The 136,440-nt window shown below is 40.6% G+C and overlaps 11 protein-coding genes, 5 long non-coding RNA genes and 2 pseudogenes across 21 annotated transcripts; 9 read left to right on the top strand and 9 right to left on the bottom strand.

The window, feature by feature from the left end:
* Positions 1–3,478: 3,478 nt before the first annotated feature.
* On the top strand, positions 3,479–13,302 carry LOC116922570 (structural maintenance of chromosomes protein 6-like). Its single transcript, XM_045179330.1, is given in 24 exon segments — positions 3,479–3,490; positions 7,928–8,015; positions 8,219–8,327; positions 8,386–8,481; positions 8,546–8,707; positions 8,791–9,035; positions 9,139–9,292; positions 9,295–9,329; positions 9,468–9,563; positions 9,624–9,695; positions 9,762–9,856; positions 9,928–9,956; positions 9,959–10,126; positions 10,190–10,327; positions 10,407–10,591; positions 10,741–11,069; positions 11,155–11,374; positions 11,451–11,621; positions 11,684–11,871; positions 11,938–12,103; positions 12,161–12,274; positions 12,387–12,617; positions 12,721–12,860; positions 12,926–13,302. Coding segments are annotated over 23 exon segments (3,258 nt in total). The 5' UTR covers positions 3,479–3,490; positions 7,928–7,940; the 3' UTR covers positions 12,966–13,302.
* On the bottom strand, positions 11,917–14,838 carry LOC123476006. The gene is made up of 2 exons (XR_006651577.1): positions 13,907–14,838; positions 11,917–13,791 (listed from the first exon to the last, which is right to left on the bottom strand). It is a non-coding gene; the product is annotated as an uncharacterized LOC123476006 (long non-coding RNA).
* On the top strand, positions 13,566–20,766 carry LOC116923392. The gene is given in 7 exon segments (XM_032929841.2): positions 13,566–13,756; positions 14,832–14,985; positions 15,063–17,128; positions 17,203–17,548; positions 17,550–19,692; positions 19,769–20,278; positions 20,362–20,766. Coding segments are annotated over 7 exon segments (5,427 nt in total). The 5' UTR covers positions 13,566–13,728; the 3' UTR covers positions 20,542–20,766.
* On the bottom strand, positions 20,705–23,315 carry LOC123476005 (phosphatidylserine lipase ABHD16A-like). The gene is given in 12 exon segments (XM_045179331.1): positions 20,705–20,966; positions 21,038–21,317; positions 21,378–21,603; positions 21,689–21,812; positions 21,883–22,024; positions 22,087–22,204; positions 22,269–22,500; positions 22,565–22,681; positions 22,683–22,744; positions 22,747–22,804; positions 23,033–23,089; positions 23,154–23,315. Coding segments are annotated over 12 exon segments (1,635 nt in total). The 5' UTR covers positions 23,229–23,315; the 3' UTR covers positions 20,705–20,822.
* Positions 23,316–28,939: 5,624 nt separating this feature from the next.
* LOC123475848 lies at positions 28,940–30,827 on the top strand. Its single transcript, XR_006651306.1, has 3 exons — positions 28,940–29,092; positions 29,152–29,232; positions 30,628–30,827. It is a non-coding gene; the product is annotated as an uncharacterized LOC123475848 (long non-coding RNA).
* A 789-nt stretch (positions 30,828–31,616) lies between these two features.
* On the bottom strand, positions 31,617–32,752 carry LOC123475690. Its single transcript, XM_045178690.1, has 5 exons — positions 32,701–32,752; positions 32,447–32,644; positions 32,286–32,320; positions 31,740–32,028; positions 31,617–31,657 (listed from the first exon to the last, which is right to left on the bottom strand). The coding sequence occupies exons 1-5, from the start codon at positions 32,750–32,752 to the stop codon at positions 31,617–31,619; spliced, it is 615 nt and encodes a 204-aa protein (XP_045034625.1).
* Positions 32,753–34,234: 1,482 nt separating this feature from the next.
* LOC116922729 lies at positions 34,235–35,984 on the bottom strand. The gene is made up of 8 exons (XM_045178946.1): positions 35,905–35,984; positions 35,750–35,847; positions 35,626–35,692; positions 35,414–35,560; positions 35,330–35,351; positions 34,914–34,972; positions 34,362–34,853; positions 34,235–34,302 (listed from the first exon to the last, which is right to left on the bottom strand). The coding sequence occupies exons 1-6, from the start codon at positions 35,942–35,944 to the stop codon at positions 34,957–34,959; spliced, it is 390 nt and encodes a 129-aa protein (XP_045034881.1). The 5' UTR covers positions 35,945–35,984; the 3' UTR covers positions 34,235–34,302; positions 34,362–34,853; positions 34,914–34,956.
* A 1,139-nt stretch (positions 35,985–37,123) lies between these two features.
* Positions 37,124–37,726, bottom strand: LOC123475847. Its single transcript, XR_006651305.1, has 3 exons — positions 37,484–37,726; positions 37,311–37,415; positions 37,124–37,245 (listed from the first exon to the last, which is right to left on the bottom strand). It is a non-coding gene; the product is annotated as an uncharacterized LOC123475847 (long non-coding RNA).
* A 4,604-nt stretch (positions 37,727–42,330) lies between these two features.
* LOC123475691 lies at positions 42,331–44,747 on the top strand. Its single transcript, XM_045178691.1, has 3 exons — positions 42,331–42,681; positions 42,790–43,313; positions 43,490–44,747. Exons 1-3 carry the CDS (start codon positions 42,331–42,333, stop codon positions 44,745–44,747), a joined length of 2,133 nt encoding a protein of 710 aa, XP_045034626.1.
* An 11,434-nt stretch (positions 44,748–56,181) lies between these two features.
* Positions 56,182–56,300, bottom strand: LOC116931464 (annotated as a pseudogene).
* A 3,200-nt stretch (positions 56,301–59,500) lies between these two features.
* On the bottom strand, positions 59,501–60,367 carry LOC116930574. Its single transcript, XM_032937943.2, has one exon. It carries the CDS (start codon positions 60,365–60,367, stop codon positions 59,501–59,503), a length of 867 nt encoding a protein of 288 aa, XP_032793834.1.
* Positions 60,368–60,625: 258 nt separating this feature from the next.
* LOC123475692 lies at positions 60,626–62,287 on the bottom strand. The gene is made up of 3 exons (XM_045178692.1): positions 62,179–62,287; positions 61,143–62,115; positions 60,626–61,088 (listed from the first exon to the last, which is right to left on the bottom strand). Exons 1-3 carry the CDS (start codon positions 62,285–62,287, stop codon positions 60,626–60,628), a joined length of 1,545 nt encoding a protein of 514 aa, XP_045034627.1.
* Positions 62,288–64,788: 2,501 nt separating this feature from the next.
* LOC116930575 lies at positions 64,789–67,245 on the top strand (annotated as a pseudogene).
* Positions 67,246–70,208: 2,963 nt separating this feature from the next.
* LOC123475693 lies at positions 70,209–71,513 on the top strand. Its single transcript, XM_045178693.1, has one exon. The coding sequence runs from the start codon at positions 70,209–70,211 to the stop codon at positions 71,511–71,513; it is 1,305 nt and encodes a 434-aa protein (XP_045034628.1).
* An 8,314-nt stretch (positions 71,514–79,827) lies between these two features.
* On the top strand, positions 79,828–83,307 carry LOC116930576. The gene has a single exon (XM_045178694.1). The coding sequence runs from the start codon at positions 79,828–79,830 to the stop codon at positions 83,305–83,307; it is 3,480 nt and encodes a 1,159-aa protein (XP_045034629.1).
* A 33,717-nt stretch (positions 83,308–117,024) lies between these two features.
* On the top strand, positions 117,025–119,890 carry LOC116930040. Of its 5 annotated transcripts, XR_006651082.1 has the most exons (8): positions 117,025–117,242; positions 117,312–117,365; positions 117,431–117,582; positions 117,644–118,492; positions 118,568–119,136; positions 119,191–119,371; positions 119,433–119,547; positions 119,610–119,890. It is a non-coding gene; the product is annotated as an uncharacterized LOC116930040 (long non-coding RNA). The 5 variants fall into 5 exon arrangements; XR_004398224.2 differs by having other exon boundaries at positions 119,191–119,547; XR_004398223.2 differs by having other exon boundaries at positions 117,026–117,242; positions 119,433–119,890.
* On the bottom strand, positions 119,152–120,450 carry LOC123475773. Of its 2 annotated transcripts, none has more exons than XR_006651081.1 (3): positions 120,298–120,450; positions 120,117–120,238; positions 119,152–120,045 (listed from the first exon to the last, which is right to left on the bottom strand). XR_006651081.1 is itself a non-coding variant. In XM_045178804.1 (3 exons), exons 1-3 carry the CDS (start codon positions 120,335–120,337, stop codon positions 119,763–119,765), a joined length of 447 nt encoding a protein of 148 aa, XP_045034739.1. In that variant the 5' UTR covers positions 120,338–120,435; the 3' UTR covers positions 119,152–119,762. The 2 variants fall into 2 exon arrangements, 1 of the variants encoding a protein (XP_045034739.1); XM_045178804.1 differs by having other exon boundaries at positions 119,152–120,118; positions 120,188–120,238; positions 120,298–120,435.
* A 12,743-nt stretch (positions 120,451–133,193) lies between these two features.
* LOC123475774 lies at positions 133,194–133,902 on the top strand. Its single transcript, XR_006651083.1, has 3 exons — positions 133,194–133,587; positions 133,649–133,717; positions 133,779–133,902. It is a non-coding gene; the product is annotated as an uncharacterized LOC123475774 (long non-coding RNA).
* Positions 133,903–136,440: the final 2,538 nt, after the last annotated feature.

The following is a 136,440-nucleotide window of genomic DNA, read 5'->3' on the forward strand; positions in this document are numbered from 1 at the left end:
CGAGCTCGTTCCGATGGTGAAGGTCCCGCCGTGATCGGATACACCGTTCGGCCGCAAACGATTTTTAAAGCTCAAAAAATGATGATGGGCCTCTACCTGCCAATGCTAGGAATTCGACGTCAAAAGCGCAGCCGCGTTCGGAATTAATTTTCAAAAATTCATAGCGGCTAAACGGTGCGTCGGATCGCGAAAATTTTTCGACAGCTTCCATCGCGTGATTGCGCTCTATCCAGCGGTACCCGATGAGGAGCCGTGCGACCGCTCCTTCTGGTAGCTGACTCGGCCGGTTTCGGCATGTCCGATTTTCACGCGGATTTCACGGTCCAGCTGCTCCTGCCCGGCTTAATATGTCATTTTCCCATTCGTAGGGCGATCCGAGTTGACGTACACAAGTTATTCACGGTCAAACATGGCGACAGTGCGCTAAAATTTCAGCGGAAAAAGGCCCGTTTCCCCGAATTTTATAAACGGTTCTTATGAATTTTGCCGCCTTTTTTCCGCCGAATTTCTCCGAACCCGGTTTTGGTCTGGCTGCAGCTCCTTTCCCTCCTCGTCCCTCCCCCTTGTCCCTCCCCCTTGCCTCCCCCTTATATTTCCTCCTCTTTTTTTTCCTCATGTATGCTTATTTTTCGGCATAAATCCGGTAATACCTTCGGTAATATTAAAATACTAAAGTATTTCAATATTTACACTCAGGGACAAGACGTGCATAGCACTATACCTTCGTGTAAATTAAATGTAGAATTGTGAAACAAAATGATGGTGAAAACGAGCCGCGTTCATCAGTGGCTATTGCAGGTGCGTTCGACGATCCGCTGCTGAGATTGGCGTGTATGTTTGTAAATTTTTCTTTCGTTTTCTTGGAAAATGGAGCAGTGAGGCGCTGGTTAATTACTTGACCCCAAGCTGACCTTCTTTCCTTCTTGTATTTTTTTATATTTTTTAATCATGACGGGTTGGGCACCATTCGATGCGTTGGCTCACGCTGATTCTGGCAGTATGAATGTCAGCGCTAGCAACGGTACCGTTCGGGAGTTATGATTTATTTTGCCCGTTCACACCAATTCCCCGACTCCCACAAGTGCCTGGCTCGTCTGTCCCATTGCGTCCAACCCCCATGGGATTTTTTCTATCCAAATATTTTTTCGGTCACGAATGATCACGAAACCGGTATCATTGGATGCGGCTCGTCGAGCTCGTTCCGATGGTGAAGGTCCCGCCGTGATATGATACACCGTTCGGCCGCAAACGATTTTTAAAGCTCGAAAAATGATGATGGGCCTCTACCTGCCAATTCTAGGAATTCGACGTCAAAAGCGCAGCCGCGTTCGGAATTAATTTTCAAAAATTCATTACGGCTGAACGGTGCGTCGGATCGCGAAAATTTTTCGACAGCTTCCATCGCGTGATTGCGCTCTATCCAGCGGTACCCGATGAGGAGCCGTGCGACCGCTCCTTCCGGTAGCTGACTCGGCCGGTTTCGGCATGTCTGATTTTCACGCGGATTTCACGGTCCAGCTGCTCCTGCCCGGCTTAATATGTCATTTTCCCATTCGTAGGGCGATCCGATTTGACGTACACAAGTTATTCACGGTCAAACATGGCGACAGTGCGCTAAAATTTCAGCGGAAAAAGGCCCGTTTCCCGAATTTTATAAACGGTTCTTATGAATTTTGCCGCCTTTTTTCCGCCGAATTTCTCCGGAACCCGGTTTTGGTCTGGCTGCAGCTCCTTTCCCTCCTCGTCCCTCCCCTTGTCCCTCCCCCTTGCCTCCCCCTTATCTTTCCTCCTCTTTTTTTGTGCCCGTATTGTAAATTAATCGGGCATAAATCCGGTAATACCTTCGGTAATATTAAAATACTAAAGTATTTCAATATTTACACTCAGGGATAAAGACTATTTTTTTAAAACGTTAATATTATCTACAGTAATTGATCGAAAATTATAATTTTTGTTTTTAACGATAAAGAAATGATTAAGCTTCATTTCCATATTAAATTTACATGCCATTTGCTACTATTTTTTTCTAGAAACATTAAATGGCGGAGACAAAATTAACTAAAAAAACTTTTTTTAGTTTTGTTAATAACTGATACAGTTATTGACAAAACTCAACCAAATTTCATGCCAAAGTAGATTGTATGTATCTAAATAACATACTAAAAAAATTTTTAATTTTATTAAAATCTACTATTTTTCCCCCTACCGTCCCTCTTGACCCGGTGTCCCGGCATACTCCAGTCTCCCCTACAATCAAATTTGCATTGGTGTTGGGATGGTGGATAAAGACTCCGTCTAGAGATTTACGGATATTAGTATGTCGGTTCAAGTCCATGTTATGTTATATTATCATTTAAATAATTTTTTGCGGGAAAATTATAAGACCAAAATTAATTTTAATAAAAATTTTAATAAATTTTACAGAAATGGATAGCTCTTGTTAACGGCTATCTATTTCTCTAAAAAAAAACTAGCTCTTGTTAAGGGCTATCTATTTCTCTAAAAAAATTTGGATAATTTTCATAAACAAAAAATTTTGGACAACATGTTTTTTGTAGTTTTTGCGCTCTAGAGATATACTCGATCCTATAGACTTAAGTAACAATTTTCATTGTTTTTAAAACTTTTTTTTGTATGAATATTTTTTCATAAATTATACAGAAATAGATAGCCCTTAACAAGAGCTATCCATTTCTGTAATATTTATTAATTTTGGTCTTATAATTTTCCCGCAAAAAATTATTTAAATTTCACGTATTATTGGGGGGTGGGGATTACCGGATACCCGCTCAACCGCACCGACCTACCTGAAAAATGGGAAATCGGTTTACTCTTCCAATAAGTAATTTTTAAGCAATATTTTTTTCAGAAATGGATAGATCTTATCAAGATGTATCCATTCCTATAATTGTTCAAGCTTTTGGACTTATAGTTTTCCCGATTCTCCCAAAATCGGGTTTTGAAACCGTTTTTCTCCGGCCCGCACCAACCCAGTTGCCCATGGGTGATAATTCACAATAATTCTAATTGAAACATACAGATCATGGTATAATAGGTTAAGGTACTTTCACTGGGCTCTTTTCATGTGTCTTTGATTTCAGGCCCGTAGGTGGTGCTGATTGAAGGAGCATGCCGGATTTACATTGTAGGTATAGGGGAAAAGATTGTTTTATTACTGAATTGTTTTTAAAAACTTTTATTTGGTGAGTGTCGTATTTTTTATTTTGTAGATTTCACTGTCAGAAATACATCCATGTTAATTTTGCGTTAGCCACACCTATATAACTATTTTTAAAAAATTATAAATTTTCGCTTCCGCGGCGCGCCAAATATTTTGGTAACTATGGAAACGAAGCAGACGACATGGCATTCACAGAGATTCTTAGTTTTTCGAAAATCTCGTGTGAATGTTCGTCCTTTCATACAAAATATTTTCAATTTACTTGCAAAAAAATGCCGTCAAAGTGCTGTGTACCGATGTGCACTTCCGGTTACGTGTTCAGAAATAAAATTTAATTACAGAAATATAATATATAAAGTAATTATACTTTCAGGTCTTTGGGATGTACCTGATGTACTGTGGTGGCCGCAGTATCATTCAGTGACAGAAAGGAATGCCATCAATGTTCTCTTTTCAGTTTAATACAAGATTTCCAGTATTAATCTTGCATTGGTGAATTATTGGCTCTCACGCAAGAAACAAAGTGAAGTTCAAGATGATTTTGGTCTTGCATTGGTGAATTATTAGCTCTCACGCAAGAAACAAAGTTAAGTTCAAGATGATTTTGGTCTTGCATTAATGAATTATTGGCTCTTATGCAAGAAACAAAGAGAAGTTCAAGATGATTTTGGTCTTGACTTTTGTTCTTTACTGGTTAGTTGAATTTGTCACACATTGAAAAACTTTAATCTGAAGAAAGATTGTTCAATAGTTGTTTGAAAATTGATAATTTTCAATAAAAATGATTTGAAAAATGATTTCCAATTCTTAAGTTAATTTTCTTATAACTACTTTTTTGTTACCTTAGAATAACGCAGTAGGTTTGTTTCCATTTCAATTATTAGGCAGCTGCATGACAGTTGACTTTTTGTAATCCAATTGTGTAATAGAATGGAGCACAATCGTTTCGTAGTTACCAAACTTTGTTAGTTTGTTTACATCGTTAAAAATGTTTTGTCTGCTTTGTTTCCACAGTTACCAAATATTTGGCGCGCCGCGGAAGCGAAAGTTTATAATTTTTTAAAAATAGTTATATAGTTGTGGCTAACGCAAAATTAACATGGATGTATTTCTAACAGTGAAATCTACGAAATAAAAAATACGACACTCACCAAATAAAAGTTTTTTAAAACAATTCAGGAATAAAACAATCTTTTCCCCTATACCTACAATGTAAATCCGGCCTGCTCCTTCAATCAGCACCACCTACGGGCCTGAAATCGAAGACATCGCTAGGGTACTCAATCCTCTCGCAGTGAAAGTACCTTAACCTATTATACCATGATACAGATGTTCAATTCATTCTTGTTTTATAAATTGAAAAACGATTTAAAAAAGGTATAAATAGTGTATTAGAATAAATTACAAACAATAAAAGTAAACATAAATAGTATAAATAAACACACGAAAAATAAACAAATGAAGGCGATAGCCCGACGAAAATCTCCACACATACCCCACACACACCACACACCACAAGCAGAAGGGGTGGAGGGGCTTTAGGGTGAGGAGAAGGAGAGAGCCAATCAGAGGGCCGGAATAGTCCCTCTGGGATATAGCAGTGACGATCTCGACCCTTCGAGACCGTCTCGTGGAGACCTAGTTGAACAAGTGTTAAAGTTATTTGGGGGTATTTTTCAACGAGGCTATAATTGCGAGCGCCAGATGGTGTCGTCGTAACCCTTGTTTTTTTGTCTGATTGCCTTTTACTAGGGAAGGCCTACTCGCCATATGAGGTATTTGAGTTTACAGGCCTTAAGCATTAAGTAGGCCTTGCTATTACCTGCTATTACTATTACCACAGACTAATATTAGAAAGACCACTTTCTCCTATACAGCCATCAGGATAATGCTCGTGACTCCCGCTGCGGCGCTGCGAACGGTTTAGAGGAGACTTTATGGTGAATTTTCCTCTATCCCTACTGATTAGAGTCTTCACAGACCTTAATCTTAAAAATTGACTATTTGTGCTAAATTTTTACTTTTTCCTGTGTAATTTTGTTCGTGACTTCTTCATCATGTATTGAAAATGTAAAAAAGATTGGTTTATTTAACGGTGCCTTAAAAAATTGGTTTTATAGACACCCTTTCTCGCTTATTTTGTGACGATTTATAATTAATCGTGAAACGCTGGATTCTTGTGTTGTTGGGAAAGAAGGACAGTTTAGGTGCTAAATGAAATAGTCTTATTAGTAGTGGTGGTCTTAGTCTTAGCACAGACTAAGATTAGAATGAATAACATAATATTTCTGGGTTTTGTTACTTTATTCGTACAACATAAATATCAAAATTTACACATCGCGCCTAAATAATCCTAAATTCCAAACGACCAACTCCATCTCGTTCAGGGGCCTGAACGCTGTCAGGCAAAACATGACGACAACTCCTGTTAGGGTTCAGGTCCCTGGCCTCAATTTGCAGCAAGAGATAGGCAGCTCAATTCGCTATACTAGCACAACTTGCCTTACGCATTCAGTGGCAACTCCATCTCGTTCAGGGACCTGAACCCTGTCAGGCAAAAACACAAAACCCCCGAGCCGTGATTTTTTTGTTTTGTGTTTGTTATTATTTATGTTTATTGTTTGTATTTCTTTCTGTTTCCCCCTTTTACTACCCTAGTAAAATTTTTTAATGCGATAATTTTGCACAAATGGATTGATCTAATCAAGAGCTATCCATTCCTGTAATTTTTTCAAATATAGAGCTTATGGTTTACCGATTATAATTCATTTAGTTCACGATCCGTCAAACCACACCGACAAAAATATCCAATCGGTTTACTACTCGGTTAGGTATTTTTTAAGTAAAAATTTTACGGAAGTGGATAGCCCCCATCATCGGCTATCCATTTCTGTAAAATTTGTTTATTTAGACCTAATATTGTTACCTATAAAGCTATTTTAATTTTGTGTACTGTGATAGAGGGATTACCCGAGACACGTTAAACCGCACCGACCTACCTACCTGAAAAATAGCTGATGGGTCATTACTCGGGTAGGTGCTTATCAAGCGGTTTTCTTTCGTTTAAAATACCCACTTTAAAAGATATGGCCCAGCCTTAACTTAAAATGGGTGTGCAAGTGAAGGAAAATAAATAAAACTATGATGTATTGCAAAAAACAAGTCAAATAGGGTACACAGTAATGATATCGTGTTTTGGAACCGGTTCCACTACCCGAATGCCCATGAGTGGAAATTCACAATTATTACAGTAATTTTAATGAAATTATATCGTTGCTTAATTAAGTAATATCCTAATAAATGAAAACAAAATTATAAAGTTAAAATGCATTTTATTACGGAAAGGAAAAAGAAAGAAAAATAAACAATAAACATAAATAATAACAAACACAAAACAAAAAAATAACGGCTCGGGGGTTTTGTGTTTTTGCCTGACAGGGTTCAGGTCCCTGAACGAGATGGAGTTGCAACTAAATGCGTAAGGCAAGTTGCGCTAGTATAGCGAATTGAGCTGTCTATAGACCAAGATCGGATGCTGAGTTGCCAAGGCTGAATTCCGACCTGCGGTATTTGTCCTCTCGGGCCCTATAGGAGGGAAATGAAAAATAATATATTTAATTAAGTTGTAGTTAGTTTTATTACAAAATCTTTTGGAATCGTGTACTATACCTCTGTGCTGATATAATACAAAAAAATTTGATCTCCAAAAAAGCTGTTATTTTTCCAGGAAACTTTTTGAAAGGTACTTGTTTACATTTTTACAATGTACCGTAGCAGACGTTAAGTGATTGACTGTGACTAGTGACTGTAGTGTCAAACTGTTTTCGTTTTTATGTCATGAGTAGTGTAGTTTGTGATGTCGGTAATGAGTTATTTGACACAATTAGTCTTTTTAAGTTATCTGATTATGCTAAAGGACTTATTCATAAGGAAACAGAAATTTACTTAGAAAAACGTCTGCTTCTTGTTCTACAGTTGTAATACGGGGAGGGGAGGGGGGTGTTGTGGAAAGGTAAACAAGTACCTTTCAAAAAGTTTCCTGGAAAAATAACAGCTTTTTTGGAGATCAAATTTTTTGTATTATATCAGCACAGAGGTATAGTACACGATTCCAAAAGATTTTGTAATAAAACTAACTACAACTTAATTAAATATATTATTTTTCATTTCCCTCCTATAGGGCCCGAGAGGACAAATACCGCAGGTCGGAATTCAGCCTTGGCAACTCAGCATCCGATCTTGGTCTATCTCTCAACTCCATCTCGTTCAGGCCCCTGAACGAGATGGAGTTGCAAACGACACAAGAAATACAGCGATTCACGATTCACTATAAATCGTCACAAAATAAGCGAGAAAGGGTGTCTATAAAACCAATTTTTTAAGGCACCGTTCAATAAACCAATCTTTTTGACATTTTCAATACATGGTCAAGAAGTCACGAACAAAATTACACAGGAAAAAGTAAAAATTTAGCACAAATAGTCAATTTTTAAAATTAAGGTGTGTGAAGACTCTAATCAGTAGGGATAAAGGAAAATTCACCAAAAAGTCTCCTCTAAATCGTTCTCAGCGCCGCAGCGGGAGTCACGAGCATTATCCTGTCGATTCCTCTCAGCCCTACAGGGACGATCGTGGTCTTTCTAATCTTAGTCTGTGATGCTTATCAAGTGCAGAAATATATTTTTGCATTTACCTGGTGTTACATGCTCATCCTTAGCATTTTAGGCAAAGTTTTGAAGACACGAGATCTTGAAATAGAATGAAACGTGTTCAGAGTAGTCAAAATTCTGTTCCTGAAGATGAAAATAGTACTGTTGAAAGCCCCAGGAGAATGGTATTTTCTTTTTATCCTTTAATATGTTTTGTAAAAGCTAAGACAATTTTTTGCATTGAAGTTTAATTAATTTTAGCTGACAGTTTTACATGACTAAAATCATTTTGACTTAAGATATACTGAATTGTTTAGTGTCAAACTCTTTTGTAACAAGTGTCTGATGGCTTTAAAAATTCATGTTTCAATTTTAAATTTTATTCCAGGCCAAATCTTTAAAAACTGCTGGGATTGTGACAAAAATATCATTAGAAAACTTCCTCTGTCATGATAAATTAGAAGTAAAATTCAATGAACAAATCAATTTCATTATTGGTAACAAAACTTCATATATTCATGTTCACACATTTGTTTACACACCTGAATCACAAAGGGAAAAATGGCAGTGGAAAAAGTGCTGTTCTTACAGGAATAGTTGTAGCCCTTGGAGAAAGGGCCTCAGCCACATGTCGAGGCATGAGTATCAAAGGTATTATTATGTCTATGCAGTTAATCAGATCAAATACTTAAAGAAAAAATTATTGTGCCTTAAGATTTTGTGAAAACTGGAAAATCTAAAGCTGTAGTATCAGTAACCCTTTTGAACAAGGGCCAAGGATCCTATAAGCGAGACATTTTTGGAGACACAATCACAATTGAAAGGACAATAAATGCTTCCACAGGATCTGGGGGATATAAAATGATCAATCACCTAGGTAAAAATTCCATTTAAATATATAACTAATATAGAACATCGGATAGCCGTAGCATATTGGTTGGAATTACTTTTGCTTTGAAGGTAAAACGATAAGTACCAAACGTTGTGATCTGGATCGAATCCTGGCTAAAATGAACCTTCAGGTGGACAATCCTGTCTGTATTTTAAACCAAGAAACTGCAAAGAATTTCCTGCATAGCAATGATGCTAACCAGAAATATAAACTGTTCGAACGTGCGACCCAGATGGATGTAATGCGTGATGAATTTTCAATGGCAGAGAATGAGTTATCCAGAAGTAAATTTTGCATGAAAGAAAAGCTTCAGGTTTGTTCTTGTCAATTAATGAGTGATACTCATTAGTTTAAGGCCCAACTCGATCTTTTGCTGTTCCCTTTACGCTAATTAAATTTATATTGTTTCAATTTAGAGCTTAGAAATGTTGCGAGTCGATTTAAAAAAATGGCATACTAAGAAAGAGTGGTACGAGGCAATTAATGAAATTCATGATAAGAAGGCGAAATTAGAAAACGAAATATTATGGGCACAAGTTGAAGATCTAGAGAGAGAGGTCTCTGGTGCGCTGAAAAGAAGGAGAACCAGTTGGCAGAAATCCACAGGGTACCAATTTTGCCTTGGTTTCTTTTTTAAATTTATTTTTGTCTTTGTTCACTTTTTTTATCATTTTTTAATTTTATATATTTATTTTATTTATGTCTTTGTTTTAAGCCATAATTTGACGTTGTATGCGTTCTAAAGACAGGGGAGAAAATGCAGGAGCAAGAAGAACAGCTAGCCAAGTTGAAAGAATATCTTCGAACACGGAAAGAAGACGCCTTCGAAAAGAAAAGAGAGGTTACTTTAAATATTTGTATTTTTTATTAAGTATTCCTTTAACTATCTATTTAAACACAGCTGCAAATCGCTCGAACCGAATGCGCCGAAGTTGAAAAACAATCGCAGGAAATGATTAGCCGCCAAAGAGAGGTATAATTTTTTGAATGTCCGAATTTTCTCGATTCCTTTTAATTGGTTGTCCTTACAAACTTACAGTTTCAGTGTGAACTCCGTCAGCTGGCCGTTGATAAACAACGACTTACAAACGATAAGCAAGCGCTAATCAAGGAAATTGACAAATTAAAAAAAGCGTAAGGGTTCCCGATAAAGAATAATTTTTATTTTACGCCCAATTTCCTTTAAATGTGCATTCCTATTGCAGACACGGAGACAGCGAATATGCTAAAAAAAAGAGAGACGAGAGAATGAGTTGCTAAAATTAAAAGAAAGAGAAGAAACTTTGAATTCGTCGCGGAAAGTTTCTGAACATTTGGTCGAACAGCTCAAAGGCGCGTTGATCCAACTGAAAAGTGAGGCATTAGCTTCCCGAAATGAACTTTCACGCATTCAAAAAAGTTTGGGTAAATATTTAATAAAAGTTCGGGAGAAGTAACTTTTACTCTTAAACTACGATTGAACTGAAGATACGAACATTAAAATGCTGGCGGAGCTAAAAAAATCTGATTCAAATGCATATGCTGTGTTTGGCGAATGGATCCCTAAATTGCTCCAAAAAATTGAGAGAACTTCGTTCAGGGGAGCTAAGCCTAGAGGTCCAATCGGTATATCATCACCCCCTTATATCATCACTCTCATTAGCTGTTAAGGTTATAAAGTAATTTTCATACACATACATTTAAGGTGCTTACATAAAACTTCGAGATAAATCATGGGCGCCCGTGGTTGAGACGTTTTTGGGACACAGACTTTCATGCTTTATTTGCTCTAATGATGAAGATGCAAAATTACTCAACAGACTGATTGACGAAGAGACTCCGCGAAATAGACCGAAACCAAACATTATAACATCTTCCACTAGTGGTCGGGTATGTAAATTTTATTTCATTTTTTTTTTTTTTTTATTTATTTACTTTTTGTTTAATTATTATTATTTTATTTAACTGTTTTCGTCAGTTCTCATTTTTACTACGATACCTATATCATTGGTTTTTTTTTTTTTTGTTAAATATCAAAGTTGCATGACGTTAGCAATTACAAAGTTCGATGCAGTCCGGAATTACGAAGCAAAGACATCCATTGCTTAATGGACATGTTAATTATTGATGATCCAGACATTGCTAACATACTCATCGACTTGAACGGTATTGAGCAAGTTCTTCTCATTTGTGAAGATCGAGATGCGCGCTATTTGTTGGCCGATATCAATCGAGTACCCCCGAATTGTAAAAGTGCCATTACGAAAGGAGGTAATACTTATCATCCTGACCCAAATTATCGTTCTTATTGCGGCAAGGTAAAGAGTTCTGCACAATTATTACAGACTTCAGTGGAAGACGCCATTCGGTAAGAAATTCTCAACTAATTTTATTGATGTTGCTCATGTTTTTTATTATTTATTTATTTTATTTTATATTTTTCGATTGAAAAGAAATGCTGATGAAGAAATTAGCAACTTACATCGCGAACAAGACAGAATTCGTCAAAACCTAAGTAACTCCAGCATGCAAATTCAGAACAACGAAGGGCAATTAAAACAGGAAGAGGCTAAACTCGCCTCAACACGAAGAGAGATAACGTTAATCCGTGATAAAACACGGGTACTGGAGAACGACAACGACGTCGCGGAGCCGACCGATGTCCTTGCTCTGGTACGTTTGTTTTTTGTGCTTGTAGAATACATCAAGTTATATAGTTTGTTATATAAAAGCCACCTTGAACTAATAGGAAGAGGATTTAGTCGATGTCCAAGCTAAGTTAGACAGAATTGACGGTGACTTGGAAAGTAAGACTGCTAACCTCGAGGAACTGAAGCGCGAATTGCATAAAGTGCGCCAGACAATTACACAGCACCAGACTATCATTTCCTCGCTGATGGCCGAATGTGGACCGTTGCAGGTTTTTTCCATTAATAATCAGTTTGATTTTCGTGAAGCACAGAAATTTGCATGTTAAACTAGGACGTATTTAGAGACAACGAAAGTAAGCAAAGAAACATCAAGGAAAAAGCCGAAATGTTTGCGGCTTCATTAAAGAGCATGCAATCCAAGTTTAATGATTTTGAATCGGATTACGAAGCCGCTAAGTCAAAAGCGGAACTTGAAGCAGAAAACGCCGCACAGGTTTGCGCTCGTGTTCCAGTTACGAAGTTAGAGAAAAATTATTATTGTATATTTAGTGACCACTTAATTAGTAAAATAAAATTTTTTATTAGGTCGTTGAAGAACCTTAATTCTGAATTGCGACAACTGAAAGAACAAATAGCAGCACAAGAAAAGGAATATGGATCTCGAGAATATGTTTTGAATGAGTATCGACGGCGGAAAGTAGACTACGAACGGGCATGCTCAGAGATCACATGTTCACAGGGCTCATTAAAGGTATGTGATATCAGTGGCCGTTTAAAACCTTTACACAAATGCTTTTGGTATTTATAGAAAATGAATCAAATGAGCAAGCAACGCAAGGAGTTTATCTCCAGATTCCGGAAAAGCATTGAATCTAGGACACACCATGTTTTTCAATCTCTTTTGAAAACTCGTAATTTTGAAGTAAGTCTCAGTGCTTACCTCAGTTTAGTATAAGAAAATATATACATGTAAGAAAAAGACACATTTTTTATTTAAATATTTTTTTTTTTTTTTTTTTTCTTCTTCCTTACAGGGTGAAATCCGTTTTGATCCCATTGAGAAGACATTAACGTTAATTGTTACTCCACCTGGGCGTGAGGAGTCATTGCAACCTACTCCAAAACGTGGTCGTGGTAACGATGCCACTGATATTCGTTCCTTAAGCGGCGGAGAGCGATCGTTCGCCACGGTCTGTTTCATCTTATCATTGTGGGATGCCATCGAAAGCCCATTCAGAATCCTCGATGAGTTTGACGTTTTCATGGTAAATGGCTGTTTTGCTTTACAATGTTCATCGCCCTAATTTAAAATTTTGCTTAAGAAAGTATTGATTCTTTTCTATTTCTTTTTCCCATTTCTTTCTCCAGGATCATGTTAACCGTTCCATCAGTATGGATTTGTTGATAACCGAAGCCAGAGAAAATTCGGGTCGCCAATTCATTTTTCTCACACCACTCGGTTTGGAGAAACAACAGCTCACCAATATGGATGGCCTATCCATTTTCAAGTTTGTTAGCATTTATTTTAAATCAAACGTTTTATTTCAAGTGTTGTTTATTGCATTATTAATAGGATGGCGGATCCTAATCGTCGCGAGGAAGAGGCAATTTAATGTTCAAGCATTTATTTTATATCTCTTTTTTGTTATCTGGATATCTTTTCATGTAAAGCAAACAGTTGCTGTGTTACGCAGATCGTACTTTTTTTTTGTACTAATTAATTGAAATTAATGTTTTGCTAATCTTGTGTGTTAACCCCGAATTTTGCAAAAATGCCGAAGTTAAGTATAACATTTCTACAGTAGATGTCACGAACCGCCATGGGCGATTCTCGTATACGGATCAACGAAAACCAAAAAAAAAATTGGGTCGAACATCGCTAAACATATATCGCCCGAAGTATAGACTACGGGTATTACAGTAGGATTATAAATAAACTGGTCTCCCGGCTATTGTTTAATTCTTATTAAGTTATCTAACATCTAAAGTTGACAAGGACATCAACAGTTCTTGATATTGAAAAAACCAATCGGATGCTTCTTAGCTTTTTGCAAAATGCATATTGCGATCACTAGCATTCTGAATCAGCATATCATGGAGAACTAAAACACTTTCAAATAAGTTAAGATGCGTTTGCATTATCAAAAGGGTTATTCATAAGCTACTGGTGTAGCATACTACCCAATGTTTTGACTAGCATGTCGATTGAATTCTCTGGAGAAATGTCAGTGTGTGGCAGGTCGGCGATTACAACAGACGTTGATCTGCTCGCCTTAGACAATCGGTAGGTGCTGCTCGTGGACTAGTGGTATTGGCGAAACCAGTTCCAGCCTATTTACCTTGCAAATCTGCAATCTCGGTTTTCTGCTTCTTCGAATGAGTCTTGAACGTCCGCATAGTCGAGGTAGTATTCGGTATTTTGCTCCTCAAATGTAAAACCTTGAAAAATTTTAACACTCAGTGGTTTTGTAGTTAGATTTTAGCTGTTTTTTTTTTTGTGTGTCACACGAAGTGTTGTATTTAGAAATGCGAATTTTTTCCTAAATGTTATCACCTGGTGACGTTCGCGATACATCATGGTTGGGCGTCGTTCTCGATTCCACATCACATTTAAAAGCCAAATATTTGTTGGCGCGCCAATTTAAAAAAAAAAGAACATTTAAATTTAGTTATAACTAGCTGCAGCGTACAGTACATTATCCAGACTGGTATGGATCAATCTTTTGGATAGCAGGCAACAAGTAAGAAGGGTAACTTAGCTTTAAGGGAGCTCAGCTGATGTTGCCAACTTTATTTTCGGACCGGCCCCCCCACCTCTACCTTCCCAAGATGTTATTGGCTATGGCTGACAAGCAACGTCTCACGAAGTTTTTGGCAAAGAAGTCGAATGTAGATTCCACCACGTTAAAAGGCAGCAGAGTTAAAGAAAAACAACTCATGTTTACGGGCATTGAATCTATATTTAGTTGTGTGATTAGATTGGGATGAGATCAGTGCAGCAAATTTTGCTTAGCTTAAGCAGTCAGTGCACGGAAGTTGAGCTCGAAATTTATGAGAGAAATGATTTACATACATATCTAGATATACATGTATTTATAATTAATTTTTTCAAGCATGCAATTTCAACTCAGTTTCTTTGCGGCCAAAGGAAAGTGGAAGGAGTAAAAAGATGTCCACCTTGAGCCATAGATTTTCACCAGAAATAGACGTGCCGGGGCAAAGCTTAGGCGATCTTAGAATTAGTCAGTCCGTTCCCCCACACCCTGTGCATTGTCATTCTGTGTCTGAACTGCAGTCAGGCCGACAGGCCAGGCAACGTTCGCCGAATACTAAATGGGAATGTACTGATATTTATTTGACAAATCCTACGATCGGACAAGTGATGACGTTACTTTTTGCCCCACAAATATTATTTGGTGAACGGTGTTTTTTATTTCTGCAATTGTTTTCTTCTTCTTTGGTTTGATTGCTACCTGCAGCATCATCTGGAACTAGGGGTCCGCCACCTACGCCTCCACCGACCTACCTGTGGGAGGAAGTGCGACGGAGCAAATGTCGAGGAGGCTACCCTTGGACTATCCTGTATAAGCCTCCCCTTCCGGACTCTCTTGACATCGAATCACTTCTAAAAGGGTGAGTGTTTTCGAAGCGCAATCAATGATCACAAGTTGCGCAGCAAAGTTAATGTAATAGGCCGTCTTCCTATTTAGAGAGGTGTCGAACGACAGATTGGTGGATGAAGAATTCAAAGGAGATTCGGCATACGGCACTAGCAGGCGAACACAAATCCGTAATCGACTAAGAGACCGAGAGCGAAATAGGAGAGCAAGAAGCGAGCCCACCCCGAGCTTACCGAGCAGCAATTCCGTTTCCCTGTTAGAAACCATGGATCAAGCCATGGCTGTTGATTCCTCAGGGCAACAGGAAGAGCTGGAGGACTTTCCGCTACCCGATGAAGACATACCAGACTTTGTAATGGCTTACTTGCAGTCTGATAAAGGCAACTTGGACGAAGATATTCCTGATCACATTCTGGAATACATCCAGAGCCGTGCGGCTATTTTGGAAAGAAATCAACTGCAGCCGAAAGCAACCGATGACATTTTTTACACGCAAGATGAATTGCGGATAATTGACGAGGCACGGAAAAGACTTGAAGAACAAGGAGAGTTGGACGTTGACCCTTCGGCAACCATTGACGACGACATGAATGCCTTTGACCATTTTTTCCAACGTACGACAGGGGCACAGGATGCATTAGCACCTTCTCAAGAAAGGTCAAATGAAACGGATTATCAAGAGGCTAGAGCACCCAATTCAGCGGTGCCTGAATCGGAGAACAAGAAAACCAAGAAGGGCGGAAAATTCAACTTCTCAAATATAGGTATGCCGAATAAACCTCATTTAAACATAAAGTTGCCTAAGTTTGGACCCGGCAGGAAGAAAGTCAAGGGAACTAACGATGTGGACTTAGAAGATCAGGAGCCTGAAGCCACATCGGCAGAACCAAATAAAAAATGCAAACCTCGGCGACCACATAGTTCCAGCCCAATGAGGCAAAAGATTAACCAACAATTGGAAAGCTGGAACAACAGTCTTAAAAAATTCAAAGCATCAAGAAGTGGTCGTAACAACGCCGATGGGCAAATCAAAAGTTTTGTCGCTCTCCTACCGGGACGTTCGTTAAAACACAATAAATCAAAACAGCCGGAGAATCAATACGAGGAGGTTGGACCGCCACGCTCGGATCCAGCTGCACCAAAAACCACTGACGGTGATGATCCTGTCCCACCTACTGCACAAGTAAATGTCGGTTTGAAGGCCACCGTCGATAGTGCTGAAGAATTAGCAAGGCTTTCGCCCTCTCAAGAGAATAACGAGGCCGAAGAAACCATGGATGATATCGAAAACCTACCGGAATCAGAAGAAGCCGATTTGACGAGGGATGGTATCATCGTGGACAGAGAGGTAGTGGACGTCATCGTGACCCGTGGAGAATTCGTTGATATAGACATCGACGAAGATTTTGAAGATGACGATGAAGGCGTGGATGGTCAAACGGAAATCGAGCAGGTCGCGCAAGACGATAAAAATGTAGCTGCAGAGCCCACAGGTTTTGCTGCACGTAGTAGGAAAGCTTTTGAGCTGACAAAGTCAAAGATTCAAACAAGCTTGTCTAAAGAACAACTGCAGGCCACTCGGAATAAGCTGCAATCAACTCTTTCAAAGCAGAACCTCCAAGCGACTCGCCAAAAAGTGCAATCAAGCTTATCGAAGCGCAACCTGCAAGCCACTCGCGAAAAACTGCAATCTACTCTTTCAAAGGAGAATTTCCAAGCGACTCGCGACAAACTTCAAACCTCACTCAATAGTACACTGAAGAGGAAAAAGAACAAGAACGTGGAGTCAACAGCTCAACCGATCCCTCAAGATAACATTTTCCCCACCTTTCCGCAGGAAGCCGAGAGAGATTACGAAACCTCGACACCTGTTGAAAGGAAAACGAAGGATTCAGTACGACGTAAAAGCATGCCCGATGAAGAATCCGTTACAAACGACAATCCTCCGATTGTTAAACAGAGAACTAAGAAAACTGTTCAGCTAGTTGAAAAGTCTGCCGTTCAGTCTAGTCAAGCCAACGAGTGCGAAAACATTGAAGAGGAGACAGAAGAAGATCTGGAAGAAGAGCTGGAGCCCAAACTAGAGTTCTCATTGCATGGCTCGGATAGGCCGCAACCATCTTCCGTAAGCCAGTCAACAGAAACGCTTCCTGAGGGTGAATTGCTGCTCATTATCTCTGCGAAATTTCTTATGTTTGTGTGTTTTAACGGCCGTTTTTACTCATGGCAGATGATGCGGAATCGGACAAAGAGAACGTGGTGGTTCGTCCAAAACGGCAACGCTATCGCAATCGTCGTCATGGGTTCCATGAAGAATTCGAACGCCCAAAAAGCGCTCACGTCGAGTCTAATACTAGGTCTTCCTGGGTAGAAAAAACGAATGCCTATCCTACCATTAGCCAAGAGATGCTATCGGCCTTTTGCGCTCCTGTCAACTCTTTGGAAGCTGTCGACAGTAGCTGGGGCTCCGGTCGCAAGCCGGACCGGCCTGCTCGATCACGGTCTAGGAAGGAACTTGACGTGGCATCGGATGACCACGTGTACTCGAATCTGCCTCCTCGGCGTAGTAAACGCGGTCAAAAAAACTTGCCTCGAGTCTTCGAACGAGGACAATTATGTGAAAACGTGGCCACGCAAGGCGTTGTCAACTGACCGACCTGTCGTCCCGAAACGTGGCAAATCGAAATTAACCAAAAAGCCACTTTTCCCAGTGTGCAGCAACTATCAGACGTGGCCAAGGCGCATGATGGTACACAGTCCTCCCACGGCTCCTAAACGTACTCGTTCCAGGAAGCAAATAAACTGTGAAGACGTTTCTTGCATTCGAGATTTAGAAGAACAAATCGAACAGTCTACTCATCACATCCTCATTGACGCTGACACACTCTTTGGAGCCGAATCGCGTTTCATCGACGAAGAAGGGACCGAAACGGAACGATCGGAAGCTGTCAACGAGCAGCAACCATTAACCTCCGATGATTGCAAATTAAAGTCTGAAATCCCAAGCGAATCGCAATTAAATAATACACAAGCAAAAATTCTTAGCAGCAACAAGAGCCCAAAACCATCGGCTCCAAACAGGCGCAAGAATAATCAAACTGGCTCGCTGCGCAAAGCAAAACACGCCGTCGTAGTCAGTAACTACGGAGAAACTACATGGCCGAGAATGTCACGAACGTCACAGCCATCAGCTCCACGACGCAGGAAGGAAAGTGTCAAGAAATCAGGCAAAGCGGAAACTACGCTTCATCTAGATCTTGAGGAAACATCAACAAAATTACCCGCCGTTCCGGCGTCAACGCCGTCAGAAGACCACGACACCAAAGAACACGGAGACGTGGAGAGCGCTTCATCTGTTCAAGCAGATCTAGATCAAATACTGGAAATATTAGCGACCACTTTCCCTCAGGAAGCCAATCCAAAGGAAGAGAACAGCGACAATGTTAAAACGGATAAACTAATTGGAGAACCGACGACCGATGCCGTCCATCTTAACGACTCTGATGACGTGCTTGATGAGAATCCGTATGCGGAAATTAAACAGTTCCAAAAGAGGACTCCTCCGCCACGACCCCCTCCACCCATATACGCGCCCACTAGCGCTTCCTCGTACTCTTACATTTACACGGTTCCACGTCGAAAGAAAGCAATCAGTACCAGCGTTTCCCCAGAAAGACCACCTCGGACATACTGCACTATTCGGCCACATCGACCTCCAAGAAAACAAAGACCACGCACTCCAAACGAGCTCGCTTTCCAATCAGCAGATCACTCTCAATCGAACCCCGTTAGGAGACACTCGTTTTCTGGAGTGGATGAAGCTAAAGACGAAAGGAATCTGCAGTCGGCTCCGGTCGTCGAACGGATGCGAGCGCGACCCTTGCCAGCCCCTCCAAGAATGAAGCGACACCGAAGTCGTAGTCCTCCACACAAGCCACCTCGAAGTCGTACATCGTCTTTGAAACGCCCTAGTTCACACCAAACAACAGCTCCTTGCGCACCAAACGAGGAGACTGCGCCTTTGGAAAGAGAAACCGTCCAGCCAGTCAGCAGCGTCGATGAATATGAGCCGATTGAAAATCCTGATCAAGTAGAGGAAATATCAATTGGTATCCAAACCGATCCACTACCCGAGTACGAAGAATCCGTTGCTATGGCTGAACCAAACGGAGCACAGCTTGATGCGACACTCTCATTCTCTGAAATAAACAATAACCGATACGACCATCACGAAGAAGTACACGCACCAGCTAATGATAGGCTCGTCCATAGACAAGATGTAACCGTCACCTCACCCATTGGCGTACAACCGACACCAACGGAGCATGACGAAGCCCCATGTCCGCAGATCATCTGGTCTGCCGCAACCTCGCCCGATCCTGATCCGGTTACGCTTCTCGTCTCCGAACCTGTCCTACCTGAAGAATTCATTCCTGAATCAAAGACGGACTCCCACCAACAAGGAGACTGGGTTCCTCAGAACATAGACTCCATGAATAACACAAGCAGGAAGACTTCGGTTCATGAGAGAGAAGACGAAATGGATTCTTTCTCACAAGTCCCCCCATATTTTCATCGTTCACTTGCTCCGTTGCCACCCATACACATCGATTTCCCCACACGACTGCAATTGGCAGACCTCGATGTCGAACGCTTGAACGTACGGGAAGTCATGGCAGACCGCCTCGTCGTTTCCTCTGTTGACACAAATTCGTTACAGGTGATCTTTAGCAGTGTGACACGCGGCAGAAGTCATTCAACGTAGATATCTTACTTCTGCTTAACGTTAATTTTAGGTGTGTCAGATGACAACATCTAACGCTACAGGTCAGCTGATGTTCAATATTGGACCTGGAGTAACAATCCCATTTCTGGGAAATTTGAGAGAGGTAGAGCCCGTTTCAGCTTACAGGCAGATGTCGCAACCTCCAACATCGGTGATTCTTCCCGCTGAAGTTCCATCGACTCCAGAGACACACGTAACCACAGAACGAGAAGAAAAAGAGCCAACCATCCGATCATCACCCGTAGAGCTGGAGACACGGCCTTCAGCAGACATGATTTTACCTGAACTGCCTATTGCAGAAACCGCTGCACCTAACTCCAGTAACCCAAGGATTGCAGTGGCTTCTTCGATAGCAGAGCTGGACACTGCTAACCGTACGCTCAGACAGACTGAAAACATGGCAGATGCTTCGTTCAGTAATTTGGCCTTGCAACTTGTTAATGTATCGGCCAGGAACTTAGCAAGTGGTGTATGCATTGCTGCGACTGAAACCTACTCAATGGCACAAAGAGTAGCTGAGGTAACTAATTAGCATTTTGGAATTTGGAACTTGGTTTTACATACCATTTTGTTATTAAACTTAATTTTTTGGTGACATTATAGATAGGACTTCAGCAGTTCAATGATCACCTTCAACGCCGAGGAATTCAATTCGATGATAAGGAAAGAGAGGACTTGAAAGCTATTTTACTGATGTTACTGATTGTTGTCTGCGCTATTTTCCTGCTTGGAATGGGAAAACAAAGGATAAGTAATCACTGGGATTTCTATTTCCCCAACTAAACGTTTTTATTTGCTTTCGCTTCTCTGGTAATGACAACTCGTGCCTTACCGAACGTGCGGGCAATTCAGTCAATCTGGTGCAACCAAGAATACTGGCCCTTGCAATATATTAAATCTATCTTATACGCAACATTAGATTTGAAATACTGTGTGAATCTGAGTGTTGGTTTTCATTCTAGGAAGTGTGTATCAATAATAAGCTTATGAATACAAATGTCAAAAGGCCAAGCGGTAACCGGACAGCGACCGTACACAAATCCTACTCCTATTTTAGGCCAGCTTTACAAATTACTGGCTGAAATTTCCGCAAAATCCGAGATTTCCACAGAATCAGCTTCGTATCCAATTTCCTGAGGTAATCGGAACATTTCAGCGGGCAGTGGAGTACAGTGAGTACTATCAAAATCTAGCATGTGTCGGCTGGCCTATATGTGACAAAAAACAAAAAGGAAAATTAGAGAACTGGAATGTCTGTTTTGTTTTCAATTATGCTAACCAAAAATGAAGCCATCTGCATTTTCTTTTTTTCACTCCAGCTCTGACCGACACGCATTGGGAACGAATTCCTGTTTTCAATGGCATATTGCTTTAACTGTTTTATGCATGGATCATGGGAGACTTCCAGGTTTCTAATCATTTCTTCACGTTCTGCCGTGTCAGTGTTCAGAAATGCTCGTAAAGTAGGAATTGTAGTGTGATCGACGATATGCGGGAAGCGGAATTTCAGGAGTTTAATCAGGAGATCGTTACCCCTATTCGATGACAACGTTCCAGGCCTAAATTTGAACGATACAAAATATGATACCTTACTAATTGTAAATCTAATCCAAGCTTACTCCAGGGCAATGACCTCATCCCGTGTACGACGGAAGATGACAATTGGACCACTGTATTTAATAAGCTGGTCCGCAACATTAAGATTTAGGTTGTGTTTTACAGTTGTCGCCACAATTGATTTCCACGAAGACGGCATTACGTTTGCTGCCAACGGAAGAACATGATCGAAAGTGGCATCCAACATAACGCCTCTTATGTTTGGATAATTCATAGCGGCCCATGAGGCTAATCAGTTCCAATTCGTGCAAACCAACAATATTACTAACATTTGAATAACGGCAATACGTAAGAACATGGAATTATTACAAACCAGTGAATCCACCAATACTCCAACCGTAAATTATTATATGTTCGGCCGGGAAATTTAGTTTGTTTAACGCAAACTGAACCACTATATCAATTGCGTTTTGGTCTTGTCGCGGGAAAGGAGTTCCCTAAAAGAATTGGGAAGTTAGAAATCGTGGTGACTATTTCATTGATTTATAGAATATATGAACGACAAACCGAACTGCCTCCGAATCCGGGGTGATTCCATCCTAGAACTGAGTATCCAGCTTCCAAAGGAGTTCCGATCATTCCTAATTCGTAAAATCCAGCATTTCCCTCGCAACAAATAACCAATAAATGTCCATTTGAGTATTGTGACCTTCAATCGACAACTTTAATGTAGCATCTTGAAAATGAACAGCACGTTTTCTTGGTACATACTTGCCCCTCCTATCAACAGCGATACAATCGATGGAATTTTCATCGCGGCTCATCAGCTTATACCTTTCTCCTTGAAGCTCTTCGATTAAACGAGATCTACCCTCAACCAAGTGAGGATCTAAAAGCAAACAGAGAAAATAAAAATTACGTATAACACAAATTTGAAAAGATGTTTATTGTACCAATAAAATGTTGGATTATTGTTCCTGGATAGAGGAGTCGTATACCAATAGTATGAGCAAACATGTATCCAAGGATTCTGCAAGGTAGTACCCTAGCAATTTCAGTAATCGATCTATTGTTGCGCTCTTCATCAATAAATATCCTTGGTTTATCAGAGTCTTTCTGTATTTCTTTAGCATCATAATCTACTGGCCATGCTGAAAACTCAAAATCATACTGTGATAAGGGTTTCTGGATGAGACAAATTGTTAGATAAAAGTAATATGAAATTCTGGTGATAACTTATTATACCAACCTTTGTAATTGAGTTATAATTAACTCTTGCCACTTCCAGATGGTTAATAAATTTGATATAATGTGGATTAGAGAGTCTTCCAAATGCTCTGGCTACCAGTGAGCTAGCACACAAAAATCGAACAGATGGCTGTGAATCGCATTAAAGATTGCAATCCATCATAGCCAAAGTAGTTTTTTTATGTAAAACCCAAATTACAAATGGAGATGTATAAAATCCAAGTTGAAGTGACCAGTTAATCTGAAAAAAATAATGTTTAATGTAACTGATTTGGAATCTAAAACTTTACTGATATTTCATACAATTTAGAAGAACAGATAATGGAAAAAATTTTTTTTTGCTACTTGCAAACTTTATCCTTACCACACATTTGTTATGCCAATACCCACAAACAATGGTTTCACCCTTCAAGCTCTAAGTCCTAATATAATATTTCGAGCTATAAGTTATATACATTGTTGGACATACCAATTTTAAAAATCCATCACCAAACTTTTCGGCTCCCGATGGTACGTAACTGATGGCCTAATACCAATAGATTAATTACAACCAGATAACTGCTTACGAAAATATAAACATGTAGGCCTACATTTCTTTCTGACGAAGCATAAATTTTTATCAACCGCGGACCAAGCAGGCATTTAATAAAAGAAACTGCCGCCATTATTTCAGGATTTACACTGGCTGACTAAAGGACTTGCTGTCAACAGTCAACAGTCAACAGTCAGCTGTTTATTTAAAAGGAGCAACATAGCATTTTGCCCCGCGCTGATTGGGTCGATGATCAACCCATGCTGGTGGCTGCTTGTGGATTGTTTTAATTTTTTTATCCGGGTTTTTCGGTGCACGGTTCACCGTTTTTTAAAGCCTGATTAGGATCGAACCCAAAAAAATTTACAAACTTTGATCACCAACCTCAATCATTTTGTTTTTGTGTGCCAGAAAATGCGGACGCGGACCCGGTAAACGGCGGACTTTCAGTTGACTTGCGGTCAGGGCTCGGCCCCGCGTCGATCGGGTAGCTTTTTGGCTGATCGGCTAGGTCATTTCGGTTTTCAGTGCGGTTCTATCGGGTTTGGGGGGCCTTTTTTCCTGTCCATGGGCATTTGGGTCGACTTCCGGGTAAAACTGGTGCAAGAGAAAGAAGCTAATCGGTTCCAAAAACCCGGTTTATTACCCCGATTACACTGCTTTCTGACCCGGTTACCCTACTTTTGCCCCGATTCTTACCCAGAAATTTTATTTAAGCTTAAAATTCGGGTAATTCATCGTATTTTTCATGGTTTTGTAATTTCGCGTCACGCATCCGCCATTTTTTCAAGATGGCGCTGGGTCTATCGGTTTCACAGGGTATTTTGAACCGAACTGAACTGCTTGAAAACTACGTAACCGGGTCGCAACCGATCAGCATTTTTTCGGGTAGGTCGGTGCGGTTTTTTGGGGTTCAGGTAATCGGGGCCGAGCCCTGCTTGCGGCCAATCAAATTTCTGGGTAGGAACAAAGGACAAAATCTTGCAATGAGGTCAAAAAGCGGTGTAATCAGGGTGTGTAACCGGGTTTTGAAACTGGTTCGGACCCGGAGGCCGACTTAAATGCCGATACGCAGTGAAAACGGCGCACTGAAACCTGAAAGAACCACTCCAAAACCCAAAATGACCTAACCGATCAGTCAAAAAGCTACCCGATTGACGTGGGGCCGAGTCCTAATCTAGGCGCTTTTTAAATATTATTAGATTCGTTCGACAGAATCGGTTGAATTTTTGACGTAAACTGTTTGCTGGTTCTGTATGTGGAAAATGGTCAAGCCAGTGAAGGTAAACTTGACCTGGGCAAGCTGTGTTCTGTAGGAGAGGCATGATGACGCCAGTTTTATTGTACAAACGAGAAACTATAGGCGCATTTTTGCGCTACAGCTGTTTTTCAGCTGAAGTGAATAAAATTCACGCAAAAATGGATTTTACTTAATTAACTTTAGATGAAACACAATTCATCTCGAATTCACCTGAAATTTATTTGTTTATTTCGTCTGCTTTTTGTACAACGTTGCAACAAATGGAAGACGAGGAGCCAAAACCTAGAAGGGTGTACAGTGAATTGAGGAGCTGAATGGAGGTCCGGACCTCTATTCAGCCGAAGTGAAAAAAACAGGTGGGAGAGATGAATTGAAAAATTCAGCTGAAGAGAATTTAAAATACAAATTCACGCAAAAATGGAATTTTTTTAAGTACTATAATTCACTTTAGTTGAATTTTTTGCGCAAAAATGGGTCTTATTTCGCATGCTCTGTCTTACAACTAATTCATACATATAGTCGGCAGATGGTGATTGATGAAATGTAACGTTTTATTCTTTATTTCCATGAACACAAAATTAACCCAGAGTAAAAATGCTTTGTGCTGTATTTAATGCACAATAACTATCGTTGTAAAACTGTTACATTGACGCGTGTGTAAAGCTTGGCTCCCTGAGTGAGAGTCGAGCCATGGTCTACCCATGGTCTAACATTGGAGGTCCCCGAACTGTCGTCTGCTAGCTGTTTCGTCTGCTATTTCCGCGGACAAATTTTGGGGCACTCGCTAGGGGCGCTGACTACCCGGATCAGTCCAACTCCATCTCGTTCAGGGGCCTGAACGCTGTCAGGCAAAACATGACGACAACTCCTGGTAGGGTTCAGGTCCCTGGTCTCAATTTGCAGCAAGAGATAGGCAGCTCAATTCACTATACTAGCGCAACTTGCCTTACGCATTCAGTTGCAACTCCATCTCGTTCAGGGACCTGAACCCTGCCAGGCAAAAACACAAAACCCCCGAGCCGTTATTTTCTTGTTTTGTGTTTGTTATTATTTATGTTTATTGTTTGTATTTCTTTCTGTTTCCTTTCCGTAATACAATGCCTTTTTACTTTATAATTTTTTTTCATTTATTAGAATATTACTTAATTGAGCAACGGTATAATTTCATTAAAATTACTGTAATAATTGTGAATTTCCACTCATGGGCATTCGGGTAGTGGAACCGGTTCCAAAACCCGATATCATTACTGTGTACCCTATTTGACTTATTTTGTGCAATACATTATAGTTTTATTAATTTTCCTTCACTTGCCAACCCTTTTTAAAGTTAAGGCTGGGCCATATCTTTTAAAGGGGGTATTTTGAACGAAAGAAAACCGCTTGAAAAGCACCTACCCGAGTAATGACCCATCAGCTATTTTTCAGGTAGGCAGGACTGTGCGGTTTAACGTGTCTCGGGTAATCCCTCTATACCAGTACAAAAAATTTAAATAGCTTCATAGGTAAAAATATTAGGTCTAAATAAACAAATTTTACAGAAATGGACAGCCGATGATGGGGGCTATCCACTTACGTTTAATTTTTGCTTAACAAATATCTAACCGAGTAGTAAACCGATTGGGTATTTTTGTCGGTGTGGTTTGACGGATCGTGAAACTAAATGAATTATAATCGGTAAACTATAAGCTCTATATTTGAAAAAAAATTGCAGGAATGGATAGCTCTTGATAAGATCAGACCATTTGTTCAAAATTATTACATTAAAAAATTTTACTAATGTAGTAAACCGGTTTAAAATTTTTTGTTAAGGTCGGTGCAGTTTCACAGGTATCGGGAATCCCCCAAATCCCTGATTTATGCAATGCAAATTAGCATGGAAATGGTCCCTTTTTAATGTTTGAATATATAGAAATCCGATATCATACGGAAACGAAACGTTTAAAAAATGTGGTTAGCCAGAAATTAAAAGAAAGGCAGCATAAGCTGCGCAAACTGTCTAAGATGGTCAATTTATGTGTATTAATATTGTAAGTTATTAATATTTTAACTTACTTTTTCATTGTCGTTTCTTGGAAAGTATATTTCAGTAGCACAAAAAATTGGGGAACAACTCTTTAGGAACTGAATTGTGAAATGTGTCTCTCACTATTTTCTATAGAACAACAAGTTTTTATACGGGGTTTGTGAAGGTCGAACTACAAGAAAATTAAGTTGAAACGTTTGAAGGGTAAATCAGTCTGTAAGACGTCTAAGGAAGAAATTACACAGAAAAGAGGGGCGTATAAAAAATTAATGTTACGTAAGAATAAAGGGTAGGGAAAAATAAGGAAAATAATAAAGAATAAATTGTTTTGGTTCTTTACATAGCTATCCGGTTCCAAAAGATTGCGTCTCGCATTCGATCAAGGTCAAATTTGGAACGGAATAGAAAGTGAGCCAAAACAAAACAAAGAAAACAACATTCACTAATTCAACAGAACAGCTGCTTCTCGATGCGCTTGTCTTAGTGCGTCCCGGTGGAATTTATTCCGTGGAGGCTCTACTTGTAGAAAAGGGGCTGATGGGGCAAAAAATTCCGGGGCGGGTTGTTGAATAGAGGCGGGTAAGTTTACAATAGTAATGGGTGGGGATGGATTTGAGGGGTTTAATAATGTGGGGTGGCCTACTTCTACATCATTATCAGATGTTTTGGTGAAGCAAGTGAAAGGGTTACAAGTACTTAGAAAAGAACAACAAGGTATGTATCTTGCAATAAGGGAACCTACTCCACAAAAATGAAAGAAAATGAATCCGATAAATCCCATCCCTAGAAGACTACAAATGCTACTTGACCAACTAAGAATCTTAGACGACAGGGAAACGTTCTTTTCTTTTTGGAGTGAGGAAAGAAGAGTGCTCATGTGAAAAGGATTTCCAAGGTCGATGCTATGTTTTTCTTAAGCAGCAGCAATTATCTCGGCGATTGCAGCTGCAGTGCTCATCGGGTGGGGGTTAGCGCGGGGTGTAAACTTAGTGCGAGTAGCTTATCAATTTCATACGGCAAAGTGTTGATCAAACTATGTCCTTGGATTATTACACCGGGGACGATTGGATGCCAAGAACTGTTTTAGAAATGTGCTCGGCCGCTAATGTTGACGAAATTTTAGTGCCAGTAACAGGGGGTGTAAGGCGTCAGTTCCCATCCTTCAGTGTCTAAAGTGTAGTCGCCGAGTTTGGGTTGAGGACCACAGCTTGTGATTTCAGTGGTGATCGTTGAATTTTTCGGGGAGCATTGATAGACGCTGATCGATTCACCAGTGGCTATCAATTTGCTTCATGTGGGTAAATTAAGGTAACTGGCAGCAAGCCATCCACTGTGTTGTGCGGTGGCGATAGCAGTTTTGTTTGCCAGCACCCGATTTTCACATTGTAGAGCTCGAATTTCTCGAGCCACTCCATTTATTCCATTGGTAGTTCGGTCTCGTGCGTATTGAGAATGTAAGCCGCTCCGCTGATTTCAGCCCGGATAATGTCAGCAATTTTTTCGATGTCATCTTCCAGTGGTTTACTCAGATGAGCATTGGTATCAGTTAAAGAATGTAAACGTAAAATAACTTTGTCCATTCCGATTACTTGTTTGTAACTTTTTTCTGATGAATTAATTACAATATTTCTTGTTAGTTGTATTGTAAACAAAGTCAAGTTGTTGTTCGACGTCACGAATTCTTTCTATTTCACTATTGTTAGTCAGGTAACGTTGAGCGATACCTGTTTCCACAAGCCTTAGTTTGCACTGTTGAACTTCTCTTAACGATTCTTTCCAGACAATGGTCACTAGGTTGTGAGAAACGGATCCGTTGATCCCTCCCGGTATATCGCCAATGGGTGAACTTATAATACAGTTAGCGCACTCAGTTTCTAAAGTAACTTCTTCTAATCGACAGTTGATCAGCTGATCAGCTGTGACTTGAAGCCAGCTACCCTGCACATTTGGAATACGTTCGAACGACCACTTATTGTTTCCTAAGTAGTCCATGCTTTTGCCATGCCACAATCGGGAATCACGCATTTTTTCACATTCATGTGCATTGACTTCTATTGGCTATCTTGATTGACTTGGAGTTTGCCAACCCCAGAAGTCAGTATAGATGTGTTTCTTTTCCAGCCACATGGTACACGAATGGCCAACAAAACGGGTGATTTGGGGAAGAGTAGAATAGACATCATAATATACTGGAATAGCGGGAAGGGGGCTTATTTGATAATCACAGTCATCGCTAGTGAATTTTAGGAACCCTTTTGGCTGAGAAGCTTTACAATTACAAATAGTGATGTTAAGAGCATGGATGCGACAGAAAAACTGTATGATGAGGAGAGGTAGAAGACATAATCTATGAGAAAAGTAATTTCAAAATCAATTTCAGGGATCCATTCTATGAATTATTAAGATTACTAATACAAAGTTTTTAGAATTTAAACACGGTTTAAAGATAGTTAATGTTCCAGCGAAAATCGACGCTTAATTAATTCGGCGGCTGTTTATCTTATTTATGTTTGTAATTTTAACGGTAGATGTCACGTCGAATAATCAGAGGGCGTAGTTATCAGCTGATCAGTTGTTTGCTTCTGTCTGATTTCTTTTGGAGTCGTAAGAGGCCATTTTGCCTAGTAAAGTTTCTGATTCTGACAGCTCTTAATCTGGTACGCTATTTGTGTCGTTTATTGTGTGTGTCCACTTGATTCTGCTCTGCATTCAGGTACTTGATTGAAATGCTATTTTATGACGTAAATTAATGTATTGTGTATTTGTGTTTAGAGTGTGTTAATTGATGCGTGATCTCTATTGAGTCACCCCTGGTATTTCTGGTCATAGCCCACTCCTAATTGTGGACCCTGGGTAACTTATCCCTGAGGGTATATATGTATATATACCGAAGGACTATAACAATTTTAGGGTGTGGGGTATAGGGGGTAGGGTAGTAGTAGTAGATCTCAGAAGGTTTAATGTCCATTATGTATTTCCATATACGTTTCTTCCCTGAATGACCAATCGTCCCCAAATTTTGTACAAAATTCTGTCAAAATTTGATACGTGGTATAGTGGCTTTTTCATTTGATTCTATTACAGTTTAAAAAAATTAATTTGCGTAATTGTTACCTAGCTGGTTGCCGAATCCTAGGCAGTGAATTTGATTTTGTTTGCGTAACCTTACAACTGTCAATGCATTGCAGTCAGTGCAGAAGGCTGTATAACAGTCACTAAACAGTAAGTGTTTTCTTTAACAAAATGTTTTAAGCAGTAGATTTTTATATATTTTTTTATATTGCAGTAGTAAACATGCTGCCAGAACGGAGACTATGGAGAAGAAAGTTACACAGCGGCGACAAGATACCTAATTTTTGATGCTATATTCACATGAATGTGTGTGATAGCTCAGCGGTAAGGTGTTGGGCTCATAACACCAAGATCAATGGATTAATACTCTTTGAAACACAAAATTTATTTAGTTTTTTCCTTTTTATGCGTATATATTGTTAAATTTTTAAGTCGCTTAGTATGTCTTAAACTTAAACTATCCTAAGTAATATTTATATGGTTACATTCCCTGAAATTGCTTTTACAAGACAATTCAATTTGTTGTCTATTTTTGAGGAAAAATCTTCATCTAATTCACGATTGCATTCTCATTTTTTTAAACATAAGTCCCCGTGTTGCTAATTCCGGACAGTATACTGCTGCAGATGATGTAAAATTAAACTGCTATTCATACTAGTCGCATTGTGTCAATAACAGCGTAGTGGTAAGGTGTTGCGCTGGCATCATTAAGTTTAATTGTTCAATACTCATGCGGAAATAAAACATTTTTTCTTCAAATGTCATTGTTTTTCTAATTTTTGGAATTTTTTTTAAAGTCGCTTAATAGGTCTTAAACTTACATTATCCTAGCCAATATTGATATGGTTAGATTCCCAGAAGTGTATTTTAAAAAACTATTGCATTCGGTAGTACATTTGTTGTATAAAATTCTTCAAATTCGTTATTGCATTTTCATTTTTTTACATAAGCTCCCGTGTTGCTAATTCCGGACAGTAGACTACAGGAGATGAACACTATAAATTGATTGAAATTTAGAAATCTTGGATCCAAAATCTTTTTATCTTTGGCCCACGTTACATGTCTTTAGACAATTTTTTTCAAAAAAATTGCCCGAAGGACATTACCGAAGGAATCTTGTTATATTATTGCTGATATGTCTTGCTTGAATGTAATTATTTATGTATATTTATTTAGGCACCAGTTGAAAGGTGTAATATAGTTGTATTACTCGTTGGCCCTAGCATTGTACTTCTTGGTTTCATTGGTGATCGTAGCAGGACCTGCTGCAAGAAGAAAGACAATGACAAGGGGCAAGAAGAAGGCTGCTCAAGCTCATCCTAAACCTGACGAAGACACAATTGCAGGAAGAAGGAAGAATTGAAACGTCCAGTCCATTTATCAAAGACAAGCAGAAGATCTTGGCAAGTCTCAAACACAGTCAACAGTCAACGATGATGGACATGTTGGAGTAAGGTGTTATCAACTATGTTTGAACGCAAATAACTTTCTTTTATTGAGACAACATACCTGTCAGTACAAATCACTATCATCAAGTAGTTCACAAGACTATCATACTCATCAGAAATAGACAGCACTTAAAGGGATGAGAACAGAGAAGGTGGTGCTAAACAGTTGGGTAGGTTTACGCAACCACCACGGTTTGGCAACATCTCCAACACCTCCTCTCAAACCAGAGCCATTAAAGGGGAGGTCAGTCAGCTCCATAAGACGGTGTCCATAAGCCCACGGAACAGAGATTGCTACGACTACGCTGCTGCCTCTTGTGGGTGTGTTGTGAACTACTACCTACAAACTTGAAATAGCTGCTGCTGCCGGGAAACTCAATAAGGCATTGTAGATTACACTAAATTTTTTGCGATTCATGTTTCAAAGTTTGCTGCTCACGTATAGAAGCAATCACAGTAATATAGTTTTTGTATTTTATGAACTTAAATATGTGTTACAATGAATAGACAAGTAATAACAATTGGAACACTTTGTGTTTTAACGGTTTTATTACGCGGTCTTTGCCATTTTATTACCTGTATGTACAGCGGTTTTGGTTTTAGCTAAATTGAGATCTCTGAATTTTTTTGACTCGAAATAAAAACGAATTTGGACGTATTCCATTATTAGAAATGGTAGAACTTCAGGATGTTCATCACATGAAAGTTGGGTTAAATTTAGAGAACCAATTTGGTCAATGACTTGTTCAAAAGCATCTCTGATATAGATGTGATCATTGTTAGAAAAATGCTTATCTACTAAAGATTCTACCTTTTTAAAACATTAAAACATTTGAATACTTGCAAGTTTTAGATATCCATAAGTTCTTGTAAGGGTGTAGTTTTTTGGCGCAAAGGTTTCTGGCAGTTGTGACTCTTCTGTTTTGAGCAAAGATTTACACTTACGGCATTCCAAAACTGCTGATCGGCTGTGAAGCAGATACCCACAGATGTCATAGATCAATTCGTCGTTCGTAACATCACTGCTGCTGACCTGATTCTCAATATGATCAACATATCTAATAGACAACTCAGTTAACAGTTTGTCCTTTAAAGTTAACTTTGCTTGCTTTCTCTCCTCTTCAATTTCCTTAAATCGATCTACAAAACATTTCTTGTAGCCAACTAATACTTTTAACTCGTCCTCATTATCCACATTTCCGTTTTTAACGACTGTCTTCGTAAGGTTGTGCAGGGATAAGATCCTAAAGATGTGAAGCCAGGAATGTGCTGTTGGCGTGTTGTCAATAGATCTAGCAATTCCAAAAAATCTCTAAAATTTGGAACATAACAAATCATGTAATTAGAAACTTTCATAATGGATAATTATAGATTATGAAGCAGTACCTCAATAGGATCTTGATTCATTTTACCAGTTAAAACTGTATGATAATTATGTTGAAGTAATTCTTCAGTGAGTGCCATTGCCGAGTTGATTGTCAATCTTAATGCCTTTAACGTTGTGAGTGAACAAAACATCTCGCTTGGACTACTAGAATTTTTCTCACGGGATTCATGTTCCTTTTCGGTGATGTACAGCACAGTCAACATAGCATTCAACGTTGCCCACTTCATTTCTTTGACCGTCCTTTTGTTCTTGTCGTTGTGGTTGATGTTATTCGAGATTCCTTCAGCATAGTATCTGCCATTTAGGACATCAAAAGTCTTATTCATTAACATAGCCAATTTCTCAGTTCCTTCTGATCCTATTACATACAAAAAATTTAAATGTTGTTTGAAAAAATGTAGATTTATCGCCAACCTTTAAATTTATCTGCTGTTTCCTTGAGATTACGGTAGTGGTTTAGAGCCATAGCCACAGATCTTGACAACAACTGTGCGGCTTTTCGGACATTCATCCGTTCAAAATTAGTGGGATGAACATGAGAATAAGTCAACTTGTGGCATTTTCTCAGCCCTTTATGTTTTTCATGTTCGTATAGATTGCTAAAGAATTCGTACCGAACAACCCTCCCGGCATACTATAAAAGGAAACAAAAATTAAGTAATTATTACTCTTTGAACAAGTACTTTTTTAAATATTTTTTGGCGAAAAAATGATTGTACCTGCACATATTTGTGTGTCAGTATATGATTCCTAACACATTTTAATAGATGCGGTACGTCAACAAAAAAAAAATTTTTTGTTTTTGAATCCTGTGGGTGATTAATATAGAATTTGTGACATTGACGATCACTCTTCCTTCGTCCATCTATTCCAAACATTCTGTATGCTGATTTGTTCGGTTGGGCCCCGTCACTAACTACACCTTTAACAATTGCACCATGGTTGTGGAGAATCACAATTGCTTTGGTAATGAGTTCAAATAGAATAGATCCTGAGGCAGCACCTTTTGAAGCGAAACATGCAAACGGCTGAACCCATTTGCATTTGTACGGGCGGAACATAAAAACTAAAACATGGTCAGCAAGCCCCTTCGAAATTTTTGTCTTCAAATTTTTTCCAAAATCGACAATTCCATGGTGTTCTAGTGTTCCTTTGTCAAAAGTAAGATCCTTTTTAATCTTTATTTCATCAAAGATCAATTGTCCCCATGTGCTGGAGAATGGTGCGCCTTGCAGAGCGGTTTTCATAGTTTTCAATGCCAAATCGTTGAAACCGAACTTGCACTCGGAAGACGATAACATCGTTCTTATTGTGTTCACGGAGGGGAGAGGAAGTAGACCCTCTTTTTGAATGTGTCGGTATGCCCTTGGGCTTTTCAATTTGAGGAGTAGACATGCCATTAAGAAGACGTCGTCGTATCTGATACCATAAGCTCTTTTAGATTTGGCTTTCATGATAACTTTTCCCTTCTGGATAAAAGTTTGAATGATTATTCGTTGCTGAAAAAAAAAATATTTATTATGTAGCATGTTGGTGTAGTTACACAAAAACACTCGGAAAAAAGTGATAAGTTTTAGTTATGTGTTCACGAAAAAATTTGTCAATTGTTTCAATATAAAAAATGTGTCAAGTTAAGTGCTATTATTTAAATAAAAACAGATATGTTGCATCAATGTATATACAGAAGTCATAAAAGGTTCATGCTGTGGCAGAAATTCCTTTCGTGGTAAAGATTTTGCTGCCATAAAAGGAACACTTTGATGGCTAGGGTTCCATTATTGATGAACAGATAGGTTTCACAATGTCCAAATAGTAGCATTTTTCGTTTTTTCTTGTCATTTTTTACCACTTATTCTAAAAATACTACAATTTTCATTATTGCTAGGCAATTGTACGATTAATAGTGTTGTAGATGAATTTACCTTTAAGGGCAAATGCTTAATCTCTTCATCGATTTGCAATTTTGTGAGTTCCACAATTTTTATCTTCACATTTTTCTAATTTTGACCTCAGCTCCTGCAACAAAATAATACTGGAGTCATTGTCATTTTGCAGATGGGTCTTTGTTTACATACCTCATTCTTCTGGTAACTGCCATCTAATTTCTTCTTGGTACTCTTCTGTTTATTTCTCAGCTTTTTGTATTTTAATTTGAGTAACTCAATACGTCTCTCTGATTCCTCCAATTTTTTCAATAACGGGTAACAACTCCCACAACACACCCGATTGGTATTGCGCATTCTCATGCTGGTAGCAGAAACTGGGGCATTGCAACTGCAACACGATATTCTGGATGATTCAATTTTTTTTTTCTTCTTTGCAGTTTTTTTCTTCGCAGGTAGTTGTGTTTTTTCACAAAAGGAAGAAGATTGTGAACTAGCATTATCTTCACTGCTAACGATAGCTGCCTGACGACGAGAGAAAGAACCGACTTGTTCCAAAGTATTTCTTAAACCTGGCATATAACCGAAAAGAATGTCCCAACTTTTCCGTATTTCCTCTTTCTGTTTTGGACTCACTGCAAATGGACTAAAATAAAGAGGACAGCTGGGGATGTTCGAAACCGTCTAAATAGCGAAAAATTATTAGTTATGTGACATCGTAATTCGTATAGTGGAATTCATTACTGTTGTACTGACACTGGTGCTCTCAGAAACCGTGATGCTGCTTTCATTTTGGTACGTTGCCTGGCATTCTGTCGTTACCATCCATGGTGGAGAAAAATAACTAACAGCATCTGCTTAGCATAACCATGTTGAATTAGATATTGAATGAGTTGGTTCAACAAATACTAACTTCTTTTTGGGGACAGTTGACTGCTTGTCGCAACATTATCATTATCCTTTGAAGGTGAATACATCTGTGAAATAGAATAATCAGCTAAATGACATTAGAGATTAAAATTATTTTAATTACCATAGCAGTATCGTTTGTTTCTTCAATGACCATGCAGCTACCATCACTTTGGTCTGTACCTAGGCATTCGCTAACATCATTTATGGCTGCATGTAGGCATTTGGTTTCTGGTTCATTTAACAACAAAGGATTTGTACTACATCCATGATCTGTGAATTAGAAGTAAGCATGTTGCATTACAGTAGAACAAGTTGATTATCGGAGTACTCACTTGACAGCGTGCTGGAGTGACTAATTGGAACAATAGTAACACTATCAACACTATCATCCATAACCATGCAGCTACCATCTCTTCGGTCTTCACGTAGGCATTCTGTTTCTGGTTGACTAAACATCAGATTTGTACCACATTCAAGATCTGTAAATATGAAGTAAAAATGTTGCATTACAGGGATAGAACATGTTTATCAATGGAATACTCACTTGAATTTGTGCTGCAGTGGTTGATTGGAACAACATTTTCGTTATCCTTTGTAGTATGTGGAACCTTCTGTTAAAATTATTATGTCACGCAACACTGAAATAAACATAAAGGAAGTGTTAATACCGTAGTAATCTTCAAAGATTTCTTCTTTTCAAGCACTCTCAGGTTTTGTCCATTCAAGGTTTGAAGAGGTTTCCGTAAGGAAGACTTTTGGCCTGGAACTGTAACAAAGGAGATAATTACTGAAATGAATACATGTATAAATTACAATTAATTACTTAGTAGCAATTTGGGAACAGCATTTTTTTTAGGTGCCATTGTTCGGGGTAAAAGCTTCCCACAAATAACTTTCCTTTTATGATATTGTGACGGGGAAAAAGGCTTGGGGACGTCGAGGTACCAAATAAGATCACTTGCGACGGTGTTTAGAGGAGAACGGAGTGTATTTGGAAGGAACAATCTAAGGCACTTTGTAGAAAAGACTGAACCCCGAACCTACTTAGGCTCGGGGTATTTAAAGGCAAGGGTCACCCTGTTACCGGGTGACGCCGGAAGAGTCTAGGGAAAGATGGTCATCTAGATAACACCTAAATGACCGCTACGAACGGTCTAACCCGTTTCTAGGGTAAAGTAGAAAGTAAATACGGAAGAAGTAGTTAAGATGGTCCAGTAGATAACTCTACTTGACCTTACAGTCCAGGACGGGAGAAGAGTTTCACGTGGAATCCATTAACACGTGTGTGTCCTTGGATTCCACGTGACAATATCCTCTTCCAAGAAGTGGGCATCACACAGCCTTGACATTTGTTTAAGCTTGTTACTACCTATTGCCACTGTCCATTCTTCGAGTTTGCCTTTTGGCAGTCTTGCCGTCCGATCAATTTTTTGAGTTTGATCGCGATTAAACTCAAAAGACGATGAGTTGATCTTGCGATCAAACTCAAACAATTGAGTTTGATCTCGATCAAAATTTTTGCGATCAAACTCAAAATCATTTTTCTCACAATTTGCGCCATCTAGCGGTCAATATAACAAACTCATGTATATCTCGTCCAGTTGTCTGACAAACGCGGGAAGTAGATTGTAAAATTGAAAAAGAAATTTCACTGGTAGGCTAGTGTAGTACATACTCTACTATCATATCAGAAAATTAAAATACAAAAATAAAGTATGTTTCCAAAATACATGTTGTCATCAAGATTCAAGATTTTATTGACAAAAGCGAACAAGAAACAATAATTTATTCTTTAAACTTCTGTTTTATTTTCTTTTCTTATTTAAACATAAAATGAAACAAGAAAATAAACGTTTGCATTTCCAAGCTGGTTACCAGGATCATGATTCTGGAAGGTTGTTATGAAAAGTTATTGTGCGATTCTGATAGGCAAATATGTAAATAAGTAATGTAAGAAAATAACACCCACCAAGAAATGCCTTTTTGCATTGTATCGAGAATTATGATACACCACAAGTGATTTATCAGAACCATCCTTTTTCTTTTTGGGACGCAGCCTGGATGTAGACACCGATATACACTGGCATTTTTGCCAGGCACGTCTCCTACCCATGTGAAGAATTCATCAGGTATAGCTAATTTCTTTACAGGATTAGAATTGGTGCTACAAATACAAATAAAAAGTAAATCAAACACAAATAATGTAATGGTTACATGAGAACTTGTTACCTAGTATTGCTTTGTCACCTTTGTGAAACATGACTCGTGTTTGGATCTGCATTCTCATCAAAATCGCAATCATCATCCGCCTCCGACATAGTAATTCTTAGACTGCTTCAATTACGAAATTGATAATGTAATGATTACAGGGTAACTAAACTTATTAAACTAATTTGAATTACTTTTCAAAAAACCTTGATCGGGTGACACTCGAATGACTTTACAGTTGACACTTTCACTAGTCTATGACTTCAATTTCTTGGCACTTAATTGTTTTTCCTATCAGTAGATGGCGTGCAGTCAGAAATGTTGATTGCAAAATTGAGTTTGAGTTGGATCAAAAATTTTGAGTTTGATCGCGATCAAACTCATCGTAAAATGAGTTGATCGCAAGATCAATTTTTGAGTTTGATTTTGATCTCGATCAAAAATTGATTTCGATCACGGCAACACTGCCTTTTGGCACACAAAACAGTGCAAATTTTTCTCTTTTGTTTTCTTGTACACTTCCACAAATAAAGCAGTAAATACGTTTAGGCTTTGCAACGGCCATGACGCCATGGCCTCCACCACGAGACCTCAAACGCTATAGAAAAATCAATTTTTCAAATGGTAACAATTTTCTTTTCTGCCACGAGATGGCAGAAATTTCTCGTAGCAATTCAAAAAAAGGAGGATGGGAAAGAGGGGAGCTCGCGAAAAACGGTTCCGCTGCCCAAGGGAAATTTTCTTATGGAGCTGACTGACCTCCCCCTTAATGGCTCTGCTCAAACTGTGGGGGTTTGAGGATGTGGTTTTATCAGAATATCAGCAAACTGGTTTTCCGTTGAGACATATGACACCTCGATGTTGCCGTTGAGCTGTTGGTGTCGAACGAAGTGATACTTGACCGCTAGGTGCGTTGGTGGAACTCTGGATTCTTGATTAGTCAGATGTCTCCTTGGTTATCACAGAGTATAGGAACTGGACCGATGGCATCGCCTTTCACTTCTTTCAGAAGTTGCTGCAGTCAAATAGCTTTCTTTTGACGTTTCGCTGGCTGCCACGAATTCGGCTTCGGTTGTTGAATTAATAAGTACTTAAAAAAAAAATTCTTTCAAAGGTTAATGCACGTTCATACGTTTGAAGTAAATTGAACTAGAATTAAAAAACTACAATGAAATTCAAATGAAAAACATGCATGAAATGAAGTAACAACAAAATAACATTTTTAGAATACTGTTGTTTGACACATGAGCAAGTCGTTCGTGCCATGTTGACAAGGGGAGAATCAGGTTGCCTGAAAGAGCAGAGTCTTCATTGACAACTTTGGCTGTGATGTCCAGTTGATAGAGTGTGTTGTCTTTTCGCCTTCCAATAAGTTCTAGATTACCGTTGCGATAGAACCTGGCTTCGTTGTTTGTAAACACTACTTTTACTCCTTCGTTGGTCGATGCTCCAATAGAAAACAGATTTGTTCCAAGTTTTGGAACGAAAAGTACGTCTTTGATGATCAACGGAACTTCAGCATCATCTATTGTTGTTGTAGCTCTGATATCACCTTGTCCAGCTGTTAAGAGTTGTGTGCCGCCAATACCTGTGACGTATCTTGGTGTCGAGCTATCAGGCTTGAAGTCCCACAGGATGCTTCTCTGGTCTGTCATGTGGCGTGTGGCGCCTGAGTCGGCGTACCAGATGGAGTCGTTACGGATAGTCTGTTGGGTGGATGAATGAAAGCTGTGGTCATCATGGTTCTTGTTGTCATCATTGGCTAAGTTTGATGTTTCTCCTACAGCTCCAGTATCTCCTTTTCGCTCGTTTCTCAGTCTGTTCCGACAAGTGGCATAGAGATGAGTAGTGTCGCCGCAGTAATTACACTTTCTGATGTACGGATGTCTAGATGTTGAACCTGTTGATCTATCAGATCTTCCTCAGCTGCGACGGTTGTTGGGCCCTCCACGAGTGAATCGATCGCCTTGTTGAGAGGGAAAATTGTTCGTAAAGAACGCTGAATCTGCAGCGTCTGCCTGGCCGTTATTGTAGATCTTTGTCACGTTCTCTTCTTTGAGTAGCCTCTGAGTGAGTGTCTGGATATTTCTGTTTTTGATTGTCACGTTGTCCCAAACAGACAGGAAATGTCGATAGCTAGGTGGTAACGTGACTAGTATCTTGGTCATTACTTGAGCTTCAGTTACAGGCTCGTTGAGGTCTTTAAGTTGAGAAGCAAGTAACTCAATGGCAGATATATGGGACATGACACTGTGCTCTAGATAAAACAAATTTTTGATAAACATGATCTATCGAACATAAAGGTAATGACTACCTGGGTGGTATTTGTACTCAAAGAACTGTTGCATCAAAAGATGCTTGTTCTCGGCAGCGTTCTGTGCATGTTGTGTGGTCAACCTGACCCACATATCGTTAGCTGACTGGCATCCATAAAGGGTATTCTGATGCTGTCTCTTTATTGTAGCAAATAGGTAATGACGAGCATTCACATCTTTGGCTTTCCAAGCATCAATCAACTTTTGATTGGTATCCTGTTTGAGAGTGCATGAGTAAGAAGAACATTTACTCGTAGACTTTGGACTGTAACTTACTGCAGCAGGTAACTTCTCTACTCCATCTACAATGTCAAGTAAATTGAGTGACTCTAGTAATAATCTGCAGCCAAACTTCCATTGTTGAAATTTGTTTTGTTTTTCCATTGTTGCTCCCATCAAATTTGACTATATGGCTGATATCTTTTGACATTAGCACAGACATAGTTGAAACAAGATCAGTATAACAACTTAATGAAACAAAATAACGTGATCTGGGCCCATAACCTGTTGGAGTAAGGTGTTATCAACTATGTTTGAATGCAAATAACTTTCTTTTATTTAGACCACATACCTGTCAGTACAAATCACTATCATCAAGTAGTTCACAAGACTATCATACTCATCAGACATAGACAGCACTTAAAGGGATGAGAACAGAGAAGGTGGTGCTAAACAGTTGGGTAGGGTTACGCAACCACCACGGTTTGGCAACATCTCCAACAGGACAAGGACTCAACCTTCAGACCCCAAATGAAAAAAGTGAAACAACATCTCAACACAGTAGAGCTCAAGATGCTGTTGAACGCGATGCTGTACGTTCCAAAATTGATTTAGCATGCCAAATGATCAACAAGCTGATAGCAGAAAATGGTTCCCGCCGAGCATGTCGCGGATTAGTTGACAAGCTCGACTCCATGTATGCAGACAGCGAATGTCTTAACTTGTTGGCTGTCATGCCGAATTATACAGAAGAGTTTGGAAGACAAGCAGCCATCCAAATTGCACTGTTCACCCAAATTGAAACAGCAAAGGAAGACGTAGATGAATTCATCAATTCTCGTGCAGACGAAGCTTCTTCCATTGCTTCCTTTCAGCCTCTTTCTATTCGAAGCGAAGTATTGAGACTCAACGACTTCTCAAGCCCTGGCTGATGCGAAACAGAAAGCTGAAGAAGCTCAACGAAACGCAGAAAAGTTGCAGAAGGAGTCAGTCGACGCGAAGAGGAAAGCGGAAGTAGCAAACAAAGAGGTGGTAAATTTAACAGGTGCTATTGAGAAAAGAAAATCTGCAAATACAGTCATCAGTGATGGACAACACGACTGGGGAGACAAAGAAGCTGCTATCAACAATTGGCGTCGGAAATCCCTCATTGAACCAAGATCTCGAGAAACCGAAGAGGAAGACGAGCCTGATTGCTGGATTGACCGATATTGCTCCGGTTTGGAAGATCCGACCTGGTTTTATTCTCACAAGGCCCCGTCATTGAAAAGCGAACTCCCGGTATTTTCTGGTAAAGCTTTAGACTGGTTCTGGTGGATTGATCTGTATCGTTCAATGGTGCATGATCAAAGAATTTCAGCTGGCGAGAAGTTAGCAATTTTGAAGAGTCGTTTAAGCGGTGAGCAACTGGACATTGTTCAAGGTTTAGGAGGAGAACCCGCGTACAAGTCAGCGCTTTCCCGTCTCAAGCAGGCAGCTGGACGCCGGGATGTTATACGAGTTGCCCATCTCAGTGAACTCGATCGAATGGATCTCGGACGTGATCCAACGGCATTTCGTCGGTTTGCAGAAAAGGCGCGGACTCATTTCTTCGATTTGACGCGGATTGGAGAAACTTCAAGCTCTGACATCATTGAACGTTTATGCCGGAAACTTCATCCAGCAGATCGACTCGAGTGGAATTCCAGAAGAGGAACTGGATTGGAGCGTAGAAGTCTCAACGAATTTGGTGAGTGGCTCTGTGAAAGAGCTTCGGCTTATCAAAACGCGTACAATATTGCAGCAGAACAAGGATCTGGAAATGGGTTTGGCAGTTCACGACATCGTCCGACCACCGCTCGTGCTCATCACACTAGCTTCGAACCAGATCGGTCCGACAAGCCCTACAAGAGTCGCTGTTATTGTTGCAATGAAGAGCACCGTGTTTTATCTTGCCCAACGTTCAAGGCAATGCCGACCAAGGAGAAGATCCGATTCTGCATTAGAAGGCAGTTGTGTCTTAAATGTTTTGGAGCGAAGCATTCAGCCAAAGATTGTACGTTTGGCAAAGGATGTGGAGTGAAGGATTGCCCTTATGAACATCACAGCTTACTCCATGATGCAGGAAATATTCCGACTGTAAAAAGCGACAGTCATCACACTTCTCTTTCAGCCCGAGCGGATCAAATGAAGGTGGCGCTGGGAGTAATTTGGACCGAAGCCTACGCTATTGATGGTACAGTTATTCCGGTGTCGGTGATGATCGATGAAGGCAGCGACACTACACTGTTTCGAGAAGATTTCCTCCGGCGTCTGAAGATAATAGGGAAGAAACAAAAGCTGGATCTTGTTGGTGTGACAGGTGCCGAACGTTACGATTCCCAACGTGCTGACGTGCGATTTCGACTACCTGACGGTGAAGAAACGATTATCGCCAGACTGACGATACCGCAAGTCGCTCGCCCTACTCCAATTGTTAATTGGGATGAATTGAAGCAACGTTGGCCCCATCTTGCCGACGTCCCGTTATGAAGAGTGGAGGGAAGATCGACGTGTTGCTGGGCCTTGATCATTCTCATTTGATTGCAGTGTTAGAATCGAGAGTAGGTGGAGATGATGAACCATTTGCCTCTCGAACCCGATTGGGATGGATTGTTCGTGGCTTGCTTGGAGGAGACATTGGTCCGATGACTGCACGCTCTTATCATCTCACTGCAACGTCAAGAGAAGAAGGTCCGGTTGTTCAAGACTCCTTAGATGCCGAATTTAGAGCCTTTTGCGAAACAGAAAACTTTGGAACGGAGTTTCGAGGCGAAGGTTTGTCGAAGTCAGAGCAGAAGGCCGAGAAAATCGTCAATGAAGGTTTGTGGAAATTGGAAGTAGGCTATGAAGCTCCGCTGACTTGGATTGAAGGTGAACCAGCATTTGAAAATAATCGAAAGCTCGCACAACATCGTCTTCAAGATTTACGATAACGCTTCAAGAAGGACCCTAAGCTTAAAGAAGATTACCGAAAAGCCATCAAGAAATATATCGATGAAGGATATGCGTCGCTAGTTGAAGATGAAAATCTCTACTCCAACGACCAGTTTTATCTTCTCCATCACGGAGTCTACAAAAAGGTCTACGGGAAGAAAGAGCGAAAATTGCGAGTCGTGTTTGATGGAGCTTCTCGCTGGAAACGGAAGAGTTTGAACGATGGAATGCAGCCTGGTCCGAAACTTCAAAATGATTTAGCTAAAGTTCTTATTCGATTTCAACAGGGAGAAATCGCCTTTTCAGCAGATATCACAGCCATGTACAGCCGAATTCGACTGAAGCCAAGTGATGCCCGATTTCACCGGTTTCTATGGCAGGAACCTGGATCAGAAAAGATTTTAACGTATCAGATGGACCGTCTGCCCTTCGGACTAAATTGTTCTCCGTTTATTGCTCTCAAGACAGTGCAGCGAGCTGCTGCCGATGCAAAGACGGGGAAGAAGGATTGCATTGAAGCGGTCGAGAATAACATGTACATGGACCGATTTATTGAAAGCTGCTGATAGTGAAGAATTAGCCATTGACCATTGATATTCGGGACGGATTGGCAGAAGGAGATTTTCATCTTACCAATTGGATCTCAAATTCAACAAAACTTGTCGCAGCTCTTCAACCAATTGAAAGCTCTACCGTTGATTCAACATGCAGTTTAGCTTCTGATGAAGCCGAAAAGTTGCTGGGAATATTTTACGAGCCTAGTACCGACGATCTAACCTTCCGAGTAACCGGTGCGGATGAGGTGGAGTGGACACGGGCTGGATTACTCAGCAAAGTGGCCGCCGTTTATGATCCATTAGCTCCTCTGATTGTCAAAGCGAAGATTAAACTACGTGAATTAGGCATCAAGGGCCTGAATTGGAAGGACGTCGTGACCGGAGAAGATAAGACATGGTGGCAACGTTGGTTCAGCACGCTGAAACAATTAAACAGCATCCGGATGCCAAGGAATCTTCAGCCGAACAAAAGAAATATCAAGAGCAGTCAACTTTTAACGTTTTGTGATGCATCCGAAGAGGCCGTTGCAGCTGCAGTGTATTTGAATACCTCCTACGAAGACGGTTCCTCTAGTTGCCGATTGGTGATGGCGAAAACAAAATTGGCTCCTCGTAAAACTATTTCAATTCCTAAATTGGAACTTAATGCCGCTCTGCTTGGCGCAAGACTTTCCAGGTACGTGGAAGAGGCGCTAAACCTTCCTGGTCTCACCCGACTGTTCTGGACGGATTCAAGTACCACACGGAATTGGCTACGAGCTGTTGCCGCTCACTATACTCCATTTGTCAGCCATAGAATTGGAGAAATTCAATCTGTCACCAATCCGAGCGAATGGAGATTTGTGTCTGGAAAACAAAATATCGCAGATGTCGCTACGCGGTCGCTTCTCGTCGATGAAGAACCAATTCCACCTGGCTGGCTAGAAGGTCCTGATTTCCTGAAACAACCGGTTGACCTGTGGCCAAAAGATTTACCCTGGATGGCTGTTTCCGCCGAGCGACGTGCTACCCATTCTCAACATTTGACGAAAACACGGTTCGAGCATGATTGGTCAAAATTGAAAATTGATTCATCTAATCTTTCCAGCTGTCTCAAGATGGAAGGCCCCTACCAAGAGTTGGTGCGTCGGTGTCAAGAAGAGGAATTTAATGAAGATATCCAGCAGCTCCGCCGAAATAGACCGCTCAGCCGAACATCGAGACTTCAACAATTAAGCCGGTTTTTAGATAGCGACGGAATTCTACGACTTGGAGGCCGCATCCGTCGAGCCCGTTTACCCTATGACATCCTGCATCCTCCAATCCTGCCAGGAAAGCATGTTCTTGCAGAGGCGATCATCATAGCGATCCATAACGAGGAGCATCACGTAGGCACGGATTTTCTACATTCAAAGGCTCGGCAACACTTCTGAATTCTACAAGGGAAGGAGCTGGCAAAGAAAGTTCGCTTCAAATGTTCAACTTGTATTAAGACAAGAGCCAAGTTAGCAACTCAGAAGATGGGAGATCTTCCAGCTGTCCGTTTGGATTCATACTCCGCCCCATTTACCCATGTCATGCTTGATTATTTTGGGCCGGTGGAAACTTCAACGTACAGGGGGAGGATTACCAAGCGATATGGCTTACTTTTATCCTGTTGTGTAACGCGCTATGTTTATCTAGACCTGGCCCAATCATTGTCGACGCCGGATTTTCTTTATTGTTTTCGTCGCTTCATCGGGGAGTATGCAAAACCATCCGAAGTCTTCAGTGATAATGGCACGAATTTCGTCGGTGCAGAAAAGGAAATGGTGGCAGCCGTTCGTGAGCTACAGATGGACGACAAATTTCAAGAATTCGTTCAAGCGAAGTCGATTGTTTGGAAATTCCAGCCGCCCAGTGCTCCACATTTCGGTGGATCTCATGAATCGTTGGCGAAATCCGTGAAAAGAGCGCTCTACAGAGCATTGGACACGGAAAAGACCAGCTTAAGATATCCGACGGATGAGATGCTGAGAACTCTGCTGAAGGAGGTATCAGGCCAGCTAAACAGCCGTCCCTTGACGCTCGCGAGTAACGACCCGGAAGATTTTCGACCAATTACCCCAAGAGATTTCTTAAATTTTCCGCCAACTTCCGATTTACCTGCTGGAATCGTCAAAAATGCTCTCCCTCGGGACCATGTGAGATATGTCAAGAAGATGGCTAATCTCGTTTGGGATTTGTGGACAAAATTTTATCTTCCCACTTTAATTCCTCGACGAAAATGGACGACAGAGGAAAGGAATTTTGTCGTCGGAGACGCCGTGATGGTGTCAGAGAGCAATCTACCGCCCAGCCAATGGAAAACGGGGTGCGTGATCGAAGTCTTCCCTGGATCCGACGGTCTCGTCCGAGTAGTCAAAGTGAAGACTGGCAGCGGTGATTATTTACGAACAATCCATCGACTAGTATTATTGGAACAAAGCTCGGCCAGCGTTCCGCTGACCTCGGGGGAGAATGTTCCAGCGAAAATCGACGCTTACTTAATTCGGCGGCTGTTTATCTTATTTATGTTTGTAATTTTTTTTGTAGATGTCACGTCGAATAATCAGAGGGCGTAGTTATCAGCTGATCAGTTGTTTGCTTCTGTCTGATTTGTTTTCGAGTCGTAAGAGGCCATTTTGCCTAGTAAAGTTTCTGATTCTGACAGCTCTTAATCTGGTACGCTATTTGTGTCGTTTATTGTGTGTGTCCACTTGATTCTGCTCTGCATTCAGGTACTTGATTGAAATGCTATTTTATGACGTAAATTAATGTATTGTGTATTTGTGTTTAGAGTGTGTTAATTGATGCGTGATCTCTATTGAGTCAACCCTGGTATTTCTGGTCATAGCCCACTTAGGGTGTTTCATTTTTGACTTTTATTTTTTGATTTGAACGAACTTTGGTTTTGGGGTGTATAATAATACAAAAAAAAATCTCACCAAGTTTGAACGTTCAAAAAAAAATTTTAGCCACCCCCCAACGAAAAAACATGAAAAACGCGTGAAAAAACGTGATATTTAATTTTTTTTTCACGAACCGCTCGTTTGATTGAAGGGAACTTGGGATATGTTTGAGATGTATATTAAAGGAACACACACACTAAATTTCAACGCTCTAAACCAATAATGAATCCCCCCCCCCTTCAAAATAAAGTAAAATAATAACAAAATCAGCGGGAATCAGATTGGATATTTAAATTTTATTTAGATTTTCTTTGGTGAAAGATGAAAAATTTTGACGATGTGCCTCAACCACTTGAAAAACATATTGCTGGTGTTCTTGACTCTTCGTAACGTCCTTAAAATCAGAAATTAATTTAATGCCGCGTTCAGCGCAATCGTTTACCACTTCTACCGTGCTGACAAATCGTTTTAGCTTCTGGTAACCTATCATTTTATCCCAGCACTCAACGGGGGCAAACATCCAATCAACTGATTCATCGAATGACTGAAGAAGATTAAACAAAAGCCATGAACGTTCACCAACACAGGAGAGTAGAGCAGTTGATATGTCGATAGGTTCTTCCTTTTTTAGTTGATCGACAGGAAATTTTGGTTTACCGGAATCTAAGTTCTTTAGACGAGGAAAAGACATCAATTTCTGAGCTATGTCCCTTCGTAAATCAGCAGGCAGTTCGGAGTCGAAGAGAAAAAAGACTACCACCTCTTGAGTGACGTACCATAGGTGGTTTAAAATGGATTTAATTGCTGCATCAGCAACATCACGGTCTTCTTCTCTGTTATACTGCATCAACCGTAAATATCGTAGATCTTGAGCTGGTGAAATAGAACTGAGTCGGCATCGTAGAAAGGCCTCGGAGTGAAAGAGAGAAATAAAATGAGCCATTCTTTTTTATTGTTTTCGCTCCGTCTGGTCAAGTTGAAAACGGACAGACATCAGTTCTATCTTCAAGAAATATATGGCATACGCCATAAAGCGTGCATGGTGATGAGCTCCTGGTTTTCGCAGCTTAAATTTTCGTGAGATGATTCCACCTAAAAAAATAACAGTCAGTTCCAGAAGTTCTCGATACTCTTCTCTAGGGAAAGTATTTCTTTTAGACACTTTTCTCCCCACGACAGGACATGTTCTGCTTGTTTTCGGCAGTCACTGCTTATTCCAGTGTAATCAAACAACGTAAGGCCATTAACATCTTGATCTAGTTGGTCCCATTCTTTTTTAAAGCGACGAAACAACCCTTCAGACGGACTATTCCGTTTGCCCAACACCGTTTCAGCAACATGTTTAATGTGGAGCTCATACACATGATGCCGGCACGCAAGCCACATCACGGAGCGATCTAGTCTGCGTTCGATGAGAGAAACACTTCCTTTCCACTTTCCAGTGTTGCTGGAAATTGTATCAAAACACATAGCAACGACAGTATCCATTACTTCCCAGTCCTCAACCCGGGTAGGAATTTTATCTAGGTCCAATGTTGTTGCCGATACAGAATCGGCCATTGGTTCAGAATCAGAATCGCACATCAGCCCGGGTAATTTCCAACTTGAGTCGCCAAACCTTGTCCATTTCTGCTATGCCAATATTACACATGTATTTTGGTAGAACACCGGCAAGCAGCGTTGATCGGGGATTAATTTATCAATATTGGCATAACAGAAATGGACAAGGTTTGGCGATTCAAGTTGGAAATTACCCGGGCCGATGTGCGATTCTGATCTTCAGCCAATAACAGCGAAAAACAACATTGTATCAATGTTAAAAATTGAACACCTAACCAATGTTATAAATGTATTTTGGTAGAACATTGGCGAGCAGTGTTTATCCGGGATAATTTTATCAGTAGTGGCATAACAGAAATGGACAAGGTTTGGCGACTCAAGTTGGAAATGACCCGGGCCGATGTGCGATTTCAATATGCAGCCAATAATGGCGCAAAACAACATTGGACCGACATTCAACATTCCAACATCAAAAATTAAATAGCAGCCTAAAACAAAACAATAGCTTTATTCATCGTAATATAAAGTAAAGACAAACCTAGCCAGATTTGCCGGATTTGACACGGATTTGACCACTGTACAACAACTTCATCTTTCAGACGCTTTATCCACTTAGCTATTTCTATATATATATAGCTATATTCTATTCCGGAGTAATTCCGGAATTTGGTTAAAAACTTAGAAAAAATTTCCCAGTGAAAACCAAAGTTTGTTTAAATTTAGTACGTGGTTACAGTTCTATGATTTTTACTGATTATAGATACTAATTTACACAACAATCATTTCATTTTCATGTTTAATCGTTAATTTAGACCAAACATTTCAAAAATACAACAAAAAATGTAATTAAAAATAACAAATTTAAAAAGCACACCCGGGTAGGAAACAATACTGACCATTCTGTTTTCTTCATCCGATGTTGATTTTAGGTCGGTTTACATCGTAAATGCGTTATCAGTTACATGAGATTGGTCCATGGTTGGAAAAATATTGGAATGTGGTTTTCCAAAAACCAAATCAATTCCATCCTGGGCCATTCTTAGAAAGTTGAGTTTTAACGATGCATGTATCCCGCTACTAAACCAATGTCGATACAATTTCGAACCTTTGCTGTTGTTCGATATCGACTAGCCAATAATAATCCAATGTCCAAAACCCAAATTTCAACAATTTATTTATCCCAATATTTATCCAATGTCAATACAATTTCGAATTTTTGATGCTGTTCGATATCGAAATGCCAATAGTACCCCAAAGTCAAAAACCCAAGCTCCCAATACTTCAAAAGGTCTTGTAGCGAGGTCTAACGGGTTGAGATAGTCTTTCGTACTGTGCACTCGACGTCCCAGCGCACAAGGTTCACAAGAAGTGCAATATTCCTTAACATCCCGTAACATGGTAGGCCAATAGTATTTATCCCTTAGACGAAAGAATGTTCGCCTAGTTGCCATATGTCCTGACAATGGGGAATCATGGTATTCTTGTAAAAGTGGCTTTCTTAGAGATAGTGGAACAACAATTTGACACTGTTCAAAGTTTCTTCTTTTCACTGACGTAGGTTCGTAGTGTTTACATAAAAGACCATTTTCAACAAAGAAATAATCTTTTTCACTGACCCAAGAAGGCATCGGGCCATCTTCATTTTTGCAAGGTTCATTTTGTTCCAAAAACGTAACGATTGCTTTGCACAGAGAGTCTTTCTGCTGTTCTTGACACATTACGTTATTGTCTGCAGGAATGGCAGATATTAGATTCATCAGTATTCTTGAAAGAAAATCAGCATTTTCGTGTACTCTACCTGGTCGGTACTGAACACTGAACTTCATATTAGATAACGAGATCACCCATCTACCTAGTCGCCCTGTTTCGTCTTTAAAAGTCTGCAACCACTGAAGAGGCCTGTGATCGCTTACAATAACAAAAGGTTGATCTTGTAAGTAACGCCGGAAACGTTTTATCCCAAACACTACTGCTGCGGCCTCTTTTTCTATTGTCGAATACTTGATTTCCCCTTTATTAAGATGTCTGCTTGCATAGGCTATAGGTTGGTCCTTTCCGTCTTTCATCTGAGAAAGGACGGCTCCTAAGCCATAGTTACTTGCGTCCGTGTAAATCAGAAATTCCTTTGAAAAATCCGGATACATCAAGATAGGTTCTGATATTAAACATTGTCGCAAGTACTCAAAAGCTGCAATTTCATCTGTTTTCCAAGTTACACTATCAGTAGGTTTTCCTTTAGTCTGTGATAACAAGGGGTGGGCGATGGTAGAGAAATTTTTTACAAACCGTCTGTAGTAACTGGCTAGTCCCAAAAAAGATTGTAATTCTTTTACTGTACAAGGTCTTTTGTAATTCACAAGGAAACGGATTGCGCTAAAAATTCACATTTTGACAATTTCATTTTTAGGTGCGCGTTTTCTAAGAGGGAAAAAACAGTCTTCAAATTGCTAAAATGCTCTTCAATTGTTCTTGAAAAAATTATTATGTCGTCAAGATAAACGAGACAAATTTTTCCAATAACTCTTCGTAAAACTGAATTCATCAGTCTTTGAAACGTTCCCGGGGCGTTGGTTAAACCAAACGCCAAACGATTCCATTCGTATAAATTGTCATCGACTATGAAGGCTGTTTTTTCTTTGGATTCCTCATCGAGCTCAATTTGCCAATATCCAGGAGGCAAGATTTAATGTGGAAAAATACCTCTGTTTACCAGTAAATCTAAAACGTCGTCAATACGAGGTAAAGGGAAAGAATCTATTTTTGTAATTGCATTTAATTTTCTAAAATCTACACACAAACGGACATCACCTGTTTTCTTACTTACTAATACTATCGGGGCTGCCCACGGGGACATTGAATAACGAATTATTTTATTTTGCATCAGTTCCTCGATTATATTTTTAGCTATCTCTTTTTGCTTTGCAGACGTGCGATATGCCCTTTCACGAATAGGACCTTGTCCTTGTGTGTCAATGACATGTTTTACTAAAGTAGTATGGCCTAACTCACTTGTTTTAACAGCAAAACTGTTATAATTATTTATTATTAATCTACGCAAATTCTCTTGGTTTTTCTCATCTATGTCTGGAAGAGCCGACTCAACGACTGCTGTGTTGATTGGAGTTGAAGCTACGCTAATTGAAGCCATTGTTTCAACAGGCTTTCTTGAAGGTTTGGAAATACGAAGGGTTCCTAACACTGTAAGGCGAGGTAGAAATATAGTTTTATCTGTTCCATTAACAGCCACCACACGGAGCGAACGATTTGGTGTCGTAGAGATGTAGGGTTCCAAGCTAAGCCCGGAGAGAATATTACAGCTTCTAACAAAATGACAAGTATTGAGAGGGTTGAAAGGGTGAGTTTCCTCTTCTCTAGTCTCTAAGAAATTAGTGGAATTTGGAGGAATTCTCAAAGATTTGCTAATCACAAAGGGATTTTCTGTTTCCTGGAAGTGATCAATTTCCGGGACTCGTTAGATGGACTGTTGTTTTCCGTTATAGATAAACTGATGTTTCCAAAGTGCATCGCGCCCTAGAACGCAATCTTCAACAATTCCATTTACGACTATGAATTTCTGTCTAAGTGCTTGGCGTGGCGTTTCTTCTGCCACAAAAAAGTTTACGGTGATTGTGCCTTCCGTGACGAGGCGCCTGTCATTTATGCTGAAAAGATCCACATCTACCTCTTTAGTGAAATTAATTAATTCCTTTCCTTCTCTAAGCTTATGAAAAAAATGTGCTGCTAATAACGCTTTTCTCGGCTCCAGTGTCAAACAGCGTATTTACAAACAGAATTTCATATTTTTTTTCTTATCCTAGCAGCTGTAGATTTTACTGCTAAACTATTGAAATGATGTCGGGGCTTTTTCTTAGTTCCACCGAGGGGCTTACATCGATAGTTTTTAGTTTCCTCTTTCTTCAAACGAAGTGAGTTTTTTTCCATTTCCGTCATAACCCTCTGGAGAACTGGGTTTCAAATGTTTTATCTGGGGGCAAAAATTTTCTCGGTGTTCAATTTCTTTACAACAAAAACATTTATCATTTTCTCTTCCTTGCTTTACAATTGCTTATTGAGTAATAGCCCCAATCTTTGTGAAAATCACAAAAATATAAATCCCCTGTTTTATTGATTGGAGGGTTTGACTGTGGTGTGCACTGTGAAAAACTCATGTTTCTTCTGGTGGATAATTGCCTTTGTATTTTCTCCATGTGATCTTCTATATGTTTTCGGTGAGTGTTTGATTCCACCTGTGTACTAAGGTGGTCTAAAGCCTCCTTTACTTTATTAAATTCTCTATTAGGTTCGACGTATTTGGCCTGAAAAGCATTTAGTCTGGACCTAACATTGGCTTGTTCTACTGCCATGGCCGTCATTTCAGCTTTTTCTATCAGTTTTTCAAAAGTTTCGAATTCTTAATACTTTAGTCTGGTTTGGACGTCTAAGGACAGCTCTTCCAGAAACCTGTCCATCATGATTGGTTCTCTGGAAAAAGCTGTTGCTTTATCTATCGTTGATTTTATAGGATAAGTTAAGCCTAGCGTATACGGTTCGCATAACGTCTCATACTCTCTTCGTGTTCCAGTTGCATATTATGAAATTCAAAACTTGGTTTAGACCTAGTCTCTGTAGAGTGGAAAAGTTTAATTAAACGCTCCTTTACTCTGACGTAAATTTGCGCGCTAATTGGGTTTTCAAGTTTGAAGTTATCAAAATCATCAGCTGCTTCACCATACAATTTAGAGCGTAGTAAGATAATTTTTCGTGACTCCTCAAAGTCGTCTAAAACCAGTACTTATTCTAGATGTGCAAGCCAGTCATCAAACCGACCGGAGCGATCATGGTCTACGTAAATCTCGACATTACTAAATATCGTCATTGCTTGGCTTTGTTGAACTTTCTATTTTTATCGATGGCGTTAGAAATGAAATTGTTTGTGTTACCTATACTGTTTACTTTTGATGGATACGTTACTAAGGGATTCATTTTAGGAGCTAAACTGGTAACTGAGTACTTTGGAGTTGTTCCGTTATTACTTTGCTTATTGTACATGCTTGGGATTTTTACACTTTGTCCACTTACCGCAAGTGGTTGTGTACGTAAAGGGGTTGAGTTAAGATATGAAGGCTGGGAGCTAGTTGTAAAAACAGACTGTCCATTATACTTCTTTTTCGGAGAGGAATTAATACAACGTTTAGTATTCTTTAGAACGTGTTGCACAATCCAATCAGCTGCTTTAGAAGCATCCTCATATTATTAGTATAATGAAATAAAATCAAGGAAAACTAATATGTAGATTTCAACAAGTATTAGAAAAGAGTGCGGAGTGTACTCGCGAATGTGAACAAGGAGAATCAGAATCAGCAGAAAGTTGATATCTAGTAACCATAACTGCGAGGCCGACCGATTAATTTTACCAGAATAAAGAGAAGTCATGGAAATAGGACAAGGATTATTTACTATTTTTCTTGAAACATATTTCAATTTTGCAATACGTTCAACGTGATATTTTTGAAATTCAATGTATAAATAATTTTAAAAGAATGAGAGGAATTAGTCCCTCTAAAATATTTTGAATAACACCAGAGGCCAACTCATTAATAACACAAAAATGTTTATATTTTTTCCCATTAAAAATTGCATCATCCTTTGCACCATACAGTACCCACTAAATGATTAAGAAGACTAGATTTAGAACTACTATATGATGACTAGATCATTCATAGACGTAGAGTTGTCTTCGCTCCGGGGGGGCCCAAGCCAAAAAATTAATTGATTACCAAGACTTTTTCATATATCTTGGTTGTATTGATATTTCTTTGTTGTGAGCATCAGTGAGCTTTAAATTTACTGAGGTGAGATACAATTTAGTGACTAAGAGTAAAAGTATTCATACGAATAGCATTTTTTGAAATACATTCGTCAAGCAAGACATCAAGATCGATACTTTTTTAGTAAATCAGAATGACAACACAAGACTGCTAGATTTAGTCTTTCTTGAGTCATCGTACAGCGCAAGTAAGTTTTTAATCTACGAAGACAGGAGAAGCTTCTTTTAGCCGTACATGTTGAAACAGGCATAGTTAAGACAATTTTCATTACCTTGACAAACTCTGGTATAATGCTTGTTAGAGACTGAGAAATATCTTCATTAACACTTTTCAAAAAATCCAAGGCCGATTGAACTCAACAAGAGTAACATTTTTTGCTTTGGCTAGATCTAAGAAGATGTCTCGATGAAGCGTTAGTCTGCCGTAGTCTTCAAAGTAATCACGGAAGAATTCTTTCACGTGAGATACGTCGCTGTTCTCGATTATGAAATCTTCTACTTTGATGAGACGTTTTGATGTCTCCGTTTCTTCGAATCGAGAATTGAGACCGACAAGGACCGCATTAACTATCTCATGGAACATTTTGCGATAGTGATCCTTTGGAGTCTCTGAAAAATGATGATCTCCGGTTCCATTCAGTCGAGCCGGTGTTTTTCTTTTTCTAGGCAACGTTGGTTCATCGATTTTGACAGCTTTTCCAGCAAAGACTAATGAGTTCCATAACAAATCAAATCTCTCTGAACAGCAATATCGACTGATAATTTCTTTCAAAGTGTTGATAATATTTTCGGCCTTTCGAAAATTTAGCTGAACTCCTTGTAGGGCAGTGTTGGAATCTTCGACCACTGTAAAAATGATACGCAAGAAACTCAAGCTTCCAAAAGGTGTCGAACTTGTAAAATGTTTCCAGGTAACCAGCCGCTACAGCACGTTGTTTTTTGTTTTCCGGATGGGTGTCGAAATCTTCTAACCACTTGATGATCGCAGAGTAGTTGCTTGTAATTGAAGTTATGCTTGGTTTTCTTAGAATCCATCTAGTTGGGCAGAAGGTACGCAGAGATACTCCATCGGGTGTTGTGAAACTTTTAAACAAGCAAGTGTTTTCAGCGATCCACGGGCAAAAGCCACAAAGGACTGAACTAGGTTCATTACATTTTTAAACTCAACTTGGCTGTTGATTGAATCTTGAGCAGCCAAATTTAAGTTATGAGCCCGACAATGAACAAAAAGGCTTCTGGGTTCATCGGCTTTAACTAGAGTTTGAAGACCACCTACATGACCGGACATTTTTGCAGCGCCGTCATAACACTGACCACGGCAATCCTTGATTTTTTAAATTTAAACGGCGGAGGCAATCAGTAATACAGGAATAAAGCGCTGAACTTGTCGTGCTCTCGGTTTTGTAGAACGCAAAAAACAGTTCCTCTACTTCGAATTTTTCAGTTACTTTCCGGAAACAAACCGATATTTGTTCTGAGCATGAAATGTCGGCTGTTTCGTCCAGCATCATGCCAAAATGATGGGAAGATTTTAATTCACTGACAAATTTTCTTAAAGTTGAGTGAGCCATAAGTTCAAAAATTTCGTTTCAATTTTCGGGTGAAAGCCACTTATACTTTTCTAGGCGAATTATTTGTTTAATGTTGAACTGTCAGTTGCCCTTAATTTGATTAAGCGGCGGAAATTTAAATCTTCTTCTTTTTTTCCTCGAATTGGAATTCCTTGGGTAGCCAGATACTGAAGCGTAGTAAAAATAATCTTGAGGGTATGGCGAGAGTCAGTAGCATCTTTTTTCTTAATTTTATCCATCTGATTGGTCACTGATACAGTCCCCGTCACAGATCGAATCATCGATACAGCAGCCCTGTGAAAATTTGAATTTTCGTGTGATTTGAATCGGTCCAGTGCTTTTTTCCAGTTAGAAAAGCCATTCACGACAAAAGTTAATCAAGAATCTTTTTCTCGGGATGACGCTGGTAGAGGCATGGCCATTTGCACTGCCCTTTTACACTCAGCACAGTATACACAATTTTTTTGTGAGTCGAACGATAACCAAGTTAATGTTTGAACCCACTTATTTTGATATTGCCGACCGTATGGTTTCATACCTTTTCCAGTAGACGCATCTGTATGTAAATCGGTATCAGCCGGCTTTATCAATTCAAATGATGTTTGATCCTGCGAGTTCGGAAGATTCTGAGCAACAGTTGCTGGTGCTTGTCCGTCTTCTTTTTCACAAATATCATTTTCACGGGAATCACAAACTTCATTTATAATACCCTCGCACCATGTCGCATAATGATGATTATGCTGAGTCAAAACAGGTTCACTAGATTTTTCGTAACTTAACTTGTTGGGAGCTTCCTTTGAACTCGAATCTGAACACTTCCCTTGTTGGTGTTTAAAAAATAGCTATCAGTGTGTTCGAGATGAAATATCAAAATTCACCACTAGATGGCGTTTAATAAAGTATCAAAATTAACAACGAGATGGTTTTAACTAAAACTTTGATTCATTTTCGAAACCCTTGCTGGCTATAAAATGTTTGATGCCAACAGTATCCCGTATTCCCAAGCGGTCACTCTTCTAGGTACTAACGGGACCCGACACAGCTTAACTTCTGGGAGCTGACGAGACCATGTTTTTTCTGCGTAGTATGCCCGTTGACGATTCAATACGAGACTGAACTGAATACACTCAAGGAATGATTTTCCAACATTGAAACCTACACAAGGACGATTGATTTCTATAATTAAGGATATTGGACTGGTAACCATCGTGTTCGTTGAGCCACTATTCTTCTATGAAATTGCCGATAACACCAAAATTGGCTTGAGAAAATCTTGGATTTTCCTCTTACTCATTTTTGTAGTAGCACAAAGATAACACCCGGTGAAAACTTCAATCATTAAATGAATTCACGGTCACTGCCACTAAACTAAAACTAACTAGTATTTCGGGAGATCACTGATCAGATTCATCAGAACAATTTAACGTAGTAACTGAAGACCGAGACTGAACTTGAACGTTCAAGTTGAAAGGCCGGACCAATTAGCTGAGCTGAACTAACATGTAACGAATTACTAGCGCCAACAGCGGGTCAGCGGCTAATTACTTGCCTAACACTTGTCTTGTCACGTGACGAACATGAAACTTCACGTGTAATTTTATATTAATTTTTTTGCAAAAAAAGGCTTAAAAAATTAAATTGCTTCCGATTCCGGGGGGGTTGGAGCTCTGCCTCCGTCATTGTTCCGGGGGAGGCCCGAACCCTTGAGCCCCCCCGTACTCTACGCCTATGAGGCCTATGACAATCTGAATTGTTCTTCACGAGCTCCGCTCGCTTGAACAATTTCATAATTGTTTGTAAAATTCGTTCATCACTAACTGTGGATTAAAAGCTTATACAATTAGGTATTACGATACCGCGTAGAAACCGGCTTCCCATGGGAGCGTTACTACAGGTTCGAAGGAGACGGCAAACGTAGGATTGAGTTACCGACTGGGTTGGACGGTCCACTGATCGTCTCCTGGTGGTAAAGCGAGCGAAAATCGATTCTTTGGACCAATGTTCTTGATTTAGAATCGATTGAATTGGTATTCATGCTTCGGCCGCTTTTGATGCTGCTGCGCTCCTTGTGGAATGAGCTGTAAAGGTTGACGTGTCAATACCCGCTTCCTTTAGTTGTTCCTTGATCCACCGACCAATTGTAGCGACTGAACATGCCTTGTGTGGCTTGTTAGAGCTGAGGAATAAGGACACAGAATTAGACGCCTCGCGTAAAGACGTAGTCTGTTCAAGATACAGTTCCGTGCATGCAACGGGGCAAATGGAGGAATTCTGTGGCCAGCAGTCAATAATTTGTTTTTGTAGTGGGCCTGCATGGTGCGCTTTTCTTGGCTTGCCCAGGACAAAGGAAATGTTTGTATCGCAGATGCAAATGGAATCAAATTGGATAATGGCAATCTCAGATGTTCTTAAAAGGGAACAGAGGGCTAAAAGTGTGACCGTTTTGCGGGATAGTTCAAGGAGGAAAAGGTTTTTGTTTGCTTGTGCTTCCAGGTGAGCCAGAACAATATCTGGGTCCCAAGTGTTAACATATTTGGGAGCCGGGGGCATTTATTGTAAACACCTTTCAATAAACTAATGACTCGGGGGTATCTACCAATACTGATAAGGCTACCTGGTTTTAAAATTTAGATTAGAGGAAAGCATAGAACGGGCCACATTGATGGTCCTTTAACTTTCCCTTTCTTGTGTACATCTGCGAGAAAGTTCAGCACGTCGGAAGCGCCAGCAGACAGGGGATCCTTGTGCCTTGAAGTACACCAGTCTCGCCACGCGTTCCATGCCGACTGGATGGCAGCTCGTGTATTTTCACGAGTTGCTGATATGACGAGGTTGATGGCGTCCTCTGAAAGGCATTGCGTTTTGAGGTTCCACCTGATAGTCTCCACGTGATTAATCTCATCGAATCGCTCTGGACCAGTGGATGGCTCTCTCCCTGTGGTGAGGTTAAAAGATCCGGCTCTGGGTGAAGTTGGCGGGGGATGTCGATGGTGAGATCCATCGCCGTTGGGAACCAGGGCTGGCTGGGCCAGTATGGAGTGATGAGGGCCATCTCTGCTTCTTCCACCAACAGTTTTAACAGGCAAACCGGGATGAGGTTGAACGGCGGGAAACAGTATCCGTCGAGCCCTTTCCAGTTGAGGTTGAATGCGTCCACTTTCCAAGCGCCGGGTTGGGGAAACCAGCTAACAAACTGAGGTAGTTGTTTGTTCCAACCGCTGGCGAATAGATCTTTGTGGATCTTCTAGATTGAGAAAATTATCTTGAAAATCCGTGGGGAAAGTTTTCAGTCTCCTGTAGATAGGGGACGTCTGGATTCTTTGTCGGCCAACGTATCAAGTTTGCCAGGAACAAAAATAGCATTTAGATAAATATTTTTCTTTTCACACCAGCTTGCGATCTGTAGGACGATGTTACAAAAAATTTTAGATTAACAACCTCCTAGTTTGTTGATGTAACTAACAGCCGTCATGTCATCAATCTGTATCTTGACAGAGCAATCTCTGGCGGAGGCTGTGAAACATTCAAGAGATTTAAGTGCTGCTAGTAATTCTAGTCCGTTTATGTGAAGGAGTAGTTCCTTCTTAGTCCGTGGGCCACCGGTTCAAACATCTAGGCAGACTGCGCCCCAGCCTGTCCGTGAAGCATCCGAGGCCAAATGTAGATCATAGCGGCGGGTGAGAATAGGTTTACCAGAAGAAAAATCTGCTTCGGATAGCCACCATAGCATATCTTCTCGAGCCTCGCGGTTGATAGTGATGACACGATCTTAATTGTTTTTAGGTACAGAATTGTACACAGCCTGGAGTGCTCTAAAGTGGGATTGAGCGAATTTCACTGCGTAGGTGGCCCAATTGACGTTGCCAATGATTTTAGCCAATTCTCGAAGGGAGCATTTCTTCTTCTTAAGAGTCTCCCGACTCAGCCGTTTGATGTCGTCAACTTTCTTCTTCGTGAGATGGAAGGACATCAAAACTGAGTTGGTGATTAGGCCAATATATTCTCTGGCTTGTACTGGAGTCGTCTCAGATTTTGGAAAATTAATTAGAAAACTGAAAGACTGGAGGATTTTTATGACTAGAGCTACTGAAGTTCAACATTCCTCGGTAGATGACCATACGATCAGTAAATCGTCAAGGTAAATCACTAGTCTAATGCCGGACCGGCGGAGGAAGGTGACTGCTACTCTCAGGAGTTTCGTAAAGACCCATGGAGAAGCGTTGAGGCCGAAGGCTAGACAAGTATACTCAAACGTTTTTTGGTTCCATCAAAAACGTAAATATCAATTGATCTCGTGGTTAATTGGCTGTGCGGATCTCGGCGGCTCTAACTTCCCCATCTGGGCTGATGATTAGCTTTTCGATTACGGCTAATTTCCATTCCAGTCTTGGGCTCTCGTTGTGGACGAGAACTACATCGCCAACTTTGACGGTGGACTCGAATCGTTTGTTAGACACATTGTGTCTTTCACGAAGACTAGTCAAGTATTCCTTTTGCCAGCGTTTCCGAAATGAATTCAGGATCCTTTGAAGACGGGAAAAGATATCCAGGAGGTGAGAGGGTTTCTCACCAAAGGTGAGATCCAGCAGTTCTTCTTCCATAGACGGATCGTACGGAAGGGACGTTAAACGATCCCCATAGAGAAGATGAGAGGGTGTGAGCGTTTGAGGCTCGTTAAGATCCGATGACACGTACGTTAAGGGTCGGTCGTTTAAAATGGTCTCAATTTCAGCAATTAGGGTCCAGAATTCGTTGAACTTGAGCTTCGTGCGTCCTAGCATCTTGTTGAGGGCGTTTTTTGTGAGTCCAACGAGACGTTCCCAAAACCCACCGTACCACGGTGCGCGCTTTGGTATGAAACGCCATTCAATTCGACAATCAGAAAAATATCTTGTTACTTCTGGATTGTCGTAGAGCTTCTTGAGGACGCGGGCGGCACTCTCGAAGGTAGTGGCGTTGTCTGAAATCACCATCTTGGGCTTAAAATGATGAGAGATGAAATTGCGGAAACCTAAAATGAAATTAGCTGTGGAGAGGTCCTCTACGAGTTCGAGATGAATGGCACGGGAAGTGGTACAGGTGAAGAGGCAAATGTAGGCTTTTGATTCCGGTTGGCCAGGTAGACCGCGGATGGGAAATGGGCCTGCAAAGTCTACGCCAGTCATGGTGAATGCCTTGTCTCCCCGGACGCGAAAACTAGGTAACTTAGCTGGATTGGGGGCTCTGTAAGGAGCCCCATTCACCCGGCGGCATCGACTGCAGACACGCACGACAGATTTGATTTGCTGTCGGATGGATGGAATCCAATATCGCTGGCGGATGCTAGAAATAGTATAAGAAACACCGGAATGAAGAGTGCGCTCATGAAAATTACGAATAATGAGGCGGGTGAGCTCAGTATTTTTCGGTAGAAGGATAGGATTTCAAGCCTCACTGGATAAATCGGCGTTATTTAAACGGCCTTGGCAACGAATCAGAGAATCAGTATCCAAATAAAGATCCAATTGAGATACTAATGCTGGCCGACGTCCCTTTTTGTCACCGCGTAGATACTCGTATTCTTTGGCTAAGAAGCGGAATTGAAAAGAAATGATCCATTTGAGTTTTGCTTGGAGAAGTTCCGTTGTGGAAAGAAATTCTTGATTCCATTCAATCTTTGGTCGACGAAAGTTACTTAATTGCCGAAAAACATATGCAGTTGTTCTCTTCAGCGAAGTCCAGTTAAAGCGAGCGATGTCGATAACAGTAGAAATATCCATTGGCAGGGGAAGTCGATCTGGAGCTGCGATGGTGGAAATTTCTGCAAGATGAAGAATTTTGACTTGACTGAGGCTACAGACGCTCCATTGTGGCCATTCTTTTTCGGAAGACAACCAGGGTGGTCCACTTGTCCAAATCGGAGACGTTTGAAGTTGTTGGAGGCGTTAGTCCTCTTGTTACCAGATCTGCCGGATTTGAAGCAGTGGGGCAGTAATGCCAACTGGCTTGATGAAGACGGATGAATTCGATGATCGTTGAGATACGATTAGCGACGAAAAGGTTCTTCTGTCGGTCGTTTTTTGAAAGCCAATATAAGACAATTTGACGATCAGACCACATAGTGACTGATAGAGAGATGCCGAGGCCGCGATACGAGTTCCAATATCGGCTGCCATTAGTTCCAGCTGAGGAAGCGTTAATTGAGGGCCGTTGCCCTTCAACGGGGCGACTCGAGGCTTTGACATGACGAATGAAGAATTATGGCCATCAAGGAGGTAGGCTACAGTACCATATGCCTGCTGACTAGCGTCAACAAAAACATGAAGAGATTTCACGCGAGACTTATCACCGAAATAGGAACGGGGAACTTTTGGCTTTGCGTTAGAAAGAGAGCTGCACAAACCAAACCATCGATCTGCGAAAGGAGGAGGTAAAGGATCGTCCCATTCTAAGTGTTCTTTCCAAATTTCTTGTATGAGAATGCGGGCAGGAATAGAAAGAGGTGTAATAAATTCCAGTGGGTCGTAGATGGACGAAAGTCCGCGAAGGACATCACGCTTGGTAGGTGCTGTTGAACAAAACGGCGATAAGAAGAAGAGAGGTAGCTGTAGAGTGTCTGTCGAGCGATTCCACAAAAGACCTAAAGTTTTGGTGAGAGTTGAAACATCCGCCACACCTTCTGAGATTGCACGTTCGTTGAGAAATGGATCGCTGAAAGCCCATGATTGTAAGGATAGCGATGCGGCTTGAAAAGTGGAGAGGAATTCAGCGTAGTATTTCAAGGCTTCTTCTCGAGTTTCACTTCCCGAAATCAGATTATCAACGTAGATATTGGATTCGATATCAACACTGATGGGAGTCGAACTACGCTTTAGATGCTTTTTGATCACTGAATTCAAAATGAATGGACTGCTATTTGCACCGAACGGGACGACTTTAAAACAGTAAATGTCAAAGTCTCATTCGGGATCTTTGTCATCGCTGAGCCAAAGGAAACGAATGAAGTCGCGATCTTTTTCGTGAAGTTGCACCTTATGAAAGGCTTTCTCAATGTCGGAAGAAAAACCAATGCGATGTGCACGAAATCGAAGAAGAATGTCGAGCATATCGTTTTGAAGAGGAGGGCCAATGAGGAGGCAGTCGTTGAGGCTTGCACCAGTTCTAGTCCTGCAGGAGCAATCATACACGATACGAATCGGGGTTGTAGCAGAATCCTTTTGAACGGCAAAATGCGGAATGTAGTGACAACCTTGTGGTGTCTGTTGAGTACGAGGCACCCGCCCGATGAAACCGGCAGCAAATTGATCACTAATAATTTTACTGTACAGCTGTAAGAGCTGTGATTTTTTCAAGAGACTCTTAACCGTGTGGCGAGTTCGTCGTTAACAAATAAGATAATTAAATGGCAGTTCTGGATGCTCAGCTTTCCATGGTAACCGCGCTGTGTACTGGTTACCTTTATAAGTAATGCAATCAGCTTGAATAGGCTGCCGCTGAATCTGCGTTCTCGATGTCAGGAAGAATTCCTTAAGTTTCGAGTGACCACAAACGAGTGATGTCGTCTAGTTGAACAGCGGAGATGTGAAAACTGGATCGTTGAGATGATGCATGGTAGTCCTGAAGTGGGCCAGAGACGAGATATCCGATAAAACTATTGACAGCTGTAGGACCGTTGCCATGAATGTTTTCATCGCCAACGATGGATCAATAGGAATCAGCTCCAATTAAAATATCGACGGAGAATTGGTTATCTGTTGATGTAGGGTGAGCTAACTGAAGATTTCGTAGATAAAGTAGTGTTGAGAGAACTGCTCGATGAGGGTCTTCCAGAGGTTCAACAATCGTGTCAAGAACAACAGCTTGAATAAGGAGACGTTCGCCGTTTAATCCTTGGAGCCAGAAATGGATGACGTCGTAGTAGTTTGGTTCTGTGGAGGATGCTGAGATACCTTTGAAGCCTGAGAGGAGAAGTGATACTTGTCTTATTGGATAAAGACGGAGTAATTTGACTAGTCTAGCTGTGATAAAGGGGATTTGTGATCCATCATCGATCAGTAGATTAGCAAATGCAGAAGTAAGATGTGAATAAACAGGGGCAACTGCTGTTTTAAGAAAAACAAAGGGTAATGATTCAGTCATCATCGTTGCCACAATTTTTGAAACTGCTTTGGTTTGAAGACATCCAGTATGAGATGATGAAGGCTTTGGGGGAGTACCCGGAGCTCTTTTTTCAAAATGAAGGCTGGTGTGGTACTGTTGATTACATTGTTGACACCGAAAACGATTAGGACAATCTTTCAAATTAGTGTGTCCTGGATAAAGACAGTTGGTACATAGTTTCTTCACCTTTACGATTTTTGCGCGTTCTTCTGGTGACTTGAATTCGGAGCATTTCGTCGGCGAATGATCTCCAGAACAAAATGGACACGTTCGCTTTCTTGCTATTTGGGAGGGGTGCGATGAAGTGAAGAGAACTTGCTTTGATGCGGGACGAGGAGGTGGATGCTCATAAGTATCTCCCATGATCTCGATCTCACGCTTGATGGCCGTCCGCAACTCGTCGAGAGTCCAATCCGCGGTGCTTTGATGGCGTGTAAGATTTCGACGTACGTCGATGGCGAGTTTATCGACGAGGAGACAAACTAAAATATCTCCGTATTGGGCAGGAGTTGTGCCAAGGGCTTCGAGACCCCGAATGTGAGATTCGAGCTGATCGGCAAACGCGCGTAGACTGGAATGAGTGGCATTCGCGACTGGTAGGTTGATTAGTGCTTTGTAGTGAGCGGTGACCACCTTCTTTGGTTGGCTGTAGCGTTCGCGAAGGATGTCTTTAGCCTTGATGTAATTGTCATTGGATGAGGTCAGACCAAGAAGAGCGGCCTTTGCTTCTCCTTCGAGTTTTGAGATGAGAAAATTGAATTTCGTAGCACCACCATAACTCTTAGAATCTACTTCAGATTCAAAAACATCCCAAAAGCTGGACCAGTGAAAAATGTCTCCTCTAAAGATGGGCAAATCAAGCTTCGGCAACACGCTGGCAGAAGGACCAGGTGTTGCAGTAGCGGCAGGAACTATTGGAGCTGTAGCTAAAGCAAGAGCTGCGTTTGCTGCGTCTTCGGCATCTTAGAGCGTCTTCAGTTGATATGTGAAGCCGTCTTTAGCGTCACGAAGAGTCTGATAATTAGGGTATACCCAAAAAAAATATTCATTTTTTTATTTCATCGGCATTTGGAATTTGGATTAAAAAAGGTAAGAGAAATCATTTCTCAAAGTCTTAGATTTTTTAAATGATATTATCTTTCCGCACGCGCTATTTGAATTTTCTTATTTTAAAAAATTTTACCTTTTTAGTTTATATTTGGGTTCGAAACACGATTTAGAGTAAATAAATTCTAACGGCGCTTTGCCAGTTAATACTTAAACATAAGACGCATATTTTTTCCAAATTTGAGCCCCCTGCAATTTTTTTTTGTTTACGCACAATCAGTCTAATTGAAATTAGTGGCAATGTTGTCAGACACCTAGAGGTCACTTATGTCTTTGATCGCAAGACGCAATAACTGTCTGTGTTTTTCATATTAGTTTCTTGGAGAAATTGCTAGTGAAAATGCAACGTGTTCTTCGCTCTCATTGTCATCATTGGCTTGTTGGAAACAACAATTTGTGAAATTCTCGGCTCTAAACTACCAACTAATGAACTCATTTTAAAACGTTATCTGTTTCTAAGGGACAATAGTTGTGGTCCAGCTACTTCTACTATTCGAGTCCTCGCTAAGATCATCTATGATGAAATTATCTCCCGTTTTTGGGAAAGATCACGCATTCCGACTAAGCCTGAGAAGGCTTGCTTAGATCAGTTGGTAAAACTCGTTAAAACATATGAGAATTTGAAGAAAATTCCAAATAATAGATTGAATTCTCTAAAATCCCAACAGCAGATTCAAAAGTTTGTCGATACACTCAAATGTCTTTTGAAATCTCTCACTCTAATGCCTACAGTTTGTTGGAAGTATCTGGTAACAGCCGGTCAGTCACTCGAAACCCAGAGTGGAGAGTTGATTGGGATTTCCTACTTGGGCAACGCAAGGTACCACAGGAAGGCTGTATGGATGGAGTTGACAAAATTTTAGCTGGAAAAGAAAGAGAAAGACAGGAACGAGAAGAATTAATTGAACAAAGGAAAAGTAAAGAACTAAATCGAATTGCTCAGACAGAAGCAGTTGAAAGTGAAATGGACTCGTCAATTGAAGAACAGCAAAGCGACAACCTAGAGGATGCAGACTCTTCATTTGAACATGAAACTGCCTTTGAAAATGAGAGTGAAGTTTTGTTACCAAGGGATTTAATCACTCCGACTTCAAGTACTGCTCTCAGGATTGGCCTGTCTACTCGACAACACACGGTCATGCTTGCTTCTTTCGTGAACACAGTAACTGGAAAAACCAAAACACCCCTTTCTAATGTGACGCTGTCTGTCGGAAGTGTGGAACGCAAAAGATCGAGAGAAATCGAAAGAATTGTAAAGGCTATGAGGGAAAATTATAAACCTCCTTGATATGGTACTATTCACTATGATTCCAAAATCTTTGCGATAAAAGGAGGAGTAAAAGAGGATCGGGTTGTTATTGTTTATAGTCCACCTCCAAAAATTTTGTCTATATGCAGTATAACAGCTTCCACTGGAGTGGCACAAAAGGATGCGTGCATCCAAGCTTTGACTGAATGGAAACTTAAAGACAACGTTATTGCTGCCGTTTACGATACAACTGCAAGTAATTCAGGCGTATATAATGGTGCAACTGTACTGTTAGAAAAGGAACTTGGACGTCCTCTTCTTAATTGCCCATGTCGCAGGCACATTGCAGAGTGCCACATAAAACGAACTCAGAAGAAAATTGGAGGCCCAACAACCGGACCAACGTACAAGCTTTTTTCAAGATTTAAACAAGACTATAATAGTTTCCAACAGCTTATTACCGAAGAGTTTGAGGTTTTAGACTACGATGAACTGGGTCCATTCATGACGTCTCAAGCGAATGAAGTTAAAGAGTGGGTTGAAAACTGCTTGAAAAAGAATGTGTTTCCTAGAGAAGACTATAGAGAGTTGTGTGAGCTCATGGCCGTCTTCCTTGGAGCTACTCTATCACATCATTTCATCATACGTTGGCGTGGAGCCGATCATCACGCTCGCTTCATGTCCAAGGCAATTTACTACTTGAAAATATATCTACTTCAAAACTTGTTTCACCTTCGCCCCAAAGAAGTCAAGGAAGTAAAACGTATGGCAATCTACATTGCGGTTTTTTACGGAAAATATTTTCTTGAGACTTCCTTAACCTCATCAGCGCCCGTAAATGACTTACGATTCCTTTGCGCAATGCACCAATATGCGTTAGTAGATAAAGAAGCTGGTACCTCTTAATTTCTGCTCATTCCAAACTTTATAATCAACAAATTTTTCTTTATCTTTTAGCAAACGAAACAATTCACTCGATCAACTTGCATTTAGATTACTTGACGCAAGAACTTGTGCCTTTTGCACTGTTTGATCCAAGACTTGCAGAGGAAGAGAAAAACAAATTGGCTCATACTCTCATATCAATTCCTAGGCCATCTGAATTCGCAGTAGGAAAGCCAAAGACACCAACAATTACCTGGCGTCAAGATGACCAACCCATACTTTCAGATCTTCTAGGAGAGAGGTTTTGACTCCTTCTATTCAACACTAATTGATAATTTGAAAGATTCGATTTTTACATCAAATTTACATTGTGGTAGGTCATGGCTTATGTTTCATTTGTTACAACTGCACAATCGCCAAGAGTGGATGCTGGTGCCGAGTAATTTAAGGATCCTCTTTGAAGACTTTCGAGTGGCCAAAGAATTTGTTGACTCTCTTATAACAGTTTACGATTGCGCAGAGAGGGGGATCAAGCTAATTGGTGACTATCGAGACAGCTGTTATGATAGAAAAGAAAGAGAGTCCCTTGCTCAGTTAGTAGAACAACATCGTTCTCGTTTCAGTATCTCTAATATGACCAAAGAAGCCATGCAAAAGTTGTAATGGGTTGTAAAGAAATACAAACGGTCCTTTTCCAAAAAACTTGTCATTTTTCCTTTAGACTGATTTTGCGTAAACAAAACAAAAAACGCAAGGGGCTCAAATTTGGAAAAAATATGCGTCTTATGTTTAAGTATTAACTGGCAAAGTGCCGTTAGAATTTATTTACTCTAAATTGTGTTTCGAACCCAAATATAAACTAAAAAAGTAAATTTTTTTTAAATTAGAAAATTCAAATAGCGCGCGAGGGAAGATAATATTATTTTAAAAATCTAAGACTTTGGGAAATGATTTCTCTTACCTTTTTTAATCCAAATTCCAAATGCCGATGAAATAAAAAAATGAACATTTTTTTTGGTACACCCTACTGATTATTTATATAGGCTTGCTCTATCTCAGCTTGTACTTCTTCAGGGTCTAATTCTTCTTGAATGACAGCGTGGATTCCTTCTATTGTTGCCATCTTGGCCTCGAGATTTGCAATCTTGTTCTGAAGTTCGTGTATCTTTTGAGCTCTGGTTTGCGTAGCATCTGCAATGATATCAGTAATCTTGTTAATTAGACGAGTAGCAGCAGCTTGATTGCCTCCACGTGATGCGGTGAGACGCGCAGGATCCGCCATGATGAATAATAAAATAAATAATTGACGAACTGCAGGCTGATAATTAAGACGAAAGAGAGAAGCCAAAATAAAGAGACATAGATTTATTCAACTTTCGCATAGGGACCAAAATGCTCTGACCGAGTACACGAATGTTACGACTAAGAGTAAGGACCACAAATGTTTAGAGTTGTAGATCTTCTTCAATTATTAGTTGAACGGTATCGTCTTCTTCTTCTTCGAGATCAGGAGGAATAGGGCGTCCTTGTTTAGTGAGAATCACGCGTGCCGTTTCCCTAGCACTTTGAATAAGTGTGGCTTTGTCGGCCGGTAAACTAGGCGGAGTACGTGTAGGATGACGTCGGGCCTGAGATTCCTTTAGGGTTTTTCGGCGGTCTCAATTAAGGCTGCCCGTCTGTCAGCCGGAAGTTGATTAGCTCGTTCAGCGATTTGTATTCTGTATTTGGTAGCTTCACCCTTCTTTAATCTTTCTCTCTTAAAGGCCACAGCTCGTATCTGCCGGCTCACTTGACGATTTCGGCTTCGTGGCAAGGAAGAGTATCATCAAATTCAAGAGTTCAGAGAAATAAATAAAAGGGAATCTGGACCAACGAATCGACGACCGATTACTGTGTGAAAGCAACGACCAGACGACTAGGACCAAGAAAGCTTTTTACTAAAGACAAATGCGAAAAGAGCCAGCGATAATGGGTTGACGACGTGTGAAAGACGACGTTGTGGTTTGCCTTAAGCAATTGCGATTTTTCGAAACGCGAGGGAAGTGCCGTATGCACAAAGGAGTGTCGTGCGCAGCCACGTGGTTTTTTGGCGGGAGAGAGGGAAGGGGGACTAAGACGAAAGATTTAACGAAGTTCAACGACCGAATAATCTGAATAGATCATCGACCAGAAGAATGATAAATCGAATCAAAGCCAACCAATCAAATCCACAAGATAGACAAGGGAGAAGCTGCTGCGTAAAACGAGCAACGAGAAAAGGAAGAAAAAAAATTAATGGCCGAAATCGTAACGTTGGACAACTGGTTACGGCACCAAAATGTCGAGAAATAACGACTCTGTTTCTATTTTGTATTAAGAACAAACACAGAATACAGTTTAAATTAACTTGGGGGAGAAATTGCGAGATTAGACGTAAGAGAGTGAGAGCAAACGACCAGTCGGTGAGAGAGCAAAACGTGTTCTGGTCTTTCTAGAACAAAGCCAGGGGGTTCTAGGAATTAAGGGGTGAGAAGGGGTAGCCAAAAATGAGGGGGAAATGCAACGTTGCAACATGAATTTGGGAGGGAAATATATTTCCGACACTCTGATTTCCTTTGACAGGACAGTAACTGTTCCCGCGAAATCGCAATAATTGGTTTCACAATCAGGCACCTACCCCTCCTGTCATTATTTCTCTTCCTTTCATCTTCATTTAACGTCGCCTGCTATCCGATCACGTAGTGTTAGTTATTCGCTGCCATTTATGTAGTACTGCTCTTTCTAGAGAATTTCACTGTCGTGAGTACGACTTTTATTCTGTATTCCATCTTTTCTTGAAGGTATGTTCCTTGTACAATTATGGCATGATCCCAAACCTAATTTTGTATCTGTCTCTATAGTCTGGACAGGTTTCGATCTGTGTTCTCTCTCTTTTCCAGATCATTTGATGAGAATATCTCTGTGCACGTGGTAATTATTCTTGTATGTGTTCAGTTTATATTATATATTATATTATAGTTTATATTCTCTCGCTCTCTCTCTCTAACAGCTCTCAGCTACCTGTGTTGTATGTCCTGTGCATGTGTGTGTGTTAAACAAATCACCCGATAGGCTTTCCTAGCTTCTCAGGTAACCTTATACTTTACTGTCTCCCCCCTATCGTTCCTAACCATGCTGATACTTATTAGGTACCGCACACGTCTTACGCACATCTTCATATACTGTATATATACTCCCACCGTTCATCACTCATCATTTATCAGTCTCAAATAAACCCTATGGCAAGAGAGAGAGAGCGAGCTGTCTAGCAAGTCATTTTACTGGTTCCACATTCAAAGGTAACATTTGGTCCTTTGAACCGGAGCCAACGACCCTTTGTTGGCCAGCCACACTTCGGTCGTACAAGTCGCTACGGCTAGCAGATCCTGCCCAACAATCCTTTGTTGGCCACACTCGTTCCTGATCTCTGAGAGCAGTAGCTGCCCAACAACCCTTGTTGGCCGAGTCTTCTTCATGGCCGCTCAGTTCTCTGCGGCCAATAGCTTCTTGCCTAACAAGTCTTCATTGGCCATACTTTCAAGGCCGTTTAAGGCCTCTACGACCATACAAGCCATCATCTCGTCGTCAGATAGCCGGGAGCTTCCATAATGACAGATAAAGTCGCTCAACAACCGTTTGAGGAGGATATGGGGCTCGAAGAAGAGGAGGCTGCGTCTACCACTAATAGGACGGAAGCATGGGAGAAAGAAGCAAAGCTTAAGAGGAGGACACTCCTTCAACAAATCACTACGACGGGGAGAAGAATTGAGGCCCTGATTTATACTAGAGGCTCAAGAGGAGCCATACTGGGCCTTCTTCGTCACTTTGATGAGCTTCTGGTAAGAGCGTCCCTTCTACAGACGGAATTGTCAGCCCTGGAGAACGACGAAGAGGCAGAACGTGAAGATAACCTACATCTCACGTACGTTACTCGAGTCGGGGAGACCACCAAAGCAGCCAAGGCCTACTTAGCTAGCAGAGAAGGAGAAGCCGCGTCTGTGATTGACTTCGGCGGAAATGTTCCGGCAGCTCCTTCTGTCTCACCGCCCGAGATTCAACGTAGAGAACAAGCCCATCGAGAAGAGTTAGCGGTTGCCCAAAAGAGATGTGATGAAGCACGAGAACGCGCCAACCAAGTTCGGGAGGAATGCGATGCAGCACAGGCGGCATTGAGGCAGTTGACCAGCCGACCAGCAGATCTGGATCAGTTTTCTTCTGTCAGCCAGCAAGTGGGTAACGCAAATCCCCTGGTGGACGAATGGATTGCACGGCAACGGCGCATCAACAGCAACACACAAGAAACACCTGACGATTGGATCGATCAATACAGCGCCGGTCTCCTACCACCAGTCTCCAACAAACTTTCTGCCCGTTCTGCTGTCTCGGCGGAAATCGCGTCCTATCAAGGGAAATCTTTGGAGTGGTTCGAATGGATTGACCTCTTTCGCGCCTTGGTCCACGACACTCCCAAATCGCCAGGGGAAAAATTGGCCCTCCTGAAACGATATCTGAGAGACGAGTGTCTTGACGTGGTGTATGGTTTAGGCGGTGGTGAGACGGCCTATATTCATGCGTTGGTGCGTTTAAAAGAGACTTATGGGCGTCGCGACGTCATGAGAGCGGCCTATCTTCAGGTTCTCGACCGTTTGGAGCTGAAAGGTGAAGCCGGAGCGTTCAAAAGGTTTGCCGAAAGAGTTTACTCCCATCTGTTCGATCTCAGCCGGATTGGGGAGATGTCCACAGCCGACGTGATTGAAAAGATATGCCTTAAATTGAACCTTAAAGACAGTTTCGCCTGGAATGAAGAGTGTCATGGCAACCTGGAGCGACGGAGTCTGAACAATTTCGGAACTTGGCTCTGTTCGAGAGCGTCAGCCTACCAAAATGCATATTGTAACAGTAAGTTGTATTGACGGTTCACAAGACTAAGACTGGGGGCTTGATACACGACAACGGGGGACTATATATGGGGGGGAAACACTGACGTCACACGTCCGGTAGCATTGCATACCGGATCACATAACGTGGTCATTGACCACGTGACATCCCCCCCTCTAGCTGCATTCGTCCCCGAATGCATTACTAAAACAAACAACACAAAAAAAAATATAGACCGAAAGAAAACCGGGAACATTGCTACATGGTACAGTCCACATGACACCCCCCCCCCCCCAAAAAAAAACATCATCCCTATGCCAGATGCTCAATGGACGACTCCAGCTCGCGCAGCGTCGTCAAGCAAGTCTCTTCATGCGCTGCCATACGGTTGTCTATTTCCGTAAGGCAATGCATGGTACTCCACCGCCGCGCACGTCGCTTCTTAGCTTCTTCCTCGACGAACTCCTCCACCACTCGTAGGCGTTCCTGAAGGTCGGCCATATTAACGTCTCCTTTTCTCCCTCGGCACCACTGGATGCTGCACACAGCCACACTGGCCATAAACAACGCTGCTCCCACACCCCATAGCTCGAATGGATATGTATGATGTTCCGCCGCTCGTTTTCCCCTTTCCGAATCGTCTACTTCCAAAGCACGGATAGTTTTACCAAAACTAGCTGCGTTCGTCAGACTGCCGCCGATCCGTTTCAAGGACGCTTCTAATGAAGCCTGCAGCGATGAGTTCGTAGATTTCCCGCTCGTCATGCTTCCTTGTTGTTGGGCATCTGTAGCTACAGCCCAGTTCACCCCTTTCAGACGTGGCACAAAGTCGTTCCCCTTCCTAGTGGATGATAACGAGTGTTGCCTACTGGCCTGCAAAATCCACTCATCAGTTTGAATGGAGCAACCGTGCGGGATTTCGACAATACCGACCAACGGCAGCTCTGCTCCCGAAGAATCCCTCGAATCTGTCTGTTGGGGACACTCCATTACCAGAGAGCGTGGATTATTCATTGATACTGCCCATCTCCGGTTGCCCAGGTAAATGGCTTCAGGTCCTCTCCATTCTACTACAACATGATCGCACTCCGTTTTCTTTTTGTCAGTGTCCTGCAGGAACAGCGCCATCACACAAGTCTTCTTAAAATTTTTTCGGTAGATAGCTTTACTGGGCGGACATACCGAACTCGCCTTTCCCTGGCAAGAGCGTACCTCGGCTTCCGTCAGTTCAATAAATGTTTGCCGATCCCGCCCTACCGCCAGAAATGCGGGAATGGGTGCGTAATGAAGACCCACGTTACCTGCAGCACTAAACACTGGCAACACAAATGTTCGATATAACTCAAATGTCTTAGTAATCTCAATTATTGGCAGATGAATGAATAGCCGAAGCCCGTTTGTTGTGGCCGCTACGACGACCCGGGCTTCCTGGTATGCCCTCCACAGGTCACCATTCTGCAAAGCAGGTGTCAGTGCCCAACCCCTCGCCAAAGAAGCTCGAATTTCTTTAAGAACCGATCGCAGTTGAGTAGGTGGGAAAAGTACCGGGGGTAAGTTGCCGGTTGCCAACAGGGCGAGACCAATGCCGATGTCCTCCAATGTCATGCTGGCCCAGTCTAGAACTCTCTGAGCAGCTCGAAAGGCTTCGTCCATCCTCGCCGTCATAATCACTTGACTTTCTAGGGCGTTCACGGCACTCACCACATTCTGTCTCCATTTGTTGAATTCCTTCTCCAGTGATTGGTGCGCTCTGTCCAGCTGCTGCATGGCCAGTACATGTTCCCCGAGTTCTCGTAATGTCTCATTCACTAACGTTGCTTGATGAGCCACCGCACTCACTATCCCCGACGTTTCTCCTCCCAAGGCCTGCAGCTGTCCATTAAGTCCTTCTAGATCTTGACTTGTCGCCACCCCAAACAGCCAGTGCAGTGCGGTACCGCCGACGTCGATAATACCTCTCTTGGCCCTCCTGGGCCCTCCTACCACCGCCTCCCGCAGCGTGTCGTACCGTTCACGTACAAGTCCCAATAGCTCCAACCCGTCCGTCGCCCTTTCCACCATCTGCGCCCGTAACCGTGCACTCCCTCTTGTTTCCTCCGCCTGCGATTCTTTCTTGTTGGCCGAGTCTGTGAACCAAAGGTGCAGTTTGTTCAGGGCGTTTTCTATGGGACTGAACGAGACATCGGTTACTACTACCCACTCCGAGTCACTAAAGAAGACCTCCCCTTGTAATTGGAATATTACTCCATCCCTCACAAAAGCCTCTTGGGAATGTCCTTGACTGGGTTGTACCCCCATCAGCGGTCCGAGTAGTCCTAGCAGAAGGAGAAGAGCCCCCACTGCCTCCTGCGGCCTTTGTCCGTATCGTACCGGTGGCATCCGGGCTCGTGTCGATCGCCGCACCTGATCGTCAATCCTTTCATTTCGGGCTTCTTGCACCTCCTCGTCCCGGGGTGTAGTCTCTCTAGTTCCGGCCTCTCGGTCACGGATGTCCTTTCCCCCGGCAATTAGGTTGCTGCATTGCGGCTTTATTCTTCTCGGTTCTGCTCCCGTTCTTTCTTTGTCTACCACTGTCCATTCGGCCCCTCTGACGAATTTTTTCATTTTCACCACGTGCACCAGTTCTGTCTGTCGACCACTTGGTCTCTTTACTTCGTAATTTAATGCCGACGCCTGGTGTACCACCACGAATGGTCCCAGCCACCGGTGAAGTAACTTTTCGGCTCTCCCCACCTTCCGGAACGGCTTGTACACCAGTACTTCTTCCCCTGGGCTGAATTGCGGTGTAGCTCTTCGAGTCGCGTCATAGTACCGCTTCTGTCGTTCTTGTACCTGTACCAATCGTTCTTTCACCATCTTTCTCGCGGCTTCCAAATTCCGGGCCAGTGCATCAGGATCCTCTGCAAGAGGCGTCGCACGTACTCCCATCACTACATCCGCCGGCAACCGCGCTTCTCTGCCGTAGAGAAGGTAAAAAGGTGTCTTTCCGGTCGATTCCTGAACACTAGAGTTGTACGCGAATGTAATATAGGGCAGAATGTCATCCCAGTTAGTGTGTGTGCTGTTTATATACATCGATAGCATGTCCCCCAGCGTGTGGTTTAGTCTTTCTACCAGGCCGTTGGCCTGGGGATGATAAGGAGTTGTCGTTCTATGGTCCACCTCCATTAGACGCATGACTTCCTTCGTGAACTCCGCGACGAAACACTTTCCACAGTCGGTAACCACACCCTCCGGCGCCCCATGCCGTAAGACAATCTCCTCGACGAAGAACTCAGCTGCGTCCCGGGCCGTCGCAGTTGGAACAGCCCTCGTCTCTGCCCACTTGGTGAGATAATCCACCGCAACGATGATATTCTTCTTGCCCCCCACCGACACGGGAAAAGGCCCCAATATGTCCATCCCAACTTTTTCGAAAGGTCTCTCCACGCGGATGATTTCCATGTGTCCCTGAGGTTCTACTGGCGGACTTTTTCTTGCCTGACACTGCGGACATGCCCGCACGTAGTTTAGTACCTGCTGTCGTAAGCGTGGCCAGTAGTATCTTTCCTCTATCCGCCCTAGCGTCCTCTTCACTCCTAAGTGCGCAGCCCAACGATCGCCATGGTACGCGTCTAAAATCTCCAACCGTTGATCCGGGGGTACGCATAGACGCAACCTCATTCCTTGTTTACCCAAGGTTCGGCGATGCAGTAGTCCATCAATCAGCACGAAATTTTTGTAGGCCACGGCTGTACTCCTTTCCAGTTGCCTGCGTACCTCCACCCATCCCGGGACTGCCCCTTGCATTTCTCTCGTCCAACGACGCTCCTCCTCCCATGCTGTCGTGTATACCGGTAGCAGGTCCTCTTCGTCGTCATTGTCTTCTATCCCATCCATCGGATACCGAGATAGTGCATCAGCGTCCTCATGGAGCCGCCCACTTTTATACACAATTTCGGGCTGATAGTTCTGTATGGACAATGCCCACCGTGCCAATCTGCCCGCCAAATCTTTCTTTGTTGTTAACCAACAAAGGGCGTGGTGGTCCGTCACCACTTTCACCTTTGTCCCCCAGATGTAGCTGTGGAATTTCTTCACCGCCCAAACCAGGGCTAAGCACTCCTTCTCCGTAATGGAATAATTCCGCTCTGTTCGGGATAATAGCCTGCTGGCAAAGGCAACTGGCCTCTCCCCTGTCTCCCCCTTCTGTACTAAGGCCGCCCCGATCCCGTATTCGCAAGCGTCGGGATGGATTTCGAAGGGTTTTGTGTTATCCGGGTACGCCAACTGCGCAGCTCCCATTAGCGCGTTCTTTAGAGCCTCGAAGCTTTCCATGGCCTCCGCTCCCCAGGTAAATGTTTTTTTTTCGCCCACAAGATCGTGTAGCGGTCTGGCGATTTTCGCGAATCCGTCGATAAATCTTCTATAGTACGAACACATGCCTAGGAACGCCCTTATGTTCTTCACTTTTGCCGCTCTGGAACCATCCACCGGAGGGTGCGGGAAGTCTCTCACTGCCTGCACTTGCTTCGGATCCGGTAACACCCCATTTTTATCCACGATATGTCCCAACGCCCGTAGTTGTGGCTGGGCGAACGTACATTTTTCCAACTTCACTTTTAGATTTGCCCCTCTCAGACGTCCCAGTACCCCGCGCAGTCCTTGCACGTGTTCGTCCAACGACCGAGAGTACACTACAATATCGTCCAGATAAACTAGACACGTTGTCCATCTGAGACCACTTAATACCACGTCCATCATTCTTTGAAAAGTTCCGGGTGCTGAACACAGCCCCATTGCCATCACCTTAAATTGGTATAGCCCATCCGCTGTGACGAACGCCGTTTTCGGACGGTCACCTTCCTTAATGGGCACTTGCCAGTATCCTGACTGCAAATCCATGATTGAAAAGAACGCCGCACCCTCCAATCGTGCCAGAGTCTCCTCTATCCTCGGCAGCGGATACACATCACTTATCGTCACTGCATTTAGGCGCCGGTAATCAACACAAAATCTCCACGTCCCGTCCTTCTTTCTGACCAGGACCACTGCCGCTCCCCATGGGCTGTTCGAGGGTTCGATAACTCCTGCTTTCTCCATTTCCTTGCACTGAGCTTCTATAATGATTCTCTCCTTCCATGCCCGCGCATGGGGTGATTGTCGAATTGGTTTTGCTTCCCCGGTATCTATTGTATGCTCTGCTGCCGTACACAGTCCTAGTTGGTCTCCGGGCCACGAAAAACAGTCGCCATATTCCACTAACACTTCTCGGATCTTTTCTCTGTCTGTCGGCGTTACCCCTTCTCCAATCCTGCTTTCAAATTCGTGCTCCCGAAACGCTTTCTTCTCTGCCCCTGCTGTCGCGACGGCTACTGGCGAGTCTCCCTCCTTGATTTCGGTCACTGGCTCGATTATTCCTAACACCGTCCCCTCTTCGATCCATTGTTGGTGATCCGATAAGTTGGTTATCGCCATCTGTCCGATTGTTCCCATGCCGCTAACCAGGATCTTTCCCGTCGACACCCTTTTCGTCCTCTGCAATGCTTGGGATGGTTCCACCAGTGCACTTTCGCCAAACCCTTTCAAATCTAGTGGTTGAGTTGCGACCACTTTCATCGATCGGGGTGGGACCCAGCATCCTTTCTGGACTACTAGTTTCGGTGCTTCCTCCATCATCTCCTCCCCCAGTGCTCCGAGGGCAATGTCTCCAATGAAGATCTCCGGTAGCGCCCCAATCTTCATCCGCGTTCCAAGTTTCTCCAACATGTCCTTCCCCAGAAGTAAGTCGATGTCGCCGTCCAGAACCAAAGCCTCCCCCTCGACGGTCATCTTCCCATCCGATACTAACAGCCTTGCGGCTCCTCCCGGTTGAATCTCCTTGCCGTCAACTGATACTAGACGATTTGCGCGCCATGGTGTCACTGTTATCCCTAGTTCCCTCACTAATTTGGGCGAACACACGGACACTACCGCCCCTGTGTCTATCACGGCAGCCACCCGTTTTCCCCAGCACAACACATCCAGTACTACCATCCTCTGGATGTCGATCTTCAGAATTGGCCATGCTAGCACCTCCGGGTCTCCATGCTCTGTCCCTACTAGACCAATTACTTGCTTACCCTCTCCAGCGAATCGCACCTGCTGATGCTGTTTTTGTTGTGGTGCCCCCCTCCTCGCTGGGAGCTCGGGCAGTCGCGACGTATGTGTCCTATCCCTTCACACCCGTAGCACACGACCTTTCCGTCCTGCGTCCGACCCCTCAGGCCTCCCTGCCCGTTTTCTCTTGTTGGACACTCTCTCCCGATGTGCCCCTCCGTCTTACATCTGCTGCAGATAGGTTTCCCATCCGAAGTCCATTTCAGTATCGATCGGTTATCCGACCGATACTGTTGACTCTCCGCTCTTTCTCCTTGCTGTGCGGCTGCCCCTGATGCGTTCCTTGATGCCACGGCTCCCATTAGTCCCTCTAGCAATTTTTCCATTCGATCCATTCTCTCATCTCCCGTCGTTGGTGTTTGTTTTCCGACCACGCCCATCGCCCATTCCTCGTGTCTTGCTCGGGACGTCATTTCCTGATACCGCTTAATTTCTTGAAGGAATTCGTCACACGAGTTGGGTTTCAAACTCCAGAGCTTCTCTAGTAAACTTGACTTAAGTACTCTCCATAGGTGCGCCAATTTCGTAGCTTCGGTCATATTCGGGTCTACTCTGCGGCATAAATCCAGGATGTCGTAAAAATACTCGATCGTGGATTCCTCGATTCCTTGTTTGCGTTCTCTCAGATTCGCTTCATTGAATCGATTCTGATTGACTGGCTTGAATTGCTCCAACAGCTGTGTTTTAACTCCGGGTACAATTGGCGGTCCTGCAACATCCTCCCATTCGGCTGCTAGTTGTCCCGCGGCATCTTTGTATGAGTACCACTTCTGCGCTGCCCCGGACAGCGACAGCTCCACGTGGTCGCGAAGTTCTTCATCTCCCCATCGATTATATCTCCCGATTCTTTCGTATCGATGCATCCACTGCACGACGTCTTCCCCGTCCTTCCCCCCGAAGGTGGGTGGGGATTGGAATTTTATCTGTGCGGCCATCGCGTGCCTTGCGCCCACTTGCTGTTGAGCTGCTCTGAATCCCCGGATGTAGCTACTGATATTCGATGATCTTCTTCTCAAATCCGTGAAATCCCACTCTGGCTGCTCTTCTTCGTGTTCTCCCGATCCTTCTTCCTCTTCGGCGTCCTCCCACCGCTCCGTTTCCTCCTCACTGAATGTGAGATGATACTCCTGCCGAACGGATGCCGGTCGCTGCCCCTGTTGGGGTTCGTTAGCCCCTTCCTCTATTTCTCCTCGCTCTTCCGTTCCGCTTTCCCTCAGCGGTCGACTGCGCGTCCTCGCCCGCCCCTGGGATGCACTCCCGATCTCGGGTATCCCCCAACTACCCCGTGCCACGAACCGTCCCCGAGCGTCTCGGATTCTCTCCCCGCTCCTTACGTCCTCCTCTCCTATCATCTACTTCCCGCAATCCTCGCACCGTTTGTTTCTTGCCGAACTTTTCGGCACCCGGTTCATTTCCCCGCTTCTTGCCGTAAACTTCGGCTCACGGTTTACTTCCCCGATTCTTGCCGTAAACTTCGGCTCACGGTTACTTCTCCGCTTCTTGCCGAACTCTTCGGCTCACGGTTCACTTCCCCGATTCTTGCCGTAAACTTCGGCTCACGGTTTCTCCGCTTCTTGCCGTAAACTTCGGCTCACGGTTACTTCTCCGCTTCTTGCCGTAAACTTCGGCTCACGGTTTACTTCCCCGATTCTTGCCGAACACTTCGGCTCACGGTCACTTCTCCGCTTCTTGCCGACCACTTCGGCTCACGGTTCACTTCCCCGATTCTTGCCGACCACTTCGGCTCACGGTTTCCGCTATCCACGTTCCCTCACTGTACCCGTCTGCCCCGCCTTAGCCCTTTCCACCGTTTTCCCCCCGGCGTCTCTCCTTCGTTATGCTTCCCCCGATTGCCCTACGGTCGGAGCCGTGACCCCGTACCCCAACAATTTAAGGTGCTAAGACCAGTTGGGTCGTCGACTCTCAGGGGTCCCTGACAGCCACCGCCTCCGCAGCACAGAATCGAACAGAAACACAACCAAAAAAAGAGACTTACCAGAGGTTCTGCATCTCCACCATGTAACAGTAAGTTGTATTGACGGTTCACAAGACTAAGACTGGGGGCTTGATACACGACAACGGGGGACTATATATGGGGGGGAAACACTGACGTCACACGTCCGGTAGCATTGCATACCGGATCACATAACGTGGTCATTGACCACGTGACAATATAGTATCGCTGCCAGTCAAGCTAATCTTTCATCTCCGATGAATAAAGGATTCAACCCACGGCGAACGAGAATCCACCAGGCGTCTACAAATACTTCTGAAGGAGGTGTCGGCATGCAGTCTAACAAACCTTATTGCTTCAAATGCGAGAAGGGGCATCGGCTGTCCGATTTTGAGGACTTCAAGGCACTTCCCATCGGCGAGAAGATTCAATTTTGTATGAGACGACGACTTTGCTTTAACTGCTTTAGCTGTAAACATTCTGTCCGTGAATGTCCAAACAGTCGTCCATGCAAACACACCGACTGTCAATACACCCACCACCCTTTACTACACGATTCAGAGAAGCTACCGGTTAAGACCGCACATCCATCTACGGCCCGAGCGGAGAAAGAACACAGAGTGGCGCTGGGCATGCTGCGATTGCGGGTACAAGGAAGCGACGGTGGCTGGTGTTGGGCCAACATCTTCGCCGACGATGAAAGCAACACTACCCTGGTGCGCAGTGCCTTCACCGTGTCACTCAAAATCCGAGGCTCGCCGCAGGTCCTCACCGTAGATGGTGCCGGTGGCGTGGTGACCAGATATCCATCCGAGCTTATCCACTTCCAGTTACGTGCCGAATCCGGCGAGATCATCACTCTCGAAGGGTCTACCATGAAGAAGGTGGCGAGCCCAGCTCCGACAACCAACTGGAGCAAAGAGAAAATGCGGTGGCCACATTTACGAGACCTGCCCGTAGGAGAGGTGGGAGGCAAGGTTGACGTCCTCATCGGGACGGACCATCTACATCTACTTGCTGCCCGTGAGTCGAGAGAAGGTGACGATTATGAGCCGATCGCGTCCAGAACTCGTCTCGGATGGATTATTCGAGGCGTTACCAATCGAGAGACTCATGCCCTGGCCGTGCGCAGTTTTATTATTTCCGGTCGGACCCAATTAGACCAGTTGACCTCCGAGATGCGCCGCTTCTGCGATACGGAGGCGTTCGGAACGGAATTCAAGCAAGGCTGTTTATCTCCCGACAATCAGAGAGTTATGGCACTGGTGAAGGAGAAGACACGAAAATTAGCTGTCGGTTACGAGGTCCCTATCATTTGGAGAGAGGGAGAACCGGACCTTCTGAACAATAGAGCCATGGCCGTCAATCGTTTCCAGAGCCTGTTAAGGAGATTTCAGCATCAGCCGGAACTCGAGCGGGATTATGAGGCCGCCATGCAGAAGACCCTGGACCAAGGGTACGCGTCTCGTGTGGAGGATCCGGCTGACGCAAAATACTTTCTCGCCCATCACGGTGTTTATAAAGGGACGAATCTGAGAGTGGTGTTCGATGCTGCCGCCCCCTTCAGAGGGAAAGCCCTCAACGATGCCATCATAGGAGGACCAGCACTGCAGCCAGCGCTGGCAGCCGTTATTATCCGTTTCCGGCAAGTAGAATGTGCCTGGGCCTCAGATATTGAGGCGATGTTTAATCACCTTCGTTTATCCGCGGAAGATGCGAAATTTTTCTGTTTCTTATGGAGAAAGAAATCATCTGGTGACATGGTGACGTACAAGATGGATAGGTTGCCTTTCGGAGCAAGTTGTTCCCCGTTCGTTGCCATTCATACGATCCAGCGGATGGCAGAAGACGCTGGAGTCGAGGAAAAGGTGGCCGTTGCTGTTCGAGAGCGGATGTACGTGGATGACTATCTGAGTTCCACACCGACCATTCAAGAAGCTGTACAGGAAGCATCCGCCGTGAGAAACATGCTAGTGGACGCGGATTTGAATCTTCAACGTTGGGTGTCCAACTCGCCCGATTTCCTGCAGCAGATGACCGTCAGCACCGGGCCGAGTTCATCAAATATTCATCCGTTGGGGAGCAGTAGTGAGGAAAAGGTCCTAGGTGTTTTCTGGGACATTCATTCCGACACTTTAGGTTTTAAAGTTGCCGAAACGCCCGATGTCAAGTTCACCAAGATGGAGCTGGCCAGCCGTGTAGCAGGAGTCTTCGACCCCCTGGGCACCGCGTCACCGATTATCGTGAAGGCGAAAATCCGTCTCAGAATACTGGGTCAGAGCGGACTACAATGGACGGACGTAGTAGGCGAAGAAGACACGAGCTGGTGGCTTCTCTGGTTCAAAGAATTACAATGTCTGAACCAAGTAGCGATGCCCCGTTGCTTATTTCCAAATCGGGAAACCCTTGAGTCGTCGGAACTCCATACTTTCTGTGATGCGTCGGAAGAGGCGTATGCGGCCGTCATATATATCCGGAATGTTTTCTCCAGTGGCCAAGTGGTGATTCGGCAGGTAAAGGCGACCAATAAACTCGCCCCTAAGAAGACCATATCGGTGCCGAAACTCGAGTTGAACGCTGCATTGCTAGGCGCCAGGGTCACTCAAGTCGTGCAGCAAGCTTTACCAGCCCATATTCATCGTCGTCGATTCTGGACCGATTCCAGTACGGTACGCAACTGGATTCGCGCCGCGGCAGCCAACTATCAAGTTTTTGTGAGTAATCGAGTCGGAGAGATACAAACCATTACCGACGAAGATGAGTGGAGATTTGTGCCTGGGCGGCTCAACCCTGCCGATGCTGCCACTAGATCCGCTTTGGATGGGGATGTCTTCCCGGCCATATGGCTGAACGGACCAGATTTCCTTTTTCACCCCGAAGATAAATGGCCAGTCGACCTTCCATGGATGACGATCAAGGAAGAGATGCGGTCGATTCGAGTGTGTTTTGCGGCCCAGACGGAGAAAACGGATTGGTCCAAGGTCCAGATCACCCCCCGTGACATTCCGCAGCTGTGTGCGCTGGAGAAAAAATTCCTGAGTCTCGTTCGGCAGTGCCAAGAGGAGTCGTTCGCCGAGGAACTCAGTCGACTTCGAAAGAAGAAGGCGCTCATCTCCACCTCATCTCTTCTAGCGCTTGCACCGATCATGAGTGAAGACGGGCTACTCCGTTTAGGCGGACGCGCCGGTCGGGCACGCTTACCATATAATCAGCTCCATCCACCATTTCTTCCGGGCCGGCATCCCTTTACGGAGAAAATTGTCGTCGCATTTCATCAGAGTCTAAACCACGTCGGTACAGACTTTCTTTTGAGTTATATTCGTCAACATTTTTGGGTGACTAAAGGCCGAGAAGTGGTCAAGAAGATTCGACGCGACTGTGTAATCTGTCGACGCAACCGCGCGCAACCTGGTGAGCAGATAATGGCAGATCTAACGGAGTCTCGCCTCGATTTTGGTTCTATTCCTTTCACTCGAGCTGCTGTGGACTATTTCGGCCCACTAGAAATCGGATTGTATCGAAACAAAACCACCAAACGCTGGAGTGTGCTGTATACCTGTCTCGTCACCCGGGCCGTTTTTTTGGAATTGGTGCCGTCGTTGTCATCAACTGACTTTCTTCTTTCTCTTAGAAAATTCGTCGCCATGTATCGCAGTCCCGAAGTTGTACACTCTGACAACGGGACCAATTTCGTTGGTGCGGAGAGAGAACTGCGTGAAGCAGCCGACGCGTTATAGGCTTCTGATGAGCTGCCAAAGTACATGCAGGCTTCCCGCATAAAATGGACATTTCAGCCTCCACGGACTCCACACTTCGGTGGGGACCATGAATCGTTAGTCAAATCTACAAAAAGAGCGCTCTACAACGCTCTGGAGCAGGAGAAAAGAGATTTTCGTTATCCAACAGAAGATCTTCTGCGTACCCTACTCTACGAGGTAGCCGGGCTCTTGAAAACTCGGCCACTGACCTACGCGAGATCAGATCCGTCCGACTTCCGCCCGTTGACACCCAACGACTTCTTGAATAGAGCTCCTACCGCTTATCCACCCGCCGGATTGTATAGTGAGGCACAGCCAAGAGATCACTACCGATATCTCCAACGCGCCCTCAACCTTTTCTGGGATATTTGGAAGACCGTCTATTTACAATCTCTGGCCGCGAGGAAGAAGTGGCAAACTCGCCGTCCAAATCTGGAAATTGGAGACATCGTGTTGGAGATCAACAAGGGTTTCGAACGAGGTGTATGGAGCATCGGCCATGTTGTTCAAGTGTTTCCGGGTCCCGACGGCTGCGTGAGAGCGGTGGATGTCCGACTCCCATCCGGAATATTCCGCCGCGGAATTACAGAACTGTGCCTGCTTGAAAATAACTCGGCCGTTCCGGCCTCGGGGGAGGATGTTCCCGCGAAATCGCAATAATTGGTTTCACAATCTGGCACCTACGCCTTCCCCTCCTGTCATTATTTCTCTTCCTTTCATCTTCATTTAACGTCGCCTGCTATCCGATCACGTCGTGTTAGTTATTCACTGCCATTTATGTAGTTCTGCTCTTTCTAGAGAATTTCACTGTCGTGAGTACAACTTTTATTCTGTGTTCCATCTTTTCTTGAAGGTATGTTCCTTGTACAATTATGGCATGATCCCAAACCTAACTTTGTATCTATCTCTATAGTCTGGACAGGTTTCCATCTGTGTTCTCTCTCTTTTCCAGATAATTTGATGAGAATATCTCTGTGCACGTGGTAATTATTCTTGTATGTGTTCAGTTTATATTATATATTATATTATAGTTTATATTCTCTCGCTCTCTCTCTCTAACAGGTCTCAGCTACCTGTGTTGTATGTCCTGTGCATGTGTGTGTGTTAAACAAATCACCCGATAGGCTTTCCTAGCTTCTCAGGTAACCTTATACTTTACTGTCTCCCCCCCCCTATCGTTCCTAACCATGCTGATACTTATTAGGTACCGCACACGTCTTACGCACATCTTCATATACTGTATATATACTCTCACCGTTAATGACTCATCATTCATCAGTCTCAAATAAACCCTATGGCAAGAGAGAGAGAGCGAGCTGTCTAGCAAGTCATTTTACTGGTTCCACATTCAGAGGGAACAGTAACAGTGTTTATAGTGTGTTAGTAATATGGCTTCGTATGAGTCGTTAGATGAAATTGATTTAGAAGAGAATAGTGCTGTTGAAGTAGAAGATATTTCGTCTTAAAAATCTTTTGTGTGGTATAAGGTGGGAATTTTTACCCTTTTTGTGTTTTCCAAAGAGTTAACTGACATAACTCCACCATACAATCAAAACATTCGTGGGAAATGTGGGTTATGTAAAAAATTTATTTCTGGGCGTCGTGGTGCTAATACCAATTTTTCCAGACACTACGAGCAGGTATTGAAATTTTGAAGAGCATTTAATAAGGTAAAGTTTTAAAATTATGTACTATGTAGATCCATCCGTCTGAATATTCTACTTTCAAGCTTCAAAACGAAAAGGAAAATCAAGCAAAGAAATCTGAGAAAAGAAAGCGAGTAGAAACTCCTGCCAAGACTAAACTTACAGCTAGCCAGAAAATTGCAGCTAAAGCTAGGGCGAGCGAGTTTTTTATCCGTGCTCCACTTCTTTTAACTGAACAAGAAAAAATAAATCAACGGATTCTAGATTACATCATAGCCGACGCAGTTGCCCCTATCAACAGTTAATTTTTTTTTTTTTAAAAAAAAGTTGCAGGCTTTAAATCCGAAAAATGTTTCAAAAAGATTTTTTTCTCAAACTTTTTTTTTTTTTTAAAAAAATTAAAAAAAATTTAAAAAAATTTTATAATAATTTAAGGCTAGTTTTGGAAAAGTATCCATAATTTTCTTGACTACCGATATTTGGAGTTCGAGGCAGATTTTTCGGTGTTCGCCCATTGGCTAGATGAAGTCACGTTGCAGCACCTCTGAGCAGCTATCGGTTTAAAGAGATTTACATGTATTTCACTTGACCAGTTTCGTGATTCGTTAACTAAAAATATCTTTAACATGTAGGAAGTCATACCTTTGATAAAATAGCCAATCTTATTCATAGTATAATTCTTGATTACGGACTTACGGGAAAAGTGCAGCATATTGTGACAGACAATGGGTCTAATTTCGTCAAAGCTATGCGGATCTATTTTGCATCTCCCTCCATGGCCTCTGCTAATGAAAACAAAATTCATGAAACTGTAGAAATAGTTGGCTCAGATACAGAGGAAATTTCCGAAGATATTATATCCCAATTAGCTGGAGAAGATACTGATGTCTGCGATAGTGTGGCAGTGAATGCAAACATTCAGGAAATTGATTCTTACGAACTCCTAAGTTCTTCATTCTGTAATGATGATGAAGATAGAAACATATGGCTACCGGCCCATATTCGTTGCGCAGCTCATACTTTAAACTTATTGGCAACAACAGACATGGAAGCTATTTTAAGGTCTAACTCGTCTTTCAAGATTTTTTTCAATCGGGCTTTGAAAAGAGTTACTGACCTGTGGAACAAGTGTGGCAGAAGTACTAAAACTGCAGATCTAGCAAAACAAATACTAGGTACGAAAGTTCTGTGTAAAAAAATTAGGTTTAATTTAGCCTTGAAAAACTGTTTGTCGCCATAAATAGGTCGTTATCTGCCATCTCCTTGCCCAACAAGGTGGAATTCTCTATTAGATTCTTTGGCTGTGGTATTAAACCTTGACTACAAACTCCTAGTTTCATTATGTGAACAGCTTGGCATCCCATCTGTTAGCGAAGAAGATCTCGAATACTTATTTGAATATGTTGCAATAATGCAGCCTATTTCAGTTTACTTGGATCTTCTTCAGGGTGAAGACAACTGTTTTTTGGGCCATGTTCTGCCGACAATAAAAAAATAAGAGTTAAGCTTGAAGGTTTAGTGCTCGAGAAGGGCTTACTTGAGAAACTTGACGAGAAGTAACTATTATACTTAATTAAAAGCTTATTGACGATGTTATATATTGCTTTACTTAGACTTGGTGCTCTTTTTCAAAAGGATGATTATACAGTCATGCTTGATTTCTTTATATCCTTCTATATCTTTTTGGGTCCTTTATGCTATTCCTTTTCTCTTTCTTTGCAACCCGCGAAAAAGGTGCAACATTAAATGTAGGAAAATTAACTAAAAAGAAGGGGGGAGAAAAAAAGGAAAAAAAAAAAGGGAGAGGGGGGGACCATAGTTCCCTTCCGTCAAACAAAATGAAAGGATTAGATCCATTTGCCTGCTAAAGAAACTTACAAACATAATTTTTTTTTTTCATAAATCTTTTTTTAAATTCAAGTTTGCCTGGATTTCGTCTAAAGCTGACAAAGAACACGCCTGCAGTAGATTAAATTCCAGGTTAAATAGTTTTTCTAAGCGAGTAGTACCTTGTGCTCCTTCGTCCTCAAATAACGACCCCTATAGCTTCACGAACGATGAGACCTCCCCAACTAAAGATGAGATTGATCTGTTCTTATCTGACAAAGACACTAATTTGTCAATGTTAGATTAGATAGGCATAGATTAGATAGACATCCGTTAATCAAATCTGTTTTCATTAAGTACAACACTGCTGTACCTTCCAGTGCTCCCGTAGAAGGTCTCTTCAGCATTGCTTCTTTAGTTTTGACTGCAAGAAAAAGCCGGCTGCGAGACACTTTATTAGAGTACATGATATTACTCAAAATAGCCAAAAAACTATAGAAAAACATATTTACTAAAGATTTGGGTTTATTATTCAATATATATTCAGTTTAAAAAATGATTCGATTTTGATTTGATTTTGATTTGATTTTTAAAAATTTTTTATCAAAATGATTGATTTTCAGTGATTTTTAGAAAATGATTTGATTTGATTTTAAAATCCTTTTTTAATTGATTTGCCGATCACTGAAAAAAGATCTCAGGATGCTTTGTTCTACTAGACACACGTTAGACGCTAACGCCCCCCTCTTTTTTTACCTTCCCCCTCATTAGACGTTGTCAGCTATCAAGTCATTGTTTACTATGAAAGCGCTCATTACGCAAGGTCACACACAGTTAGTGTTGAAAGAATTTTACAAACAATACTAGGCTAGTAATACTGAGGCATTGGGTTCAAACCTGGTCGAAGTATATTTTTCAACGTTTTTATTGTTGGGAAAACCTCGCTTAAATGTATTTTTAATTGATTTTAGAAATTGGTTGCACAACAGACCTATATTTTTTGAATTCTAATATTCCTAATTGTAATTTAAATTGGGAATTAATTTAATTTAAAAAGAATTAGTATTTGCGATGGCAACCCTGATATCAAAAGTAAACATTATTTGCTATCCAGCCAAATATAGTATTGCAGACGACGATAATTTTAGATTTTCGTCTGCAATTTGTATTGATACTACCCAACAACAACAAATGTTTGTTATGCTGAGCTTAATATATAAAGTAGTAGCGCAGTGGTATAATACAAGTCTAGTGATTCTGAGTCATTAGGTTCAAACTTGATCGCAGTATACTTCTCAACGTTTTTTTTGTTGGGAAAACCTTGCTTAAATGTTTTTTTGACGGGATTTTAGAAATCGTTTGCACAACAGACCTATATTTTTTAAATTATATTGTTTTTTCTTGTAATTTGAATTGGTAATTATTTTAATTTAAAAGATTTTGTAATTGCGGAGGCAACCCTGATATAAATAGTAAACTAATTTGCTATCTAGCCATATATAGTATTGCAGACGATGATAATTTAAGATTTCCGTCTGCTATTTGTATCGATACTAACCAACAATAGTGAATTCTTTTCAACTTACATAATAGTTCCTAACTTGAATAGCATAGTGGTATAAGACGATGCTCATGATAATAAGGATCCGTGTTCCAACCAGATAACCAACATAATTTTTTTTTGGTCTGCAAATTAGTATGGGAAAATGATTATTTGGCAGTCGTAATCGTTGATAATTTCAAGGTTTTACATTTACTACTTTCTATTTCCTATCGAAATTTAAAACACAGATGGTAGAACTTGAAGGCAACAGTTGTATTTTTTCAATACACAGCATATAAATAAAGCAACAATAACAATGAACACATAAATTTAATGAGGCAACATATATTTCTGATTGAAAAATAAAACAATAAACGTAAATATAAATATATAATGATATACATAAAACTAACTTTGCAGCACACTGTTTAGCCTTAAGTAAAGCAGACGATGATCAGTTCAGATTTGTATTGTGCAATTTATATCGATATTCGGTAACAAAATAATTGTCGCCATCTGTTGAATATCAGTAAAACTATTGGAAAGTATCGATACAACGATATATCTAAAAATATCGACTATCTAACATTTATCTAAAAATATCGATATATCGTTAAAAAGTTTAGATTTTCGCCAACACTAGGCTCTCTGCTGTATGTATTTTTTTAATTTTCTAAGAGATCTGGATGCATTGCCGAGAAATGAGTAATAATACAAGCGAGGATTACCGTTACATATACTGCTCAGGAATCGAATAAGGGCAGTTGGTTTTATAGTAAGTTAAGTTATTGTTTACGTACGTAGGTGTGGCTCTGTTTTTCCAACCTACTATAAAGGGATAGTATCTTTATAGTGATATGGTAGATTATTTTCTGTTCCAGATAAACTGTTAACATCTTCTTATCCACATGATAGTATAACTAAGGAGCACGTATGGGGGTCTAAATGCATTAACGAGCTTGTTTTTTGTGGAATGATATTCTAAGCCTAAAATACCGGATGGTAGAGTAGGGGAGACTGGAGTATGCCGGGACACCGGGTCAAGAGGGACAGTAGGGGGAAAAATAGTAGATTTTATTAAAATTACTTTGGCATAAAATTTGGTTGAGTTTTGTCAATAACTGTATCAGTTATTAACAAAACTAAAAAAAACGGTTTTTTTTAGTTAATTTTGTCTCCGCCAATTAATGTTTCTAGAAAAAAATTATCGCAAATGGCTTGTAAATTTAATATGGAAATGAAGCTTAATCATTTCTTTATTGTTAAAAACAAAAATTATAATTTTCGATCAATTACTGTAGATAATATTAACGTTTAAAAAAAATAGTCTTTATCGGGAAATCGGGACAGCTGTTTTTGACTAAAATGGGACATTAGTGGGCGGGTTTGGCCTTCAAGCCCATCACTCATCACCGAGCTCATGACGCCATTACTGTTCCTTACAATGATAACAAGCAATCGATTATTTAGCATATTAATCGATTACAATAAGCCCAACCCCCACCTATCTGGTAATAAGGTTTTTTTTATCATATAAGAAAAAAATTTTATTAACACAATAATCAAATTGAAACATTTATTAACTTATAGAGTCTATGCAGTGGGACGCTATTTCAATTTTTACAAATTTTTTTTATGAATTTTAAGGCGAAAACGGAGGACGTCCCTCACCACCCTCCCTAGTGTCCTCACATACCCCTCAAAATAGGCTCCTCCCACAAATTTAAGAAAACTTTAAATGTCTTATATGGAAAAATGGTTTATTATTAAATTATATAAAAAATATGGGGGGTACATTACAGTATGGAATACATAAAAACCAAATAATAAATTAATTTAATACTTAGTTTGGGAGATGTAGGGGGGGCACAAAAACCGTCCCGGCTTACTACAGTCTCCCCTAATGTAGTATTGCAGATGATCGTAATGGACGTTTGGGTAAAAGTCTATTTTACCCGACTTTAATTACTTAACTAAAATTATTTAACTTAACTCTAGTTAAGTACCTAAGCGGGACCAGGCCCGAGCAAAGCGAGGTAAAATAGGGGTTTTGGGTGGGTAAAATACCAAAGTAGTAGAGTAAGTTAATTATATAGTTTAGTTTAGTTAGTTAAGTTAAGTAAAATGGTTACATTAAATTACTTAAATAGTTAATTTAAGTACCAAAGTTAGGTTAAGTATGTACGATAAGTTAAATTAAAAAGGTAAGTTAAGTAAATATATAATTACAGTTAATTAGTAAAGTTATAAGTTAAGTTAAGTAGTAAGTTAAAATAGTAAAGTAAATAATAATTATATGAATAAATAAATATTTTAATACAATAATTCTTGAAACCCACATAAATTTCTAATTCCAAAAACTTAAAATTTATGACAATTAGACAAAAATAGAAGCAATATAACATTACCTGACTAGTACTTTTATCCGTTAAATGTAAGTACCCTGTACACACAAACAATTGTCAAAACTGAAAGAAATACAATGATAAAACTGAAGAAAAAAACTTCTAAGTAAATTTAAAACAACTTTAGTTTCTAAAATTTTAAATCTCCACACTGATTTAACAACAATAAAAGATAAATTTTGTATGAAAAAAGAAGTATAGTATAGTATAGTAGGGTACAATATAGTATAGTATAGTACAGAATAGTTCAGTGAAGTATAGTATAGCATAGTACAGAATAGTTCAGTGAACTATAGTACAGCCTAGTACAGTGAAGTACAGTTTAGTATAGTAAAATATATTGTCGCGGGTGAAAAAGGGTAAATGTTTATCTCTTCGCAGAGATGATTCACCCGCTCATTGAACTACGCTGCGACCGTGGGAATGAATCATTGCAGATAATCAGTGCTAGAAGTAGATACGGAGACATGCGCTCCGGAAGGGGCGTAATTAGCATAGCAGTATGCAAGTGTAAAATTTGGTAAAAGACCAGTTCCCTGGTTTCCCAAGAGGTCTTCAGACGCTTCTCCAACTTTTGGTAATGGTTATCCCTTTTGTTTGAGTTAAACCATTGTTTATAATTTAAGTCATCACTTGTTGTATTCGTTTGTTCTTGTCCAAATACAACTCGTGTGACAATTGGTGGAGACGCAGCTCGTTACCCGTAAGTGACGAATTAGTGCTGCAGAGTTTTAATTTTTGAGACGCAGCTCGTTACCAGTAAGTAACAAATTTTTTGCTGCGGTGTGGCAATTATTGAAGACGCAGCTCGTTGCCTGAGAGTAAACGAAGTCGTGCTGCAGTCATTGTTAGCCGATGCCGAAGAGGACAAACCCACGGCTACCTAGTTGCCCAAGAGACCCCAGCCAACGATTACATCCACTTCGAGAACTGTCAAGCGTTCCGGTAGAAACTTCACCTACCCCAGCCTCATCGTTGGAGAGTGGAACTTACGTTGTTGGTGAAGCCCTAAATTTTGAAGGTCCTATTCCAAAGGACCATTTGACCGAAGAAGCTGACAGTCAGGGTGAATCAGTCGAGACTGGAAGAGATTCAGACTCGGATTCAGAAACCGAGGTCGTTTTGAGAACTGCAAGTCCAGTTGTTCCAGTCAGTGGACAACAATTTATAGTGCCATCAGGGCATATTGTGCAGCCACAAAGACAAGCTATGGCAGCTGTCAGAAAATTTATTAGCCCGCCTATCTTTCGAGGTAGTCCGGATGAAGATGCGCGCCAATGGATGGAGCGCTACGAGACAATTTCCTCCCATAATGGATGGGGTGACGCCGAAAAACGTAATAACTTCAATATGTACTTGGACGATACTGCAAGAAACTGGTTCCTGTGTGCAAGAATCCCGAACGACTGGGAAGACACGACAGCACAACCTGCTGCAGGAGGGAACCCTGCCACACCTGCAGTTACCGGCCTTCGTTCGATGTTTTTAAAAGAGTTTCAACCGGACAACTATGGCCTTTTCAAAGAAACAAGACTAAGAAGCAGAACACAAGGAATGGATGAGCCAACTGTTAGGTACTATTATGAAATCCTCAACCTTTGCAGACTGGTCGACCCGAATATGTCGGAAGCACACCGATTGGAGCACCTTTTTCGAGGCCTTCGACCAGCTCTTCTTAGAAAAATTTACCCGTTGAAACCTAAAACATGTGAAGAGTTTTTAACACTGGCAAAAGCTTATACGGAAGCGTCGCTCATGTCAGAAGCAAGAGGATGGAAGGATGCGGCAATGGAACCACAGAAACCTCTTGAGCAGGCACCAAACCTTTCCGTCGTCTATCCAGACCAGCAAGCAGAATTTATGAAGTCAATGCGTGAGTTAATCCAAGACACGTGTGAGAAATTAATGGCAAAGGAGAAGAACGAGCAAGAGAAAGCAAAAGGGCCCTACAAGCCAAAAGGACGTTCTACTGACGGGAGACCATTTTGTTTCTATTGCAAGAAACCCGGGCACGTCGCTCGGCACTGTTTCAAAAATCAAGAATCTCCAAATTATAAAGCTCCGACACGGGATACAGCGCCAGCTACGCCGTAAACGGCGAATACAGCAGTAAATCTGGCGACCCAAGCTCCTAACGTACAGGAAGAAAAACACCTGTTGAACTTCGATGGAACCAACTTGATTAATGAACCTGTGTTTTGTGGTGAGGTGAATGCAACAGCAGTGATTGACACTGGTGCAGCAGTGACAATTATCTCTCCTGAATTATTGAAGAAAACACAATTCGTTCAGCAGCCATGGAGTGGTTCCGGAATTATTCTCGCGAACGGTTCACGAGTGATGCCCGAAGGAGCAGCCGAAATCCTGGTGACGCACAAAAACAGATCTGTGAAAGGAAAAGCAATCGTTATGGCAATGTCAGGGATTGAACTTTTGATGGGAAATGATTTTCTCAAACAATTTGGATCTATACGGATCAATTACCAGGCGGAGAAACCTCTTCTCACTATGGGTGATTTACCGCTTGCAGTAATCTCCCTCCCTGCGAAGGAAGAAACAGAAGATACTGTGTTAGTATCCCACGAGCGTCAGGAAATTCCAGCGTATTCAATTAAACCGGTTCCAACGAAAGTTTCTAGTAAACTGGAAGGCGCTTGTGTCCTGAAACCATCAGTTTCACTGATGGCCACGACAAGTCTGTCTACGGGTCACGCCCTTGTGCAGAAGGACCTGGAAAACATTCCTGTAGCAAATCTGTCTCCCAAATCAGTGTGGCTGGAGAAAGGTGTAACATTGGGGACTTTAGAAGAAATCCAAGAAGTGGAAAAAGCAGAAGAATCTGGTGAAGTTTCAGGAACAAATGCTACGATTGAAGAAATGGATGAAAAAACAAAAAAATTATTGGATAATTTTTACGACGACGAGGACGAGGATAAAAAAAGTGAGGTATTGAAAATTCTCAAAAGTTGTATCAGCTGTTTCGCATTTAGTGAAGATGATTTGGGGCACTGTACGTTGGTGGAGCACGACATTAACACTGGAGTTAACCCTCCAATTCACCAGCTTCCTTATAAGAGTGCCTGGAAGGAACGAGCTGTGATCCAGGAACAGGTGGAAGGAATGTTATGCCAGTGCCATTGAACACTCGGACAGCCCTTGATCTTCGCCTGTGGTCCTAGTAAAGAAGAAAGATGGAACTTGGCGTTCTTGTGTTGATTATCGCAAACTTAATGCAGGGACCGTAAAAGATTCATACCCGCTGCCTCGTGTGGCCGATACATTGAGCCGCCTGGAGGGGGCTACAATCTTCTCCAGCATGGATCTCCAATCCGGATATCACCAGGTTCCAGTTGCCAGCAAAGATAGACCGAAAACAGCTTTCGTAACTGCGGATGGATTATATCAGTTCCGTGCTCTTCCATTTTGATTAACTAATGCCCCGGGCACATTTCAGCGGGCAATCGATATTATTTTAGCCGGACTTCGATGGACAACGTGCCTGGTGTACCTAGATGACGTCATCGTCTACTCGGCAACGTTCGAACAACATTTGGAACGACTCCAATCAGTGCTGGATTGCCTTGCAAAAGCCAACCGGAAACTAAAATGGTCAAAGTGCTCATTTGCTAAGAATACATTAAAAGTATTAGGTCACGTCGTTACCAAGGAAGGTGTTGGTCCGGATCATGAAAAACTAGAGGCGGTGAAAAATTTTCCATCTCCAGCAGTAGGCCATTCAACAGCAAATAAAGTCAAACGAGTACAAAGCTTCCTGGGATTGTGCTCCTATTACCGGCGTCACATCCAGAATTTCGCAGCCATCGCACGTCCGCTCACATCGCTAACAAAGAAAGACATTTCATTCATTTGGGGAACGGATCAAGTTAGTAGCTTCAACGCTCTAAAAGCAGCACTTACATCAGCTCCAGTGCTAGCTCATCCAAACTACGAGTTACCGATGGAAATTCTACCGGACGCCTGTGGTTTCGGCATAGGAGGTGTACTAGCACAGCACATCGATGGAGTTGAAAGACCAGTAGCTTACGCAAGCCGCTTACTATCGAAATCAGAAACAAATTATTCTATCACGGAGAAAGAATGTCTTGCATTAGTATGGTGCCTTACCAAGTTTCGATGTTTTGTGTGGGGTTGTCAAGTGAAAGTGATCACCGATCATCAAGCGTTGTGTTGGTTAATGAGCAAGCGGGACCTCGCCGGACGTTTAGCGCGTTGGAGTCTCTCGCTTCAGGAGTACGATATAACTATCGTATATCGTAGTGGGAAAACACACGACAACGCCGACTGCCTCTCACGAAACCCACTTCAGCAGATCGAAGAAATGGAAGATGATCGATGTTTCATCGTTGCGGCCATTGGACCAAACGCAGTGGATATCCTTTCTCCCGAAGAAAATGGCTTATTTATCCGCAAACAAAGAGCTCACCGTGATTGGAGCGAAAAAATCTCAAAGCTCGAGGACGGAAAAGAAAGGGTGAAAAACTTCGTTCTGTGCAACGGAAAACTCTACAAAGAAACTTTTAAGGGTGGAAAAAATTACAGAAGATTATGTGTACCTGTGGAATGTCGTGAAAGAATTTTGCAAGCTAATCACGATGACATTGTTTCCGGTCATTGAGGTATCAAGCGGACTCTCCACAAAATTTGCAGTCGATTCTTTTGGCCGAAAATGAATCTTGACATAACTCGCTACGTTCAGAGTTGCGTGAGCTGTCAAGGAAGAAAAGGAGTCCCAGATAAACCTCCGGGATTCCTGCAGTGCATTAAAGTAGAAAGACCTTTTGAGAAGATGGGTATGGATCTGCTTGGGCCATTCCCTCTATCTCACAAGGGTAACAAAATGATAATTGTTGCAGTAGATTACCTGACTAAATGGGTTGAGCTGAAAGCTATGCCAACCGGCAAAGCAGAAGATGTCGCTGAGTTCTTCGTTAACCAAATTTTTCTTCGCCATGGAGCTCCAGAACAAATCATCACTGATCGAAGAAAATGCTTCGTTGCTGAGTTAACTCAAGCAGTGGTCAAAAAGTTACACACCAACCACAAAACAACATCCAGTTATCATCCTCAAGCAAACGGGGCTGTGGAAAGAATGAATCATACGTTAGCAGCAATGCTTTCCATGTATGTTAGTACTGACCAGCGGGATTGGGATGAGACCCTACAGTATGTGTGCTTTGCGTACAACACAGCCAGGCAAGAATCCACAGGATACTCTCCATTCTTTCTCCTCTACGGACGCGAGCCGAAATTACCAATCGACCTGGAGCTGGGCGCGGATCCGAATACATTGTTGACAGAAGATGGCGCCACAAGAGATTACGCAGATCGCCTATTGATCGAATTATCGACAGCTAAAGAAATAGTGAAAACTAGAATGGAAGAGGTAAAAAACAAACAGAAAGAGAGGTACGACTCACATCATCGGGATCTGTCCTTCCAATCCGGAGATTTAGTGCTAGTGTACAAACCATTCAGAAAAGTGGGAAAATCCGAAAAACTCCTTCACCGATGGTTGGGACCTTTCAAAGTGTTGAGGAAAACCACGCCGGTGAATTATGAGGTGACATCAGCAACCGGTCGAGGGAAAACGGATATTGTGCACGTCATCCGTATGAAGCCATTCTTTGAAGCCTCAAATGAATGGCAGCTCACACAAGAAGTAGCTCCAAACCATTTAGAAGAAACCACTGAAAAAGAACACAGGGAAGATCAAGAAATTGAATCACAAGATGTACCAGCAGTTACCAGCCCTCAAGCGGTAGCAGATGACAAGGAAACAGTTACCGAACATCCCACAGCAGATGGCGTCATGGTAGCGCCCCCCGCTTCAGCTGAAGTAGTACCAGCTCAAAGGCCCATCCGTAACAGAAGACCACCCGCTAGGTACCTAACTTGCTTGGTACCATTCTTGATGCTCCTGTTTACGGTCTTCAATCCACCAATGGTTACGGCACTGATCCTGAGAGAAAACACGATTTTTAAAGAACATGTAGATGTCGCTTTCAGTGAATCAGCATGGACAATCGTAACTGACCTCGATTTAGGGCCAGCTGGAGCAGCAATAGCTTACTTGCAACAGAACATTCTCCAACAGCAAGCAGTGGCAGACAAGTGGAAACAGCAAGGATCTCGACCACAAAAAATAGCAGCCAAAAGAATTTTCAGCAAATTACGAAGTTTCTCGAAGGAACTGGAAAGCGTGACCGAGCAATTCGCGACCGTGAAAGAAGCCTTAAACACCAACTCAAAAAACCGACGTAGTCTCATCGACGGAGGTGGATCAGCTCTCAAATGGCTTTTTGGCGTTTCAACACAGCAGGACCTAGAAGAATTAAACAGTCAGGTGCAACAGGTTAAACTGAATCAAAAGGAAATGATACACATTATGGACAAGCAAGCTACCGTTCTGAACGAATCGTTGTGGGAATCCAGAGCCAACTCTCAGTTGATTAGAGAGCTCCGAAGACAGTTTGCGTCCCTGCAAAGCGTGACCGCACAATTATTAGAGTGGAATACAAAGCTAGAAGAGCTTGACTTAGACCATTTCGAGTATTTCTTCCAGCTGGACGACACGTTTGAGGCGCTGAATCAAATCCTGCAATGGCTACACCAACTTGCTGATAGCCTCAACATAGGATTCAGTCTATTAGCAAACGGGCATTTAGCCCCTCAAATCGTTTCCCCAGCACGATTTAACGCAGTGATTAAAAATGTCAACCGACAATTACCTAGAGGATGGTCAATTTCCAGCGATGAGCTTTGGGTGGCTTATCGTGAATCCACAGTCACGGTGGCAGCATTAGAACATCATTTAAGGATCTTCATTCAGGTCCCTATCTTCGATCATGCTCAACAGTATAAGCTGTTTCAGATCATCAACCTGCCGGGGGCCGCAGATAATGGAACGCATAGTGTCAGCTTTAGCAACTTACCAAACTTTCTTACAGTAGCAGCTGACCTCAAAACATTCCTGGAACTCTCCAAAGACGACGTCCGGGAGTGCAGTAAAATAGGTCGACCGTTATGTAAATTCCATACGGGCATCAACAAACGGAATGCTCGCAAGTCCTGCGCCATAGCAGCATTTATGAACGATGTACCTCGAATCAAGACGCAGTGCCGGAAAAAATTTGCAGATTGGCGAGGTCCAGAAGTCGTATACATTGGAGCAAATCAATGGGCCTTGTCGGCGACGAAACCACACGACATAGTATTCTCATGTCCACCCAATGTTGGAATACCGCCCCTAAGAACGCTAACATTACCAGCGGTTGAATATTTGAAGTACCTTTGGGTTGTACGGCGAGAACAGAAAATTGGGTCTTCCCAGCCAGCATGGAGGAAAGCATAGAAGCCCCGAACCTTCAAGCGGCGGTGCTGCCATCTGTCAACGTTTTTTCTCAGGACCCAACCAGTAACAGCAGCGGGAAGCACGTCATCATCGAAATTCCGCGGGAGAACACGAGTTCGATAGACATCATTAGTGAATTACTCCAACGCAATGACCACGCCAGGTTAGCTGCTGAAATGACGGGGGAACAAATTCACAACCTCGTGACCGAAGTGGATAAACAGATGGAGACATCTTCTTCCCGATATCCCTATGAATTAATAATAGTAGCTGTAGTATTAAGCGTGGGAATCATATTTTTGGGGTATAAATTTTACCTACTTAGTGCAAGGTTAGCTGCTCACTAACAGCACGATGTGGTCAGCCTACCACCCGAAGACCGCGGGAGGGAAGAGTTGGAAATGCAGAACCTGTAAAACAATAATTCACTTTCCCGTAGTTATTATGCACCTATAGTAATCATGTGCCATTGTGTCAAACTTAGCCTATGATGCCCTCTAGCGTAGAAACAAGAAAAAAAAAAGAGTTGTGTTAAAAAATGTATTGAAAATTCAAAAAAAAAGAATACCGGATTGCAATTGACAAAGGAAAAAATTATAAGGCTTCAGATTCAAAAAAAAAAAAAAAAAAAAAATTAAAATAATGAAGAAATTTCATAGAACACAAAGGGAAACATACCTGTAATAGAAGTCCAATTCCCAAACTTCCCCTGAAAACGGTGTAAAATCCAAAGAGATACCCGTAACCTTAGCATCGTTTAGGAGTGTGGCAAACAGCCTCCGATCACTTACATTCAGGCGACGGTACCGGCTCACAGGATTACGGAAGGCAATCTCAGCGAAGCGCACAACGGCAACGTCGAAATACCGCCAATCGGACAATACATCGGAAAGGGTGAACATTCTGGAAGACCTGTATCACACCAAGACTGAAAATGAACTGTGTCAGCAGAAAGGCTGTGCCCGATTTTTATTCAGTTTCAATAACCTTCGCGGATCACAATCATTGCCTATCAGTTCCATTTCTTTTACATTGGTGTTATAGTTAGTGTTAACAAGGGTAACCTTCATGCTTTATCGCAGGTAGATAAGTACAGTCGGGTCGCCTGTCTTAAAGAAGGGGGACCTGTCGCGGGTGAAAAAGGGTAAATGTTTATCTCTTCACAGAGATGATTCACCCGCTCATGGAACTACGCTGCGACCGTGGGAATGAATCATTGCAGATAATCAGTGCTAGAAGTAGATACGGAGACATGCGCTCCGGAAGGGGCGTAATTAGCATAGCAGTATAAATGCAAGTGTAAAATTCGGTAAAAGACGAGTTCCCTGGTTTCCCAAGAGGTCTTCAGACGCTTCTCCAACTTTTGGTAATGGTTATCCTTTTTGTTTGAGTTAAACCATTGTTTAGAATTTAAGTCATCACTTGTTGTTTTCGTTTGTTCTTGTCCAAATACAACTCGTTTGTGACAATATTATTGGAAAACCAAGTATAACATACTTTATTCTAGAAGTAAATAATATGACAGTAAAGTATAACATACTTTTACTTAAACAATTATACCACAGCTAGATTTGAACCCCAACCCTTATTCAATCCAGTACTATACCACTGAGCTACCCAATAATACATATATACGATTCTTTACACATTGTATAAACCGATCCGAACATTATATAATTTAATCGCGACTAATAAAAATAGATCCATTCATAGAAATAATCCAATCAACTAGTATTACGTTGAATGTACAAACCAATTTAACCCAAATAAATTTAGTGAAGTATTACTTAACTACCTGTTTTTCAGACTAGAAATAGAAATACTACACTTTACTAAACTTTTGTTTTTAGAGAATAATAATTGTTGAATAGTATGGTAAAAAATAACTTTACTTTACATAAACGTAATTTATTAACATTAACTAAAAAAATCTGACTTTCGCTAGATTGGAAACACAGCCCTTATTCAGAACCATCCAGTGCTATGCCACTAAGCTATTCAATACTATATCCTTATAACATTTTGCACATTATATAAACCATTTAATACATTATATCATTTTTTACGGCAACATTGCCTTACTAAGTTTGGCAACATAGTGATTCTAAAATCACTATTATTCTTTCAACCAGTAGAATACAGAACAGTTCAGTATATTTGCGCCTCTACATTTAGTACAAGTTAAGTACTAACAAAGTTACTTTGGTCGGGTAAAATAGACTTTATCCGAAGTTTTTTCTCTTGGGACTGTAATGGCCATGTAAAAAAGTTACCTCTGCAGTTTTTTTTTACTTTTTTAATACATGTTTACAATGATCCTTTTCTCAAGGGGAATAGTTAAAATAGTAAAGAAGATTCCATATCGTGTATCAATCATTAACTGCTATGATCTGAACAGTCATTCATACGTCGGGCATATTAGAATTTGATTTATTTTTACGCAATTCTCGTAAAATCTTAAAGTCAACCAGGTTTTAGTAACTTGTTTTCCTATAATACCCAATTATATTCGTAACTTACAACCACATAGCCATATTCTACGTTATTTTTTGGAGTTTTCGTCCCGTTAACATTTTTTGTCCTCGTCAATAATGATTAATGAACTAAAAAAATACAAGGAATAGGTGTTTCAAAGTTAGTCCACTAGAATACGTTTTGGCTAAACGACAATTCAGGATCAAGAGAAGCGGAGCGTGAAAATCCATCTTCGATTAACTCTGGGCAAGAGCTGCTTCATCGAAACGTTTTATGATTTTCTCCTTGCTGATTCTATAAATAAAATATATTATACAATATTATATTATATAATATTGGAAATAAGATCGTGCATCAAGACCGTTGGATGTCATATGAATTCCCAGTTGGATTAAGAGTGGAATTGCGTCGATAACTTTGTGCTGGAATTGTTAGAACACAAATAATGGAGTGTATTCTATCCCCCATCGCTCTTTGCATTCACGTCAATACTAAGTTGGATTAAGCATTCCATTAAATTAATTTGAGCTTATATTTTCAGACACAAAAATGGAGCGCATTTTGTTCTTAAAAGTTGGCCTTTGCATTTAAGTCAACTCGCAGTTGAAATTGCGGCATCCAGCAGTTTCGGCTGATATCGAAACATACCCCTAGACGTATCTGAAGTTCGCACCGTGGATCAAGGGAACTACCCATAAGGAAAACGCACTCCACGAAAAAGAAATTTAATTGCTAGATGAGCTTAGCGATTTCAGTGGGGATGAAATTGCGGATCCTCTATCGCCCCCCGACGACAGTATGATTAAAACTGACCAGCCCGCCAGGAGGCCAAAAATATTTGATTTGTTATATTCTCATTTGTATGGAGCGCTAGAGGTGCTAAAATCAGCGTCTTCGTCTTGGCTGATATTGGCAAAAGCCACTTGTTTCAACCTCTCCAATATGTACAGTATCCTGCACAAAAATCCGAACACCGATTTAATTTTTTAAAGCCACCTATTGGTGGGGTAAAGGGTTTTTTGTTTTTTAGACGGGGTGATGGACACATAGGGCAGGGTTGGGTACGTCTAGACATTTTTTTCATGCCTTAAGGTATTACGCTTTAAGGCAAGTAACAGGTCGGGACATTTTTGCAACCCCCAGGGTGGTGTGTTTTTTTTTTACGACAGTTGGAAATGTTGAACTTAGGCTGTGTAATACTGCTTACCCAAATAAATTAGATAGCTGCCTGTGCACAACTGTGTCGATACCGATGGGATATGTGTAGAGCCTCTGATTGCGACGCCGTAGATCAGTGTTCGATTCGCAATAAGGAATTGCAAAATATCTGGTATCGTTATAATATTCTTCATTCGAATTTTGCTGGGAATAGAACGAAGGAGATTATTGTTTTTAAAATTATTTAATAAACAAAAAAAGCACATATTGCTCGATGAAAAGTTGTTTTATATATGAACGAGATTTTCTCGTAAGTTATCCATATTAACACATCACCTTATCTGGAATCGAACACCGATCTCCAGCATCACATTCAGAAACGCTACACCTACGCCATTGACAGCGACATCAACATTTACAGGCAGCTGGAACATAAGCTAAATTGTTTCGGTAAGCAACATTACCAAGCCCAAGCCCTAAATTTCCAACTGTCGTTTTAAAAAACACACCACCCTGGGGGTTGCAAAAATGTCCGACCTGTAACTTGCCTTAAAGCGTAATACCTTAAGGCACCTTTTTAAAATGTCTAGACTTACCCAACCCTACCCTGTCGTGTCCATCACCCCGTCTACCCTCCCCCTTAAAGAAAAACAAACAAAAACCCACTACCCCGCCAATAGGTGGCTTTAAAAAAATAGTTCAGTGTTCGGATTTTTGTGCAGGATACTGTACGTCTCCTTATATGTACAGTATCCTACACAGAGTTTTTTTTAAAACCATATGTGGGGAAAATATTTAAATTATTTATTTTTGAAATACTGTAGATCATATGCCCTAACTTATTGCTAAAATAAGATATAACTTTTACAAATAATGTATTAAATAATAAAAAAATGAACAATTTTATAGAGATTCAAATTTTCTATCGATTAGTTTCTTTTTATTCCCGATTGAAGAAAAAAGTGCAAATAAATTTTTTTTATTATTGTGGCCCACGGGTAAATAAAAATCATCCTTTTAAAAGGGCAATAATTTCACAACGGTTAAACAAAGTTTCTTTCTTTCTTGACAGTAATTATTTTTACATCCTTCCTAATGTACGGGAAAAAATTTTATTGGATCCAAATTTTGGCCACAGCAATTATTCGTTGTCTTGGCGCGGTATTACCTACACAGAAAAAAAGAGACGAAGAAATTTTTTCGAGTCACAGAACCAGTGTTTCCGATTTTTTAAACTTTCCGCATTTGTGTTATTGGAGTGTTAGTAGGATATTTAAGCTTGATTTATCATGTGTTCACTTACTTTTCTTATCTAACGCTGATTGTTGCAAATGTTTGAGGGTAACTAGCAGGACTTTTTCTTCTAAACCACACAGTGCTAAAGGGTTTTGTAACTTCTTGGAAAATTCATTCACTTTCTTGCTTACCTGGTCATAAAAAATCATACACAAATACTGATTAATAAAGGAATAAGATATTACTTTAGCAAGTCTCTTTACCAAGGAGTTCCCTATGCCCTGTTCTTTATCCTCATTATGATCAAATATCGCTTCGATCAGGTGATCTCGGCGAGCTTAATTAATTTGAGGTTTTTCTTTATTAGTTAATTGATAATATTCTTCAGAAACTACTTCTGAACTTAGGAACTCAGAAACACAAACTGGACTCATGTGTTTAGTAACGGACCCGTATCTGGAAAATTTGGCGAACACTTGTTCCTGCTCTTCTCCTAATGATGCTGCTGCTCCATGTTTCCACCTTCCGTTATGAAGAACCTAAAATAGGAGGATAATTTAATATTTAAAAAATTAAGTTCGATACAGTCCCCTCCATAAGTATGGGATCATCGTGCCGTTCCATAAGGCGGCGTGTATTTTTCAAGTTGGTTTTTCGGGTGGCAAAAAGTAAAAAGATGGCATAAATTCACAAAACTTGTACTTTATGTCATTTTACGTCTTTTGTTTTGTCTGAATATTTATCATATTTTTTCGCCCATTTTTTAGGCCTATAAAAGTGGCGCCAAAAGTATGGGATCACTCCGACGCCACCCGTGTTATCTTATGGGCCAAACTTGCTTTTCACATAGCTTGTTATACATTTCATTTTTAACAAGGAATTTTTATTTTTAAACCGTATTTACATTTCCCTTACATAAATTAACTGTGAGTTTTTCATGATTATCTGACCCATTATAATATTTTCCCAGATTTATTCATTTCCCGAGTTTCTAAAATCAGAGACTACAGAGGAGTTCATATACGGTTTACAACCTCTATCAACTGGCGTAGGCCAAAAAATTAGTGTCGTTTTCAAACGCCACTGGCGGCATTGGGTATTGAAAATGTAAAAAAGGTAGCAGAGCGCCAGTGGCGTTTAAAAACGACACTAATTTTCCGGCCTATCTACGGACTATCTACGGAGTTTCCCGTAGATAGTCTGTTACAGGTTAATTGGTAAACGTTCAAATTGCACACCTATTCAAATATCCGCTAGCTGCTAGTATCTGATAGCCTTATTTATATCGATTTTTCTATGATAAAAACCAAGATTAAAAAGATTTTAATACATCGTTAGACGCTCTGTATCACGAGGATTCAAAGAATCCTAATGTTACATAAAAATATTAAAGATCAATGCCCGAACGAGCATGCTAAATTTGTGATACTTTGACTCATTCCTCTTCCCACCACAAAAGATGCCAAAATAAAAAAATATATATATTTTTTTTTACTGTTTAATTTTTATTGTTTATTGTGCTTTGTCTGGATTGATCCGTATCCGATTCGTTGTCAACCCGATCCGATCCGAACCGAAAACCGAGATACCACAGTTTGGCATATCGAATTTGTGTGTGCTAAAAACAGCAAATTTTTTAATTGTGTATCTTTCAGACGGATATCAAACCTCCCTAAAGCCAACTTCTAAGGAAAATATCTATCTCAATTGACTCAGGGCTTAGTTTGTTTCGCGCATCGGATATGAGATCCTTCCAGTCACTAAATGAACGCTCACTGGCTGCACTAGATGCAGAAATAGTGAGAAAATCAAACGCCATGTTTGATAACTCCTGCCATCTTTCTGCATGGATTAGCAAAAATTCAAAATATCGCAATCTCTACCTTCGGCTTCCAAAGCTAAGTAATCTTCTAATAGAGCAGTAAAACATCCTGCGTTGCGCATTATCAACAAATGCGAAAATCTCATTTGTGTCCAAGTTGGTCTGCTGCGGCTGCAGCGTCTTATGGAGAAACCATCTTCTTCACGTTAAAAATTAAGTTTTCATAACTATAATTTAGATTTCCCCCTTTTCTTCCTAGCAGTGGGTACCCTATTCATCTTTTCATTACCCAATATTTTTTTCTAACTCCAGTTCTATCTACTTTATTTTTATTTTATTTTTGTTTGTAAGTTGCTCGTCTCTTTTAGCCGAAGAATTTCGTTTGCTGCCAGAAATTCGTCTGCTACAAGGGGATGAACAACAAACCATTCAAAAACAATAGCTAAATAAAAATAAACCAGATAGAACTAGGACTAGAAAAAAAATTGGGAAATGAAAAAATGAATAGGGTACCCTCTGCTAGGAAGAAAAGGGGGAAAATCTTAATTATATTTATGAAAACTTATTTTTTAACATGAAGAAGTTGGTTTCTCCATAAGACGCTGCAGCCGCAGCAGACCAACTTGGACACAAATGAGATTTTCGCATTTGTGGAGAACGTGCAACGTAGGATGTTTTACTGCTCTATTGACATGTAACTCGACGTTTTTTGTAAATAGCTGATGTTAAAAAGTCGTCTGGCCTTCTGTTCGTGGAAAGGGGCATAGTTAATCTCGATCGATAATCTGCCAAAGAATATGCATTCCTATATACATACAAAACATTATAATATTCCCAGTTTTAATATTTTATTGTATTTACATTGGCAGCAAACGGTCTTGAATTTCAGGATCCCACTTGTTATCCTTTAAATACATACGAAATACATCTAGAATTAAGAATTGTTGCTATTAAATAGAAACTGGTTATCTTGTTGTAGCAGATTTTAAGCTTTTAATTTGCAAATATCGCTTCATTAATGATTAGAACATCATGAACTAATTCGTCTTTCTCTTCTTCGTAACCGTCCAAGACAATCATAAGACTGTTATAAAGAGGCACGGCAAACAACAGCGTAGGGTAAGTTGATTCTTCAGCTACTCTCGTTATTTTAGCAAACGGTTTACTGAAACACTGAATTACAATTAACAGTGTCCATTCCTCATCTTCCAATTCTAATCTTCTTAAATAACGCTCTGAATTTGTCAAACTCTCTAGAACAGTTTTGATCTTTAGCACCCATTCGATCGTTGCAAAAGAGGAACTCCGAAGAGTATCGACATCTAATATCGATACAAATTTATCAAAAGTGTTGTCAGTTCCACAGAATTTCTTTTATATTTTAAGCCGTTGGGGGCAGGTGCGCACCGCTTTCACAAGCTTACGGAGCTGTTAACAATTTTCATACAAAAATTAAGATCGTTTTCTATCCTTAAAGTAAATAGTCTTAATACCTCAGTTTATAGAGGCCTGAAATGATTTAGAGTTTCGTTGACAAAAAGATTTTTGTCAACGACAGACAGCTTTGTCAAATCAAACAGTTGTCTAATTTGATATCTAGACCATTGTTGTCACAATAATCAGTTAGATATTGGAAATACATGAGAATTGCTGCTTGCGTTGTCAGTGGTAATACAAAAGATCTAAAAAATTTTTTCGTTAGATGTGAAAACTTGAAATATATTTGCACACAAATTTTCCCCTTCAAGTTCTCTGAAACCAAGTATGGTTTCACGTAAAACGCCAGTATTACGATCAATCCAGGCTCCAGCTATGGTCACACAACTAAAATCGAATCTGATAAAACTGAATCTGATTCAATTCACCAAAGAACACCCAAACCTTGGAATCAAAGAGTGAAAGAACGCTTAGATGATTGGGAAAGCTCAAAAGATATTTTGTACAAGGCTTTTGTATCAGCCAAAGCTTATATTGGAAATGTGTGCAGACTATGCTCACAAGAGTTAAAAGTGTATGTTAAATGCTTGACTTGTAAAGTCACATGTTGTGCAACTTGCGAACAAACTCTACACTGCAATTCTCCATTTCATGAACGTTCGCTATTTACTGATACAGTATCAGAAAATCTGCTGCCGACTAGTTTTATTAACACAGATGGAAATATGATACAACAAGGTAAAAATGGAGAGTCCAGATTTAAAATTGTAACATTTAGCATGTATCTGTTTTCTTGATTATAGACGTTGCTGTTCCGTGTGTTGTTCCTACAAATTGCCAGAAATGTTTAAAAACTGGAAAACTTTGTCTCCATCCTGGATCAGAAAAAATCGCTGTGGTTACTAAAGAAGGTTTATATTATCCGTTCACTGGCGATACCTGAACTTAAAAAACTTCCTTTTTTTATTTATAGGACGCTTTGATTTGAGCTATCCGGAATTTAAATGTTCAGAATGTGAAGGTGTGATGAAAGCAGCCGAGAATGATTTAATTTCATCCGGATGGTGGCCTGGGTCACCCAAAAACATGAGTTACCTTTTTTCAGCAGATCTGCTGATCATGTGGAACCACTTAGTTCATAAAACACCTGGCACTTCAGAGAGAAAATTTATTGAAACATTGTGTGAAATTTCCAAGCGCTCTGGTTGGTCGGGAACGATTCGCCGTCAAACCTTTGCCATTTCAAATAAATACTACCAATATATGGAGTACCTGGTTGAAGTAGAAGCAAAGCTTCGAGAGCTTTTCACCTGTAAAGCCTGTGGGAGAAGACCACTGGCCATGCACATCGATGGCATTATGAAACTGTACCGTTGGTTGAGTTCAAAAGGGTTAGAAATGCAAAAGTTTTTATATGATTTCATTCTAGGGTCTAAGTTTAAATTTCTTTCAGGGTGGATTATTCTCAATTATTGAATAACATCGTTATTGTTTCCGATGCAGTTTTCCAAGAACACAAAGAAAAAATAAATCAAATTAAACCAAAGGTAATTATATTAATTTCTCTCTTTTAAACAAATGAATCTAATAATTTTTAAAAGTAATTTGTTTTGTTTTATAAGTTGAGGAAAGTATCAAAAGATACATGCGGTGGTGCATCCTATAAAGCGGGAAAGTCTGACTTCGTTAATGGCCGTACGGGACTAGCAGAAACAGGAATCGTGTTCTGCACATGTCGGCATGGTTATCTTTTACGAGGTGTGGATATGGAAAAAGGAGAGACGTACCACCATGTCCATTATCTGAACGACTATGCAGTCAGAAGTGGATGTGTTTTTCTTTGCTATGACGTTGTTTGTCAATACTGGACTTTTGCGGAAGACCTTTCCCAGGCGAATAACGAGTTCAAACCGCACACAGAGATTATGAAACCTTTTTTATCGCGATGGCATGGAGAAACATACGCCTGGTATTGTCAGGTAAAATTGTCTTCGTATCAATTCATTACTTTCTGTTTTTATTCATATTTCTCAATAGATCTTATATAGTGGGTACTGGATGAAAGGGGCTGGGTTAACGACAGGCGAAACCACGGAGCAATCTAACTCGAAGATGGCAAGATATGGAAGTTCAACGAAACACATGAGTCGAGCAAGTGTGTTTGAAAACGCGTCATAAAAACATATTCTTAATTTTTATGTCAAACATTCTCATTTGTTTCATACAGACCGTCGTGATCATCTTTCTCAAGCGATGATTTATTACAACACAGAGAAAGAAGAAAGAATGCCAAAGCTATTACCGAAAATGTTGGCATCGGTAAATATTTGCAGTTTTTATTTAATATAGAACAAGAATGGTAATTCTATTGCAATTAGTTTTATTCAGGCGAAAGCAAACGTTATTTGTTATGTAAGCGAGTTCAATCGTCTAGTGACGGAAAGGGAAAAAAAATGTTGGGCGTAAAAAAAAATATCGACGATAAACTTCCGGAGGTTAGTTTTTTATGAAATGGACTAGTCGACACCTGTAGATCATTCGTTAGCAATACATTGGTCGACACTAGTCGTTAGTATAATGAAATAGTTTAGACATGTAGACCAGCTATTCGAAAACGCCGTTAAACGCCGACTTTTATGTTTCGTTATAGCTCAATGCAGCGCTGATCCGTTGTACGCAAAAGATAGAAGAAATTATTAGACTTGGACCTCCTAATCCGGAGTCATTGGCTCGATCAAAGAAATTGAAGGATTATTTTATTCAAGTTAAATTGATGGCGATCATACAGAATTAGATAGTATCATCGACTTCCAGTTTGATTAAGAATCGGTTGAAAATTTGTACATATAAGTATTGAACACTGAAATAAAGAAAAATTTCACCAATTTTGTGTATTTGTTCAATTGCATTTAATTCATTTGCGCATAAGGTACAGAACAGATGGGTTTTAACAATTAGATGATTGATTAACAATAGATGTTTGCAGATACAAGAAAACAATTTTTATAGCTGAATGAATTCATGATCAATCCAAATTGACGGATTCGATATATTATTAATTTTGATTTATATAACGTCAATGCTGTTTAGGCAAACTAAATCAATTAAATTTTATTAAAAATATTTGTGTTTCCTTATATAAATGAATTGTTGATGTATAAGTTAATTCAAAAGGTTAATAAAATATAACCTAGCCCTAAATTTCATATAATTTTGTAACACCCGCGTAAAAAAATGGCCACCGTCATGCTTGTCGAGGATTGGTTTGATGAGATCGAAAGATCTCATTGAGCTCTTTCGATTTCTGCGAAATTTAATGCGAAAAATATGAATGGAAAAAATTTCGAACAAGAATTTTATTTTCCGTTTTTTCGGTTAGGTTCAGTTATAGTCTAGATCGAAAAACCGAAAAAGTTTTTCATGTTCAAAGATTTTTTTCCTTATAAATATTCGATATTAAATTTTCGATTATTAAATTGTCCAGCATCAAGTGAGAGTATCACCTTTTTTAAATTTAACTTTAAAATCAAGCGTTCATCAACAATACACACAAGAATTTAAAATAAATGTATTCTGCAAACGTTTTTATATTTAAACCCTAGATTCAAACGATTTAATAGGCCTACAATAATTATTATAAACTAGCTATCAAAAAGGCACACTCTAATGGACAAGTCGACTCTTATAGACTAGTCGATAAGAATCGACTTTCCTCAGTAGAAAAAGTGACGATGCGATTCGTCGCTAAGGATCTACGAGTAGTCTGCGACCATGTTGGGCAATTTGAAGAAAAAATGTCGCCGTTGGATGGCTGTCAACCGATCGGATGATGCCAAAGAATCTCTTTAAAAAAGGGAGAATAAAGTTGTTATCAAAGAATTTAAAGGGTTCGTTAAGCCTAACTTGTTGGAAATAGAGATGAGAGCTCTTAGTTTATGCCGTGTAATTCGTGATTTCATCTGTAACTCATAGGATACTCAAAGAGACCAAATAACAATACTGATTTTTACCTGATATTCTAGTCACAGATTTCACCTCAGTTCACTTCTTAATTAATTATTCTACTATAAGTAACTCGAGTTAATTCTAGTTAAACTAGCTTCAGTTCACACACGTCTTATTACGCACCACGCTGATTTAGCAGACGACAATATCACATCACATGAACAGTTCGAGAGAGAGGAGAAGAGCAGTGTTCCCAAAGATACAGAATGTACGGTTGAAATTTCACGAATTCCAACATAGCTTACTTCAAACGCGTCCTGATTGAGTTTACCGGGGAGAACGAATTTGTAGTCAGCATTGAACTGCTGCTCCATAATCGCTATGGCACTTAAAATAGAGATCCGCCACCCCCGGAGTGTCATGGTGGACACGAACGTTTTTCGTGATTCCTTAGACTCCTTGTAGCACCTCTCGGTAACGTCGATAGTAAGCAACATTTGATCTAACTTTCGATTTTTGGCGTACTAGTTTAGCACAATGATTCCCTCTTTACTGAATCGTGCATTCAGGACGTCAAACGCGTGGTTTAATAGTTTGGTACAACGCTCCATATACTCGGTACCTATTATTGACATGGTTCAGATCGATAGCATGGTTAAATAGTGTTAATTAACAAAATACCATTGAACAAATTTTTGATTCCTTTCTGTCCCGGGGTTGTTGCGTCCATTGTGTGATACATATTGATTGCAATCGCCATGTGATTGGACAAAATTGATCCGGCGATTCCCACATGCATTTTTTTGAAATTATTCGGCTTTCAATGTGCATCGGTTAGCATGTGAACCAAATTCTTCTGCATGTTGCGTTCAACATCATATACGAGTTGATAAGTACCCCAGTCAATATCCCATCCTTGAAACTGTAAAAAGGAATGATAGATTTAGGACTATACACCAGGGTTGGACTATCGCGATACGCAAAAATATCGCGGTAGTATCGCAGTATCGCAATACTATCGGTACCGGGATTGCAATACTACCGGTATCGGGATCGCCTTACAGCATTAAAAAAAGTACCGCTACCTGTATCGCAAGCGTAAAATCAGTCGCGATACCGATATTTTTTTCTTGCCCCATCTTGGAGTAAAAGTATTAACTATATATCTAATCAACAGATGGCTTCTAGTCCTTATCCTAAGTGAGTATACTGGTTTTGGCGCCTTCTGCTACAGCTTCAGACCATTGAAAGTTAAAAGTTTCAATTTACCCTTCTACTAGCATTTCAAGTTTGATGAAATACCCTATATTAAAATTTTTGTTTATGAAATATAATGCACCCTTTCCTTCGTTGGCTTCGGTGGAAAGGCTTTTCAGTGTGGGAGGGATCATTTTTCGTCCAACAATGAATCGCATTGGCCATACTACTCGATCTGAAAATCGTGGCTCTAGTGGTCGAGGCGGCCATGGATATCGGGTTCCTGATTCACGTTATCCCCCAACTTCAAGCGGTACACGACGCGGCGGCCAAGGTTTTACCCCCTCGTCCTCGAAATCTCAACAACAATCATCCAGGTATGTACCACTCTCTTCTAATTTTACCCTCTCTTTTCCGGTTGGATGCCGTTTGACTCGTTTTGGTGTTGCTTGGAGCCAATTTTCTACTGATCCATGGATCTTGTCGACTGTTCTTAATGGGTATTTCATCGATTTCATCGACTTGCCGTTTCAACAGTCGCTCCGGCAGGATGTGTTATGTCTCAGGACATGGTGGCGGTTTGTGACCAGGAAATAGATCAGTTGCTCAACAAAGGTGCAATTTCCTTGGTTTCTCCTGATAGTGAAGATGGTTTCATATCCAATTTGTTTGTTATCCCAAAAAAATCTGGCGGTTGGCGGCCCATTATTAATTTGAAACGTCTAAATGCGTTCATACGTTATCAGCATTTCAAGATGGAAGGTCTTGATTGTGTTCGGTATCTCCTTCAGAGGGGAGACTGGATGGTTAAACTTGATTTGCAGGATGCGTATTTCTTGGTTAGCCTATTCCCGGACCATCGGAAGTATTTTCGTTTTTTATGGAAGAATTCTATTTATGAATATAGTTGTTTGCCATTCGGTCTTTGTACCGCCCTTTTCCCTAATTCCACGATGTTTAGCCAAGGTCCGGCGGGACAAAGCGGATTTAGTCCTCGTCTGCCCGCTCTGGACATCACAGGCTTGGTTCCCTCTCCTTCTTCAAATGTCCATAGACGTTCCGCGCATATTCCGTCCGACTCCGTATCTTGTCCACTCGCCCAAGTTGGAACCGCACCCACTCCTCCAGTCCAGCAGGTTTCTACTGTCAGGCTGGAGGTTATCCGGAGCCGATTTGAAAATCAGGGCCTTTCATCAGATGTTATCGGCCTTCTCATGGCCAGCAACCGTTCGTCCACATCTGCTACCTACCAGTCAGCCTGGACGTCTTGGCTTTATTGGTGTGATAAACGGGATTCGAATCCCTTGTTGCCTTCTTTGAATTTTATCCTTCAATATTTTTCTCATTTATTTAATAAAGGTTTCACCACATCTACTATTAATGTCCACCGCTCTACTTTGTCCATGACACTGGAGCCTATTGACGGTAAGAAAGTGGGTGATCACCCGCTTGTGGTACAATCACTAAAAGGCTGTTACAATTTTAAGCCTCCTAACCCTCGATACGATTCTATGTGGGATCCGGATATGGTTCTTCGTCACTTTTCTTCTCTTGGTCCTAATTCGGATCTTCCTTTGGCTGTTCTTTCTAAAAAATTGGTGATGATTTTGTCTTTGTCTATTCTGTCTCGGGTTTCTGAGATTTGTTCCATCTCTCTAAAGTCGTTAAAATTTTCCGCTACGGCGATGTCATTTTCTTTTTGTAGACTTCGGAAATCACAGCGGTCCGGCCCGCTCCAGTCTTTTGTGGTCAACCGGTTTCCTGGTCTTTGTTGCCCCGTGTCAGGCATGAAATCATATATTGCGGCTACTGTTGATTTGCGTCAACCCGATAGTGATTCTCTTTTTCTGTCGATTTGGCGCCCGCACCGTCCTGTTACTTCATCCACTGTGGGCCATTGGATTAAATCATGTTTGCGAGATGCTGGAATTGATATTGAGTCTTTTTCAGCCCATTCTACTCGTGGAGCTTCCACTTTTCGTCGATTTTACAACCGCGAATTATCTGCGGTTTCTGTTTCTGAGGCTGTTTTGAATCCTCAAACAAATTCTCATACGACGCTTTAAAGTCACCGTTGAAGATGGAGTATGGACTTGTGAGTGTAATTAAAAATTACACGAAGTCGCGTAGCGACTGATGTGTAATTCCGATTACACAAATAATAACATATGACATCTTCAACGGTAAAAACTTCCCACCCGACCCACCCGTTTTTTCCGTTGTTCGGCATTATCTCATGGTAATTTGTTTTCTTTTATTATAGCTATCGTGGTAAACATGGTTTCAAACGGGGATTTGCTTCGAGCCGCTGATTTCCTGCTACTTTTCTGTTCGTCATTCGGCTCCCGTTTCTCTGATTCAACCAAGACATTATTTATCTTCACTATCTAATTGTCCCTTGAATTTTCTTTCTTTAGATCTTTTTGATTTCATTTGTGGATGTTCTGTTCTTCATTTTTTGCCATGTTTTTCCCCTTCTTCGAATTTGTTTGTTTCGTTTGTCGAGCATTTTAAAAGTTCTGAAGAGGGGTGAGGGTTCATCTATTGGGCACTCCTAAATAAGTGGCGCTTTCAGCGCTGCTTGGGGAGGAGCTAAAAAAAACAAGTTCTACACCGTTGAAGATGTCATATGTTATTATTTGTGTAATCGCAATTACACATCAGTCGCTACGCGACTTCGTGTATTACGCGATTTCGTTTAATTACACAAGTACATCACGTAATAGTATTTTTGAACCTTTAATAATATATTGTGAAAACTGGTGAAGGAAATGGAGGAAGAATTACGCACCAAAAATACTGTAATATTTGTTACTAGCATAGAAAACATCTATTGGATGAAAAAATTTTGCACCTAGATGGCGCTAAAAGTATCGGTACCGCTTCCGCAGTACCGGACCACCAAAAAAGTATCGCGGTAGTATGGCTACCACGTTATTTTTTTGGAAAAATGAAGTATCGGTATTGCGATACCGATACTTTTTAAAAGTATCGCTTCCAACCCTGCTTATATCATCCATATATTACAGGAAGCGTATATCAATAGAATTTTGGGGACTTTTTGCCTATCTGATTACAAGTCACGAGCTGTCCCGACCGATCCTTTCACCCAGCTGAGAAAACAGGAGTGCCCACAAGATAGCACGGAGTTTTTCTGCCCGTACCGAGAAGCCATCGGTTCCTTGATGTTTTCGGCCATATGCCCCATAGTCATTGTAATTTCTGCTACTCTGTGCCATGTGAACATGTCAGTCTGTCTTTTGTATTATCTTTTGCCTAGAAGAATATAAAGGTGTGTGCAGTCTAAAGTAAGAGTCAAACAGTTTATTAAGTCAAGAAAAGAAAGCTGATGAATTTAACCAGCACACCCCGCGTTTTTCCATGGCCCCTTACGGGAAAATGTACCCTCGGTATTTTCGCGATTACTTTTGTTGTAGTAATCGCATCGTATATTTTTTTATACATTTCTTGTGGCAAAAGAATGAGCTTTTTGCACAAAATTTTTCAATCCCGGGGTTGTTTTAGCCTTTTTGGGAAAGGCTAGTGTAAAAGTTTGGAAAGACATCAATTTCATTCATAAGACATTAGACGGGTAAAATGAGGCCAACTATAAAAACCACTAAAATTCTAGAAAACTTTATTTTTCATTGAAACTTACCTAACATAATCATTTATATATTACAACATAATCAATTATAACATCTTAATGTATAATGGTGTCAAGTTTTAAATAAAGTAATGTTTTTTAGATTTAAGGCTGATTTTTTTATGACATAGATTTTTTTTTTGTTATCGCAAGAGCACAGTGAACCACTAGGGACAGATAGCATAGCATTCTGTTTTTTCACTTTTCTTTTCTCCCTGCTTTTTTTTTTGCTGACATTACTTTAGAAATTTATGCATTTTTAAGTGTAATGATACTCAGAAACAATTTGCTGACTCGTCAATTGCTAGTTGGGCTTTGTCTTTTTCGTCAGTCTAACACACTTATTTTGATTTAATTAGAACGATTAGAGAATCGTTTTCTTCTTCTACAGCAGGTTGCTTATCAGTAGCTACTGGCTCTGGAATAATTTAAATCTCTTTAATATTTTGGGTTCCATTTTTATCTGTTGTAACTTACAATTTGGAACCTGTTAAAAAATTTGAAATACGAAATAGCAATAGAAATCGTCCGAAGAAAAGGTTTCAAAATAAATAAAATAGGGAGTTGCTTTCGTGGGTAGGTGAACTCGGAGCTGAAACAAAGCCCAGACCTTGTTCCAGCTGAAGTAAAAAAAAAAGTATAGTAAATTAAAACTTAGCTGAAGCCGAATAAAAATAGAATTTTCACGTCAAAATGAAACTTCAGCTGAAGTAAATTAACAAAAATATGGCTAAATAGGTGAATTTTCTTTAACTCAATTTTTGTTTCAGCTGATTTTTTCGGACTGAAATGCACCTTTAGCAAACAATTACTATTTCGAAAAAAATGCGATTTGGCATTTCCATGTCCACGGTTTAGCCATATAAATATTTGTGCTCCTTATAAAAAACTATTTATCGTACCATTGCCGTTGGCGTCGTCAAAAACTTTTGGTCTTGTGCCAAGAATTGTGAATAAAAAGAAATACAGTTAAAAATAATATCTATTGTTTATGTAACATAAAAGTATGTTTTACTACTTTAATCAATCAATGATGAATTCTTAAAAAAATATCTTGATCAATATTGAAATTTCACTTATATATTGATAATCATCATGGATTATAAAATCAATTCAATCATCAATGATGATTTCATTTATATATGAAATTTTTTTACATATTTCCTAAACGAATCTTAGTAAGATTTCCGAGCAGCGTTTATGTTGCATGATGGAGACATGACAAAGTAATTATATCTGCCTAATCGAAGATGAGTGGGAAAATTATCCAGAATTTCCCTAGGAATTCGTTCTAATAGCTATTACAGAGACTAGGCCAGTAATGAAATTTCAGATGAATTAGAGAATTCTACTATTTTGAAAAAATAATAATTTTTCATGTTTTATTACTTTAATCAATCAAGATGATTTCTTTAAAAAATATTTGATATTTTCTTGAAAAAACCATCCTTGATGTTTCGACCAAGTAAGTCTTTAATTAGCCGCAAAACAAAGTTTAGTTTATGTTATAGCCAAGAGATTGATTAAATTTTCATGGTTACAGCTTTGTACTATACAGTTGTGAAACCTCAAAGAAATATAAAATTTATTTTCAAAATGTTTGCACATATTTTCTAACTGGATAAACATAAGTACACCAAGAATTCCGTTCGATGGGAGAGATGCGGCATAGTTGGCGTGATTTTCACTTTTACGTTCCCAATGACTTAATTACTTTAGACTTAAAACCCCGGATAATCTTAAAATTAAAAGGAGATAAAAACTTTTTTCTTATTTCGTATTTGAGGAAAAAATATTGAAAAAGGAGATAAAAGGAGATAAACGGCAATAATGATCGGCAAGAAGATACGCTAACAAATTTCGTCACAAAAATACGGAACGCCGTTTGACTCACTTTTTTATAGACAACTCCTTTCCGATAGTTGACCGTTTATTTGTGTAATCAATAGAAAACTAGTGCTGTCACCTAGCGGTAAAAAAAAACACTCGAAGGAGGGATTTATATAGACCACACATTCAAGGAAGGAGTCTGCCTAAGTATTGCATTTATCGTTCCATTGTTAGGCCGATTTCGATCGCCATTTTGTTGTGTAGTTAATGACGACTTGTTATTTGCTAACTTGACGAGTTAGCGACGTGCATTGGTTTGGAAGTGTATGCATGTGTGAACCACGATGAGCGTTGCACAATAGCAAAGCCCTGTTGGTAAGCATATTGATCAATAAATGCATTTAAAACAACTAGTCATGTCATAACGTCTCACTTTGTTGGCAGAAAGGATAAGTCCTTGAGTGCCTCGAGTAGGAATCGCCGAACATCGTCATACAGGTAGAAGTCCTAAAAGTTTTTTTATTTTCCATGTTTAATAATTGAATTCTGTTTTGTTTTAGCAGCATGTTTTCGTTGAACGATCGATCTTACATCATCAACCATTGGATGAGTTACATGTGACTGAAGAGTCTTCAGTCACATGTAAGTGGAGACAAACAAACGGGGCAATGGCAACAATAGAATTAGTCAGCTGTTTTTTATATAGAATTACATGGTAGTTTTTTTTAATACTTTAACATGTTTCATTGTAATTTGTTTTGGTGTTGTTTATGCAGTATGGTGGCCATTAACAATCTGGCAGGTCCAACCAGGGAATGAGTTGCATGTGACTGAGACCAACAAATAGGGCAATAAAATTTAGAATATTGCAGTCTTTCTATCAATGTTTCATACAAGCTTCTTGTCTTCTACATCCATTAGGGTCCAGGTAAACAATGAAACCAAAAACAAATGAGGCATTTTTTTATTGGCTTTTTGTTTGTTGTTATTGTTACACTAAACTTTCATAAACGATGAAGTGAACCAACTAATACAAGTCTTGCTAACGTCTGTAAACGGATTTCAATTATCGTTGGTTATCTTGTTCGCGTTCAGTGTCATTAAACGACTACGCCTAAAATAAACGCCAGAAACTAGCAGTTGGTTTTGGATTTTTCATGGCGTTTTTTTTTCATCTCTTATAATAATGAGCACAAAAGATTAGGATGTATCAAATTTCAAATCAAATACAAAAAAATCGGGCTTGTTTTGTCGGGCTTGATTATTAGTCAGACTTTTTCATACAAAACTCAACTTACAATTAAGCATGACTTTTCCCTTTTTTTTTGGCTGCGGTTGCAGGGCGTTTCATGTTACTGTTTCGTCTTGATGGTTAAAGTTTGAAGAAAGATGTAAATGTTAAATTAATATGAAGTTTACAAGGTCGCTTAAGTTCATTAGCCGAAATGTGTACATTGACCTCTTTCGGTTGCATTATCTGTCAGTCTTGAATACGTACAAGTCTGAGGAAGATGTCGGATTTGTCCAGCATAACATCTTGCTCCGTGTGAAGATCTTCGTTTGATAATACCCGTCCGGCAAAGGTTTTGGCGTGTCATCACCGGTACTGCAGCGAGTGTGGCGATGTAAGTATTTCGTTTTATTAAATCGTCATTAATCGAATGTAAAAATAATTTTAAAATGGATGTTTTGAAATTTAGAACTTATTAGACGATGAACTCTTCACAATCAAATGCCCGCTATGCCGTACCGTTACCAACGTAAGTGGAGGTCACGCTAACATAGATTTTCACGTCCGTACGGACTACGATTTCATGTCTCTGGTCGAACACGAGAAGTTGTCTTCGTGCTGAAGTACAGGGCCAGCACCACCAGCAGCCGGCCCATCTCCGAGTGCCGTGATATCTTCAAAAGATATGACTGAAGAAAACAGATTCATCTTGTCATCAAGTACTTCTACTGAATCAACCGATTCTACCCAAATGGAGAAGAAAAATGCTTCAGCTAAAGGAAAGGAGCTGAAGAAGATAAAAAAAGAGGAAAATAAAGAAAAAGAAAAAAAACAAGAAAATGGATTTGAACAGCCACCGTAGTTCATCGGAAAGCTCGAGTTCGTCGTCAACATCACAATTGTTCTCAGCAAGTGACAGCTCAGCCGAGGAAAAATCGAAAAAGAAGTTTAACCACAGGAGCAATTACTTGGCATCACCAAAAAGCGAAATGAAATGCTTAATGAAGAAATTTTCTAAAAAGCCTGCTCTAAAAATAGGTAAATGCTGAACAGTTGCAGTAAAATTTTTTTATTCCATATCATGTTTTGTAGCACTTAAGGATGAAAAGGATCTTTTACAAAAGATGTAATTCCTGATAGCAACCGCTGACGCCAGAGAACCACCTCCTACTTTGGGGCATGAAAGTTTTTCAGCATCCGGCCTTGGATTGCGCTGCGACGTAAAATTTCGTTGCAATGGGTCGCCAAATAATGTTTTTTGCGTATTCAAGAGGTATTACCATTTCAATCATGCAATAATTAAATGTTAAAAAAAATTTTTCAACTTGGCATAGGACTTTTCCACGTCTAAACGAAATAGACCAATTCTACATTTGCACCAAGTTGCAGAGACTCAGCCGTCAATTACCAATGAAGCACTACACAACACCAACCGCCCACTTACTTAAGGTAATATAGATAAGTTATTCATTTTAGTCAAAAAATAGAGTTATGTTTTTCTTTCCACTTAGCGATTTCAGGGAAAATTGATTGTTCTTGTTCCCTTGAAGAGGGGTATTCAGTACGATTTTGTCGGAAGAGATGGTGGACATCTACGAAAAAAACGTTCCTATAACATTGTGGTCTAGTCACATCGACCTGTGCACCGAGAAGAGAAAAACTTGTCAAGGTTTAACGGAATTTGTCTGTTTCTCTACGTGCTCTTTAAACTTAAACAATTCAGACAAAACTGTAATGTGAAACGCCCGTGTTTGCTTGGAATTAGAAGAATGAATAGCCATGTACATAATGAGATTGTGATTTCCATCAATATGGACGACCGACAAGGGAGCTCGAACATTATATTGGCGTCTCTTTAGCTTTCGATGCAGAGGCCTTGGCCCAAACAATACAGTCATTGCTTCCCGGACTCTGGCTCCTGGAACACGATTTCCCATTGCAATAGTCCTATTTAGAAACATTTTTGCTCCAAGCATAGGGTTTTTAGAGCACACTTGATAAATAATGCTTTCCAATACATCTGCAGAAATTTGAGAGTATGTGCATCTCAATGATAGGCCATGTCTTGACATGAAGTATCTCAAAGTACCATAGGGAATGTTTACAACTTCTGATATTTCCCGCCCTCGAAATCCAAGATCTAAAATCATTAATGTATTTCAACCAGCCGTAAAGTGTTATTTAAATATGTTAATATACTTAAGTAGTTTTTTACGATGTTCGCTGTTGGATAATCCATTTTTTTAACAGCTACAAAGACTGTTCTTTACATTACAACAACACCCCTATAAGGGTGTGCCTAAAATGCGCGCAACGCGCCTGCGCGCCTGAACCCCCTAAACTGCGCGCAATCCCAGCGCGCTTGGACCACTAAAATGCGCGCTTTCATTTGCGCGCATTTCGCCCAAATATGAAATCATGTACCCCCTATTTCACTGTGTAATAAAAATGATGTATAAGTAAATAAACTAAATTATAAAATTATAATGTTCTCGAAGTTTATTCTATGGGCGCTAGTATTAGAGGCACTTAGTTTTTTAGCATAGTAACAGTGAAAACTGTTGAAAACAAAAAAGTGCAGCTTCTGATAAAAAAGCTATAGGAAAAGAACCACCGTGGGATCTCATCCAGTGCGACGGATGTAAAGAATGGTTCCACCGCAAGTGTGAATTATGGCCTGAAACCCCAGAAGATATTAAATGGTTCTGCAGAATTTGTGCAAAATAAAATTTGAATGTCAGTATGTGTGCAACATTTATGAAACGTGGAATACATGTAGGCTACCATCACGTTACCCTAACGAGTTGTGTTTTTTTAAAAGAAATTTTAAATTACTTTTGCTATAATCCACGCAAATTTGGGCGAAATGCGCACAAAATTGGGAGAAATGCGCGCAAATTTGGGCGAAATGCGCGCAAATGAAAGCGCGCATTTTAGTGGTCCAAGCGCGCTGGGATTGCGCGCAGTTTAGGGGGTTCAGGCGCGCAGGCGCGTTTCGCGCATTTTAGGCACACCCCTATAACTAGCATCCAATAACGTTGCATCCATCGAAATCGGCCTAACAATCGAACAATAAATGCAATACTTAGGCAGACTCCTCCTTCCTTGAAGGCGTGGTCTATTCAAATCCCTCCTTTGAGTGTTATTTTTTACCGCTAGGTGACAGCACAAGATTTCTATTGATTAGCCAAATAAACGGTCAACTATCGAAAGGGAGTTGTCTAGAAAAAAGTGAGTCAAACGTCGTTCCGTACAAAAAAACTAAATTACCACTATTTCTTTTTCTGATTCGTAGCCATCTAGCGCTCGGAGTCGTCATTACATACATACGTATGGCCCTGAGTAGCTGGTCTGAAATTGAATTTTTTAACGTTCATTTGAAAGTTGAAGCATTGTTGCAACTGGAAGAGTGAAATTTAAAAAATACAGTTTGATTACTTATGATAGTTTATGATGACATAAGAATTGTTATTCTTAATTTATAAGTGATAGATAATGAAAAATTAAACGGTAAGGACAATAATTTTTTGAAAAGTTTTATTGTATTCATTATGCAATGTTTCTTTTTTTAGCTCAAATCCTTAACATGCAAGCTTAATTACTAGAGCAAAACAGAACATTAAGGGGAAACACATTTCAAGCAATAAATGATGTGCTAATGAATTCGTCCCTGACGGAAAGGGAAGATGAGCTGGCAGTAGGATTCAAGAATTACAAAAATAGGGTGTTTTAATAAGAAAACTCTTCCTATTCAATGATATGTAAAGAAATCTTTGTTGTTTTTTCGGGAAAAATGAGCTTCCAATTCTACAACGGAAAAAAGGAAAAGAGAATCTCAGTAAGCCTTCCGAGCAGCTTTTCTGTTGCATGATGGAAACATAGCAAAGTAGTTATATCTGCCTAATCGAAGATGAATTGGAAAAATTATCCATAATTTTCCTAGGAATTCGTTCAATAAGCTATTACAAAGACTGGACCAGTAATGAAATGTCAGATGAATTAGAGAATTATACTATTTTGAAAAACAAATTTCTCACATACACATTAAAATAATTTAAATTCCCTCTTTTTTATAGTCTTCAAAGGACTTTTTACGAATGAAGAATTTTTTGGCTTTACTGCCATTTTTAATGAAAAGTCTACCACGATTAGACTTATTCAATCCTCAAACGGCGATTGACTTCCAAGTCGGAGGAATAACAACCCCGATACCTTAAATGAGGGTATCGATAGTTTAGTGCAACGTAAAAGTGAGTGGGGATCGATCGGGAGAATTTATACCATCACACGAATTACTCTTTTTGCGGACTGCAGATCTCCGTATCTTCCTTAGAGCTGACTTCATCACGGTCGCAGCGTTGTTCAAGGAGCGGGTGACTCATCTCTGCGAAGAGATAACCATTCTCCCTTTTCACACGGGCCTATTTTTAATATCTATTAGCCATTAAATAATTTTAAAACGTCTATAAATTATGTGTAAAACTATATGTACTCTAATCATATAACCTATGTGTAGTTAATAAAAAATAATTATATACAGTAAATATATAATGCTAATACATAGTATTTATATATAATTCTCAGAAATACTATATATATTAGGGTGTTTCATTTCCGCAAAATTTTCGAATGTTGCTGCGAAAGTTGGAATTGGGTGTATTAGGTCATAATTAGCTTACTGATTTTTTATTTTATTTTTAAAATAAAATTTAGACCCCCCACACCTCCTTTTTATTCAAAATAGCCTTCATTTCAATATAAAATGGGTCCGCTTGGTAGGACGGGAATCAAACTTTTTTACAAAAATTAGACATATTGTTATTTGATCTTCTACTTGGCTAAAAAATGGACACGATCCGAATAAATTTAGACCCCCCACAGATTTACACACGGTTTTAAGTTGACTAAAAATGCGAAAAAACGGCTTTGCTAACACCTAAAAACGAATATTTTAAATTGTATTCAGCTGATGACTCTTGGTTTTATTTGGATGAACTACAGGATTACTTTAAATTGTTGAATTTACACATTTGATAGATTATTCTTCTCAAGGGACGATACAAGGAGGCGGTTATGCCCAACAGTTTGAATGACATAATCTAAATGTTTGTCGTTTCTACAAACGTCTTTGTAATCACTAATCACATGATCTTTATCCTTTGTTCCGCACAATCGTTAAAAATTTCCAGCTGATTAATAAAGTTCTTAATGGTGCGATAGTTCTCCATTAAATCCCAATATTCAACAGGTAATTGTAGCCAGTCGGTCAGTTACTGAGTCTCGTCAATGAAAAAGCAGCCAAGATCTTGGACCGATTAATGGAGAAAAAAATGGAAGTTCCATTGAAAAAAGGGAAATTTTGGCTTTCCTAGGATAAAGTTATTTGGCTTCGGTGTGTTAAATAATGTTTTGGCAAGTAAAGAACGAGTGAAGCTAGACAGATTTTCATTGAAGATTGCGAAAATTACCAAATCTTTTGTCAAGCACCAGCAATGCCTTTTACACGATTTTAAAGCGGAATTTATGATTTAAATTAGTTAATTAAATTATTTATTTATTATTATTATTATTAAATTATGATGAAGGGAAGTTACACAAAAAGAGACAGTTGTTGTTGCTTTGATGGGAATAAATGCCCGTTTCCAAATTTCCTCTACTTCACTGGCTACTGTTTGAATGATTTCTTTTTTAGAAGCAGTTTGTTCTTTTCTCTCAAACACAGAAATCTGCCAATAATCTCACGATTTTTTGGCAACCTGATACCTTCGGCTAAATTGCGATATTCCAAACGTTGAATAAAGGGATCTTTTGATTCACTTCACAGATTCATTCTTTCTGTTCGTTTGCAATGCTGACAAGGATTTATAGATCATCTCACGTTTGATTGTTATTTTTGACTGTTGACCTTGAAACAGCTTTGTCTATATGCTCGATTTGTCAATTTCATATAAAACTCGGCATAATTGGTTTGAATTAGAGAAATTATGGTCAAAACACCGGAGCAGAATAGTGTTGCTGAACGGCAAAACCTTACCATAATTGAGTCTGCGAGGTGTATGCTGCATTCAACTGGACAACCCCTGGAATCCAGTCGTGAGCTATGGGCGGAAGCGACGAATTGTGCTGTCTACCTACGGAATCGAGTTTTGGGTAAAGCGCTTGAAAATAAAACTCCATACGAAGCCTGGACAAAGAAACCCATCTTGTCGCACATTAGGAATTTTGGGTGTACTGCGTACGCTCATATTCCCGAAGACGAGCGCTCAAAATTCGCCCCTAAGGCCATCAAGTGTATTCTAGTCGGATACTTTGAAACGCAAAAGAGTTTTCGCCTATGGACACAGCTAACCGACGTGTTCGAATCAGTCGAGACGTGAAGTTTCATGTACTAATTCCCCCCGTTATCACTCCTAGTCCAGCATCTTTTTCCTCCTCAACGGCTGATGCTCAAGAGGAGGTCGTTTGATGCTGAAACTATCTGTTCGGGCGGAGATGCTGACTCTTCATATGACGAGATCCAAAATGAGGACCAAACTATTGCCGATCCCCATCTCATGGAAGAAGACTTTGACGGCGCAGACACACCTACAGAGGCTAAATCAGAGCCGATCATCGTCACTCAAGCCTCGTCTGAAATGAACCTGAATGCTGTTTCTTTTCGGCCATTACGAGAGAAACTAGAAAGAGAGAAGAAAGGCAAACCAAAGGTGAAATGGGCGAACGAGTCTTACACTGGGATCTATGCTGGCCTTGCCGCATTGGATGGGGAGCTGACAGAAACCTCAGACTACGAGGACGCTTTGGAATCGCCGCAGTGTTCACAATGGCTTGCATCGAAGGAAGAAGAAATTGATTCGCTATCCAAGAATCGAACCTGGACTCTGGAAAAAACCTCCTCCTGGCCGGAAGTAAAGGCGTCATTCTTGAATGCAGAACTACAAGAGGAACTTTACATGGAACAGCACGCCGGTTTTGAGATCAAAGGAAGAGAAGCTGAAGTTTGCCGTCTTCACCGGAGCCTACATATGATAAACAAAATAAGCTATGTCAACTGTCATTGCAGGGATAACGTATCACAAAAAACCACAAGTTGATAAAATCCCATTACTAGAGCAAAAACTGTCAGAAGCCCTATCAGAACTAGAATGTACTAATAAAAAGCTTGGATCCTCACAGGAAAACGATGTAACCATAGCAGCCGCTGACCAGTACGAAAAAAGAAAACCAGCATCAAGTGTAGGTTATTCAAGATCACGAGATTCAAGAGCACGATTCACAGATAGACATAGCAGCAGAGAATCGAATAGGGATAGGAGTCTAAGTCGGAGCAGAGACCAAAGTCCTCATCACGTAAGTGACTACCATCTGTCAGGACGCAGAGACCAAAGTTCTTCCGGGTATATGCCATCTAGATACCCAGCTTATCAACGCCCACCATACAGGAAGGGATACAACAGTAGACAAGGAAATTCCAACGGACCCAATTTTCCATCAAATAACAACTACAGACATTAAATGCGTTATAAAAGCAACCAACATCTACAGCAACAACATAATCCTGGCAACAATCTTCGAACCGCTGAAAATAGAAAATAACCTGCTATAAGTGTTACCGAAGAGGACATATTGCAAGAGAATGTTGGACAGATATGGCACGTACCAACAATCCAGATCCCCGATAAACACAATAAAACCAATACGTAACTCCTACTAACATACAATTTAGGATCAGATGTTAAAGTAGAAATCCCTTAACTAATATGCCGCTAGTTTGGTATCCAGTAAAATATTAGATGCCCTAGAAAGAAATGAAAACTTAAAGCAAGTAAAAAATACGAATCCTCCAGTTTTTAGAACGGTGTCGGGGAGAGAACTTAAATCGATATGGAAATTCGAATTTTCAGTTGCAATTAACGATAATCAAATTATTGATAGAGAAGACGAAGATCTTACACAACAAGATTATCGTAACTTAGAATCCTTCACACAATTAGACTTTAACAAAAAACTTAGCAGATAACTAACATTGCTGAAAAAGTAAAACAAGTATTCAATGTATCGATAGACCTACGAACTAAAATTTAAATTTTACTACAGAAACAAGAAAATCTTTTTGCAGACCAAGAATCCGACTTTGGTCTAGCAACACAAGTGAAACATAACATCAACATAGGCCATCACACCCCCATTACCAAAGACTACAAAAACAACCGAAGCAATAAAACTTGTCGAAGACTAAGATAGAGGTAATGCTAAGTAACAAAATAATGAGAAAAAGCAAAAGTCCTTTTGCTGCAGCCATAGTAATGGCACCTAAAAAAGATGGATAGATGCGTATGTACATCGATTACAGAGCTTTGAATAAAATTACTGTTACACATAAGTATCCTCTACCTACCCACATAGCACAGGTCGGTCCCACCGACATCCACAGTTATCCAACTGAAAAGAGTGATATCCTACTGACATCCGTGGAACCGCCCAATATCCGAACTAGATGAACCTTGGGTATGGACTAAATATTACAAGAGCTGCCGGGAAGATGCCGTCGGACATTCTAAGAATATCCGACAGGACTTCTTTTGGATATAAATAAGATATTATAAGCGAAATGAACACGCCGAGTCAAGATTCGAACACGAATCTCCCACATCGTAGTTCGAGTCTCTGGCCATTCTGCCAACCCTTTCTTAAACATTGCAACCATATTTTGTTGCTGAATCGAAATATTGTGAAATACTTGTGAAATGTTTACTGCTGGGGATGCCCAACAGCTGTCTTATACAATGATCAGCTTAGTACAATTTTAAAATAATTTTAAACTTGCATAGATTTGTATTATTTTCCTTCTATTATTTTTCTTTTGCGGTTCTTGTTACTCTACGAATCGCTCGTAAACATGATCGAGCACACTGATATAAAAAAATGTGAATGAATTCGTAAAACCTAACTTCTCATTATAGTTTTTTTTTTTTTCAAAATATTTATAAATAGCCAAAAGTTTGTCTTAAACCCTCCCAAACCCAAGCTAGCGCTTCCGTGTGCCAAGCCAAAGACATTGTGGTGAAAAATTAAAGTTCCATTTAGTTTTTAACAATTTGTTTTTGTTAATAAAAAACAAAACATTAACAAATCTTCTTCGCTGTTAAATGGACGTCCGTTGAATCAAATTTTTGAACATCCATCCGACGGACATCCCTGGAACTACTCATAGAGTACATGGATATCAAACGGATGTTCGGCCATTAGTCGGACACCCGACGGCAGAAGTGTGCTATGTGGGATAGGATAGATGACTCAATCGACGCGTTGTGCGAATCTGTTTATTTTTCGACATTGGACTTACTAATCGGCTACTGACTGATCGAAATCGAGGAAAGTGACCAACAAAAAACAGCTTTCATTTGTGAATTTCATCTGTGAATCAGACTATGGATAACATCTTGAAAACAGTACTTTACAAATTCGTATTGGTCTGTTTAGCTGACAACATAGTGTTCAGTAGTTCGATTGCTGATCATGTGACACACCTAGAAGCAGCTTTTAAACTTCTTAAACATTTGGATTTAAAACCGAAAAGAAAGAAATGTGAATTTTCAAAGATGAACTAGATTATTTAGGGTACATTGTACCCAAGAAAAAAATAAAATAAAGTACGAAGAAATTAGACAAGATTTTTTATACCCCGCTCCCAAAAACGTAAAAAAATTAAGTTCATTTTTAAGCCTAGCTAGCTACTACACAAAATTCATACGGGCTTTTGCTGATAAAGCCCACCCACTAACTGCTTACCATACAAACTCAGCGGAATGGAAATGGGGGAGGGACAAAGGGACACGTTTTACCGTATTAAGAACTGTCTCATCACTAGACCTGTCCAAGGCTATCCGTACTTTTCTCGAGAATTTATCATCTAAAAGGATGCTTCAGGATATGGAATAGGAGCAGTCTTCTCACAAATACAACCTCCACCTCAATCAGTGGATTCAGCGGAGTCCGACGGACAGAATCTTCGTGAATTAGACGGCGTAGAAGTCGTCATAGCCTATACCTCTAAACATCTGAACGACCGCAAAGCCAAGTGGTCAACCACAGAGAAAGAGACATACGTAATCATCCACGCTATCGACATGTTTAGGACGTACCTATACGGGCGTAAGTTTACCGTATTAACTGATCATAGATCTTTGGAATAGCAAATGAGTAAAATAGAATCAGCAGGAAGATTACTCGATGGGCACTTAAAATCAAAGAATTTGACATCATTATTGGGTATCGGCCAGGAAAGTCACACCAAAATGCCGGACACAATCTTGACGCACACAAACATTTAGAAAAATTCAGTGAAGTATACCATAGTAAAGTATATCATTGTACAACAAATCATAACAAACTATAGTCTAGAAGTAAACAATAATATAGTAAAGTATACAAAATATAAACATACCTGGATGCCCAAATTTGAACTTAAGAAGTTTAGGAAAGTAGGGGAGACCGGGGCCGCTTGGACTTTGGGGTTGAATGGTTTTTTTAGGTTATTCAAAAACCAGTTGTTTAAAAAAAATTTATTTGCACTTGCTTATTGCAAAAGCCAAAAAACTTAGGGGATGAATTTTCGTTAGTTAAAACGCCTTTGTTGTTTAGTAAGAACAAAATTTTAAAACAGGTATCTGAAATTGTTAAATTTTTTATTTTCATTTTTAAGATAGTTTTTTAGTGTAAGTAAGAAAATTTTATTCTGCATTTTTGTACACTAATCTTAATTCTACTGAGTGTCCTATTTCTCTAGAAACTTTAAATTTATTTGCAAAGAAATTTGGGGTAAGTTAGCCCTGACACCTATGGGGTTGTTTGGCAGTGTTCGCTCAACTGAAGGGGAGGGGTTGTGGGAGGAGCTGAATAGACGTTTGGTTGAAAATAAAATATATTACTTGATAAGCGAAGGGTAAAAATTGTTTTTCAACAATTGGAAATCCATTTTTCACGAAGGCCATGTTCAGAATGCAGATTGCTCCTGGGTTTGTTTGAAAATGGGAGGTTTTTAGAAATCAATCTATTTTTTTTAGTGATCGATAATTGATAGAACCATACTAAATCAACCAATCATCCCCATTACGATAATTTAACAAGAAAGCAGATTTACCCATGAACGCATGAATTTTTACACATGAAGTGATATTTTTATTTAAAATTTAAAACTAAAATACAAAACATGATTTTTCTAAATTGTATATTAAAAGAATGAAAGATAATCTAATTCAAAACAAATGAGGGTCCATTCAACCCCACTATTTTCGGGTTTTCTAAGAATTTGCAGTATAATTTTTTTATCTCCACCAATTTCAAACAAATAAAAATAAAATAAAATTCCAGAGATAGAAAACATAGTTGTTTATAACTGACAACAGAAATATTTTAGATATCGTTAGTATAAGGCCGAGATATGACGATTTAAAAAAAGTACTAATCAGCCCCGGTCTCCCCTATTACTAAACTAACTATTCATCAGAAAACAATAGAAATACAATACTTAACTAAACTTTACTTTTTAAAATATTTATTGCTGAATAGTAAGATAAATAATAAATTTACTTTATTTAACTTAATTATGAACGTTACAAACTAAATTCAACTACCTATACTTATTCAATTGATCCTCAGCTAGATTTAAACCATAAGCAATTTTCTTGGTATACCAGTGCTATACCATTGAGCTACCCAAGAATTTAACCTTTGATTCTTTTCACATTGTATAAACCGATTTAAACATGTCATTTAATAACGACACGACAGTACGATAATAATAATAGATCCATTCGTAGAAATAATCGAATCAACTAGTATTCGTTAAATATACAAACCAATTAACAAAAAAAAAATTAGTGAAGTATTACTTAACTACATGATATCAGACCAGAAATAGAAATACCACACTTTACTAAACTTTAGTTTATAAAGTATAATAATTGTTGAATTGTAATGTAAAAAGCAACTTTACTTTACATAAACGTAATTTATTAACATAAACTGCAAAAGACCTAGTTTTACTCGATTTTAACCATAGACCCCAATTCACACTAATCAAGTGCTATACCACTAAGCTATCCGAGACTGCATTTAAATAAAATATTGCTGATTATATAAACCATTTAACAACTAATACCATTTAAGGACGGCAACATGCCTTTCTACTTTTGACAACATTGTGATTCTAAAATAACTATTATTCTGTCAATCAGTAGAATACAGAACAGTTCAGTATATTTGTGTCTCTACATTTAGTACAAGTTAAGTAATAACAAAGTTACTTTGGTTGGGTAAAATAGACTTCATTCACATCAACTGCCGTTAACCTTTTAAACTTTTTACCGAATTGCCGATTTTTTGTCATTTCTTTAACGGCTTCTAATACGTCAGTTGCTGCATACTTTTTTCTACATACTTCTGCATATTTTCCTTCCATCGAGTTAAGACTTGAAAAATTTTGCATAAAATCACTGGTTCTACGCCAATCTTTTATCGGCTACAACATCGTCAACTGCCGCCAACTTTTTCCACCGTCTCAATGATTTGGGACTTCGGACGAAATTTTCAACTTTTGCCCTATTTCTCTCTGTTTATTCAACGGCTTCAACTACATCAACTGCCGTTAATATTTTTCATCTATCTTCAAGTCGGTAATTTACTAACTAATTTTTAAGCCCGGGTCTTGAGTCAGATTTATATTTCATAAAAAAGGGCCTTGCGTCGGAGCTAGGGGTTTTGAACTGCCGAGATTTTCAAAATAAAAACTTTTTTTTTATATTATGGTTTTTGCGTCGTAAGGTTGGGGTCTACGATCGATCTCCATAAGGGTCTTATGTAGAAGCGGTCTAAAGTCTACGTGCCGGATTTCTGTGCAGGATACTTTCAAAAGGTAAGTTTGAAAGATACTTTCAAACAAAGTAGCTTTCAAAAATACTTTGTCATTTTAAAATGAAAATTATTTAGGGGTCGACATGGTTTCTTACAAAGCTGATGTACTAAAACTAATTGAAAAGACAAGAAATTATTATATACCCATTTACTTAAAATGTAGCTTGCCTTCTTCAAACTGGTTGTCCAGTATAAAACCATACTTAACCATATAAAGTTGAATACGTAAGTAAAACTTGTTTTCAAATTAAAACATTAAAAAGGAAATCTATAAACTTATTTGTTCGTTCCTCGTTTGATTACGATATTTTGGTGGGCTAACACCAAGTCTATGGCCGCAGTTCGAGCCTTCAAGAGATCTTGCTGACTTAGACGCAGGTTGGCCGCCCATTCTTCCTGACGTTCTCGGGACTTCTTCAGTTTTTCTTTCACAGATGCAGCTGATGGAGGCGGATTTTCCAACATGTTAAGAGCTTTTGATTTCCGTAAAAAAAAAATTTAAATATTAATATGGAAAGAAATCATATCATAATGAAAAAATTTCCGTTTTATCGACTAGACCGAGATATGCGTTACAGCGAAAAAACGGAAAATTTTTCATCACGATAGGATTTCTTTCCATATTAATATATATATTTTTTTTACGGAAATCGAAAGCTCTTAATGAAAGCTATCGATTGCCATAAAATTCATAATGATGGCACCTTTCGTTTGGATACAATAAATTATTCAATTTTGCTAACTTTGGGGGAGGAGGGGGGATGACGTAGATACACACCCAACTTTTCGTACACCGTTCGGATAATTTTCTTCACTTAAACTAATATACAATGTACTTTTCGTGATCCTCTTATCACGAGGAACACGATGACACTTAGAAAAACGTCATTAAATTTAGTTTTAGATTAGGAATCAGCAAATATGTATGAACCAATCGTGAAAGAGCATGACGGCGGCCATCATTTTTTGGCGCCAGTTAAAATTTCGTCTTTTCTATTGAAAACTAAACGTAAAACACTTAACTATTATTGATTATTAATAACTTCTAATTCAGTATTAAATAAATAACACTAAATGGCATTATTTCAGTAATTATCAGTTCAGTCATTCAGTTCTTCAAATTTCTTGTTGCTAATCATGCAAAACTTAAATATTAATTAATACACGTAAAACTGTTGTACTGCAAATCTGTTTTATTGCCTTAAGCTCTTCCGATAAAAGCATTTTAATCCAAAAGAAAACCAACTGTTGGAGAAAACAACAATTCAATCAATATTAATTAAGTAGTTTTAAGTGGTTAATGAAAATTAAGAATTAGGCACGTGTATAAATAATGTAAACAATCCGTAAACGGAAACAAATCCTGTAAACATTGTAATACTTGTAATACAAATTTTACACTGAAAATAGAAATACAATCCGTGAACGGAAATTCAACATTCAAACTCTGAAAAAAGGAAACATGACTTTATACTTCCGTGAATGGATTCAAATCTGAGTGCATTCGAACTATTATACTCACATGTACGGAGGAAAGGTGGCGCGATTACTTGCCCATCAGTGAAGGGAAACGAATCCGTTGGTCACCACTCGCGGCATCCGTTTTCATGGAATAACGTACTTGGATCTGAATCCGTTCACGGGTGAAGACTGTGTTGTGCACACTGGCTCGGAGCGAGAAGGGTCATGTGACGTCATGCACTCCACTGGGTTGTCAGAAAATAAACGTTACACTCGAACACTTTTTTCACTTTTTACGCCCTGAAGGAAGTAGCAGACGAAAGAAAAAAAGGCTCCTATCACTAAACAACACACTCTCTAAATTCGTCTGCTAGAAATTGCACTGCACCGCTTGCACTGACTAAAAAGGTCGGGCAAGAAAGTGCAGTTTTCGAGTGACCTCGGGTGGTGCCGGAGTGCCACTGGAACGTACAAATTCGATGCACCGAAAAAGTGGATTGCACTAAGATTACCACTCGAACAACTTTTTTTCGGGGCAATTGCAACAGTGCAGAAAAGTGCAGCCATCCGAAATCGACAATGGTCTCCGCGGTGGAACCCGAACTTTCGGTGGGACTGCGTGCCAGCTGTTCCCCCTATCTCCTAGCGTTGTAACGCCGAACCATCGATGCCACCGACCCTATGGTGCCGTGCCGCCAAACGGTCAAAAACTGAAAAACAACACGTTTGTTGATATTCAAAACAAAAATCGCCAGATCGTCGGCTACGTATTCTAAATTAGTAATTATTTACCAGTGGTTTTCTTAATTATTATTCCAGTGAGGACCAATGGATAACTCAAAAACTGAAAAACTACTCCACACAGACTTCAAATATGAGGGAAAAAGGCAAGGCAGAGGGAGAATAGACGATTAGGGCCTTATGCTGCCACTGGGGCAAGAGGATATGGCATTTTAAAAAAGGAAAGATTGTTCGACGAACCAAATAAACCAACTACTTCAAGGAAGTTGCCTATTAAACGAAGGGCTAATAGAGTAAAAAAAGGAATTACTCAGATATCAACAGAATCACAATCTTCTGGTTGCAAAGAGAATTCTTGTAACCAAATTCAAGGTATGTAATTGGTAAAAATCATAGAACTTTATAATACTTTAACTGAATATGTATCGAACAGATCCTGATGATTCCATATACGAAAATCAAGGTCTCTATGTGGTACCTACACAAACTGAAGAAGCAGCCAGTAAGTGTTACGATGATTTTATTTCTGTTTCACCATAAACCAAACACTTCTTTCTGTCTAGAACAACTGGGTGTGCTCAAAGAGAGAATTGAGAGAATGCGAGAAGAAGCAAAGATTGAAAATGCTGCTATTGAAAACCTGACAAAAAAAATCATACGTCAAAACTTGGGCAAAAAGAAGAGAGGATGGTTTTGGTTTTGAACACCACTATCACTTACGGAACCGTTGCCAACAAACCGATCCAGAACCGGTTAGACCCCGTTTAGTTCGCCCTGTACCTCGCTATCCACCAAACGACGCTGCTAAACAACGTCTGGAATTTGACATTTCTCCTTCGGAAGCGTCGACCAAAACTGAAATGGCGGACAATGCAGCTCTCATCGCTGCGTTACAAGGGTTTACCACGGCAGTAGCAACGGACGCAGCAGCGAGGCAGAACCAGATGGCGCAGCTATTTCAAGTTATCGGGGGCCAACAGCAAAACCAAGCCGCTATGCAAGCCATTGTTGCTGCACCACCCAATGCACCTGTTATTCGGCCCTCCACAGTGGCGGTAAACTCTCTACCACATTTTTCAGGTAGTGCAGACGAGGACGCACAGGGGTTTGTTGACCAAGTAAACAGGGTAGCAGGGTTAGAAGGTTGGACGGCCGAGAACTGTCTTTTGGTTGCCGTAACACGTCTTTTAGGTACGGCGTCCCAATGGCATGCGCAAACCGGGCAGAACTATGGTACGTGGCCACTTTGGTCGGCGGCCCTTGTCACAAACTTTTCCCACACCTTGTCGTTTTTGGAGTGGAGCTTAATGGTGGAAGCAAGAGTGCAGAAACCAGGGGAATCTTGTTTGGAGTACGTTTTGGACAAGCGTAGATTATGTCTGCGCTCTCCTGTACCTTTGCCAGAGGCAGACATCATTAAGGCGTTGCTTAGGGGGCTAGCCAATCCAATTTACATTGCGGCGCTTACGGCTTAGCTACCTGTCAATTTTACTGACTTCGTTCTCGTCTACGGGACTTGGAACAGCTTGGCTTATCGAGTGTTCATATGGGTATTCCTGCCCCACCTGTAACATACACTGCACCCTTTAATGGCACGGCATGTCCTGCGCCACCTGTTGTCGCCCCACCTACCCCAAATTTCGCGGCTTTTTTTCAAAATCTTGGTGACAGATTGGTCAATCAGATTTCAACGTCGATGTCGCGGCTGGCGGTTAACCCGATAGCCGGTGGTTCCCGCGCTGGAGGCCCCATGCCCCAGAGAGGCCCACCACAGAGACTTTGTTATGTCTGCAACAGGAATGGACATATTGCCCGGGACTGCCCAGCAAAAAACGACGCGTCTACCCGCCAACGGCAATGGCGCCCTTAAGAGGCTTTGTTTTTTTGAAAACCGACCTGCCTTACCCCTTATCAAAGTCTGGATCGAAAAAGTAGGCGAAGTTATAGCCCTCGTCGACTCTGGTGCAAGTGTTAGCGCAGTCCGACTGAGTGTCGTGCGCAAGTTTTTAAATCCAAGCCGCAAGGTGAACAAAGCTAAACTCAGGGGCGTTGACAACAAACCGGTGCGCGTCGAGGGATCTTTGCCACTCAACGTTAAATGGGGGTAAACTTGTAAAAATTAATCATGTAACTGTCTTGAGGACTGCACCATTTGCCTTAATTTTGGGGGTTGATTGGATCGTTAAAAGTAATACAAGTATAGTGGTTAAGAGGGGGAGGATTGAACTAGTTGGGGAAGGGAGTAAAATTTCGAATGGGGAAGGGAGTAAAATTTTAAATGGGGAAGGGAGTAAAATTTTCAATGGGGAAGGGAGTAAAATCGTGGAAATTAAGGAAGGTGAAATCTTAGGGGAACGGGGGGAAAAGAAGGTACGATTTGCGAAGGACGTTTTTATAATTAATGAAGGAACGGAAGAAGAAAAAGTTTGCGTGTATGACGAAGAGCAAAAACGGGAAGTGGTTGACTTAGTTGTGGGGGGAGTAGAAGGAAATGAAGAATTTATCATCGGGAATGATATTTGCGAGTATCTCGCCGAACAGTCACCGTCAAAGCGCCGTGGGTGGATGCCTGTTAAGGTGGACGGACCCCAAACCATCCCGCCTAATTCACTCATGTTTGTGAATGGGAGATTGCCAAGTTGTATTTCGGGGAAGGGATTTGTTAAATTTAATTCTTGTTCAAAACCGGGGAAAGAATGGGTAATACGTCGAGCATTGTAGATATTAGGGAAGGAATTGTAAAAATTGCTATTGTAAATTACGCCTCGGTGGAGTTGAAGTTGAAGCGGCGCCATTTTTTTTGTGTTGTTGAAGCAGACGAAGACGTGGAATTGTCTGGCGTGTCAGAAAGTGGCGGAATTCCAGAAGTTGGCGCAACCTTGATCTCAGAAGATCATTTCTCTAAGTTAGCTCCACAAATCAGAATGGGGGAGAAACTCAGTCCTTTGGAGCGCGCGAGAATAGTCGAGTTGCTTGAGCGTCAACAAAAGTGTTTTCCGGCGTCAAAAAGAGCCATCGGACACACGACAGACGTCGTGCACCACATCGACACGGGGGATGCTCGCCCCATCAAATCTGTGCCATACCGGGTGTCTGCTTTTGAACGCCAAGTTATTGCCGACAAGGTCGAAGAAATGTTGGAAGACGGGATTATTGAAGAGTCTTGTAGTCCGTGGAGTTCGCCCGTGGTGTTGGTGAGGAAGGCGAAATCGGGAGAATATCGAT

Source organism: Daphnia magna, linkage group LG9, assembly GCF_020631705.1.
Source record: "Daphnia magna isolate NIES linkage group LG9, ASM2063170v1.1, whole genome shotgun sequence".
Classification (NCBI taxonomy): Eukaryota; Metazoa; Arthropoda; class Branchiopoda; order Diplostraca; family Daphniidae; genus Daphnia; species Daphnia magna.

What these genes read in the sequence shown, in the direction of transcription:
- LOC123475690 (XM_045178690.1), bottom strand. Translation starts at nt 32,752, where the DNA reads ATGGCTCTAAACCACTACCGTAATCTCAAGGAAACAGCAGATAAATTT. An exon ending in AACAGCAGATAAATTTAAAG is followed by an intron (nt 32,645 to 32,700) that starts GTTGGCGATAAA and finishes TGTATGTAATAG; the next exon opens with GATCAGAAGGAACTGAGAAA. An exon ending in TGGATATCTAAAACTTGCAA is followed by an intron (nt 31,658 to 31,739) that starts GTATTCAAATGT and finishes CATCTATATCAG; the next exon opens with AGATGCTTTTGAACAAGTCA.
- LOC116922729 (XM_045178946.1), bottom strand. Translation starts at nt 35,944, where the DNA reads ATGGCACCTAAAAAAAATGCTGTTCCCAAATTGCTACTAA. An exon ending in TGTTCCCAAATTGCTACTAA is followed by an intron (nt 35,848 to 35,904) that starts GTAATTAATTGT and finishes CCTTTGTTACAG; the next exon opens with TTCCAGGCCAAAAGTCTTCC. An exon ending in TCACTCCAGCACGCTGTCAA is followed by an intron (nt 35,352 to 35,413) that starts GTGAGTACTCCG and finishes TCTAATTCACAG; the next exon opens with ATCATGGATGTAGTACAAAT.
- LOC123475691 (XM_045178691.1), top strand. Translation starts at nt 42,331, where the DNA reads ATGAAGAGTGGAGGGAAGATCGACGTGTTGCTGGGCCTTGATCATTCT. An exon ending in AAGGTTTGTGGAAATTGGAA is followed by an intron (nt 42,682 to 42,789) that starts GTAGGCTATGAA and finishes CGCTTCAAGAAG; the next exon opens with GACCCTAAGCTTAAAGAAGA. An exon ending in GAAGCGGTCGAGAATAACAT is followed by an intron (nt 43,314 to 43,489) that starts GTACATGGACCG and finishes TTCAACATGCAG; the next exon opens with TTTAGCTTCTGATGAAGCCG.
- LOC116930574 (XM_032937943.2), bottom strand. Translation starts at nt 60,367, where the DNA reads ATGACTGGCGTAGACTTTGCAGGCCCATTTCCCATCCGCGGTCTACCT.
- LOC123475692 (XM_045178692.1), bottom strand. Translation starts at nt 62,287, where the DNA reads ATGCTCGACATTCTTCTTCGATTTCGTGCACATCGCATTGGTTTTTCT. An exon ending in AAAAGATCGCGACTTCATTC is followed by an intron (nt 62,116 to 62,178) that starts GTTTCCTTTGGC and finishes ACTGTTTTAAAG; the next exon opens with TCGTCCCGTTCGGTGCAAAT. An exon ending in CTTCAAATCCGGCAGATCTG is followed by an intron (nt 61,089 to 61,142) that starts GTAACAAGAGGA and finishes GATTTGGACAAG; the next exon opens with TGGACCACCCTGGTTGTCTT.
- LOC123475693 (XM_045178693.1), top strand. Translation starts at nt 70,209, where the DNA reads ATGACAGATAAAGTCGCTCAACAACCGTTTGAGGAGGATATGGGGCTC.
- LOC116930576 (XM_045178694.1), top strand. Translation starts at nt 79,828, where the DNA reads ATGAATAAAGGATTCAACCCACGGCGAACGAGAATCCACCAGGCGTCT.
- LOC123475773 (XM_045178804.1), bottom strand. Translation starts at nt 120,337, where the DNA reads ATGGATTATCCAACAGCGAACATCGTAAAAAACTACTTAA. An exon ending in CATCGTAAAAAACTACTTAA is followed by an intron (nt 120,239 to 120,297) that starts GTATATTAACAT and finishes TAATGATTTTAG; the next exon opens with ATCTTGGATTTCGAGGGCGG. An exon ending in AGTTGTAAACATTCCCTATG is followed by an intron (nt 120,119 to 120,187) that starts GTACTTTGAGAT and finishes AAATTTCTGCAG; the next exon opens with ATGTATTGGAAAGCATTATT.